The sequence below is a fragment of the Trachurus japonicus genome, chromosome 24, assembly GCF_045865225.1.
Source record: "Trachurus japonicus isolate A0001 chromosome 24, Traja_1.0".
Taxonomy (NCBI): Eukaryota; Metazoa; Chordata; class Actinopteri; order Carangiformes; family Carangidae; genus Trachurus; species Trachurus japonicus.
The window spans coordinates 18799952-18944130 of NC_140930.1; the positions used below are offsets into that span (position 1 = coordinate 18799952).

Below are 144179 nucleotides of genomic sequence, written 5' to 3' on the forward strand. Positions count from 1 at the left end.
GCAGCTACTAACTAACTATGTGTCAAGTCAGTCACACACACACACAGACTCTAGAGCCAGCTTCATGTGATTACAGTCACACACACACACACACACACACACACACACACACACACACACACACACACACCTACACACACACACACACCTACACACACACACACACACACACACACACACACACAGGTAACCTAATGTGGTTACAGCTCCTCCATATCAGTGCTTATAGAAAGATGATCATGTGTCTGTCTGATCAGCTCTGTCTTGACCTTAAGATCGTGGGTTTGATTCCCATGTTGACAGAGATGGCACAACCCGCAGTAGCTCCCGTGGCCCATTCAAAATTTCCCGAGAGGAAATTTTCTAGTTAGGTTTAAAGTTCTGGCCAATTAGGGCGCAGAACCGTTGAGTGACAGGTCCGGCGACCGCTGCTACGAGGCCAGTGGGCGGGCTCTCGGCCGGCCAACGGCCGCACCGCTCCAAATATGGCAAGTAGAATCCAACATGGCGCGGCTCAAACCCCCGTAGTAGCGGCACAAAACAGACTCCCCCAAACCAATGGGTGACGTCACGGACGCTACGTCCATTCTTTTTACAGTCTATGATCATGTCTCTGTCTTTGATCGGGTCGGGATCTCGTAACACTATGTGTTATAATAATTACCGAGACAATTTCATAGAAATCATTTCAAACCACAGGGAATTCATGTAAAATTTGATTTATTAAATTTTTTTTTTTATCTCTCTCATGATCTTCCTGGTACTGCGTACCGCCTCTGAATCTTTTAGTGGTACGCAGTACCAGACTGTACCGGCTTACTTTCACCCCTGCTCGTAACTCATGTTTTTCCGACCTGTGAAGTCGTACCAGTTCGATCTGGTACGAGTTCACGGGTCGGAAGTTACGAGTGGCCGTTATAGTGACTTTCACAGGTAAAACAGGTTGGAAAAACACGAGTGGGTTGCCTGGAACGCTACAAAGTAGTAAGTTGTGACTTGAAGCTGTAATTTACGGTTTCAAAAGCCTGCCTGGAACGCAGTATTAGCCAAAACGAACGGATCGCTTACTTCTGCTTTAACGAACTTTAAATCTTAATTTTGAATTTGCAATGTAAGTCCTCTTAATTGTTTTAATTAGTACAAATCAATATTTCATGCTACAAACTCACTCACCAAATCACACCTTTTTCCTGTACTTTCTTTGATTCTTTTTTCTTGCTTTTAAATTTATGCTAATATTTCAAAATTTTACTATTTTGGGTTTTATTTTAATTTTTTTTCTGTTTCCAATTCTTACTGTTGAATGTTTTGTTTTTATGTAAAGCACATTGAGTTGCCCCTTGTTATGAAATGCGGTATATAAATAAAGCTGCCTTGCCTAAAACCAGTTACTCTCAATCTGACATACAGTATACACTACAAAGTGTAAAACAAACAATAACACTGGCTCAGTGAAAAGCCCACCTTCATTCTACAGTTGATGTAGTAGATGAATACATCATCTTCTGCTGTCACTGACATCTGTGCAGAGCAATCTGAGGTGGTGAAGTTACTGAGGACTTCTTCCAATTAGAATGTGGATCAGAAGATTTCATCAGAGCTACGGAATGAAGACAAAAACAATTAATCAAACGCACCACAGCTGTTTCTCTTTCATAGAGGCCGGCCTGTCACATTGCACAAACATATTTCTACAATAGCCCAAAATGGACACATCAAGCATTGCCATTGGAGAGATTGTGTGAAGCCCACTGAGGGCAATAGGGAGGGGTATTGATTCTGTAGGCTGCAATCAGCGGCTTTGCCACTAGATGTCACAATATCCTACACAACGTGAAACTGTCACTGTTACCAAAGATATTCAATAAATGGAAAGATCCTCCATGAGCGGCTGCTCCAATGATATGAAATGGTATACACTTCCTGTCTCTCTAAATGGGCGTGGCCAACCGTCACCCCACCTCGTCTGTGAACGTGTGTGTGGATTTATACAATCTGTAGGTAGATGAAAGTGAGATATTTATATTTTCTTATGATAACATAAAATATTTACACTACTAACAGTAATATTTAGCATGCCAAAAATAATTTAAATCATTTTCACGGGAGTTCGCGGCCGTTTGTTTGACGTTGCCTAGGAGATCTGTGCCAAATCTCGCGAGAGTGTGTCGTAGAGACAGAGACAGGTCTGGAACAAAGTGGATTTTCTCCGGATCTCTCCGTCTGAAAATTACCATTTTGGTGTCAAACTGTTCAGAAGAGATGTGGCTTGTGAAAAATGAGTCCAAAATTTGCTTCAGTGACCGTGGGGAGAAAGGCCCGATCATAATCGGTGTTCACATTAAATTGTCCCATAGGAATCAATACACTCCAAACTGCCTCTGGTCTCTCTAAAGGGGCGTGGCCGTGCAGAAGCCCACGTGACATGCATACAGGAAGCTGACTCGTCATGAAAGGTCTTGGTTTATAAACCGTCTTTGCTGTTACTCTTCACTGCACTTTGTAGCTTCTAATGTGCTTCCAGCATCTTAACAGCTGTAGACCTTATTTTTACAGTCTATGCTGTAGACATGAGCAGAAAGATATTTTCACACGTAAACAATAAAAGCAAGTGATATGACAAGCTCTTACCTTCAGGAAGCTGGTTCAGGTTCAGACTCAGAGTACCTCTGGCCAAAATAAAAACACATATTAGCACTCTTTTACCCCCACTGCAGTGCACATTCTGAACCAGAGGGAATAGATACCGGGTCTGGCTGCAGACCTGCACTGTCAGGGCCCTTCGTTGCAGACCTGCACTGTGGAGAAAAAAAAAAAAAAAAAAGCTTTTAAAAAGCTGCCGTCGGTGAAAAATCTAATGACAAAAAATAAACATAAAATCTGCTCCGGTGATAATGAATTACAGCCTATCCAGGATGTGTGGTGAAACAGCTCTATCTTTCATAGAGCAATAAAAGACACATTGTTATAATATTGTACAGCTTAAGCCTTAGTGACTGACAAAAGTGACAGTAGACAGTATAGTACTAAACAGTAAAATTTGGGGTTCGCCTCTGATAGAGAGCTCCATACTGGTAAACAAGCAAACTAGCTTGGCACATCATGCTAATGCTAACTAAAATATCAAGTTGCCCTGTGCGTTTACCTCCTCCCTGGAAAGAGCAGCCACTTTGAGTAACAAGATGTCGACAGATATAAAAACAATCAGTGTCTAAACGTTGCTGTTAATTTGCAGTTTCTGGTTCTAGCTAGAGTGTTTTAAAAAGCTGTCACCGATGACCAATACTGGTCGAGTGCAGCGGGAAACGAGTCCGGCGGTAAGTAACAGGTGCATAGTCCCACCGCACCTCGACGTAAAAAAAAAAAAAATGCGCACACGCAGAATATGCACATTTGTTGTGAACTGCTGTCTGTGATTTCTTGATATGGATCATTACGTTATAAATGTGCCGGTGTGATTCTATGATTATGAAGTTTCTGATGTCAAGGAGTGTCCTCACCTCAGTCTGTCACTTCTGCCCTGAGGTGCACATTTAATTATGGATGTCCTGTGTGGTTCATATCATTAATATTTTCATGTGAAACATGGGTAATCTGAGTTTTCATTCATGATATAAACTTCTTCAAATGCAAAAATCTGAAATTACATAAAGTACTTTTTATTTTTTTGATTAAATAAATGTCACAACATAGCATCAACTATTGTAGTGCTACAGATCCTACAAATGTTATTCTCCAGATGTCAAGGAAAAGTTCATTAAAATGTAATAAATTACCACCAAAAATGAGCTCACAAAATAATTTCAACACAATTTCTCTGCGTGTCATTCAATGCCTAACGCCTTAATTCAAATGCAAAAATTAAAACTTAAACTGTATTTGGACACAAACTGAAAAATTGGGGAACACAAAACGAGAACAGCCGAAAAAAAGGTCAGTGCACATAAACACTTTAATAAAATAAAACAACCTGAAACAGCAATTGCATAGAACAAAGCTATGTGAATCTCAAAACACATTATTATTCATTTCACTTGACTGAGGTAATAATCAAGGCCTCAAAAAGTGATTTTAGAAATGCAAAGACAGATAGCAGTGCAGACCTAAAGTAAGTGCATCACATCCTTCAAAAAGGAGCTTTGCACACAAACACATAAAAATGGAAAATACAGAAAACAGAAGACACTAATTCACAAAAATGAAACAGACTGTACCTAAAACCTTGTTTACAGCTTTAGCTTTCACAAAAATATACATTCACACCTCCCAAAGAAAAACTTAACAGTATCAAGCACTTTGTTCATTGTGAAGCAGAAACTCACAAAAACAAAAGATTGGACAAACAAAAATGACATGCCAATAGCTGCAGCAATAATCTGTCAGTGAGGCACATCTGTGGGGGCTGTGATCAACCTTTGGGGGTGAAAAGTCATCATTTAATGGGATAACAGATGGCGGCGTCCAAAGCTGCGTCTAGTGTGGTGAGGAACCTGCAACAGAAGAATGAGGTAAGACACTTTGTGCACATTGACTTCATCAGACTAATGACACTCTGACCAGTATTTGTAAAGTAATGTAAACAAAGGAGTACGGTTTTGAGATGTGTCTGTGGAAAACAAACCTTTGGTGTTTCTGGACTGCCGAAAGGTGAGAGTTCTAGTGAATTCTCTTTGTCAGAGGAATTGTTGTGGCGATGCTGGGCAAACTTTCTCTTTAATGCTTCTGCAATAAGAGCCGCTGGGTCGTTTAGCAACGCTGTCCCTCCCTTACTGCGTCTCCTCCCGACTGGTGTGCCCCCTGGGGATCTGGAGGGAATTGAATATTTAATGAATATACGGTTACTAATGGTCTATTTCTGCAACATTAAGACATAAAGTGTCATATTTTCGGGTGTTAATATTGATAAAAGTCAATCAGATTCACTGATACACAGATATTCTGACAACCTTAACGCCTACCTCTCCACAGTGCGCAATTTAACTTGATTTAAGTCCTTGAGCACATCCAGCATGGATGGCATCGCTTTAGCATCTGACCCCCTGCTGAGGCTGGAGCCCTGGGGCTTGAGCTGACCCTTGTCAAGGTTTTTCACATTATTCCTGCGCTGGCGGATCAGCTCTGATACAGACAAAGTCTCAGTGGAGGAGCCAGAGCAGGGAGGAGGTGGGGGCGGGGGCGGAGGCGGAGGCGGTGGTGGCGGTGGAGCAGCACTGCGTGGTGTGGAAGTGTGAACTGGTGGAGGGTGAGAAGACATCGAAGGTGTGCCTGGGGCGTTCTGACACTCGGTCAGACCTGAAACATACGAAAGACAAAAAAAACAAAAAAAAACAATATGGCACTTGCTTGACCTACATTGAGAACATTTGTGATAAATTGTAGTTGAAGAGTGTGTACTGTACCTGAGGCTGGAGCAGCAGTAACAATCATGGCGATCTGGGCTCGGAGGTTGAGCAGCTCACTCTCCAGAGCCGAGATCTTCTTCAGGGCATCTGGATCAGTTGCGTGTTTTACAGGTCTGACTCCTCTCTGGACTCGATTCGGGGCCCGACCTGGGTGTCTCACCACATCCCGATTTACAGTGTTTAGTTTCTTAGGAGGTAAATGGTTCCTGTAAATGGACAAGTAACATACCGGATTAGAAGAGGAGGTGGTGGCATGTGAAGAGAAAGATGATTGGTTTATTTGCTGACCTGGTCTTGGCAAAGGTTTCCCCTTCATCCTCAAACACCCACAAGACGTCGGCGAATGTCGGGATGGCCGGTGTGTCCTCAGCAACGTCGCCATATCCATGAGGTCTGCAGGCAAGCAGTGGGATCTAAAGCAAAACAAGAATAAGAATGAATTATACCCTCTGACGCTGACCACATGATAACAGTTACAGAAAATCACTTCAGCTAGTTGTGATAATTACTGTAAGAAATCAGGTGAAATTCTTTTTGTCAAAAACAAGGGTTAATAATATAAAACACAAAGGTGTATTCGATTTGCTGAGAGTGAAAAAATAATGACATTGTAAAATAAACTGTTAGGAAGTTGTACAGCACCTGGAAATGGACACGTGGTGTTGGTGTTAGTGGGAGATTTGTCCCAATCATCCGCACAATGCTGCGATACTGACCACACAGCGGGCTGTCCCACACTGGAACCAGCTACACATGAGACAAGAAATTTTTTTTTAGCAAAAAATGTATTAAAAAACATCTTTCTTGAAAAAAATCCAGCTTTACAAATGAACTCAGTCAGTTAACTTTAAAGGTTTGAAGTAACACTAGTGATGTTTTTTGCACTCATGAAAACCCCTGGACTCTTTAGTAGCAGTTATAACAGGAGTGTGTCTGTGCACTAACCATGTCTGGAGGCACTCCAAAGTACTCCAGGACGAGGCGCAGCACATCCAGAATATCCTCTGCTAAAGACATTCGAAGGACTTTTCCTGGCATCAGCTGACGACTGCAAAGCTCCTCTTTCTGCTGACTGACTTGGAAAGACGCCAACACACAAGGGATGTCACTAAGTCACATACTTGGCACCTGCAACAAAACAAAACAAAACATACAACACTTTAACTGTAGAGATCACACAATTAAAGATCACCTGGATTCTTATACATTCAAGGCCACAAATCGAGGCAGATGCATTAATGTAGTTACAGACATGAATTATAACATACATAGGAAATCAACCTGATGTCACCTTTAAACCTAGCAGGTCTGCTCACTGTCCTCAGACTCAAAACTGAAAGTGGAGATGCAGCATTGAGCTGCCTTGTTGTTGGAAGATGTTATACAAATGTGATTTCCTTGCAGGGCTGCAACTACAGACAAATTTCCTCATCACGGTCTCTTTTGGTAATTGATCAGTCATTTGAGTCTGTGAGCAAAACATCAAAATCATGGTTCCATATCATATGGTTCCTCATCTTATGTTGTAGTAAATAAAGTATCTTGTGGTTTTGGACTGTGTGTCATTAAAAGTAAGATACTAAAAAACTGTATCTTTGAGCCCTAGGAAACTCTTTTCTGATGTTTAACAACAACAAACACTTAATTCAATCTATTTCATGACTGCACCCACATTATTTAATGAAACTGTTTCATAGAGCATTAGATATCATTTCCAATACCTTACTATAATGTAAACTGATTATGTAGGATGAAGAAAGGAACAATATGTTAGTATTTTTGCTTGAAAATTGACTTGAGAATTGATTAGGCTAACAATGAATCAGTCACCAAGAGTCTGAGTCTGTGCAGGTTATCCATACAGTCTTAAAATGCCAGTGGTTCTATGTAGGAGATATCCAATCTGCAAAGAATGTACAGTAAATTAGTGATGGGTCAGCTAAATCTCTGAACATCTGCCTAGACCGTTGACTAGAAATCTGTCAAATAACTCAAATAAATTGTGTATGGATGTGCTATTTTAAAAGAAAACTGGATGCAGCCCCTGGAGGCCATTAGTGATCCAACTGTCAAAGTGTCACCTGGTGACAGACTGATGCTCAGGGAGACAGCCGTCTCCGTCTGTACCGCTGGATGCTGACTCGGCTGCGATATTGTAATGGATCGGCACAACGGATGGTACACACTGGGTTTTAGTTTTTAGATAACGTTACAGTGAAAAAGACCTTCTGTTCAGGACGATGCAGGTAACATTAGTCCCGCACAGGCACCGCAGTGAAGCATGCAGCGTGAAACATGCGGGATAAGCAGAAATATGAACTCACCGTGAACTCGTTGTCGTGTCAAAATGCTCTTTAGCAGCTACATTTATCCGAAACGTTCCTCCAAATCAACAACATAAACTATTACCCCTGCTAAATACTAATAACTCGCAGCTTCCCTTTCAGCTCACGCGTCCAGACAGCGGTTCAGTGAAGTCAAATAAAGCCGCAGCAGCAAAACCTTCTCTGATTGGCTGTTGATGCTGAGCGAGTACAACAAGCCAATAGGAACGCAGGACGGAGCAATGTGGCCGACCAATTACGTGCCGCGAAAACAGACCACCAAATTTGTATTTTTGTGCACGTAACGAGCTACTTCGTCTTTTCGAGAGTAAGTAAACTGAATTTAACTGCTGTACTACTACAATTATAGCACTTGTATGACATTTGTAATACAATATCTATACTTGTTTTACATTTTTAAGTCCAAACGGCGCAACACAATAAACAGACGAGTCTTTACGCGGTTGTTCCGCTTTTTAACGTGCCAAAAGTAGTTAGCTTGTTTAGCTTAGCCACGACGTTAGCCCCAGCGAACACGCTAAGTTGAACTGAACTTATGTAACTTAAACCACCTGCGTTTCTACCTCAAATTTAGTCCCACGTGTGTGTTTTTTTGTCGATCACGACTTTAACGTTGGGCATGTGGGCTTAAAATATCGCTTTCTGTTTCAGGTCTCTTCCACGTTAATAAGATGATGGACGCACTGTCGGTGGTGAGCCAGCTGCGGGACTTGGCCTCCGAACCGCAGAACCGAGAGGTGATCGTCCAGGACCAGGGCTGTCTGCCTGGGCTGGTTCTCTTCCTCGACCACCGGGACCCAGAGGTTTTGTTTGCAACGCTACAGGTTCGTGGAGGAGCCTGGTCTGGTGGTGGTTTATATTAAAGGGTCATGTTGTTGTTTATCCATGTAAAATCCTCCCTCAACATTTTAATGTGTTGCATCTCTTTTGAATGTGGTTGCTTGCTTTTTCAGCTTTATTCAGTTTATGAATGCAGAGCTGTTCTTCATGCAACTCATCTTCGATTTGGTAACCTGTAACTGTTCTCCACTTACAGTTAAATAGATCTATAATGTATTTGAAATCCGTGACGAGATGGTTGTCCTTGCTTTTCTAAAACTTAAAACAATGGGTGATTAAAGGACAATGTGGGGACAGACAGAACTACTGCCTGACAGGAGCAATTAAAAAGAAAATCTCCAGATTCATTCTTTTATACCTACCTATACATAAATATTAGTAAACTAAAGCACAAGGTTGAATTTGCCTGGAATTGTCCTTTAAAAATGTGGCAGGAAAAGTTTTTTCATGTATTTAAAGAATAATTTATTGCATGTTTTGAAAAATTAACTTTGATCATGTTATGTGCAGTGACTTTGTTTCTAGTAGCAAGTGATTAAAAACATCCAGAAACAGCACTGCGATTCTTTGCAACCTTACATATTAACAACATTAATACTAACATTAATCCATGCTGTCTCCATGTATTCTCAGACCCTGCGTTACTTGGCTGAACTGCCTCCCAACATCCCCACCATGAAGAATGAACTGGGTATGATGGTGAGCTTGGAGAATCTCATGGCAAGGTGAGAAGATGATGTTTTCACCTTGTGACTTTTGCACGTTTGTGAGCATAGGTTTTTCAAAACACTTGATTCCTGTTACACCTTTGTCGTGACATTTAGTCAACGCTGACATAACTAAATATGTTGCTCCATACAGGGAGGGCGTGTCTGTTGATATCACGGCTTTGGCTCAGGAGGTGTATAATATTTTGTGTGCACCTGTTAATCCTGTACCCACCGTGCCTGAGAGGGAGAGGAGAAAGAAATCCCAGTTCTTCATCAACTCAACCAAGAAGAACGCCAAGTCTGTGACTCTGCACATCCAGGGGCTGGACAGCACTGTGAGTAGACTGGATGACAGCCACACACACACTACTGTGCATGACAGTAGCTATCATTATTGTTCTAGGTTAACTGACAAAGTCTTTATCTGTCAACTAGGACCAGAGAGGCCTGTGTGAAGAGGCTCTTCTGAAAGTCAAAGGAGTGATAAGCTTCACTTTCCAGATGGCCTCAAAGAGGTGCACTGTCCGTATCCGCTCTGACCTGCCCACTGAGGTAACAAGGATTAACATTTACTATCATTAAATCAGACAAAACAATTGCTGCATCTTGTCTAATAATTTGATTAATATCCATTAATGAAGCACAGAATGGTCACTGTTCTCTCTTTATTTGCAGAGTCTGGCCACTGCCATCGCTGCCACTAAGGTGATGTCAGTTCAACAGGTGGTGAAGAATGAAGCAGGAGAAGAGGTGGGCAGTGAACACCGAATACACATATTTAGGATCCATTGGATAAATAGCACAATCTTGCAATCGTGCAAGTTCACGTTTAAGTTTTAAACCAATTATTTTCTCTTCTTTTATCGCCCTCTACAGATGTTGATCCCTCTCAACACATCTGGAGTGAAGGTGCAGCAAAACTCGGCCCTACCAGACTACCTGCCGGAGGAAGAGGAGAGCCCCGAGAGAGAGGTTGACCGTGCAATTTCCCGCACCACAGCTAAAGAGGACACCAACGGCAGCTGGCTCAGCTCTGCTGCCAGTTTCCTCACAAAAACCTTCTACTGGTGAAACTGGAGCGCTTTGAATTTCTGAGACCCAGTGTCACAGACATGTGCTACGTACTGCTCCCTACTGCTGAGTATGTTACTGGAGTGGACATTACTGGAGGTGAGCACACTGCAGGACTGCGTCCTGGCATCGTGTGCAAGGGCAGAACCTCAAATATCAACATGCTCAAAAGCACTTCAGATTTAGGACCCAGCTCTATTCAACTTGAATTAAACGGAGACTCACTTCAAAACATTGATTCCTCTGGACTTAAACAATGCTGTTTTCTATTCACTGTTATTAAGTGTAAATATTTTCTCCACATCTGTTTTTCCAAACTGTCTGTTTTCTTCTCATGTAAAAAATACTTTAAAATATTAGTAGTTGTATGGATTTATCCTAAAATAAATGTACAAAACATTACATGTCCGTGTGCATTGTAATTGTCATTTTCTCCTCTGCAATCCATTTGACTCTAAAAAAAAGAAAGCAAAACTTTAAGATCACATCATTGGGCAGGTAATCAATTCAAAGTTTTATTTTCTTGCCAAACATTTCAGCTGGAACAGTTGTACAAAGATTTCAGTTTTACACTGGTTCAAAGATCTTATCCCACAGCCCTGTGTCCTCTGAAGTAAAGGGCTTATTAGTTTTCAAAACCTTGTGGTCAGTCTTAGTAAAATATATCAACTTTTATACATAATTTATAGGATATCTATGTATAATATACTTTACAAGAGATCTCGCTTGTGTTTAAGCAATTTCTTTGCAAGCTACGTCAAGTTACCATGTTGATAACGGCATGCTATGTACTCTTCAAAACTCAGATATGGACAATCTGAAGTTTCCTTCATTTCAGTGGTACTGCAAGACTTCAAACAAAGAGGGAGCTATAAGTGCAAAGGTATGAGAACCAGATACCAAGACAGCAGCATTATTGGGAGTTGTGTGAAAAAGTTGCAGGTGTGGATCACGGTAGTGTAAAAGTTGAGTTCCAGTGTTTTACTTGAATCCCACCTCTTCGTCTTTCCTCATAGAAAAACTGTTAGAGACCCAGTTATTTGACATTAGAGCTTCTCTTCGGTCCATATCTGACATTTCATCATGATCTACTTTACCATAATTCAGGAAGAGTTGTAAGTGTGTGGTCAGAACGTCAAAGCTCATACAGGGAATGCATATTTTCATTTCAGTGAGACTGAGTAGACGAGTCACCTCATTCTCTGTACAATGCAGTAAGGCAAAGGAACAACACAATTAGCAGCATTTCTTCTTCAATTCTTAATCAAAAAAAGATCGAATTAATCAGATTATTTCAAAATTAACATCACCAGTAAATTATTTCCATCCATTTTGTGCTCACTTGTACAGAACACAGGACGACCTCAAACACGAGGTCACACAAGTCCTCCGACACTGCTCCGTGGCAGTGTAGGTTTAACGGGGTGAAGAAGTCAAAGGAAAGGGCAGTAGTTAACGTCAAAGCAGATTTTTTTTTTCATCTTAATTTGAACAGAAAGATAAGACGAGGATGAGGACAAAACAAAGAATCAGATTTTATCTGTACAGCAATTAAATAAAACTAAACAAGAAAATCTGTAGTTTACACCCTAATTCCCAGTTGTCTGAGAAAACAATATTTAACTTAAACTCCATGATACTCCCAACACTGCTGCCTCACCCCAATAATAACCTCTAGTTTTAAACACTGTAGACACAGCAAAATATATTTTACATCACATGAGCCTTTCCTGTATTCTTAATACAACTCCATGCACTGACATCAATCCTACATCCCATCTCTTTTGCAGCATTTCAAAAGAAAAGTCGAAACGTGAGAATAACGAGGTTCCAGTTAGAGAGCACACGCGTTAATGAAACCTTATCATTCTGAGCCGGCCGTGCCAGTTCCAGTTATAACGTCACATTGCTGATTCAGTCTGATTACAGTAGTTCTACAGAAATATCTTCAAGTATCATGACTGATCTCACCGACATTGCTATTAGTCTGTCACCCACTCATACGCATTCACACATTCACGCATTCACGCACGCACCACGGGAGTAAAAAGATTAAACAGGCGTTCAATGCCCTCCCGTGGGTTTTCAGGACATTCACTTAAGAATCAGGGGTAGTCGGGGCTGTACACAGAACAAACGTCGTGACCGAGTGTAAACGTGGTCACGGACAGAGAGACGATCTGTTCCCCCCCGAGAGTCCGATGAGGGGAAAAGCAACTTCTCTCTGGAGACGCGCTGGGGAGATCTTTGGAGACACCATCTTTGGGAAATGGCTGCGGTGCTCTGCTGTGGCGGGCGGGTGAGAAAGTAAACCTCCGGTGCTGTGAGTCCTTCCTTTGATTCAGTCCATCAGCTCTGTGTTTCTCCACCTCTCTGTTGACCACCTCTCTTCCCGTCTCTCTGGGTGAGGAACATCTCAGTCTCATGGGGGATCAGGCAACATCTAAACGCAACAAAGGAGGACAAACAAAGACATCAGTGGCGGTAAAGGTCAGTCAGTCCTATAGTATTTTCATTAAGCTGGAGGTGCGTCAGGCGGAAACGCCCTGCAGGTAGCTGCTACCTGTGCTTACATCCCATCAAATTATCAGCATTGTTTTCCTGCTTTGTTGTGCAGTAGTAGATTTACTCTGCTGTTTTCAATCAAAAACACAATAGATTCATCTCAAGTTAAATTAAATGGAACAAATCTGTAAATGCAACACTCTTGTCTTTACTCCAGTGTTTTGTTAGTTCAGTGGATGATGTAATTGTACTTAAGGACACACACACATGTGTGTGATGGTGTTATCATAATACTAAAAACAGTATAGAACACTCAGAATTCATAAATGTTTATCTAAATGTAAATTGCACCAATTGCTCACTACAAATGAAGCTAACGTGCATAAAGAGACATAAAACCCAGGCAGCATACATGGTAAACAGGAAATGTGATCATTTTGTAACAATTATTGTCAGAAAAGCAGTTAGAACATAGGTTTACCTATAGTTTCACTGGGCCTTTGGATGCTGCCAACTCATTCTTATTTAGTGCTTTAATGTATGAAATGTGTGTGAAAGTAAAAGTTGGGAAACTTAAATAAATGCACTAGGGGCAGAAATATCCTGACACAGACTCCCTCCCTACATGTTAAATGCCTTCACATTTTAAACTCACCACCACAATTTTGTAAAAAAAAATTGAACTCAAGCCAATGTAAACCTATTGATGTCATCAATATAAATATGATCACAAAGTCATCATCAGGCTAATTGTCACAGACATCGGAGAGCTCCCTATGATCACAAAGGACTGAGAAATAAGGTTCTTGTAGAAGTATCAACATAATCATATTGTTTTTATGTATGATGATCAATAACTGTGACTGACATTCTCTGTAACTTTATCAACAGTATAAAGAGAGGAATAAGGAGGTGTAGTGGAGGATGCTGGTTGACCTGGTCCCTGCTGGGCTGATAAATCCTCCATTCCACTCAGAGGCTTGAGGAGGCCGTTCTCTCTGAAGGCTACGACAGGAACTCTCTCCCCCTCCTGCTGCTGATGCTGCTCCTCCTCTCCCTCAGGAGGAGACAACCTGGAATGTGAAGGCAGTTCGATCACCTCCTCAAACTCCCCGTTCTCCCTGGAGAAAACACACAAAGGAGAATTTTAAAAACGTCGATACAGAAAACAAGGTGAGAAGTTTGTAACGTATTTGCAGTGCTGCTGGCCTACAGCTCTACCTCTCGTCAGAGTGGCTCAGTGCTGCAGCTCTTGGGTTTGGGTCGGGCTCAGGTTGCCGACTGTTGCTGTTGTGTGTCGGCGACACAGCCACTGCAGATGGTGAAGGAGAGGCTGGTGATGAGAAAACACACACACACAGCAGTCAGAAACACTATAGTGGCAGATTGAAATATTAAAAAAATGTATGCATATATGATAACAAAAAGATCATTTAAGTTACCTCCATTATCTCCATTCCTGTTAGGAGTGACCTTCTAGAAGTGGGAAAGAAGAAAAGGAAATTTAAGACTCAAAAATACCAACAATTCTCCACAGATGCCACGTTTCTCTTAGACTTTACCTTGTCTGCTGTGTCTGAACGTCTTGTTCTCTTCATAATCTCCTCCAGGCGCTGGTAATTTAAAAAAAAGAGTTTTTACACTGTGTACTCTGACAAGGACTGTTATGAAGACGACATGTGTATTTGTGAACATGTGTCACCTTTTTTCTCTCCAGGCGTTCAGCCTCCTCTTTCTGGAAGTGTTTCTCTCTCTCCTGCCTCAGTCGCTCTGCCTCCTCCCTCTGTCGTGACTCCTCTTCCTCTTTCTGTCAAACACATTTGCGTTGTGAGATCAGCAGATTTCTTAAACGGGTTTTTTTAGTCTAAATTGTAGTTTTGCGTTTCCTCTGACCTGTCTCTCCGTCTCCTCCCTCTCTTTCTGAAGTCTCTCTTCCTCGGCCTTCTTCTCCTCCTCCTCCTTCCTTTTCCTCTCCTCCGCCTGCCGCTGAGCCTCCTCCTCTCTCTTCACTCGCTCCTCTGCCTTCCGGCGAGCCATCTCCTCCCTCGCCAACCTGGACGGACGCAAAATGATTCAAAGTGAAAGATGCACATTCGCTCTCCTCCAGTATTACAGTATCTGCCTGCTCTCTATAGAGATGCACACACCTTGCTTGCTCCTCCTGTAGTCGGCGCTCCTCCTCCTCTCTCTCCCTCTGCTCGCGGGCCAGCCGTCGATTCTCAGCCAGGATACGACTCGCCTCCTCTGGATCTGTGGTGCCTGCTGAAGGCTTGTGGGCTGAAGGGCTGCTTACACTCTCTGAAAGGGCATAAATGAACATTTGACTAAATAAAATATATATACAGTATATATATATGTACAGCTCTGGAAAAAAATTAAGAGACCACTCCCAAAATGATCAGTTTCTCTGGTTTTACTATTTATAGGTATGTGTTTGAGTAAAATTAAATTTAAAAAATGTTGTTTTATTCTAACAACTAATGACAACATTTCTCCCAAAATTGAAATAAAAATATTGTCACTTAGAGCTTTTATTGGCTGAAAATGATTAACTAGTCTAAATAACAAAAATATCAAGTCTTTTCAGAACTTGAATAATAATAATGCAAAGAAAACATGTTCATATTTATTCCTAAACAACACAGCAAGGATATTTTAACTCAGGAAGAGTTTATAAATCAGTTTTTGTGGGATAATGTCAATGTTTAATCCCAGCAGTGGTTTTTATAATCTTCCTATAAAACCAGATGTGGTTCAGGTGATGACCTCATCAGCATCTCATTAAGTAGAATGAGTTGTGTTTGTGTTGGTATTTAAAAAAGAAAAGAAAAGAATGACTGTCATACATGAGAGACAATATGCTTTTAAGAAACATTTGTGAAAGTGGTCTCTTATTTTTTTCCAGAGCTGTATATATATAAAAAACTGGTAATCATCAAGGCTGCATGAGGATGAGAATGTGAACGTGGTTGGAGGGTGGGAACGAACCGCTGGTCGCTGCTGGTGTCGGCTCATTAGAGGTCTTGTTCTGGCCCAGCGGCTGAGGTCGAGGCTGAGGAGGACTGAGGACCTGCTCCTCCTCGTCCTCCTGGGCCCTGGTGGGCGTTGGGGGGTTTGGGCTCTCGGGTGTGACTCTGACAGGACGAAGGTTACCGGGGTCTTCCGTCCCAGGGGACTTCAGCAGCTTCGGGGTCGGAGGACGCCCCGCTGTCTTCTGTGGAGGCCTGTGTGCAGGAATGAAGACTTTAGACTTTTATTGTCCCTTTAGGGAAATTCTTTTTCACATTCTACCACAGAGCAAGAAGATAATACAGGGGGAAACACACATTATACAACATATTATAGACATAACTAAACATGTGACAAACAAAAAAGTCCACAAGGTTGCAATGCCTGTGATGGCCCTGTTGTTTAGATCTGTTAGGTTTGGTGTGGGGAAGCTGTGGTAGTTATGCATGTAATTTTTGCTTTGTTTGTAACAGATAACATGTTAAGGAAGCAGGTGGAACAGTACATGAGAATGGAGTGGTTCAAAAGCAGCGATTGGGAACAAAGTGCCAAACCTGTGAGTGCTCTTATTTTAGGAGCAGTCAGAGGAACAGTTCCCCTACCTGCCAGGAGAGGGTGCTGCCACTTTGCTGTTCTTCTTGGTTGGGGAAGAGGAGCGTTTGGGGGGCAGAGTCAGAATGGGGGCCAGTGGGAGTGACAGGTTGCTCCATGACTTCCTGACGTGGTCGCGGTCCTTTCGCTGATGGTGCGGGAGAGATTGAGGGGAAACAAATTATTAATCTAAGTGGGAGGGTTTTTTTTCCCCTGCATCTTAATAAGAAGCAAAGTACGCCACCAACATAATGTCACCGAAATAGCACTTTGCAAAAAATATCCTTAGCAACGGACAGAGTAATCAGGTGGTACAGACAAGTGCGCAGATCCAGGTGCCCCACTGACAGCAGCAGAAGATGATCAGTAACAGGATTAGACTCAGACTTCCTTCCTGTGGCCGCGCGTTACCTCCAACCTTTGCTTCACCTCCAAAATTAAAAATCAACTAAGAAGCGATCTATCATTTCTATTTTTTAACAGCAGTCTAATGTGCAGGAAATCAAACCCTCGCTCTCAAAAAAAAAAGGATCACAGTGATGATGAACAACAGCACCAACTAAAACAAATATCATTACAATAGAACATAGACTGTGTGTAAAACTGCATATGGCTTCATTGTCTCTGGGTACATGTATGCATATGTCTGTGGGTCAGTGTGTGCAGAAGATGCCGTCCTTCTAAGTCCTTAATGGCATAAGCTGTGACAGAGCAGCAGACAGATGGACAGTGGGTGCAGTGGTGTGTGTGAGTGTGTGAGTGTGAGAGTGTGTGTGTGTGGAGCAGAATTAGACAGATACTCTGATATATTGTGTCTGACTGATCTGGAACATCATCCAACAAAACAAGGAAGAGGAGCAAATATAGAGCAGGACTTACGTGCTTGAACTTGTAACAAAACAACCAACCAAAGAAAAATAGGATCAGGCAGCAATTATAGAGATTAAACAACGACAGACTATTTCTAGATGTGCAGTCAAACACGTGCAGATACCTGTGTGGTTCCAGTGGTCCTCCTGCGTGGGGTGGTGGAGGACGAGCCCGTGTCCCTGCTGAGGCTCCTCTCCTGGCTGCGGCAGTGAGGGAGCGGCTGCGCCTGCAGGGCCTTGAAGGATATGGAGCCCATGGGGTGGCAAGACACTGAGCGAGGACACACAGGCATGGCTACGGTGATGTACGAGGCGGGGGTTTTGAGAGGCAGTAATGGATCGGGACAGCATTGGTGTGGGTTTATGGAACATTGGTAAAGGGTTTGGTAAAAAAAAAAAAGGAGCGAAAGATGAGGAAGGAGGGGAAGAGAGGAACAAGGAGGATGTCAGATAAATTAATAAAAGAAGAAGCCAAGTGGTTCGGGAAGGAATGAAGAGAGGTTTTGGTAGAAAGAGAAGAGAAAGAAAGCGTTAGTGCTGCTACTTGGAAGAACGGCTGTTAACATAGTGCGACCATCACTTGGGCATTGTAGGTTATAGAAAGTCTATTGGTGTTAGGCTTTTAAAGAGAAAAATGTAGTGGGTCTGATTGATCAGGTTAAAAAATCATTTGATTTGTACCTTGACGTATCTACAGATAAGAGAGGGTTGGTAAACCACTCCCTCCTGAAAAAAAAATGTCCCAGTGGTGGAAGCATTTCTACTTTGTCACCCAGTCAGAATACACCACTAGTACCAGGCACAGTAGACCCAACACCTCACACCAAAACTGAGCATGCAACATTATGGAAAAACATGCAGCAGGTGCATTATCACACATATGGACAACACAATTTATAAATTTATAAAGGGTAAAAGAGAGCACAAATAAAAACGCAGAATGTGTTGTGTGCCGGTCACAGGGTTGTGATATGTGTGAGAATATTCATTCAAAAACACAAAACAGAGAAAAAACAAGTTGCAGAGTTGCTGGGCAACTGCAAGATGCTGTAAATGTCAGGAAAAGTAGTGAACTAGGTAACTCACAATACTTTAAGGTGTACAGAAATGGCTGTTTGTCCTGTTTGTCGCGTCGAGTTGTCACGAGGTGCCGCACAAGTTTACCCGAGTAAGGAAAACAAATTTGATTGGTCGTTATCGAGCGGGCGGGATATTCAAAGCTTGGGGCGAGACCGAGCTCGGTGTGTGTGTGTTGTCTCAGACATTTGATTGACGGATGACGGATCCAATATCAGTGGCTGATGAATCGTGAGCAGGCTGACGTATAATCCGTGCGCCTGCATTATCCAATGCGAAAAAAAAATACCACACTTTCATCCCGGATTTAATCAAAAATAGAATTTTGCACAAAATTTGGCCTACATCGTCTGATAGATGAGTTATTACACTAATTTTATGACCCAGAGTGGGCTCAAATTCAATTTTCTTTTCTGCACAGCTTTAAAGAAATACTTCAACAATGTTTCAATACCTTTCCTTATCAATTGAGATGACATCATTCAAACCAAACACACGCATGCATGCACACACACACACACAAACTCTCTCAACTGAACTCACTGGTCACAACAGAGGACGGGTAATACTTCCTGATCAGCTCACATGTTTAGACCTCTGTGTAGTGTGTGTGTTTATGTGTGTGAGTGCCAGCATTAGGTGCCTGATACAGGCTGGTGCAGAAAGTTTCAGACAGTATAATGCTTTAAGTATCGCCAAATCTGATTAACATCTGAAACTATTCTGGCCGAGAGACAGATATATAAACAGCATAAATTCTATGAGCACTACAAGCAGTGATTTATAGTTGTGTGTGTTCATAAACATCCTCTGTGTGACTCAGTCTCTTCACCATGCGGGGGGGGTGAGGGGTCTCCTATGAGAGATGTGTGATACCTGTTTGGTCTCCAGACAGACTCATGGCACTGCGACTGCGGGCCAGGTAGGAATGCGTTGGCTGCTGCAGGCGGTTCACCACATTGCTCTCCCATGGCGTTAATGGAAGACGGCGCAGGCCTGAACACACACATACGTAACATTTGAGGTTTGTTAACAACTAAAGCTATTAGCCGCCCACTGATTACCCGAAGCAAGTCAGTCAAAGTAGATTATAAATGATGCATAATTACAAACGTCGGTACCAGCTCCTTCGCTCACACTGCACAGCAGTGTAGGCGAGAGCTGAAGGGAAGTCACAACCATGCACAGGCTGTTGTGTTACACCTACACCTGCATGCACCAAACTGTGAATTATGAGAAGAAGCAAACGGCCTGAAGCGAAGCACAAACCAAGAACGAAAAACAGAGGACAGCATTCAAATAAACAGGCCAGAGGGTAATTTAACCAATAAATAAAATGATAATTCAAAAAGTGGCATAAGCATTTAAGCAGGTAAGATACGATATTTGACCATGCAGAGTCCTTGGTACCTGGGTAGGAATGATGCAACAATTAGTCTTTATGATAACCTGATTTGCCACTTAAAAGAGACAAAGGACAGTTTATCAGGCAAAAGACATGCAGCACTGATTGCTGTGATAATGAAGCAGAGTTACAAGGGTTCAGGTTTCACAGAGAGAGACAAAAGATACAACTGGGCTGGAAACTGTACAAAGGAGTGAGTCTCCAATGCACACAATTCTCTTGAGTCGTATGTGGTTTGAGCGTTCATGTTAAATGTGGGGCGTTTCTCACGGTGTCTGTTCGAGTGCGACTCGTCGGTGTCTCTATTTACGTGTCCGTCCGTCCCCTGGTGGAAAAGTGGGTGCTGATTTTTCAGCCAGGATAAAAACGGCATACAGTGTTCCCACAAAAACAAAAAGATTATCCTACAGAGGATTAGAGAAAGGGGTCACGCCAGAGGGGGGGGAGAAAAATCTTGATCCCTCTGATGAAACACACAAGTGCAAACACATGCATATGCAGTGCGTTCTGTGAGCTGAATGTGGGCATTTAATATAATCTCAGATCACATCACTCTGCAAGAAAAGAGCATCGGCATCAAAACTTAGTCCCAAAAAAGCTAAAGACTGTTCAGCTACATATTCCATTAAAGGAGCATTCATGTTTTGTTTTTTTAATTCACTGAAACATTATACAGTACAGGGTGGCCACTATTTTTTATTATAGGAATTCCTTAACAGTTTCCAGCCCATTATCTTTTTTGCTGTGCAACCAAGTGTGTAATGTAAAAATAAAAATGAAAGGACAAGTTGCCAAAAAATTCCCAGAAAACACCTGTATTTTTGTGCTGGGTGGTCTTTCCCTGGTGTAGGCGAGGTTTGGACTGAGCTTTGCTAATGACAGGAGTGGAAGTTGTTCTCATCTTTAAGCCTGTCAGCAAAAATCAAAGAATATATAACTAATGTTGAATTAACATTCACAATTTTAACTTTAAAGCAGCAGTTCTCACTGACACAAATTTGACCATGGGCCTCAGTCTGAAACAGTTTTTGCTTTTAGATGTATGATTACAGAACATGTTTAAAACCCAGCGACAAGAAAAGTCATACATCATGTCATTGTGTTACTTATGGTTGGAATTATGAAAAAAATACATTTCTCTCTTTTGCTAGGGACCGCCAGGAACCCCTTCAAGAACCCCTGGAGGTCCCGGCGGGCCAGTTTGAGATCCACTACTTTAAAGAATAGGTGAACATTTTGAGAATTCTGTTCAATTCTTTTGTCCGTAGACGAATGACACCTGTCTGTGTCATATGAAGCTACAACCAGCAGCCGATTAACCGATAACCAAGATAAACACTTAGCCTGGTTATCAGCTAGCCAGATATGCTGCGTGAAGGTAGCAAACACCAAGTTATCAGTTACTATTGTTTTTGTAATCCATACAAGTGCTCAAATGTGACAGGAATGTGTAGTTTTATGTATTAAACCTTTGTCTGTGTAGTAAACTTAGGGGGTGCTGGTAAGTTCACTTTCACTTCAAGTTCAACTTCACTTACAGGCTTGTAGTTCCTGCCTGTAGAGCAACGAGGACTACTGATCTTTGAAAAAGTAAATGAGTGTTTTTTTATTTCTCCCCAGTGTCACTGTATTCCTAAATATCATTGAGTAAAACAACAGGTGGTTACAAGACCAAGCTCACAACAGACACACATGACATAAAGATTCAGCCAAAGGTGGTCCATCATCACAAATGAATAATGTCACGAACAAATATTGCTGTTTGGGTGCACCGCTCATCTCCGTTACCTCGGTCTGGTGAGTGTAGGAGTGTGGCAGAGGAGGAGGAGAGGCGCTTGGTAATGATAGGGTCTGCATGTCTGGATAAATTCATCGTGGACACTGACCGCCTGTCAGCATCTGACAAACAAGCAGCACAACAAAAACAAATTAATGCTATGTTATTGAAGGGAGCAACTTAAAGACAGAAAGGAGAGAGAAAGAGAGAGAGCTGGAAAGAGCCATCTAATCTATGAGTGTTGGTTAAATCAGATTAGAAATGAAAAAAAAAACTACAATTATGTTGCTAAAAAGGGGACAAATATCAAAATATGAATTAGTTGCTAAATGGGTCTCAATTCATCTAAAAGAGAGGCTACGGTGGTTTGAATGAATGATCCTGTGTTTCAGCATTTAACTTCATGTCACAAACTGGATTGCTACATGCAGGTAAAAACAACAAATACTAATCATGCCATTTACATTGGCCTACATTTACACTAAAGCCAGTGTGCTAAAAAAATATATATATATAGGGCTGTACGTTTGCAGTGCTAATGTCAGGGGTCTAACACTACAGTAGTCAGCTAACTGACACTGTGCTATAATATTCACATTGGGAGGTCATTCCGTATCTGCGGTAGAGACTGAAAGCACCCTGCATGTGCTCCAGTCCAGCAAGGTCGAGTGGATAGAGGAAAGCCGACTCGACAAAACCTGGACCAGGAGGGGAAAGGACAATGGCAGAGAAACAAAGAGCAGAGAGGAGGGAGATCCGAGAGCGAGGGTGAGAGAGAGAGAGAAGAGTGAGTCGGGGAGAGGTTGAGTTGGAGAATAAGGGGGAGAGAGAGAGAGAGAGAGTGAGGGAGGGAGAGGCAGAGAGGTAGAGCAGGGTGTGAGTCAGCAGTAACAACAGAGGGCAGCGGATCTGAAAAGTTCAAATATAAACATGGCAGAACAACACTGACACGCAGAGGCAGGCAGACATATTTACACAAGAGGCACGCTGTCAGACAACAGGGAGATAAGTGCCCAGTAAACCTGATAGCACTGATCATTCTCACACCACCTGTGTGGATTGAGAATTTTACCTCTGTATTGACTGTGGGAGAGTGCTGTGTGGTGTGTGTGTGTGTGTGTGTGTGGGTTGCGTGACGTGTCAAAGTACCGGCTGGTGTGCTGGGAGTGTTTGTGTGCAGAGCCCCTCCCCACGACCAGCGGTTGGGCTTGGGTCTGGTCCTCTGACTCCTCTCCAACGTCCGGCGTATCACCGCCTCGTGACGAATCTTCAGACACAACAACACTGGTCACATAATCGGCATTCAAGAGAAACAAAAACAGCATCCTAACACGTCGATAGCGCTGCCACAGTGGAGCACTTTGTTACTCTGAATGGACTTGTTTAGTCTACAGTCGTGCAGTGTGCTTTGTGCGTACCAGTTGTACCAGTACTTGACAGATAGAATCAAACTTGTAATTATGAGGCACTCAAAATGAAAACAAAACAACTCTGTGCATCTTAAAATAGTACCGACAGTTTGTAGTATCCAGGAATGCAAAAACCCCCATTCCAAACTGCGTTTTACAACAGTAAGACGTCAGCGCTACACATGAGTAAGCACATGTCAAGATTATAATGACAATGACCTAATCAGTGCCGACAATCCAAGACACTGTCAAGAAAATCATTTATAGGAACATTACACCTGACTCTCTTCAAAGTTTCCCACTTTTTCACTTAAAATAGAGCAGAAATATTTCCCGTAAGATGTTACAACCTTAAAAATCTTCTTATTCTTATTCCAGCAGGATAACAACAGTGTTTTGTTTGTTATTTTCGTGTAGTCTCTCTTTGACTGACAGCCAATTTAATTCAGCCAGGTGCTCTTCTCAATTCTTAATCTCTAACCATGAAACCACACTCTGACAGTCTGTGACAACGTGAGTGAGTAAAAACTGGGAATAAATGTGCAGGCTGGGGATAGCAGGGAAGTTCAAACTCCAACTGAGTGAGGAGGAAAAGGCTGAGACTGTGTAAATGGTTTACTTGAGAGATATCTATTAGCCGGCTTATGTGGATATTATTAGTAGGAGATGATGCATGAAAATATGAGGAAATTATGCTGAGCTCAGATTTGGGGCTGAGAAGCTTGTATAAATGTGTGCTGAAGTAAAGCTGGAATGAATCTGGATGCACAGGTGTGTGTGTGTGTGTGTGTGTCGGTACCTTGTCCTCCTCCAGTTTCAGTCGTCGTTTCTCCTCCACGGCAGCGCGTCTTTTCTCCTCCTTCGTCCTCTGCTCCTCCAGTCGTTTCTTCCTCTCTTCCAGTTGCTTCTCATAGTGCTGCTTGGCCCGCTCCTCGCGCGCCTGCCACTGAGCCTCTTTGACGGCTGTGACATGACATGATGCAAATGCACACACGGTTAACATTGACTTCATGCACATGTGTTGGAAATGAGCTCACAAGTCAAGAAATCATACGAGTGCATATAATCAGATGCATATACTATACACATGGCACATGGATACACACAGGCTTATAGCAGCAGTGTGATGGGTCAGCTGTTGATCATGTGATTAGGCTTTAGCTCTCTCAACACAAAGAAAATCCCTCTGTCCCTCAGCTGGGGCCAGAGGTATGACCACTGTACAGTACAATACAATGGTTTATGTTTATGTTTCTGTTTATTTGCACGATTATAAAAGCAACAATAAAAGCAAACAATTAAATTGAAAAAAATACATGTGCGGGTGAGGTAGAAACCCATTACGGGCTTATATTTAAACCTCACCTATAAAAGCAATTGCACAAATAGCAAAGCATAACAAACAAAAGAAACATTAATATATCTTGATTAGCATTATAAACAAAAAAAATTCAAAATAAAATGAAAAGAGAAAAAAAAAAGATTTTGAAAATAAATAAAGGAAAAAAAAACACACTCCAGTGACAGAAACATACAAACACGAACAAGCCACGACTCCCTAAAAAAACACATCTGCTGCGGTATATCACTCACACACACATGCATACAACAACATGCATTCAAGACACCAGCTTTCCTAAAACCTGTCCCATGGCCTGACCCATTATGTAACATGGGTGCCATGGCAACGGGGGTGCCGGGCTTCAGCCAAGACTTTATGTAACCAGCCAGAGAAACAAGCACCTCGGTACAACTACCAACCAAGTTGGGTCATGATATGTTGCACTGAGGACAAAAAACAGTGAGGGATGCATTTAAAGCCCCTTGTACAGTCTACTGTGTGACACACACACACAAGTGTACACACACACACACACACACAGCTAAAGAATACACACCATTCTGTTTCTCACGCTCCTCCCGGCGCTCGCGGGCCAGCCTCTGTCTCTCGTCAATCTTGTTAAAGAGCAGTGAGTCTGCGGCATAAACAACAGTTAAACAGCAGAATGAACTCGTCTGCAGCTCGGCTTAAAGACCGAAGAAGACAGAAACCAGTTGGGACTTACCAGTTTTGGTAGCAGCATTGTTACTGGGGCTGTTGCTGGTGGTGGTGCGACTGGGGGTCAAAGTCGGGGTAGGGGTCACGGTGGGAGTGTAGGTCTGTCCGGAGCCGGAGGAGCCCGGCCGGGTGGCTGAAGACACTGTGCCATCTTCCGATTGGTACTGGGAGTAAGACGCTGGGAAAGAAAGAACAAGGATAGTGTGTTAATACCAAATTAAAACTCTACTGAATGTACACGCAAATACCATTCACCTGCAAACATGGTCTTGAATGCATCACAAATCCATTTCCAGCAAACTAATAGCAGTAGTCAGCGTACTGTACAGTGGACTGTGCGTCATTTGTTCAATACTTTTTCCATCTCTTTTTTCTGATTGATTTTTTACCTCTTTTTTGTGGCACATCTATTTATAGAGACCTTACATCCTCACTTACATATAATACATCGGGTCATAGTGTTACACTACTAGTTAGTTTGTGACCAGACTTGAGAGTTAGTGAGATTAAAAGTCATGCATAAGGTTTTGAGTAGTGACCTTAAGATCAAAACACAGACTAGCCGTGTGTGTGTGTGTGTGTGTGTGTGTGTGTGTGTGTGTGTGTGTGTGTGTGTGTGTGTGTGTGTGTGTGTGTGTGATATGTGCTGTATGAAGACATGTGAAGTCTAAAATATATTTTTTATAATTCAACGAATCATGTCAAGCAACTGTATAGATATATATTTTTTTATATTTCAATGAATCATGTTAATCGCAGCTATATAGATTATATATTTTTTTACAATTCAAAGAATCATGTCCAACCCTCCTGTAACTATGTAAATGTACTTTTTCTGTTATCTACTGGTCCTCCGTCTTTATGGACTTTTTATGTTAATTGTTGTATTGTTTTGGGGACTACGGATGTAATTTAGCACATGTGCTAAATCCGGTGTATTTACTGTGGGTACTCTTGCACTCACTGTCCATTAATATGCATTGTCCCGACTAAAAAAACAAATAAAGTAAAGTAAAGTAAAGTAAAAAAGCATGATGCGAGTAAAAGAGAAGCTGCACTAGACAAACTATGTGAATGACACAGACGCATTCAGAGGGCTTTGACCACCTGACCATCTACCTGCTCTCTCTGCAGCGCTGTCGAACTCTGCAGTGCAGTCAGAGTCAGTCAGGGAACAAAATGGGTTGAATCTATATATAACATATTTCCTGTATTCTCAAATGTTCCAAGTGTGTTGCAGTGGTCCCGCAGCGCTGGGTTATTGATTAATGGCACTATCAGGCTCAGGGTGACTCAGCACTTTCAGGTCAGCCTCCTGGACACAGACACAGAGCTTAACATTGGGCTTTATGCAGAAGCAGATGGGCCTGCCCCAAATGTGCCAAAATGAAAACATGCACATGCCTTTGTGCTTTGGAATGGAAGGTTGGCTCGATTAGTCAAGGAGACAAGGACAAACAGCATTAGGATGGCAAAAGATTACATTATTAATAGAATAATTTACTGACACGATTGTTTAAGGAATTCCCACTATATACAGAGGTGGATGTGCAAAATATTTTTAAAAAATTAACTGCTCCTTTGTGTGTGCGTGTGTGGCGAAGAGTAAAGCGAGTGGAGTCCCCACAGAGACCGATCTGTCCCAGAAAGTTGACTACCAAATTAAATCTGTCCCCCTGATCCAGACTAAACTGACAAACTAAAACAGATGGCCTCTACCTGAAATAGCACAGGCCACGCAGCCTAGTCCACATTTCTCTCTGGCTCTCTCCTCTTTCCTACAGGGTTTCTTTATCTCTTCATTTCAGTGACATGTCACCTCAGTTGGACGATTAATGATGCCAGCGGAGGACAGGAACAAAGCACAGAGACTTCATATCCAATGCTAGAAGTGGATTCTCTTGTGCCTTGATGAACACACTTGAGTGCACTTTGCATTTCAATGGATGTACTTTTATATCTCATCTAATACTAAAACTAAAGTGCAGTTAATACCGAACTGTGAACAGATAAAAGCCTTCTACGGACCAAGCATTTATTTTTCTCTTTTTAAAAATCTAATGATTTTTAACTCAAGGTACACTTATAAGCTTATTTCTGGATTTTAAGGCTGAGTTTTACTCAGGTACAGAGATATTGCGAATTTTGCTTATTTCTGCATTTGATATTTGTGTTGCTGCAGAAAATAATATGAATCCAAACGTTTGATAGGCTACCGTCTCCACCCTGACACATTCAGCTGTCTTACGTTAAGTGACAAAGGACATGCTGGACAAAGACATGAGGTCACCGCTGCAGAGGTATTGCATGTCACAGTCTATGGGACAGCTACATAGAGGTGTGTGTACACATGTATTAACAGGCCTACCCTGCCTCAGGTGCACCCGGGCCTTGGAACTGCTCTCATAATGGCTATTGTTGTAACAGGAAAGGCACGGCTGGGCCAGGTTACAATAATGTCTAGTCTAGCTATTCCTTCCCCTCAAATCGTTTTCCTCAAACAAAAGATTGGCTCTTTGACCGAGGAGGATAATATCCTGCAGTCAAATATTGAACTGGGAATTTGTGAATGGGCATTGCATTACGTACAATAATGGCATAAATAAGAAAAACGTTGAATAAGAGGTCATATAGCCATTAATCAGAAAGACAAGAGAGGAAGCTCATTTCATGAAAGGTAACTTCTGGAGGATGGTGTAGTAGATTTTCTGATAGGCAGAGGGCAGGGGTAACTTCCTTAATTTGACAGTTAGTGATTGGAGCACTTCATTGGAAAGACCTGGAAACACCTTCAACCAACACAAATAAAGTTATAAAAAATAAAATAAAATAAAAAGCCTGGTCCAGAAACACAAAGATGGCAGAAGAGATCAAGACAGGTGGAAAAAAATAATGAAAAGAACTTGTAGCATTCACAAATAAAGACGACTAGCAACTCATAATGTATCAAATTGTGTTTAAAACAACAGTGTGTGCATACATCTAGTACTGAAATGATTCACTACCCATTTAACACAACATAATACCCATTACCCACTTCCATAGGGTCTGGCTGTAAACGATTCTTGTGGGAAACTTGACTCACTGCAGCGAGAAGCAGTAATATGATAACATCAAGAAAAAAATAGTGATGACAACAGGTGTGTGTATTAAGTGTACAACGTACAGTAAGTGTGCAAGGTGCTGTAATATGTGGCCCAAATTCACATTACTCTTAATAGCTTACCAGTGAAATTTGAATGACAGCCAAATGTCCCCTTATCAATCTGTTTGCATATGACACACACTGATAAACTACAGTATGTTAAAGAATGTCAAGTGAAGCCATGTCAGAGGTGATTTTGCATGTTTGTATTCGATAAAACACCCACTGTGAGTAGCATGTCTGTGTCTTTATTATGGGGAGACTGATGATGCCTGGAGTGTACAGTATTGGTGTGTGCAGATATGCTTGACCTTGTGTTACATTACGAGGAACAGAATATACAGCGAACATTCACATCAATAACCCTGCAGCGATGTTCTACACAGTCTTCTACTCTCTGTGCTCACATACACAGTGCTTTTATACAGATGAATTCACTGTAGCTGTTCTCATTTACATATTTAAGACTACATATTAACCAGCAGTCTTTTCCAAGCCATTTTCAAGCTGCTGCTCTGCACTGTTCAAAAATAATAATCTGATTTTGTAATGTTGTGACGCAACACCATCAAAAATCATGAAACCCATATCACTGTCCTGCGATTTTGACGATATCAATTCACATGTGAAAAGTGTCCTTCAGCTGAAAACAAGTTGATGGATATGGAGTGCAGTTTGACTTTACACTTTCCCAGACAGAGCCCATCAAATAAGTAGAAAGCGGTCAACTGAAGTCATCCTGTATGTACAAGAGGTCAGCTGAGGTCAAAGGGCATCATGTGGCTCAGAGATGCAAATGAGGCCATGTGCAGATCAAGGCAGCATTGGGTCTTAGTTTGGCTATACTATTACCCTACAGAGGGAATTACTTAAAGAAATAAAGCTTTATAGATAGGAGTGGATACATGATTGGACTAGGACTGATCTAGGGCTTGTGGTTAATGAAGCTTCTCCGCCATGTGCAAACCCCTGAATGCTGCATGAAGCCTGAACATATTGTATTCATGGTTCACATTATCCCTTTTATGTGAAGGTTCAACATCCACAAAAGGAGAAGCTAACCTAATAAAAAAATGTCTTCTGCCTTTTCATTTGTCAGCATCATGTTTTCCACAGGCAAAAAGTTATAAGTTACAAGTTATAAGCTACATTGCATTTTGCCTTGATCACTGCAGTCACCGGGTGTCTTATTAAAAAAATAAAAAAATACACAGGAGCATCGCCTCCTAAAACACCATCATGTGATGTTTCAATAGTGTAGGCTGGGTTTATTTCTGCAGAACAGCCTCATACAGTAGGTTCATCCATCTGTTGTAGAGGTCATTAAACAAACAAACCTCAAATAGCAGCTTGTGCACACTAGACAGCTGTTTAACAGCCTTTGCAAACACATCAAAGTCAATTTCAATTATATTGCTCTATCCTGTCCACAGAAGTCCACCTGCGAACCTCTAATAAACCCCGACCATTTTTTTGCCATGTTGTCACACGAGCTGTCACCATACAGTATTTCCAACCTACTTTCAACCAAAAAATGTGGAAACTGCACCATACTAATAGAAAACAAGCTGCGACAGCATTGAGGGAAAAACTGGACAAACTGTAACCATAAAGAGACTGTCCCCACTCTAAGGCAACATCCAAATGAAGCAATGGCTTTAAGGTCATTTAGGGTCGTTCAAATCCCTATTGAGTAAACAATACAGGGCTCGAGCCAGCACTTTAATCTCATGGTAACTGTCATTTTAAATCCAGTGTGCCGGGGTACAAAGCAAAAGCAAAAGCAAAACTATCATGAAACCTTCAGATGGCACTGTGCTCATGTTCATTGCCACCATGCATCCTGTTCTTCCTGTAATGATTTATCAATGACAGCTACAGAAGTCCCAATGTCTCGGCACAAGTTGTTACCTGAGTTTTGATTCATGATTCCAGGAGAGTCGATCCCAGGACAGGACCTGTTGAACTCCAACTTCGACTAGTCAGACCAAAGGGCCAAAATCAATGCTCCTACTTCCTGAACACATCCTACACAAGGCAAGATAAGCTCAAATCCAAAGTCCATGGTGCAACTGAGTGGAGGAAGAGCGAAAAGATGAAATTCCAAACAACCGAAAAAGGGACCACCCAAAGCGCTACCGTTTCTGAAGTAAAGGGGAAAGCAGGAAGAGAGACAGAGCAAGAGGTCAGTTGTAGTCGGCGTCCCTGTTGTTGAGAGCCGACTGAGTGTGAGACAGGTTGTGGTGACTCTCCAACCCCCATCCTTTTGTCCGTGTGTGTGCGTGTATATGTATGTGTGTGTAAAAGAGACAGAGAGTGAGACATAGGGAGAGTGTGACTGTTTAATCTGGCCCTCCCTCCCTCATGCTAGTGTGTGTGTGTGTTTGTGTCTGTGTGTGTGTTTGTGTGTGTGCTCCCCACCCCCAATCTATCTGCATTCATTGGCAGTCAGATTAAATGGTCAGAGTTAGCGATTAATGCTGTGCCGTCCAGGCCAGTGGGTAGCAGGCAAGCACGCTGTGTCTCCTACCTCCCCTGCAGCCTGAGAGGATTAGCCGCTGCTAATGCTAAGCTAAACGCTAAGCTCCAGCCAGCACAGGCCTTTCAGGCCTGGATAACAGGTGCAAGAAGGGTGGCTGCTACTTTTCAGCACATTAGGCTGCAATGATTGGACACTGCAGGTCCAGGTTTCAGCCCAGAAGATGGAGGCAATGTCAGGCGTCATCACCTGCTACGGCCTCTGACAACATGTTTGGTAAAAAAAAAAAGACACATGAATAACAGAAACTCCTGCCATCCCATATGGATATGTTGCCTTAGTTAAGAAAGTGTAATATTCATCACAACTTTGTTTAGTGACCTATCATTGATTCCAGTTTGGTGTTTGCAAATTGATTTAAAATGTCACATTCAGATTAAGGATTAGCAACAAGCACTTTTCCTCAACCACTGTTATCAAAACTCAATCTCATCCTCATCTCGGTTCATCAAATTAGATAATCTATCCAGCCCAACATTTTTTGATCAAGCCATGTTTTTTCACCTCATATACCTACTGATCTTTATAAATGAAAGAGAACACAGAATGAATGAGGGCAGGCATCTCTCTGTCTATCCTCCTCTATTATTTATGGTTTAAGTGAGCTCCACATGCCTGCTCGTCCCATGAGGAATCTGCAAAACCCCTGGTATGAGAATCATGTCTTGCACTAAAAGGGGATGTGATTATTCAGAAATTAGACCAACTCCTGTGTTATCTTGTTTGTGCAGACACAAATAATTTAGATGGAGTCGGGTTAGTTTTGTGGAGTGTAAAACTATAGCTGAGCCTGAGCGCACGTATTGTTGCAATGACTGAGGTTAAAACAACATGGGTGTAAATCATGTGACAACATTTGTCATGCTTCTCTGTCTCTGACTCTTCCTCAGTAAATCTGTTTTTCAAATAAACCTGATATCACCGAAACCAAGAGAGAATCTATCAATGAAAGGAAGACAATGGTAGAAACAATCTCTGCTGACTGTTTTCAGAGCAGCAGTGTGCTACCAAACCTGAAGGAGCCTGAAGAGCTCAATTCTTTCTCGCTAGTCGACCCGTGTTTGTCCAAACCCTGACACCCACGAGTTCCAAAGACCCTGTTCAGACCCGGTGTTAACATTTATCTCAAGTAATTCAATCACAAGTACGCAGCTCTGAGAACAGTTCTGAATGCATCCGAGTCGTATGGAGGATGCAGTCACTCAAGACCACATTCAGAGGTGGTTTAGGCCACGTAAGTGTGAATGCAAATGTATCCCTTGGCCACACTGTAGGACTATCCACTCAACTGAGGTCATCTGCAGCTTTCTAATTTGTCAGTTTTAACACTTGTCACAGTGTTCCCCACACTTTTGTTGATCTGTGGCAGCCCGCCATCCTCTTGTCACACTCTCTCTCTCTGTGTCGTATGTGAACTGAATGATGTGCTTGGAGCTGTCTACTTGTGATTGAATCAACCAAATCACATGTTTATGTCATGTTATGTTATGTCAGGTCTGAGGGGCTGTAAGATATTATACCCATAAAGAACCCCTTAGTTTTCTACTTAGACTTCAGAATCTGATCTGAAATCAGATAGAAACAGGTTCAAGAGACCACCTGTCCCTGGAAATATCACAACAAGAAGGTACAAATGAAAGATTGATTGAAAAAGTGAACAAATAAATGACAACGATTAAAGTCTTATGTCGTTTGTTGGGTGTTTAACATTTGAAACACAAGAGCAGCAAGAGAAGAGTTAAAAGTGTGTTGCACAGTTGTACCAGCTGTGGCTGCAGACGCCATCCTGTTGACTGACTGCTCTGCTCACTGATGCATTAAAACCACACACACGCGTCGAGTGGACACCATCTTCACTCTCATCTGTTGCCCTTGTGTTCACCTGATGTTGCTTTGTCAGCTGGTTTCTACACACCTTCACACACACACAAACAAACACACACACCCACACAGGCACAACAAACTGTGCTTTCTCATCAGACCTGTCAGCCACCTGTCTCTGGATGGCTGAGCACGATGATGGCTTGAGACGTCTTTTGCTCTACATCTGTCAACAGTACACACACACACGCACGCACGCACACAATGTAAAACAATTCTTTCCTTGTTAAAGTTCTTGCTTCAATAATTCACAATCAGATACAATCACGTGTCTTTAATGCCCCACAATTTCAGATCTTTTCCTAATCGTCCGCTGCTGTGACTCTCCAGAGAGATGTTAACCATCCCTCTGCCCCAGTAGCCTCTCTGTCCCAGATATTCATGCCCTCATTCACACACACGCAGACACACAAACACACAATTTAGCAGTTTCAACAGCAAAAAGTACTCAAGCGGTCAAATTCATTGCACTCTCTCCACTCTAAGTTCCCCTTTCTCCTCTCCCCGCTGTACCTTTTTTCTTCCTCCTCCTGCTAGCACCTCTTCGTTTTTCCCCCTCCTCCTCCTCAGTGATGGTGAAGAGCGCCGGGATGGCTGAGCGGCTGCCTCCTTTCCTCAGTTTCCACTTGCCCCGCGAGCACCCACCTGCACCACTTCCTCCTCCTCCTGGTCCTGGTCCTTTACCCTCTGGCATGGCCTGCCCCGTCGCTAACCCACGAGCCCCTGGCTAACTCGCCCAGCCCCCTGCCCATCCCACCCTGCAGCGGTCGGTTGGTGACGGGAACAGGGTCACCCCTTAGAGCCGCCCTCTCCTCTCAGTGAAGAAATAGATAGCCAGTTGCTCGTAGCTAATGCTAACAGCTATTTTCTTCTAGCTGCACATTGCAGCTCTGTGTCTGAGACAGCAGGAAGAAGACAGGGTGGAGGAGAGGATGGGAGGACAGAACAAGAGAGGTGGAGGAGTTCAAATGAAGTAGATGAGGAGGGAAAGGGGAGAAAGAGCAAGGTGATGAGCAAAGAATAAAGTAGAGAGCGATGCTGAGGGAGAGTGTGAATGAGGCAAACAGAGCAGCTCACTGTGCCATGTCCATACTGCCTGCGATGGCAGTGCCAGGCATAGAGAGGAGCGTGAAAGAGACACAGAGTGCGACAGAGTCTGAGGATGAGCTCTTGTAGTCTGTCTTAGAAAAGAAGACTTAATCCACAAGACATGGCTCGGCCAAGAGCTGGAGGGATTGCACTTCTCTTGACTCTCTTTACTCCTCAAGAGATGATGCTGCTGTCACTACTACTGCTGCTGCTGCTGCAGCCCCCCCTCCTCCATCCTTCTCCCTCCCTCCTCAACTCTCTTCTGCCAGGTCTACTCTGCAAACTTGACAAAAAAAAGAAAGAAAAAATCGTATCACGCAAGCACAGGCCATACAGCACACACACTATACAGACTCAGGCCCACTGATATGTGGGTAACAGAGAGCGGCAGGATTGTTAAAATATTCAGTGAGAATCCAGCGATGGAAGGTGAGCCGGTACCGGTAAAGGGTTTCCCTAACAACAGCAGCACATGGGCCAATGACGCAGCGGGAGAGTAGGAGTGAGAGAGTAGAGGACAGACACACTTTAATGAAATGTGCGCGCATGCACACACACGCACACACACACACACACACACACAACTTGGGATACACGCCTATGCACACACCAAGCCAAACAATGCAGCACTGGAGCAGCAGTGTCTGTAGAAGGGGTGTGTTCATAGAGCACATGGTATAGGTCCCCACCCCATTCCTCACTTAAAGAGCCATCAGCTATTTGACACAGCGCAGCTGCACAGTAAACATGGAAGTCCTCCAGTCGATGTCTGACTTGTCTTTACACGGTGACATAAATGCAATAAGCATAAACCGTGAACCTCGTTTACAGTAAATCTGCAGAGCGCTGTTGCAGCAGCACTGAAGTCATGCTGAAAAGATTAATCATGCAAAAATACCAACCACTCCATTTCCACGTTCTACACACATGAGGATTTGCTGCTTTTGTTAAATAGTAAATTCATGACCCATCTTGAACAGATGAGTTTTTTGTGATCAATTATTATTTGCACAAATTAGAAAATACAAAATAATTCAGGTTATAGCTGGAAAGATGAAACATGTGCAACTATAGTAGGATATCCTCAGCTTGTTATACATGCTAATATAGCAGGAGCATCCCCAATCAAGCAATGAAAACAGCACTGAAAAAAGTACAGAATACTGCATATTAATAATGACAAATAAATCAAGAAAAATCAAGAGGAAACATAAACACACACACAGGAGAACAACCTTTTTATCCCCTTTCACCACTCCTCACTGATAAAACTATCACTGAAGTCATGCAACTGTGATTTTGTTTCATAGGACAACCAGATTCATGATTATCCTCAAATGTCATTGATCAAACAAATAATTAATTGATTAATTGATAGTTAAATTATCTTTAGCTGCAGTAACCCGTGCTGTGCTTTACTTTCATTTCAAGTATGTATAGGTGCCACGGAAGGGAGGCGGAAATAAAGGGGCAAGAAAGTTACCACAGTAATTAGAAGCCACATGATTGGAGGGTTGGTTCCATAACAATGCAAACACCAGCCTGAACAACCTGTATTGGACTTGTGTACTTGTTCACGCTTATCTCACATCTACCAGAGCAAATACGCACGGAGATTAAACAAACAGCATGGCAGCTTGAATGCTCAAAGCCACTTAAGACGTTGTGGCGCAAAACATCAAGGTGACAAAATGGTTACAGACACAACCTCTGATAGGCGCCGTCTTGGCACAAACACTTTACAGGTGCACTTGTTCTTATGGTTGGCCTCGATTTACATAAACTTTTGAGAGAGGGAGAGAGAGAGAAGAACCCATTGAGCTGACTAGCACACTGAGCATGTGCTAATATACACATGCAGTATATAAAGGAATTCAGGGAAAGATTTGCTGCCTCATCTCCTTAGGGAGCACATGCTGTACAAACGCACACAGTCATCAAAGAGCAATCTGATCTTTGTCCCTGCAGGATAGAGTAATTCTACACTTGGACTTTAACCGGATAGTCTAGGTTACACACCCTTTTCACACCTAATGAATGTGTGTATGAGACACACAGAAACATATGAACTATTGTGACAGCAGATACATTTACACCTTTTTTTTTCTTTCTTTTTTTTTTTTACCAAATCTGAATCTACAGTTTAACAGCTATTTTTTGTCAACCTGCCAACCTCAGGTAAAGCTGACTATTGTCTTTCATGTGAATGCACAGAGGCTGTGACTATTATACTGCAGCCTGCAGTAAAGGTTTTACCTCACCATTCCCAGCAGACAGTGCTACTGTGTATATACCGAAACGACAGCAGCAACAATGAGCTCAACGCTGGGGGCTGCATACAACTCCTTTAAAGAAAAGAAACGGTTGTAGGACAAATACATGAACAGGATGAAATGATAAGATGTTTATCATTAAAATAGGAGACATAAATGTGAGGAAAGTAAAGATCCTGATTGAAAGGAGATTAGAAACAAACTACAATACTGTACATTTGCAACATGCTGGTAGTAGTAAACCAGTTAGGAGTTAATTTGTCAGCTGATGGGAAAGGAGATATCAAAATGTGTTTGGCTCCAGAGTATACAGGCTATGAGATGTCACAGATTGTCCTGTAGGATATCGTGATGTACAACATAAAAGTCAGACTCACACATCTTGCAGAGCTCACCACACCATAGGAATATAAGATAAATAATGCATATGGAGGGAGATTGTTTATGCATACTAAGTTAGCAGCAGGACTGTAAAGCCCTGAAAGCAGCACTGTGTTATAGAAAATGGAGATGTGTGTTACTTGCAAACTAGATTTCAAGGTGAAACAGGAATTCGTGAGGAAACTCAAGTAAGAGGAGCTGCATGGTAATGTTAGCATGCTTGTTATGAAACCATTTCTTTTAGTATCTGAGCTGCTGCATGAATACAAGAAACACCGTATCATTATGGATCTTGACCTCACATTTTGTCCTTTCACTTCACTGAGCAGACAGATCTAGAGGGGAAAAAAACTCCCTGACAAATGTGTACATTCTTAACCTTTCATGTGAAACTTCAACTCATCTGCTTTTGTATGCTTTTACTCCTGAAACAAGCTCGTCCTGATTTGACTATCCAAACATAACCAAGTTAAAGATCGTTTACAAGCGGTGCTTTCACAATAGCAAACTTGTTAGGCTACAAAACTTCCATGCAGGAATGATACTCTGAATTCACAAACTCAAGGTTTAAGTTCACATGCACATTTCCTCTACAAATGTTAAAGTTACTATGAATATAAAAAACTCTCTTCCTGTCAGCAGTTTAAGGTTGCAAGTTGCACGATCTTGCATGTTCTTATGACAGCGAATATCACAGATCATCTATCAACACGTTTGTGGGGTTATTTACTAGTGATGATGTTAACCAGTTTTGGCATGGTCATATTCAAAATCTTCTGTTTTATCAGCACCTCTTGGCTTTCATCTGTCAAAAAAATAATAATAGTAATTCAATACTGCATTACAAAGATCTAGGAAACCTGTTGCACTGCTCTGATCACATATGGTGTGATGCTGTAGTCAGCTGTTTTCCATTAACATAGAAAACACCTGCCCTCACTCACTGAGGTGTGGCCACAGGAAATATGCAAATTATAAATCAACAGATTGTGTTTTGCAAATGTACAATTATATAGGCTAATGAATAACGAAAAGGGGTTTTATCCACAACAATATTGTTTTTTTTCCCCCTCTAGTGATACCTATTATTATTAGGCTACTTCCTTTGAAACAAATAATTAGACTGACTGTCGCTAATATTTTGCTGTTATTTAACATTTATGTTAGGCAACAATTAAGCATCCTATTTGGGGTTGAATTGACAAACCAGTTTCTAAAACATGTTGCAGTGAGGGCTGTGACCAGTTATTTTCTGTCCTTACGTTGAGTTCAATCAAATTTGACGACGCCATAATTTCACAGTTTGAGTCACAGGTGTCCGGTTACACATTAAGTTGATTCTATCAACAACGCGTCAGACGACGGTGGGTTGAGGGAAACACATAAAGAGTTTATACGAGCCAGTAAGCTATAGCAATAAAGTTACAGGTAGGCCACTGTAGCTGGTGTCGCCCCGCTGTTGGTTTGCTTTAATTCACCTGTCACGTCAAGTGAAGGAGCGACGGCGTCGACCGGTTGACTGGGCTAAATGTCAGCAACAGGTGTGTGAGCTCGCGGTGTCCGTCAACAACAGCGACAATGGGTAACGTAAAATGATAAACAATGTCTTAGTAGTTTAAAAGAACAAATCATGTTTAATAAACATAAAGAAGCCGGTTGGGTGAGTCGGTGGTTGGTTTGATAGTTAATCCCACTCCCGTGACCGACCGGCTCCGAGTTTACTTGAGTCTGAGTTGAACTCAAAACACCGACACATTAACACGAAGCCACTCGTGCTCACACACACACAAAAAAAGACCTATGTCGTTTAGTTTGTTAACACGTCTGTCTTGTTTTGTACAGTTGGTGTCAAAGTTGAGTTTCTCGGCCGTGGGAACTCACCTTGGGACTCGGGAGGAGATGCGTCGCTGCCATCCTGGTCCGCCATTTCTCCTGACGTCAGCTGAGAGGGATCAGAGACAGGAACCCGAGGAGGGACCTGCGTCCTGCTGCCGGACTGGACCTGAGGCCTGAGGCACCGCGCACCCTCTCCCGGACAGGTGGGGGGGGGGAGCGCACCGCACTCACATCAATGTCAGCATGCAACAAGAAAAAAGTTAGCTGAGAAATAAAACACACACCTTGAATGTAGGCTTGCATCCCAGGAGTCACCATATGTAAGGAAAACCGAAAGCATCTAAAAGGAATTCCCTGCTGCTATGTACTAAGTCTGAGATGGTGCAAGGTGCTTAAGTGAAACTATATATGGCCTGCAGGGCTATAAAGTGAAGTATTGTGCTGACATCTACTGGCAATAAGACTATATCAATATCATGATATCAAGCCAGTTGACCACAAATTCAATTGTGCTGTCAGTCATGACAAACTCTTGTCCCCTGTTTTGTCTACTTTTAAAATACTATGGCCATCAGATCATTTTTATCCTGTCATATTTCAACAATTTTAATATTGTTATCTTTTCATACCTGCCTAAGGAGTTGGACTACAGGTGGAAATTAGCAAATGTTGCTACATTATAACCTGGCTCAAGACATCTTTTCTTGTCCTGCGATATTAATGTTAATTTGTGCATTGTCCCTAAATCAATAAATTCCTGTCCTAGGCCTACCCTATCCTGTTAAGGTAAACAGAGAACCAAATATCTGATCACACCTTCCACATGTAGCCAATATGACTTAGGCACATCAGACTATTTGCTAAGAGTGACCTTAGGAAGTCCCATCAAATCTTATCTTGGATATCATAGCGGAGGGTTGATTCAGCCTTGCAATCATGAAAGAGAAGTTTGTAATAAAAGACTAAACAGGGATGTTATGCAATTCCACTTTTCCCAGTGGATCTTGAGGAGGTGGTGAAAGCTGGAAACATGTTTTAACTAAAATGTTTTATAATGGCATCTACAAGAGAGAAATAAAACTCCAAATGTTCAGGATCGGCAAAACTTCATTGATTATCACAGGGAACTTGCTTTGTTGAAGTTGCTGCTACTGCTATAATGTACTAAAATTATCACAATGAATACACAGTGAGTAAAGTAAAAGGAATGTTAGAGTGAATTCACAGGATGGACAAAAATAGAAATGTCAAACAAGATTAACAGCGAATTGAATTTAATTTCCAAAGTTATCCTGAATGAGAAGTGCTCTGTAGGTCAACAGAACGTTAGCATCAGTAGAAAGGAGAGGGATTGTATAACTGGATGGCCAGAGGAAGGAGGGACCTCCTGTGGCGTTCAGTGGAGCACTTAGTCATTCTGCTCCTCTGGCAAACGAGAACACGGTGCAGAGAGGGTGAGAGACATGATGGAGAGTAGTTTTGACAGCAACATCCCGAGGCTCCAGCTCCACCACCAGGACTCATACAAACACCACAGCTTCCACAAGAAAAGAGAGCCAGCCATTCTGGTCCAGATCCTGGTCCAGTCCAGTCTAGTTTGCAGTTTTTTGTCAGAATGCACACATATTTTGAGACTCATACCTTGTGTTCACTGTCCAATTTACATTAATTTTATACCCTAACACTCAATAGAGTTAGCTAAGCAGTCATTCGTATCCATGCCCTGGAACAGTTACTGGGGTTTAAAAGGGAATTAGCTCAAGACTGCGAGAAGTATTGAACATAGTTTACTCGAAGGTCTTGTGCATGCACAACATTTTTAGATTACAACCTGGAATGGACAGCAAAACTAAAGAAAACTAGATTCCAATCCTTTGTACGGTGCAAAAGTAAAAAAAAACAAAAACATATCAGCATTTTGAAGCAGCTAAACGTAACTGTATTTAGGGAATATTGTGTCAACAAAAGGAGAATTAGATTTTTCTGTTTTAACAGACAATCATCATTGTTTTCACAGGAGAGTGATTAAGAAACAAATGTACGTATAGTCATAGCTGGAGGTTTTTACTTGGCAACCCTCTCAAACTATTCATATTGAATGAATTACTACTACTACCACTACTACTACTACTATACGATCAGCAGAGGGAGCCCTCTTCTTACATTTGACATTTGACTTATCAGAACTACAGTTCAGTACCTTTCTCATTTAGTTTCACTGCAATGCCAATAAGATGTTTGAATCACAAGATTAAGCTAATAGTAAAGCTCTTGAAAAATGAATGAGGTGTTATTCAATACCAGGGATACATATAGGCTACCCTGTGAATAACAGAATCTCTTGTGTATTCATTATGTCACAAATAACCACAAATCTATGAATTCAACAAAATCTGTATTTAGCTGAAAATATCAGGTGAACATAAATATAAAGCATATTTCACTTCACAGTTAACCTTTAACAAAGGATCATTTCAGATGGACAAAATGATATATGAGACAAGAAATAAAACAGATCGCTGTTATTTTAACTAACCCAGTGATGTGAGGCAGGATTTACTGTTCCTGGCTGAATGTATGCTAATCTCCACTCATATCATTGCTATTTGCCAGACTGTGCAGGCTTACCTCCCCCCTGGACCCCCAGTAAAATGGCTACTGATTGGTGCGCAGGAAACGGGCAACCATGGCAACCAGCTGTTTGGCAATTCCTCAGATGGAGGAAGTGGAGGGAGGAGATCTTGGCCTGTAGGTATGTACCCACACACTGACAAACAGACAGACAGACACACACACACACACGTCTGGACATCACTGTGGTGCTTGTTTCTCAGACACAACCCCCTCCAGATGAAGTCTGCCTGCTGTTTCTCCTCTGTTAGTGTGTGTTTTGGGTTTTTCGGGTTTTTGTTTGGTGCTTCCGTCAGGAGCCTTCGGGGCTAGTCATGAGGAACAGGGTTAAGTCAGTAGGTGGTGGTGCAGCCTGGGGCGAGGTTCAGGGTCATGTGTGTCTGAGCGTGCTCACATGTGTGTGTGATGATGAAAGCCTCCCCGAACCATTTGTAATTGGTTCCCACAGGAATAAGAACTCTGGATTTTCCCCGCGCAGAAACAAAGCTTTGATTGCTCAACAATAAATGGTCACACTGAAAAGAAGACACACTCTTGAGTGTCTGGAGTGTTATTTATATACTAACCTGAAGTGAGGAAGGACAGTGAAAGAGTTTGTGTTTTCTTACTTGACCTAAATATGTACAAGATTTGTGGGGAATTGATGTCAGACATTTCCACTTTAGGACGCTGATCCCCTGTTGATTAACGCTCAGGGCTCTTCGTGAAAGACTATAATCAACTGAGAGTGGGGGTGGGCTGCCGAGGAATAAGCAGATCGAGGAACAGGCTGATTTTGTGGACAAGCAGCTTCTTTTGCTCCTCACTGATTCATTTGGATTAATCTTTTGCGCCCGCACAGGATCCAGAGCACGGGCCGACGAATGTCATAGGTCAGATTAATTTCTAGATTAAGCAGGCTGGTTTAACAAGCTTGATAAGCAACATAGCACAGGGACAAATAGCACATTTTTTATATAAAGAAGTATCCAGCATTGAAGCCCTTAAAAAAACTGCTTTCAGGTCTTTAAAATCTCTCCATGTGACGTCACAAATTCACAGCAAAAGAACATAAGCAACATGTCATGTTTATTTGCATGTTTCCAAGGAACTTGTTATATCCAACTGTACCTGTAATTGCAATATTTCCGACAAGGGAAGGCAGCTTTATAGCTAATTATATGGTGTTGAACAAAATCTAGGAGATAATGAGATAAACAATACATAAGCTGCAAAGATTCATTTCAAACCAGCTTGCAGAGACGTGCCGCTGTGTTGACAGTGGTGACACATTGGCACCTACAAAAACACTCATCAACAAAGTAAACAGATGTCGGTGGATGGGTGAATCCCATAATCTTTGATTTTTTTGTATTCAGTGCCTCACGCAACCAGAATGCATTTGATTTTGACTTTTGATTTATTCCGTTTTGCAGATACTCTCATGATGGCGAAATCACAACATAGTACTGATGATGAAACACGTAACTGAAAAGGTTTAATTGCTGTTATCTAGAAATCCACGTACGACTCTGCTGGGTTGTCCCAGCAGAGATGAAAGATGATTAACCATTATCGTAACTGTGCTGATTGCATCACACACGTAGTATGTAACACACTGTAGCCTGGACTTATTTTTCTCTTCACCTGTCTTTATCTTTTCCTTTAAGTCTGTCTCTGTCTGCCTCTGTCTGCCTCTGCCGCCCTGTCTCTTTATCCTCACATTACCTTTTAAGGAGAGAACTGACAGGACCGTTTCTCCATAGCAACAAATCATTCATGTCATTGATTTGACAATTGAGGCCTGTTTATCTCACATTTATAAAACAAAAGGAAACTAGCCAATCAGAGGACTTGTGATGCTTTAACCTGCCCAGGAATACCATTTAGAGGTTTCCCATTGGCTATTCTGTTGTACAAAAATAATAGAGGTCAGTCTTAATTTTTCTTTTGATAAGTTTATTATTTATTAATCAAATCTCAAATATTGTTTGTAGTTTTAAGCTGTGTCTCCACTGCTACACACAACTGTTGTTGGTTGTTCTTAGCATGTAGACTGTGTTGTTTTGGTAGCATGATGCTAATAGCCTCTTTAATTATCTCGATCTCTACATAATTCACTAGAAACAGATGGAATGATCTGAACTCACCCCCTGCAGATAGATAGGCAGATCCCCCACCAGGACTCCCCCCATGTTGTCTAAATAGACTTGCCCTGCCTTGAGCACACTCACACTCACACACGTACACACACACACACACACACACACACACTCAGCTGTGCACTGCATGCTGTATCTAGGTATGAAACCCTTTACAACTGACCAATCTCAGCCCTCTGGGTACACACAGAAAGAGCCAATCACAGCAAAGAAAACAAACCTCGAAAACAATGTGTTCATACACAAACAGGCCAGCAGACATATGGCTATGTGACCCAAGTAAATAGTGCTATTAAATCTAAATCTCTGCAATTAATCCCTCGGGTGGCTACAGTGCTATTGTCTACACACTAGTGTTTACAACAGCAGTGTTTACTGTCTGATATCCAGGCATTTATTGTGCTGGATAGGCTTAGGGGCCAGTTCAACAGCAGAGCATTAAATCCTCAACATGTAGGCTCCGTATAGCTCCCTACTGATACTGTCTACTACCTGTCTATTCTAATGATACGGGGAAACAACGCAGATGCTAATGAGCACTAATGATGAGATTTTCCTTGCCAAGAGTCTTTCCAACATGCTACTGTTAATGTACAACAGTTAGTTAATAAAAGTCCAACAAAGGAGCTGAGGTTGCGTGCACTCTGCTGCAAACGCATACTTGATTATGGTTCCTTATGTTTCATTAATTACCCAGAGTTAATTATATAACACAGTGTGCAGTGGTGGGAAGAAATTAAGTTCCTTTACTCAAGTACTCTAGGTTACATCAGTTTTGAGGTACTTATGATTTACGTGTATGCTACTTACACTTTTACTCTGTTTCTTTAATATCTATAAATACTTGTTACTTTCAGATTAATGAGTCACAAAGTCCTCATCACATTGACAATACAATACATTGTTAAAGTTGATACCAGTGGTTCCCAACCTTTTTTGCAAGTCTGTTTACATTAAACTATGAACTATAATTTGTGAACCTATCAGAGGTCAAAATACCCAATAATTTACAAAAAGAATTCTTCTATCCTTCTGTATCAATCATCTAGTGATTTAGTCAGTTTTAAATTACATCATTAAATATCAAGTAGTTAGAACTATCCCCACATTGAGCAGCTGTAACAATAACTATTGATGCAGCAGTAATGACAATCCAATACTATAATGACTCAGTTCAGAGTAGTACTTTCACCTCTGTAGTTTTACTTTTCCCGGTACTTTTCCCTGTAATGCAGCATTTTCAAATAGTGATAGTAGTACTTTTTTCTTGTATAGGATCTAAGTGAGTTATTTTTCCCGCCACTACATGATGCACAGGATATGCACTCACATTTTGTGAGCTACACTCTTACAATGAAATAATAGTAAATGCTTTGAACTTGTTCATACTTGAAGTGCTTTTACTCAATCAAATCCTCTCTGTGCACTCACCTCCAGCTGTAGGAGGAGTAATAGTAGTAGTAAGGAGTCAATGTTGGCAACAAAGTCTGTGTGATCTTGTACACGCCTACATGCACACTACTGCTTGAAGAGCAGGAGTTGTAACATTTATATTTGGAGTGCTGGAAAATTGAAGGGGCTCAGTGTAGCGAAATTAAACAGATTTCCCACGAGATGCACTGCAGCTTTGCAACACACACACACATATGAAAACAGAATAAGCAGAGCATGTGCATGTGTGTTATATAGTATTTATAAAGTGAAGGAAGGCAGTTGTTCCCAGGGATCTGTTTGCACTTAAGGTTGGAGTTGAATAAAATATTCAGTTTGTATCCAAAAGGGATAATTTAGCTGGAAATGAATGAGTTTTGTGGTAACTTCTTCTGACCCTCTATTTGTTGTAATTTATCTGTCTCTAGTAATGACTCCATCATTATAGATCAGTTTCAGGTTGATGATGTAACCTGATAGCATAGGGAGAGACGCTGGCGTGCCGTGTCTTTGTGTCCTAGTGTGCAGCCTCACTACAGGCCTGTACCATGGACAGAAGAAAACATCTCCTCCTTTCTCTTCACTATCTTCACCGACGCTGTTTGGCTGAATTGCCTGTCATGTGAATAAATGATCCAGCTGTAACGGCGTGACAAGTCGCCCCAGCGTTTGTCTGATGGGACACTTGGGTTCCACAGCAGTGGAGACGAGATGGGATCTATCTTCCAGCTGAGGGGAACCGTGGAGAGATGCTGCTGGTGTCACCCGATCTCTCATCACTCTCTTTGCCAACCTGGTCATATACAGTGTCTGTCTCTCTTTTTATGTTCTCAATATGCCCCCCCCCCCCCCTTCTCTCTTTCTGCCTCTCTGAAGTATTGGCGTGATGGATCACGGTATCCACCAGGGAGAGGGGGGAAAACCGAGAGATGAAGGGAGAAGTGGGGGTTGAGAGGAACGTATAGGATCAAGAAAGGGAATGGGGAAATGAAGAGGGGGGGATGGGAAGACATAAAATTTACAGTAGGGTCTGCGGGGCCATTTCACATAAGGAGATATGATGTATCGCTGTTGTATTCCTTGAAAATTTCCAGTGGCTTTGACATCCTCGCTGTTGCCAAGCTCATCTCATTTCCATACAATTTCCTCTCCTCTGTCAAACAACTGCCTCCATTCACATCAGTTTCAATATTCTGAAAGACCATGACCGTCAACGACTCGAGGGCTGCGCTGGTGTGAGATTTGCTGGTGTGCAGCCAGCTGACTGAACCGAACGCGCTGGCTGGCGGTGAGGAGGTGGGGGCTCCCATCCTTAACTATTCTCCTCACATTCACCTTGCAGTCCCAATTATTCAAGGCAGCGTGCACGAGCGCTCCCTGCCAGCCAGCCCCAGCTGTGAAAAGTGGGTCATGGAATTTAAAGGCACACGAAGCCTTATCACGCCGCACAGTCGCACTGGCATCACTTTGGCTTGCAGCAGCAGCAGACGCAGCAACAGCAACAGCAGCAGTGTGGGTGCAATTCTGTTTCCTGCAGTGAAATCCACAAGGCTGTTTGGGAATGTGTGTCAGTGAATCAGAAGACATTCATTATCATATTCTCTGCGGGAATAAAAGCTGTGGAGCATTCACCAAGTGTCTCTCTCTCTCTCTGTCTGTCTGTCTCCTCTGTAAACTGGCCTATATTCTTCCACATGACTTACCTTAAGAGATAAAGAAACTATATGAGCTTTGACTTGCACTGAGGTCGACTTATTCCCTCACAGATCAGAGAAATAACATGTAATGACCACGCAACATTAAGTTTAATTGGAATGACCCACAAAATGGCCTCTTAAATAAGTGTGAAACATTTCTCAGAGATGAATGAACACTTTCTACCTAGCAACAATGTACAGTAGGCCAGTAGGCTAGTCCATATGGGGCTAGACATGCTGCAGAGAAAGGCTACTCATGCGCACAATGAGCAATAATGTCATACCCCGATGAGCTCTTTACAGAATCAGACAGTGCACAGGAGTGTCCCACTAAACCATCGCACACTGTGTGGCACCGAGAAGGAACACATTGACATGTTTCATAGGATGCTCCAATATGCCTCTTGTGCACAGTGAGGACCGCACACCGACACACACATGCATCTGTATGAATACAAACAAATTCCTGGCTATTAGTAATAGTTTGACATTTTGCTAAATACGCAAATCTGTTTTCTTGCTGAGCAATAAGATGAGGAGACCAGTGTCAGTCTCTTGTCTGTACTGTAAATATATGGCCACAGCCAGGTGATTGTTAGCTTAGCTTAGCATAAAATCTCTGCCCCATGTATAGTCTGTGGGGCTAATCTAACCAGTCACTACCTGTAAATTAACCACAGGTATATCTTACACAGGAGTGGTATCTCTCCTTCTATCTACCCCTGCATTCATGTGTCTGAATAATTAGATTCAGATCTGAATGCTTTGTCAAGTTTGAACAACAACTTGTTCAAAACTATCATATCTGTAGAAAATTCATGGATGACAATTATTGTCAATGTTTGGCTGGCAGTAAGACTGATTGATAATACACATATGTATTGCAGTTAGGTTGTAACTGTTAGTGACCTACATTAGACAAGAAGTTTGTTTTTCATTTGATGTAACCCTGATAATAAGCAACACAAATACTGGAAACACTTTTACCACTGGCTAATATAATGCAGTTCATCATCTGTGTAGCATCTCTTGAGGTTGACGTCCCAACCTGGGAAATGGGGCCATCTGAGGAGCATGTGAATTTAGCATTATTTGCAAACAAACCATCAAGTAAACAAGCTAACTTGTGCTTTCAATAAACCAGAGGCACTCGTTCTCATCCATAAAAACCTGAAAAACACACAGTGGGATATGTGTTTAAACAGTACAGAGTCATTCTGCCTTTTTATTATCAGCAAAACAAACCACACATCACATTACATTTTAAAAACAAGAACGCTTATTGTGGATGTACAGAAAAACAAAACTGCAGCTGAAAAACATAATATTTTAGTCCTAAAAATAATAATAATAATAATAATAATGATCATAATAATAGTACTAATAAAGGTATAAAAAAGGAAAGTGTGTTATTTTGTGAAATAAAAACCTTTGGGCCAACAAAAGTTCCCTTCAACATGCTACTTTAAAAATACATGCAAATGTAAAGCTCTCTAATATGGACACTTTCAAAATACTCTCCACATGAAATCCCATAAATTATAAAATATCAGCCTTTTGCCCCTGAACTGTTTCTTGACAGAGAAAATCCTAAGGAGTACCTCGACATGAATCCTGGAAGCATCTCCGTCTATAATGGCTTCCTCCTCAACTCTTCCTTCCCATCCACTGATCCAGAAAACATACAATCTTTTTGAATAAATCAACCATCGCTCACTGCCCTGTTCCAACCGAGGAGAGGAGGACGCCACTCTAGACTGCACGCACTCCATCAATAAAGACACACATATTTCTTTCAGACACATTTCTCTGGCATCCATCAACAGTGAAAATGCCTTTTTATACAACCGAAACCTGGGAAGAACATCAAAAACAGCACCATTTTTTTTTTTAATTTCCTGGATTCTCTCCAACGTGACAGTCACGTTGTTGTCAACACAAAAAGTTCTACAAAGTCGTACATGGTAGCTAAGTCAAAAAAGTATTTTTTGCTTGATTATAAGTTCATAATATCTATACTCTTTATGAATGTTTTCTCAGTTGTTAGCATGCAAGACGGGTGCTTTGCAAGTGTTATGTTAAAACCAAACATTGCCCTGCTTTTGTCTTTGGCAGCTGAGGGTATATATCTCTATATATATCACATGGCAGGTTTAGCTCTGCTCCATTCCTGTTGGTTCACGATTGACTGCTCGGAAATGAAACTGGGCCCAACCCCATAACAGAGTCATGATTGTACCAGAGCTTACAGGTTTTTGAGTGTGTTGGTGCACAGAAGGTCATTAACAACAATAAATAATTAAATCTACCTCTTAAACCTGGGATTATGCAATTACAACATAATTTCTGCAACCTGGAAAAAGTTCAAAAACATCCTACTCGAGGATTGTTTCACAAACTTAACAAACAAATCCCTGTGGAAATGCTGTGTCGCACTCACGCCTCCATAACGTCTTAACATAGGATGCAATACTCCCAGTTTTGGCACACCTTTCCTTGCAGGACCTGGCAGGTTTTAAATGTCAAAGTTTCAAGTTGTCTGCAGGTTCTGACTCAACCGCATTTGCCTCTAGGTTGTCAGTAGTTAAGGTTCAGTGCTGAGTAAAAAGTGAACTGATCCTGAATGTCTTTAAAGGCAACACCAACCACTATTAGAGAGGCTAGTCAGCAGAGTTAAGTGAAGCCGGGTGTGAGAAACAACTAAAACGCTTGGGCTCGGTGGTTAAACCTAAACTGATATGTAATCTGATGAGGGACAGCAATGAACAACACCACGTAACATGGGAAGCGAAAGGCTGCCAATCATACAGGTGTTGCAGCGTCACACAGAGAACCGCAACACCCATCATGCCTTGCTGTGATGAAACATGTACAGTGGGTAAAAAGTAAAAATCTTAATACTAAAAATGTCCCCACTCTTTCCAGATTTTACACATCACAAAAAAGGACAGAATTGATGTACGAACGCCTTGTGCTTAAAATAAAACTGCAGATCACCCTCACATCTCCCTTCGCGAGCACTGACAGAGTAAGGATGAGGAGGTTGGCTTAGAAGTAGGACAAAAATAAAAACCGTTGAAGACCACATTTTAACCACGTGAACAATAAATGGCAACGTACAGTACATTTTGAAAAAGAAATAACAGCAAAACACCTCAGTAAAAAAGACAAAGTCATGAAGCACTGTATACATAGTGCTACAGCTAATTTCACACCTACTGCGGTACAAACGTTTTTTCTTTTCTTTTTTTTTTCTTTTTTTAACCACCTCCCTTTTTGAGATTTATCAGTGTTTTAGTCTGTATGGCTGTTGGGATTACAACATCGGCTTAAAAAGTTTAAACATGGCTCTGAAACGTGGAATTATAGGCGGTGTTCATGTTAAAGCACGGTCGCAGTTCTGGCACGTTGCAAGGGTTCGACATTTTAATTTTCGCCACGTTGGCTCTGTTTTGCTCACGTACCTTTCAACAGTCAAATAGTTAGAATACACCTTGTTGTGCTATATGCATTATGGATTTTATGGTGCGTGTTTGCAGGTTGCAGAATAGTTACTAATGTTTTGATAAGTTATTCTGTGTGACGATGACAGTCCATGTGGAGTGGATTAAGCAGGTGGAGCTGAGATGATGTAGTTGATGTTTTTGATTGGCGTTGACATGAAAGCCATTATAGGCCCTTCTTGGTTGGCGCACTGAGTTTTCTCATCCCCCTTATCCTGCCCAGCAACTCCCGGACAAAGTCCTGAAATGAGGGAAAGAAAAAAAACAAGTTAGACAGGCAGTTGCATTCAGGTTACACACGTTTCTGTCTTTAATCATTTAACATGCAATTACCAAACGGTTTTTGGTTGGTTTTGTAATTAACACAGTGTTAGACAGTGTTAAAGACTGATATTTAAAGTAGCCTAATGAATCTCATTTGCTTTTTTGCAAGGAGTGAAATAGTTTGCTGAAATCTCTTTCTCATCTCACCTAACTCCCTGCAAGAAAGCAAATACGAGAGGAAAATTCAAAACCCAGACAGCAACGACTTCATTCTGCCGTCTAATACTGTCATCTGATGCAATTTAGCTAAATATGACTGCCAGCTCCTCATTCATTATGATCCGACTGAAATAGATGTTTTGAAGTTGCTCGTGCCACGGGGGAATCATCAGAGCGAGCGACGGCAGCACCGTGATGTTGAGCACAGCTGACTCAGAAACATCCGACTTTTTGCTTCACACATGTAAAACAAACAGCCAGAAGCAGGGGGGAGGGGGAGGGAGGAAATACACTCAAATCATGATGCTAATGTCTTTTAAATGACAAAATGGGAAAGAGTGGATTATGGGATAGAAGCCTCTCTGTAAAGACACTTCCTCATCTTGGGTTTAAGTAAGGGGTTGTGTTGAGGTGGTGAATGTGCTGGAATATAATCCCCCTCATTATACCAGGGGTGACAATGCTTGTGACCTAATTACTGATGCCTTCCCCTCCTCTCACTCCCTCTGTACCTCTCCTCCTCCTCCGTCCCCTATACCCTGTTCCATCTCTCTCCCTCTAGCTGTCCTTTCATATATCCTCTGCATCCCTCTCTCCCCATCTCTTCATGGCGGCTTCTGTCCTTCACTTCCTCCCCTTCATCTCTCTGTCTATACTATACTGTCCATTTTTTTCCATCCTTTCCTTCATCGTTCTGTCTTTCAGTGTTTATCCCCGGCTGATGTCATCTTTGCGGGAGTGTGTTAAAATGGCATCTGTGCGCGCTTAATGGATTACAGCGTGTGTGGGCGCTTGTGTGTGTGTGTGTGTGTATGTTTGTGTTTAGGTGTGACATATATAAGCGGCCGTCGACCTGGGTGGGACACTCTGGATATCAGTGACCTTGTAGTGGTGGTCACAAGCTGACCTAATGCCACACACATAACAGATAACAGATGGGGAGACCAGGCTAGACGACCCTGCCGTATGTAGAGTTAATGTGATTGGTCGGTACCACCTATAATCACCAAAATAGCTTAACCTTGCCTCACCCCAACCCAAACACTTAACACCTTTACACACACAAGCACACACACCCATTCATTTTCTCTCAAACGCATGCAGTATCAAACATACTCAAGTCTTAGACAAAGTAAACAGAGTGTGTATATGTTAAAAACACACTGCATTGACAATCAGTGTCCTCTGTGTGTACGTGTGTATGGTTCTGAGGTCTTTTGTATTGTATTTGTATTTAGGTCAGGGTGACAGTGGAAAGAGAGAATGATTTGTGTGTGTGTTTATGCATGTGTGTGTGTCAGACATTTATTAACCACATACAGTATACATCTGGGGCATGATGACAGTTCAACATACAGAGTCTATACACTGCAAGTTCACCAGTGCATGAGAGCGTCAATAATGTCTAGGTCGCTAATATTGACCATTTCATTGTGTGTGTGTGTGTGTGTGTGTGTGTGTGTGTGTGTGTGTGTGTGTGTGTGTGTGTGTGTGTGTGTGTGTGTGTGTGTGTGTGTGTGTGTGTGTGTGTGTGTGTGTGTGTGTGTGTGTGTGTGTGGATGACAGACACACTAAACATACTAACCTCTGTTGGTTTGTAGCAGTCTATTAATGATTCCTGTGCAGAGAGGGGGGAAACAGAGAGAGCAGTTCAGGGATTAGACGTGCTCCGTGATTGTTTTCAATTCACCGCAGCTCCTGGGGCCAGATGCATAAATGATGTGTCCCCATTTCCTGCACATAAATTGGTCTTTATAAATACAGAATCTACGGTGAGAAGGTGCGCACCTCATATATTCCTTTGACTATGCAAACACCTGGTTTTTTAAAGGCGATCCAAGATAGTTAGAAAAGAATGCACACATTCAGTCACAAATCTACACACATCTGACCTCTGGACTGTACTGTGTTTATGTGAATAGCTGTTTCACATTAAGATAAAATCATCTTCCACTATTGTAAGAAAAACGCTTTGTCTGAAACTTTCTATGTATCAAGCTTTGGTATCCATTTGCCTCAAAGTGTCTTTGAATGCATCATTGTTAAGAATTATACAAAGGCAAATCAAACATCCTGTTTTAAAAAAAAGCAGTGGTAACATTTTTTTCTACTGGCTGGAGACTCAATAGACCAACATTTAAGACATTTGGTTCATCCAATCTGGAAAACCATGTTTAGCTTTTAAGCATTCAGGAAGAACAAAAAGTAAAAAGTCAGTGGCAAGTCAGGAGTTGGATAATATCTCAAATCTATAATCACTGTATAGCCCACTGATTTAAAAAAAAAACCCAGAAATCATTATCTATGTAGTGTAGTGTCAGTTATGCTTAATCATACAGTACTATAGGTCTTGGTAGCATTACAGCTCGGTGAAACAGGGTTCAATTCTTTCCTTTTTCTTCTAAATCCTCTATTTGACACTTGTATTGTATATTACAATGATGTTTCCTAGAAATAGATATTAGGATACAAAAACAGACCTGCAGTTTGCTGGCTCGCTCGTCATCACTGGTGACCTCCAACAGGTCATCGATGTCTATCTCCACCTCTGGCATCTCCTCCTCCTGGAACATAAAGAGGCTCTTGGTTAATAGGCTGATGAGACAAAGGCACATCGGGAGGACAAGGACAAACAAGAGGAGAGGACGTAAACAGGAAATTACAATAGAAAAACCAAACAGGAATCTCTGTGGTGGAATAGTCACCACCAACCGCTGAAACATAAAGCTGAGTTGTTAGATCCTTGTACTTGTAGCGACACCAAAACCAACCTCAATTACCCACTTTGTCTCACTTTCAGTTCCTTCATTTCACCTCTCAGCACGACTCCAAGTCTGTATTCAAAACACTGTTTCCACGTCTCTGCACTCCAAACTCCAAACAGCTCAAACATACTGTGTATTTGCCTATGAGGAGCAGACATCATATGGAAATGTCATTGTGCCGGGGCAGGGCCATTTAGTGGCTCGGTGGTTAGAGGCTGTATTCAGCTCAACGCCACTTCAAAAGGTCCTGTGTTCCTCTGGTTCATTTTATTCTACCACGAGGCTTGTGCAGAGGAGGTATGCAGGGAGGATCAACCCTTCCCTCCCAGCTACCGCATGATGCATCTTCCAAACTCTGCCTTCTGGGAATTAAATCCAAGGAAACCATGTTAAAGTGCGGCTTCTTCATCCAAAGCAGTGGCCTTTACCAACAGCAGAACTGTTCACTGACATCTGGATGATTGCAGCAAAATGGACTCTACTGCTACTATCTCACCACAGTGTACCTTGGAAATATGTTGATGCTGAACGACTCCACACTTCATAGCTCACATTCACTGCCAGTGCAGAAAGGACTATGTCCTTTAATGTAAAGGGTGTGTAGGGTGACCACTAGGGATTGTTGCATATCGGACTTCCAGGCAGAGAACCACAGTTTTTTATTACAGGCCTGCAATTAATGTTTGCCTTTTAATTAATGGTAGTCTATTCCTCATGTTTACCATCCATAGCTTTTCTTCTCCATAGCTACAGTCTTATTTTAGTCTATACCAGCAAGAATTCCTACAGCATAAGGGCATCTTGTTGCAGTAAATAATCAAGACCCAAAGTACACAACTGACTGATGATAAATGAAGCTATATGGAGTCGTGTGGTGCCAGTTTATTGCATCACCTATGTCTCTGAACGCCATATGATGCAACACAAAAATCTGACCTTTTCATGTTTTATATATTATATTGCCTCTCAAAGCCTTATGGGTTGGCAAGCAATGTGGGAGAGACATGAAAACATCGAGGTATTGAAAGCTGAAAATGTTTTACTTTGCATAAATTAAACTCACTCTGTGGGGGTTTTCCACAAAAGCAATAAGAAATATTAATGTAGCAGTGGGTCAAGAATTTTAATCTTTATGATTGCACCCAAGGCTGAGAGTGTTGTCTTGGCTACAGCAATGAGCAAGAGGTCATCGAGTGTTACTCCAGAGAAGCCCCTTCTATTATTTATTTCAGCTGGAAGGCTCAGGCTGAGTGAACACGCCAATTGACAGCAAACACGACTGTAAAATTTATCTTCCTTTTTGCTTGCCATATGCAGTCAAACGTCCCTGGACCAGCCAGGGTACCATAGTACTAAAACTGACTCTAGTTCTTGGTTGTGTGTGTTTGTGTGTGTGTGTTTAGACCTCTCAGAGGACTCTTATATAGCTACCTCAGCCTGGAGCGTGAACTGGTATTCAGACACGGGAACAGGGAGGATGGAAGGATGATTTGATTTTAGCTCTCAGCATTAAAGCTCAGTCACTGTGATTTCAGTTTTGCGTGGGTGGGTTGATGTGCACAGAATGGAATTAGCTCACAATTATACCTTTGAAATGACAATACCAACTGCGAGACATCGCAGTAGAGCAAGCGTGGTGCATTATATGCAGTTTATTTGACGGCATGACCACAGAGGAATTACTGTACCGAGTGCAATTGAATTTTTCTATATGATTACTATGAATATGAATACAAAACAGGAATGTGTAGCGTGGAGCTCTAATCTCATAAGTCTTTTTAACACAGTAAAAAATGTACACTTGACATCTGTGACACTTAGGTCTGACTCACATATATCTGCATTAGTTCACTCACACACTAACACTAAAACACACGCTCGCACTCATATAAGCTAGTCCACCTTCATCCTTATTCCTGAGCTGTTAAGAGGCATTTACACAACCAGCATTTTAAGCATCTTGGCCTCTCTGAGCGTCCTCTTCGACTTCTTGCTCTGAAATCTCTCTCCATGTCTTAGTGAGAGGGTCTCGCGCTGAAATCCCCTCCTCGTTAAGAAGACAGAAAACAGAGGCAGAGAATTGAGGGAATGTGACAGATCATATCAAAGCCTGTCATCTATTAGTATTGGAGTGAGAGCGCAGTGCAACCAGAGGACTGAGGTTATATGCAAATGCAAAGCATCAGAGGAAAGATGAGCTATTTCAAGGAAAGGAGGAAGAAATGGATGGGAAAAAAACAGAGAGATGGAAAGAGAAATAGGGCAGTTGTGTTAAAGAGAAGGAAGGAAGTGATGAACATTCATAAACTCTCATTCAATTAGTGTTTGTATTTTCACATTTTGACATTTGTTATATAAAATTGTACCTTAAAATGTGAAATGAGGATGAAAATAAAACATTTGCTTCAGGCAACCTGAAACCAAAATACAGCTTTAGTTAGGATAGCCTGATCGCTCCTGCAATTGAAAACTTGATTTTACCCTCCATCATTTTAGAAATTTAGAAGGTTTTTTACCACACAAATTAGTAAATAGCTAAATAATTATGGAGGAAAAAAAAAACTAACTACTTACTTACAAACTGCCTAGATTAGCTGTTTCAACCATCTCTGCTGCTCTGACTGTAGCTGTAGCATGCTAATAGTACCTTTAAATCACATAGTACCTAAATGTAAAAAAAAAATGAAGATAATTAGCTCATTAGTTTAAACAAGAAACGCTTATCTTTGAATACAGAGTTTTAGTTATTCTTAGTTAGCAACTACTAACTAACATTTTACAGGTTGAAAACCGTCATTTGGGTGGCTTGATAGAAAAACTAAAATGACATTCACAATTTTCGAAGCAGCCCAATCAAGTAAAGTAATGTCTACAATTTCACTGCAATGGCAGGAAATCAAATGTGCAATAAAAAACAAAAGATAGGCCTAGTGACTGGTGTCCTGCTCACTCAGTCTGCTAGTTTCCATACAGAGAAGCTTTAACCTAATAATAGAAATGAATAAGTGAATTAGAATGAGTAACAGTCAGGAGGGTGAATTTAACACACTGACCTACTTCTAAAGGGCGTGGAGGGCAAAGACATCACACGTATCTATCTATCTATCTAACTAGTAGGCTAATTACATTCTATACAACTTGGCTTGTAAAGTGTCTGCCATCATCACCACGATTGTTATTTGTTTGTTTAAGTTTGACTCGCATTTCATTTTCAATCAACAAAAGTAATGTTGTGCGACCTGGGCCCGCACAAGAAATGTGCAGACAGCTGCTGCAATGTTGATTTTTTTTTCACAATAAAAAGGTTTTTTTCTTTTTTTTTAAACTTGATTATACAATTAAATTTAGAATATTTCTTGACAGCTCTAGTGTCTCTGCCTATTTCTCGTGTGTGCATGCGTGCGCACATCCCTGACTATTCCACTTGTCAGCAGGCAGTCCGTCACCCTCTGTCATTGTGATTGGTGATGACTAGGGAAAGCATGGCTTGTGTGTGAAGCCAAGGCTGCAGGCAGTCACAGAGAACGTGAAAGTCTTCACACATACACACACACACACACACACACACACACACACACATACACACACATGGTTTTTTGGCCACCATTAGTCTTCTGCAGAGAAACAGTCACCACAGGGCCTTGTCTCTCTGAACTTGTGAGAAAGTACCTAACTGAGTGAGTTAAATATACTCCATGCAATGACAAGAATGGAAACACACTTGCACACTCAAGACACTTAACAGGCAGATAAACACTGAGGTGGTTGTTGTCCTGCTGGTGATTGAGAGCCTAAAATAGTTGAGGTCACACCCACTACCCCAGGGAAAATAATTTTCCATCTTGCCAGCAGTGGGGTGATAAAATGACAGAGCACATTTTTAGAAGACAGGAAGGGACAACCAGAGATGTACAAACACAAAAATACAAAGATCTGGTTTTGTATTGAATTTCTAAAACAATGGAGACATGAGTTTAAAAGACATCCACACATTCTTATCCTAGAAATAAATATTTTATAGGAGATGGGGCTATGTTTTCATTGTTTTTAATATGGCCTCATACAGCAAGAAAACAATAGAAACCAGACAGAAATAAATAGCATGCAAATGTGGAGGAGAACCACGAGGAGACAGAGGCTGTCTGTTGCAAACTACATCCAAATTCTACCTGTTTTGTTGAGCGCGTCGTCCTCCATTTACATCAAAAACACAGCAAAGTATACCAAAATAGTAATGTTTAGTTTTGTACGACCTGCATTGTGTGAAATTGGGAAGCAAAGTGATTTGTATTTGCGTGTTTACGAATAACAGAGGCAGCCTTTGTTTCAGATGAGGGCAAGTTTGTGTGTTTGCATACGCATAAGAAAGAAATAATGATGAAAACAGGAAAAAAGAGTGAGTGTGTGTATATTATATGTGTAGAGGATAGTGTGTGCAAGAGAGATAACAAGGAGGCAAGTGTTTGTTGTGTTGAAGGCAACTTTGTGTGTAGACTGTGTATGCAAGCCAGCAAGCAAGAGAGAGTCGGGTCGGGACAAACAGAGAGCGAGGCAGACAGACAGTGTGTTTGTTGAGTGTGTGCATCTATGTCAGGACTTGTTTTCACCAACAGCTAAGCAGCCGGCAGGGTTTTCGGTCTGGTTGGTCTATGATGAGGTGAATCAAAGCTAATGTAAGCAGCCCGACCCTGTGACTCACGACAAACTCCATTCAGACTCTATTCAAACACTCAACATGAACAAAGAAGTCAAACTCTCTCTGACAGGGTATCACTTCACTCGGCCAAGTGATTCATTATTATTCCTATTCACGGCTTATTTATATAAACCAGAACTACCAGTTACATCGAACTGCACTTGGACCTTCTGAGGAAATATTTGCAAATGGCTTTAGCTGAGGCAGCTACCAAGAAATATGATGTTAAATACATTTACTCTTTTTGAAAAATGTTTCAGTATCAGTACAGAAGTCCACAATCTACAGTTAGATAATAGTTGGCTGCTAGCTTGTGCTTGAAATAAAAAGTTGTTGTACCTTAGAAATAAAGTCCGTTTGGGGACACATTGCTACAGCAGCTACAGTATAGCAACACATGACAGACATGTGACTATTATTCAGTAGCTTTGCTAGCCTATAACGTTGTTACTGATGCTAAAATATTCAGATATAAAAACTAGAGTGTCCCTTATATGCCATGCCAAAATATTTTTAAACAGTTCATGTTCATGTTAGCACTGAAAAATATTGTTGAAATGTGTGTTTTTAATGCCCAGTTAAAGTCCAGCTCAAGAAACATCATATTATGGTGAAAATAAAAAGACAAACATATCGTGACTCTGCCGATATGCAAGAGGGCACATGTGTGTTAAATTTGTTAAAGTCAAGTTAACGAAAATATTGGTTGTGTGGGAGTAATGAAGATTTCTTGGTTTCCTTTACACAACAGAAGAATAAATTACAAAGAAAAAACATTGGTACCAGTGTCGGCCATCGGCCCAATTGTTATTTTAAACATGGGTATCGGTGTCAGACTGGAGTTTCACAATTGGTGCATCCCTAATTATAACATAAAGACAATGCATAGGTCAGGACTACATTAAAGATAACATTAAGAATTGCTGGTAGGTAAGCTAGCTAACTTGTTGTGTTAGATCGGGTACCTCTAAAGTCAGAGGCAGAGCCCTGCCTTACAATGTTCAAAGGAAGGCACAGAGTGTATGTGGCTGGTTGTTGACACAGTCTGGTTGTATTATGAAGTGACAAATTGTGCCAGTTATTATTTTAGCACTGGGCTGTAGCATTACTGCAGCCTGGGCAATTTGCTTGTGGGACTCTAATGTGACTAAAAGGTTTTGTCAGGAGGATCATGACAGCCGTCAGGTATAGATGCTGAAAATGGAGACTTTGCCATCGACATCAGTGTCTATCAGTTCCCATTTTGTCCGTGGTCATTTCCTGTGTGAGTGTGTTGTTTATGTCCCGGTGGTGCAGAGGGAACATTTAGTTTTTGTCTGTAATGGCATCTTGAAAGTGAGCGTCTCTGTACACATAAAATGCGGCTGACATTGACAGATCCCCCACATAACTTAGATAATACTGAGCACACACACGCACGCACGCACGCACTCACACACACACACACACACACACACACACACACAGAGACTAATCCGATTTCAAAGAAAAGTTACCTGGTAAATAAGATAATAACACCCACGCTGCTTAGTCACAGCTCTGTATGAAAATTGTAAGATGACAGGACAGGAAGAAAACAAGGAGAATTTGAAGGAGATGCTTAAAATGTTCCAACGATACTGCAGACAAAGAAACATCATTAAAAAGCAGAGCACAAAAAAGAAATTTGATAAATCAAAGAATGAAATAAGAAAGGATGTGCATTAAATCAGAGCCAAGCAGAGAGTTGCAGAGGCAAACAGGGGCTGCAAGAGGGAAGTGAAAACAAACGAAGAGAGTTATGTATGAGAGCGGTAATTAGAATACATAAGAGGAGAAAATAAAGATACAGGGAGATGGGGCGCACACAGATAAGTGGGTCACAGCGATGATGAGGCAGAGGGGAAGGAAGAGGAGGATTGCGCAACACAGTAAAACCTCACAGCTCAGCTTTCTTCGTCTCTCCGCGGTGCCATGCTGTGTCACATCAAAGCGAGAAAGAGCTCAAGGTTGGATGAATTCATCTTATGAGACCCAGTGAGGTGAGGGAAAGAAACCACGGCACGACAAAGTGCACGGAGATGGATAGGACAAGGAGGGAAAAGACGGGGAAACTGAGGGGATCAGAGTGAACAAGAGAACAGAGATGGAGAATAAGTTTTACAAAACGTGAGGAAACAAAAAGAAAATCCTCGGAATGTAAACGACAGAGAGCGCAATGGTAAAATTAACTGTTTCTACAGCATCTTCCTCTCCGCATCTTCCATCCCCCACCTCCCTATTGCTCTCCAGTGAAGCGATTTGCTGAAACCCTACAGCACAGACGAAGCAACTTCACCGGTTAAAGTTAGCTGCTGCAGCAAAAGCTCATTCCCACGCTGATTCAGCTGTACCCTACAGAGGACACTGCATATCAGAGAGGGGAACTGGTAGAAAAAGAGTCGGAGAGAGAGGAATTAATCCTCTGCGGGGACATTAGAGTTATAAATAGAAATGATTCTGAGTGGTGATTTTGCAGGCTAATTGTGATGTAAATGAATCATTTACCCTTCAGTGCTCAACCTTCATCTGGATAACAAAGGTCACCTTTTCTGGAGGGGGAGTTCAAGGTCAGATTTAAGTTAGCAGCAAGTAGCTGTACAGTTTCATGTATTATGTATTACATACTAATCTTTATTGATTGTTCATTGTTTTCCCGTATTATGTGAGTTCAGATTTACGTTGTGATATAGCGAGACAATGAGTTTCGCATTTCAACAGCGTATGCTTCCTCATAGGGACTGGTCGACTATCTTCAAAAACAAACGCTGATATTTCCAATGTGGTTGAACAACTCGTCAAACCTAACCCCACACTTACAACTGGAGTTATATGAAGCTATTTCAGAGAGCAGCAACTGTAGCGAGCAAAATGTATTGATGGAGATGGAACAGAGGTCACTGAAAGGTAAACAACTCCTTAGTCTGTCTTCAACTTGCTTAATGTTAATTATCAACAGTCTCCAACAGCATTTGAAACTTAAAACACAGTCAAACCTTACAGTCTCCATGTGGCATCTCTCTCCTCTGAGAGTTATGTTTTGAGGAGGCGCATGTAATCATAGTTATGGCAGCTACATGCAATGATTCCAAAGGTCAAACACTTCATCTCATCTCATCTTCAGACGTGTGTGGTTCGTTTTACTGTTTTACCAGACAGACAGTTTCTCCCTCAGGCTGATGTATTGACTGTTGGGGCCCATTTGGACCTTTGCCCTCAGGTCAAAGCAACGCCTCCAGCCAAACTGGACTTCAAACATCAGTAGCATGAGGGTCACAAGCAGTCAGTCAGTCAGCCAGTCAGGCAGCATTACAACTATCTAGTGAAGACACTATATTCAAATTCAGAGGCAATGAAAAACACTTTCCTGTGGTGTTGCAGCAACAAAACAAAGCTGTCAGAGAATAATCAGTTTTTAATCTTATTATAGATTACAGTAGTGTATGACTGACAGGACCCATCGTTTACAAATGTGCCGAGTCATTGAGGACGCGCAATGGTAGCCTTCAAGAAAGCAGCACACCCACATATGAACACACCCCATTGACTTTGAAAGTCAAAACAATAATCTTCCCTCCTCTCCCATTTTCCCCTCATCTCCCCCTCTCTCCCTATCCCGCCCCTCTCTCAGACACACGCGTGAATGACGGCAGCTTTTCACATCTATTCGCGGCGCCAACTGTGGAGAGTGAGTCAGTGTTTTGAACACAACCAGTTTATAAATCGTGCCAGCCCCGCTGACAATGAAACCAGTGATTAACTGCATCATCTCGGGATGGGAGGAGATGTCATAGGAAGACAAGAAAGTCAGTGTGTGAGTGTGAAAAGTCAACATCTCTTCCTTTCACAGTCTCACAGTCTGCTTGCCCACTTTGCAGCTGCTTCCCTTTGTTCTTCTATCAACCTTTAATCACTTTGCAGCTGACGTCCCATATGAAACAGTTTTAAAGACTATGAAAATCTAAATGATCAAAATGGAAAGCACTGGAAGTTGACAATGATCGTGAGTTGCACTTGCCATTTTAAGATCTTTTTTTTTTTTCTTGTATAACGATGTCTTTAGACTCCAGGGCTATATTTGCAAGACCTGTAATTCAAGTCAATAACCTGCAGATATTTTCCAGATCTTTTTTATCCAATTTTATTTTCTCCAGCAGACAGGCTGATATGCCTCCCTAAGGTTGGCAGTAATATCTAACACCACTCTAACAGTGTTATGTTATCATAGCTAAGCCCATAAACACAGCGTATGGGGTTAATAAGAGTGGGGAAGCACAAAGGAGAAGGTTGAAAGGGAAAAGGAAAGGGAAAAAAGCTTCACATCATTACATTTCCACATTACATTTTCTTTTATTTACTCATCATTATTTTCTCGCCATTTTGAATACTTGTCTGTCAGGAGCTACCACAGTATCAGTGTAACAATTACGCCTGTTTAAACGGTTGCACTCACTGGAATCACATCATCATATGTCATTAGTTGTGTCAACTACAGATATAAAACCTCAAATGTGTATGTGTGTGAAAGCCAGACTGACAGTAGAACAGATGCCGGAGGGAAAAAATCACAGAGAGGCGGAGGAGGATAAAAAGCAGGTGGGCGGGTGTCCCGATGGGTCAGACGCTGGAGAGGAGCGGAGAGGAGTTTAAAGTGTAGAAAATGACAGCGGGATGGAAAATGGAGAGAGATGACAAAACAAGCGCACTGTAACCTCTGCCCTCAAGTTTTGTTTCTCGGGTAGGCATTTGACACCTTTTCTCCTGCGTGTGTGTTTAGATCAGTTTTCAGCAGCTGGTGGCTATCGGCCGTCTTTTTCAACACCTCTGATTTGTTTAGCAGCAGATGCATGTGTCTGCAGGTGCTACGTGAAACGTGTCAACATGTGCTCGGACCCAGACGCCAGGCTATTTTTGTCGGTGCAATTGCAAGTGGTAGATGGATAAATGTCTGCTTTCCCCAGAGCTGACAGCAAACACAACACTGACCTTCCCCCCCACCTGCTGCCAGATCCATAAACACATCAGAGCCACTTATTAAAGCAAACATTCAAATTGACTTGTAAAAGGGTTGAACCTGTCAGCTGAGCTAATGATAGTCACTCTAGATCCTATTTTATAATATACATGTTTATTTTTCTTCTTCCTTTCCCCTCCCCCACACCTTTTCTAATGTCTTTTGTTCTCCATTACACGCTTTCTCTTTTTATATATTTTGAAATGACCATTTTAGAAATAACGAGGTCATCAAGCTTAACCCACTTCCTGTCGAGCGAGATGTGTTCAATTGATCGCACCCATCGGCTGTCACAGGTGATGGATGCACCTTTGAATGAACCAGTGAAGTGGTAAATAATGAAGACACTTCCCATAAACCTGCAGCAGACAACACACTGTCTTCTTACACCTGTATGTCTGTACTAGGGTTGCAAAGGGGTGGAAAATTTCGGTAAATTTTCCGTAAATTTCCAGAAATTTTCCATGGGAAGTACTGTGGAATTTTGGAAATATTCCAAATTGGAAACTTCCTATGGGAATTTATGGGAATTATTGGGAATTTATAGGAATTAACTGGAAATTGGGGGTAATTTAAACAAACTGTATCATATCTAGGGTTGCAAAGGGGCGGAAAATTTCCAGTAAATTTCCAGAAACTTTCCATGGGAAGTTAAGCTGGAGAATTTTGGAAATATTCCAAATTTGAAACTTTCTATGGGTATTATGGGAATTTATGGGAATTAAGGGTAATTTAAACAAACTGTATCATATCTAAACATAAATGTAAATATTTTGTTTTGTCATAAGCAGACATCCATGCAAAATAATACAATTAAAAAACATGATATTTCGGATTTATTCCCATTTATTCCCATATATTCCCATTAATTCCCATATATTCCCGTTAATTCCCATGGAAAGTTTCCAACTTTGAAAATTCCCAGAATTTTGCAACCCTAGTCTGTCCATAGTACATACATAGTGCATCCAGTAATCTTAATGGTAATACAATACTTCTGTCTTTGTGTGTCACTATGTGTGTGTTCATCTCTGACATGCTACGCCTAAACCTATTGAACTTTGCTAATGACCTGGCTTGGATTGCACTGTTTACTCTCTCTGCTGCCCTGTGAGGTTCACATGATACACATTTGTTCTCCTTCCCAGCAAGAAAAACAGATAAGACGAGCGCGGGGGAAAGGTTATTGACAAGGTCACAGGAGAAAAGAGAGGAAGGGGGAGGAGATAATGATACAGACAGGGAGAGATGAAGATGCTAATTTTTTTCCCTCTTAGAAGTCAGTGGTGACGCTGAGAAGGGCCAGAAATCAGCAGCCAAACCCAGATGACACACACACACACACACACACCAACACTGCCTTGAGACAGACCCACATACACAAAACAACCCCCCTTCTTTATTGCGGTGATGATTACCCAGAGAGAAAGAGAGCACCAGACAGAAGAGTCAGTATTATCCTGGAGAATGTGCTCCTGATGATCTCCTACTTCCCTTTGCTCCATTTGATCCCAATATGCACACTGACCTGTACATATGTGTGTGTGTGTGTGTGTGTGTGTGTGCATCCATTCATGGAAAGTACCCCCGACCGTTCACCACCCCATATCTGCCAAAGAGCAGCGGAATATCATCAACCCAAAAAAATCATGCATGGCCTTATACACATATCCATAGACACAGACATAATCACACACACATACACAAGGCCTGAGGGCAGAGCACTGTCTCTGTGCTTGTACACATGAATAAGCTTCATTGAGTGGGGCTCTATTGAAGCTGAGCCATGGAAAAGTAGGGCATTACAGTTTCTCTCTCCCCTCATCCTGCAACTTGCACCCCAACAACACACACACACACACAAAAACTGCAGAGTGTACAATGGATTCCCCACTCTACCACTATCTGTCACTCTATTATTCTCCCTCACACACACTAAGTAAAAGCCTTTTCCTCACTACTCCATTGATTGTGCTGAGGAGCTCTCAGACAGACGGACTAGTCACCGTGCTGACACATTCTGTCTTTTAATCACCTGGACTTGACCTCAGCAATAAACTGCACTCCAGTTTAGACCAGTCTGTCATAGTGGGAGAGACTGTGGGTGGGTTTTCTCCTCCTGAGGTAGTGAGGAAAGTGTGAGGATGAGGATTATGCTTCAGCTAAGTGAAAGATTAGGACGTTTACATCTCAGTATTTCCCCCAGAAGTACAAAAGGAGCGTTTCGTCAGATTTCATCAGTGCTGTGAAATGTTAAAGTTTTTCAAAGTAGCCTACATGATTAGAAATGGTCGGCTTATGAGAACATGGGCCCCTGAGGCTCAAAGCAGAACGAAGGAGAGCGAACATAGTTGCATTGTTTGTAGTCATTTTTATGTCTCTCCTCGAGGTTGTTTAAGGACCTCCTGTGGTCGCTTTGTGTCTCTTTGTGTTTGTTTGTGCCTGAGGTCGTTGATTTTCAACCTAGAATATTAACAGTCACTTCATATGGAGGATCTGGGGCAGGGGGTGTCCCTAACCTCTCAGGCTCCTGGGCCTGTGCCAAGGAGGCCTGCTTGGTGATCCATTCATGGATCAAAAGCTATGATGTCCACATGTCTTTCAGAAGCAAAACAGAGTCTTTGGATTCAGATTTTCAGATTCTAAATGTCTTCATAACACTGGTTAACATGGTAACACTTTGTGATTTAGATTGTTGGTTGGATTGAATGAGTGATGTGCTGACATCACATTAGCCATCAGGAAATGTATACAGACATCTTTCCCTAGTTTCTGACACTGTCTTACAAGCAAACAGAATCAAACTGAGAAGAATCAATGAGAAAATTATTAATCAATATTGAAAATAATAATTAGTTAAAGCTCAATCAAGATGTAGTATACTGTTAAAGGGACAACGAGGAATTTTGGAAAAGCGAAGCGTTTTCACACTACATTTACGAGCCTCCGCGCGCACCGTAAAATTCTTTGACCGGCGCAAGACAGACTCATGTTTTCATTCATCAAGAATTAAAGTCAGAGGTTCAAAGAGGTTCAATATATCGTCGTAGTTCTGACCATAAACGGCGATTTGGCTGCGTTATTCTCATGACTCGCCACGAAGGAAACGCTGGTCGGCTCGACCAGCATCTCCGCCACCACTAATAATAACAAAATAACGATAGAGACAGAACGATATATTTATCGAAAATGGGCCCATTAACAAGTGTGGGTAGCGGAGATTCATCCACATTAACATGAGACTTTTTTATAACCGAATAGAAACTCCTCGTTGTTCCTTTAAACGGAATCAGTAATGGCCCTTGATTAATTAATTTAGCTATACATACAAAATTGTAGATTATTACTTTAATTTTAATTGGTGTTGTAAAATATATATATAAAAATAATAATAATATCTAAATAAATGCACTAGAGGGAGAATTCCTCCAACAACTTCTGTAGGGAAATGATAAGGAGACAATGGGATGCTGTATTCTTAGCCTCCACTATATTAAGAGCTGCACTGGGAGCACTTGGGTGCTTGGCTATCTCTCTCCATCCCTCTCTCTCTTCAAGTCACCCCTCCTCTCTGTTCTCTCCTCTCCGTCCTCTGAAGCAGCCAAATGAACAGAGGCAACACATCCCAGGAGAGCAGAGAGGAATCCATCTCTGACAGGACTCACCTTCTGTTATCCTATAGTCCAGAGAGAGCAAGAGGAAGAGACACAGCAAGAGGCTGGAGGCAAATTAAAATCAATGTTGGACAAAACCATTTTAATGAAAGACACAGTAAGAGGGAAAACTTAAAGTCAATTAAGTCTTTTTTAATAAACATCTTGTTTTTGTTTTAAAAGGAATGTGATATTTTGAGCAATATGCTATTTGCTCTCTTGCAGAGAGTCAGATGAGAAGACCTCTCCCAAAACATCAGCTAGCTAGAGCTACAAGACGTGAATTTACACATTGGTTTAAACAAAGTGCCAGCTAGCCATTCCCTGTTTCCAGTGCTATGCTAAGCTAAGCTAAGCGAGCTGCCTCTCTTACTTTCACTATGCGAGTGTCGTATCAATTAAACTCTTTGGCTATGTTTCTTGTGTGCTAGCCTGTTTTTCTTTTCTAATTCTGGATTTTATTGTTTCTACAACCGAGACATTTTTTCAGACACAAGGAAATATCCCCAGAAATTCTCACCATAGAAAATAAAATCCAATTTTTTCTGAGTTAACCCCATCTTCGGCCTTTCAGCATCACTGTACCCCCACCCACACACAAACACACTCTGTGATGTTCTCTAGTATCAGGTTTTCTTATGAAACAGATACAGTGACTGACCTTTAAGCCAGGCCAGTGCAGCCAAATCAGCAGTCTCTCCCTCACTCTGTCACACACACACACACACAAATACACACCTGTGTCCACCTTGGGTCTTAACATGGAGGCGTTAGCTGGCTTGAAGGTAGTGTTACTTCCACTTTACAACCAAACACCATCAGTAAAGCAGTGCACAGATGAAAGAAACTTGAACAATGTGCCACAGTGACAGCGTGTCTAAACCAAGATGTATCCGTTTCATTACCTGCTGTCCTCTGAAACCCTGCCAGCCTCTCTACTGCCATTCAACACTGTGCTTATTCCAGCATCCAGCATGATATCAGACCGGTAACGACGCCACAGAGCCAGGGGATTATCATGCGATATTATCCCATTTGCTGTACGAAAGACATAATATGAGGAGGTGTCATGCTGCTGGGAATATCTACACTGAAATGCGGACTGCCGATTCCCCGCTGTTAAATTAAATTCAAGACAAAGAATGAAGTCTTTCATAACAGTAAAATAAAACAGGTTTCTGAACATCTAGAAATCACAGTAGAGTACTGCATCTTGTGATCTTGATTATTCATCCATTTGCATTAAACAAATCACTGCCTGGTATACAAAACCACACATCCATTTTTAGAGAAAGGCAAATGATGTTGTGGCCCAAATGTGGCAGTCTGAGATAAATGCAGGACAGGTGCATTCCAGCTCTCATCGAAACATCAAGTGGGCCGGTCAGTCCGTGTGTGGGGAAGACATCAATCATACGACTTGTAGATCAAGTGCACCTGCTGACAACTGGACTGACACGCAGCCAAGAGCTGGCTTTGAAATGTAAACCAGTTCACTCTCAGACAGGATATACTGCTCTAACCACAGCACAGCATAACTATAAAGAGGAAGAGGGGGGGGGGGGGGGCTCACAAACAAAACGAAAACCCATAAAAACAGCAGCTGATAGTTGGAGCGCTGCAAGAAGGACGGATGCAGTTTGGAGCGACTGGAGATCACAGTGGTTTTCATTAGAAAATCTGTTTGCTTTCAGTATATGGGCGAAAGATATTTGCATTTGCAACACTATGTCATGTTGACAGTCAGAGTGATGCTGTGATTTGAGCAGGTGTTTCCCCCATGCACATGCACACACATTGCAATCAATCTTTGTAATAGTCTGAAACACAGCATGTCACAGAAATGATTGCACTAATGTGTTGCACACACGCACAGACACACACACACACAAATACACGCCTTGTTTATATCTCAATAAAAAAGCATCCCCACAGACTGGTCTGGCAGGCTTATGTGAGCTTGCACGTGTGGATGCACGATCACAGCGCCTGTTTCATCCCTCATTGGCTGAGCCCCTTGGATGCAGACATACTGTAGCCATGCCTACAGTGTGCATGAGCGCATATGTCTGTGCAGACCCTCCGCTGTGAGGAAGGGGGTCAGAGCCAGAGGAGGTGATTGGCTGGTGAGGAGAGTCACAGCATCAGCACATCCTTAACCCACTGCCCTTCTTTCCTCTCCCCCAGTCCTCCACCCCCACCCCCACACCCCCCAACTTGGCTCTGGCAGCACACTGTGTGTGGCCACGCACGCACACACGCACATCACCTATAGAATCTCTCTCCCTTTCTCTCTTTCTCTCTGCGCCCCCCGTCCTCTCTTTCCTCTCTTTCCTCTCCCGGCGCACATAGCCACACAGACTGACACGCACTCAAACCCTCCTCCTCTTTAAATGTTAAAGAATGCGACTTGTGAACGTGAGAGCGCAGAATAATATGGCTGTCAATATCTCTATCAATATCGTCTGGTGTCAGATCACACCTGACGTCACCTCGAAAGGTGAAAATGGTTTCAAAGGTTAAAAAAAAAATCAATCAAACGACGTGGAAATCAGTTTCAACGTATGTAGACTATTCTCCCTCAACACACAGAGAAAACATGGATTTTGCACTCGAGAACAACCAGATATAGAGTTAAACACCACGACAGGGAATTAAATGATGACCCGTAGACAAATAAGCGTCTAATCAATTTCAGTGAATTCAATGGAACCGGTTAATTGGCACATTTCATTTAAAAGACCGAGGCGACTGGTGCGTAAAAGGCGCAACCGTGCGGTTTCTCTCGACCTCCTCGGTCCAGCCATCAATCTCTCTCCCAGCGTGTGACAGAGGAGGCAATAAATCGTCTTTGGAGGCAAGATCGTCCAGCGATGAGCTACACTATTAAACCAGACATGCTTTGTGTCGCTCAGACTCTTCATGCTATACTCCCCCCTCCTCCCAGACATAAGCCAGCAGGTTATCAGTGCTGCAGAGGACAAAGACGCACCGATACACCTAAAGGCACAGGCTATTAAGTGGAGGATGTTAGTCCACTGTGAACATAGGTGCATTTTGAGGTTTTATAGGAGAAGACAGAATCACAGGTGGGAGATGAGCTGCAGTTCCAGCTGATCAGCAAGTCAAACAGAGCAGAGGAGCAGGTTATATGTGAGTCACAAGGCCACAAAGCAGGTGACCAGGAGCAGTGTTTCCCTCTGTCTCCATCTGGTTTTCAATGTGTGTGTTTTTTGTGTGGTAGCTCTGGTTTGTGCTCCACTCACCTCGCAGTCATACAACTCGCTGAGCTGCTCAATGATCCACTCCTCCAGGACGAGTCTTTTCCGCAGCTCTTTCCTATCGTACTTGACCGTCACTTTGCCTTGTTTCTTCTGGACCGGGTCGTCCCCGCCGGTGATGGGGCCGGAGCCCACGCAGCCCACCCCGGGCGCAGACTGGAAGAAGACGCGGCCGCCGGGAGCGGTGGTCTCGGTGCTGGCGGCCGACATTGCGGGATGCGAAAAGGGGGGGACTGACTTGGTGTTAAAGAAACGTGTGAATGAGTGAGGAGTGCGTGCTGAGCGGCAGACAGGAGAATGGTGAGGAGCTTTTAAACAGCTGCTATTTAAAGCGCAGCGCCGGAGACAGCCGAGGAGGCGGAGCCAACACTGCAAGAAGAGCGCATCCCGCGATGCTCGTCTCCTGTTAAAATCACCAGGATTTCCCTTTTTCTGCAGAGTGGAATAAAATTACCAGTTTCCACCTCTGAGTTTCATAAGACAAATTCCAAGTCATAACTGTGAAACATGACAGAGAGTGACCTGCGTCGCCAAAATGGCAGCGAAATAAAGGAGTGTCTGCAATGATTTTTATAAGGACAGAATCTCAACATGGCACTGAAAGATCATTACCAGGCTATAAGAAATATAAAAGAGTCTTGACATGCATTAACAGGCTGTGCGATTCAAAAATATGTTTATTATTTGCGCTGTTTCAGCCAAATCCCTCAATGGTTCCACAAGCAGAACAAGCAGATGTTGGGAAATCTTTCCCAGCTCCAGCTCCTCTGCCATCTCGTGTTTTTGTTCACTTATTGAACAGTAGGCTAAAATGTCTGCTGAGTGTCCATGTTCCATACGTAATGTAGCCTACAGCTGACTGTGCAGAAAGAGACTGTGATTCTATGGCATATGCACACCTGAATTTGGATCATCAGTTTATGTTGATATGCTGAGTGTGTCTAGGTCTAACCCAATCACTCCAGCAGGCGTTTGGGAAAGTCAGCTGCGCCACCTGTTGTTGATATAGAAAAGTACAGCCCTATTGGCTATTGGCTTCAGTACATCGCCTATTATTTCACTGTATAAATTGCAAAACTTGATGTTGTACATTGAATAGCCTCATTAATTTTGGAGTTTAACACTATACACGTCCTCTGGGATTATGCAAAATAATGTGTAAATATTCAGCAGGTCCTATAGTCCACATAGTATGCTGAATAAGATCATTTCTAATTTTAAACTAAAACTTGTTCAACTAAAATAAACATTAATATAATACAGGCTAACAGATTTTGCAGAGGCTATCTATCCAACAGGGTATTTCTGCTACTTTATGATAAAATTGGGCAAGTTTGGAGCACCGTTTAGGAGAGGGGTCTTGTCTTTAGCTCACTGAGCAGGTGTCCCTTATACAGAGATATAGTCTTTGCAACAGTGTCCCTGGTAATTCCACCGATGGCCCTTGCATGCTGCATGTCATTCTCCCTCTCTGTCTCCCCATGTCCTGTCTCTCTACAGCTGTACAGCCCCAAAATATACAAAAATAAAAAAGCAAGTTAAATCCTGAGAAATAGGCTAAGAGGCTTCTGTCAGATTGTCAGAAAACGTTCAACAGGCCAAAAAAAGTCAATAGAGAAATTAAAAATTAATTAGAAAAACCCAACTCAATGTGAACCTTAGACTTACAGACTATAGAGCTCTCATTGCAAACACAGGCAAAAGTGGAATATTAACTCTAGGCAACAACAGGACTACATCAAAGGACTTTGTAACAGTGACATGATGTGGCTACAGTAGCTACCTACACGACCCAAACCAGCATCAGGACTATAGTGTGTGTGTGACTCCAACCTCCAACCCAACAATCAGACTATGTTCAGTTTGTAGAGGAGCAGCACCTATAGTCATAGTGGATCTGTACTGTTTTTCAGCAGAGCAGCAGCTGATGGGACGGTTCCCACAGACACAGCCCTGACTCAGCGTGTACGGACCCACCCCAGATAACACTGTAGTGTTTTATAACAGCGGCTCTTCTTCTGCAGCTCAGCCTCTCGGCGGATCAAGTGCCTCCAGTCAACGCTCCGTCAGTCATGGCTCTCCTCTCCGTCCTCACCCCTGTCCTGGCGGTGGTCCTGTGCCTGGTCGTGGGCTTCATGCTGCTGAAGCCACGGGACTCAGGGACCAGCTCGACCCCTCCGGAGAAAACTAAAACTAAAGCGGCGTCGAGACCGTGGGTGGACCAGGACCTGCAGGACGATACAGAAACCACAGCTGCAGAGGACGGTAGGAGCTGGAAACAAACTTTACTCATTGACCTATTGTTCCCATGGCGACGAGCAAGTGGACGTGACAATCACTCTAAGCGTCCATGCTCCACTAAAACCAATGGTTTCAAAGCCAGAAACAACAAGGACTTCATGTATTTGAGGGTCGGCCTTGTGGAGGTTGTGGGTATTTCTTGGGTATTGCGCGCCACGGTGGGGCACGCGCAATATGGGAGCGCGCACAGAAAACTTTACAGCTCTCAAGGAATTACTTTTGGACGCTTGAACTTGGCCTTATCACATTAGCATTGACAGAATCACAGCTATAGCCTAGTTAATCAATGATTTCAAATGGGCTGTAACTGAAGTGGTATTATGATTTTTCTATTCTGCCTCTTTTTAAAATTGACATTATAATGACAAAAATTAAAGCAGAAGTAAGCGATATTTTTGTGTTAATATAAGTCTTAAATAGTTATATCTTCCGACAGCAATCACTTACATAGAGAGTTTGGACCGAAACACGGGTCTGTCAGTCACTCTGCTCTGAGCCGAGGAGAAAACTTTTCTCGTATCCTACAAGTTTTATCCAATGAGGAGAGAGAACGGCATGAAGGGCTGTGTGTGCAGCCAAGGGATGCGCGTGGCGTGAATGTGGTGACGTAGGGACGAGGACTGTTATGGTGCGTTCAAGGCAACCCGTAACTCGTGTTTTTCCGACCTGTGAAGTCGTACCAGTTCGATCTGGTACGAGTTCATGGGTCGGAAGTTACGAGTGGCCGTTATAGTGACTTTCACAGGTAAAACAGGTCGGAAAAACACGAGTGGGTTGCCTGGAACGCTACAAAGTCGTAAGTTGTGACTTGAAGCTGTAACTTACGGTTTCAAAAGCCTGCCTGGAACGCAGCATTACCCAAAACGACTGGATCGCTTACTTCTGCTTTAATACAGTTAAGGGATATTTTAAGTGTTTTCAAAAATGTTATGGTCTATATTCTTGTAGCCTATGAGACGTTTTCCTTTTATGAGTCGAATTTATTATCTAAGTTAATATCAATCTTTTGTGATGCATATTTCCAAATTTGTTTGTGTCTAATGAGTTTAATTAAAATGGCTTCTGGTGCTGTGGACAAATGAATGATTGTAATTCTTCAGCTGTTTAGACAGAAAATGAATTGGCAACTCCAGTGAGAGTTATTTCACTGGTTGTCAAGCAAAGATGACAAAAATGATGGTTACAGCTTCTAAATGTGACAGTTGCTGTTGTTTTTCTTTATCATATAATTTAAATATCATGAGTGTTTAGTGTTAAGAGGTAAACTGATGATGTTATCATAACCTGAAGGCACAGAAATGATCAAAGCATTTTTTTTCAGTGTTTCATGGATGAAATCATTTGAATAGAATATTGTACACATTAATCAATAATGAAAATAACTCTTGGAGCTAACACTGAAGGTAATCAGTACACAAACACATCAACGCGTCACACAACAGCTCTCAGAAACATGTATTTGATCCTTGACTCTTATCTTCTTTTCAGATGCCTTTATCAACACTTTAAAAGTTTTGAATGTTCTTTTTCTTTTCTTTTCTCGTCCATCATCATTTTAGGGGATGGTGACTGGGTGGACAGCAATGAGGAGGAGGAGGACCTTCTCCATGTGCCCTACTCCCCGAAACGTTACACCGAGGAGACAATGCTGGAGAGATCCAAGGATTTCTACACTGTGATGAACCAGAGGAGGTCTGTCCGATTCATCAGCCCAGAGCCGGTCCCACGAGAAGTCATAGACAATATCATCCGCACCGCAGGCAAGTACCAGTGGACCAAGGACCACTATATATCCGCTGTGAATTAAATTAGATGCTGCTGTGTAATGATTTTATCTCTAATTCCTGTGTGTATACTGTATACCCCCTCTCCTCTGGGCAGGTACGGCCCCCAGTGGAGCACACACAGAGCCCTGGACGTTCATTGTGGTGTCAGATGCAGAGACAAAGCACCAGATCAGACTGATTGTGGAGGAGGAGGAGGAGATGAATTACCGTCAGAGGATGGGGGACAAGTGGGTCAATGATTTGGCCAAACTAAGGTGAGCACCAGTACCCCAAACCAGTAGCCTACCCTTCATTTAGATCAGTCACTCCAGGACCAAGAAGAAAGTTTACCCACACACACATCTCTCCTCTCTCACAACATCTTTCCTCCTGCAGGACAAACTGGATTAAGGAGTACTTGGATGTCGCGCCATACCTGGTTCTCATCTTCAAACAGACCTATGGGATTCTACCAAACGGCAAGAAAAAGACGCACTACTACAATGAAATCAGTGTCTCCATATCGTGTGGAATCCTGTTGGCCGCATTACAGGTAAAGGACTAAATCACGCATAGAAATACAGACCAACCCAACCCTGTTGTCCTGGTTATAAATGCAGTTATAAACCAGACCGTACAATAAGGCATCTGGTCAAGCAACTGATTGTGTTTCGTTTCTGTCCATTTGCTTATCAGAATGCAGGTCTTGTTACAGTCACATCGACTCCCCTCAACTGTGGCCCTCAGCTCAGGCTGCTCCTCAAGCGGCCGGCCAATGAGAAGCTGCTGATGCTTCTTCCTGTAGGTTACCCTGCTGCAGACGCCACTGTGCCCGATTTGAAACGCAAGCCTCTGGATGAAATCGTTGTGCACATCTGATGGAATCAATCCACAGAGAGAATAAAATGCAAAAAGCAAAGTATTTTTCCTTCATTGTCTTCTTTGACAAACACATTAGCCTATTAATATGACTTCAAAAGTTTTTATTTGCTTTTAGTCTTGCAGACAAGTTATAGCTATTGTTTAACGGCCTGCACCTTAAATAAACAATAAGGAAGGGGAAATCAGACAAGTTTGACCTGAATCAATGCAAACACTAAACATTTAACAAAGTTTATTAGTTTTTGTTTAGATTCATCATATAAACCGGTATAGTTTACCAACCATATCAATACTGGGGGATTTAAACTCAGTGTCGGCGCTGGATAAAGCCCATGGGTACAAATGTACAGACATTTGAAGGTCAATCACAGTGAAAAACAAACTGAAATCCTGATGGTTTCCAGAAATGCTGCCAAGAATGAAATAGCCTACAGTCTGTGTTCAGGTGTTTGCACTGGCACTGCTTGTGTAATTTATTATTGTAAAAACACAATGTAATGCCCCTGGATATTAAATAAAGACTTTGACTTTGTAGTAGGACATTTGTTTAAACTGTAATTAACAAAAAGAATATATAAATAGTCCTACAGCAATTTAATGATTTTTTGGAAGCCATTTAATTTGTTATGATAATGGATCAAACAAGAGCTGCACAAAGTTATGGCGGCTGTGTGCCACTTCTGTTTTCATGGGAGTATAACACTTCACCACATCTGAAGAGGGTTTGTCACTGTCAGGGCCGTTGTATAGGGGAGAAAGGTGATGATAATTCGAGGGGCCCAGCGCCCAGTAGGGCCCACAAAAAACTCCAGTAGTCTAATCTTTGTATGACTGAATTATTCTGCATAAGACCCTGACTAATACTTGAACAAGGCTAAATAAAAAATGATAATACATACGCACTTAGTCTAAGAAAAAAAGTGGAAAAGTCAGGGGCCCACTTTAGTATTCTTTCAGGGGGGCCCAGAATTCCTAGCAATGGCCCTGGTCATTGGTTTAACTTTTAACATTTCTATCAGAAACAAAAGAGGGAAAATTAAAGAAACAACAAATATTTCAACAAAATGATGACCTTCTGTAACTCTGAAATAAACATTGCTTCTCCTACTTTTTTGAATGTCATTTATTATTGATTTTATTGATTGTTCCCATTTACTATGATTTTTTAAGGAATTAGGAATTTATTTATTTAAAACAGGGACAATGCACAAAAACATTAATGTTGTAAAACAACAGAAGATACCTTGAGCCAGGTTGTAACAACATTTGCTAATTTCCACCTGTAGTCCCTGGGCAGGTAAGAAACAGACAGATAACAATATATTAAGAATGTTGAATAAAAGTGATATGATCTTAAATATTTTTTAAAAAAATAGACAGAATAAACTAGCAAAGGCAGGGAACAAGAGTGCCAAATCATGAAATGCACAATAGACTTAAATGAACAGCATATACTCTCTCTTATTCTCATCACACATTCAAACACAAGCACACACGACAACAGTCCAACTACTATCTCCTTCCCCATCCTCACCCTCATCTAATAACCACACTCATGCACATATTAATAACCAGACACATTTACATTGGATATCGATATTATTGGAATTATTGATTCTTTTTTTTCTTTCACATTTTATTGGCATGTAATTAATACGTCTGATTGTTGCAAACTGCCATCATCTCCTCCTTATTGCTCAAAATGTAATTGCGTGTCTGCACCACCTCCTCCGCCGCTGGGTGTCGCTGTCGCTCGGGGGAGAAGCGCTGAATCACCCGTCGAAGAAGCCGAGGGGCCCACATTGCGCAGGCGTACACCACGTACACCGATGATCACCAGAGCTCTGCTGCTACTGCTGCTGCTGGCTGGATGCTAGCTGGATGCTAGCTGGATGCTAGCTCAAACGGGTCTGTCAAGTAGTCCAAGTCGCACACATTTGCCTGGGCTTAGATAGAAGAAGGAGGGGAAGCTCAGCCGGCGGAGAAGAGAAGCAGGGCGACCCAAGCGCCGCTACGAAATGGCCGGGCAACAGTTCCAGTACGATGACAGCGGCAACACGTTTTTCTACTTCCTAACGTCCTTCGTCGGGCTCATTGTGATCCCAGCCACATATTACCTCTGGCCCCGGGATCAGAATGCTGGTAAGGCCCGATGTCTGTGTCTCTGAGCTAACTTAACTGAGCTAAATAATAACCGGACCACGGACAGCCACGGAGCAGCGTGAAGGGTCCACGGCGGCGTCTCGGGGCTGTTTAATCTGTCCGGTTATTTCTGCTGAAGGCTGAGGCGGTGCAGCCTGAGCAAACGGCTGGTGTGGTGACTCAATGTTAGCTAGTCCACGTCTCTCTCTTTCTGTGTGTGTGTTCAGAGCTTTAGTACAAGCCAGTCACTGTTAACACAATCTACCCAAACCTGCTTCACTCATTACCAGCCCCATTTGGCTACATAACCGCCTTAACTCCACTTATCTGGCTTGATTTTTGCCCGCTTCTTGTGGGTTAGCTTCACTAAGCTAAGTGCAGGCTAGTGCAGCTCAAAGCCTTGGTAGCTTAAAAAAAAAGAAAAAAAAAGCCAGCTTTGTCTGTGTGCTTTTTTTTTTATTGACCTGCAATATCCCTTATCTCTCAACAGTTTGTCAACAAAGCAGCATATCTAACATGGGTTATGTAAGAGGTGCTAACACACTTTATACAGCTGGTCCACTGGGAGTTGATAAATGACAGGTCACCATAGAGCTGAGCATGTTGCTAACAGCCCCAGATACTGATATCGTGATATAAGACCAAATACTGAATGGAAATGAGGTTAACCAAGCTATATTTATGACATTTATCAAATATTATTCACTTAAATATAAATATCTGAACCTATTTACTGTTTGAGGTGAACATACACTATGTCTCTCTGCTTAGCTAACGTGACCACAGTAATGATATTTCCTCTGTCTACCACTCCCCCCCCCCCCCCACGGATGTAAACCTAACTTCATGTACCACCACATCCTCAGTATTATTGATTGTGACTGGTTTTTGGCAGCGCTAATGTGTCGTTTATCTCTTTCTGTCCATCCTGCCTCCAGAACAACTGCGTCTGAAGAGCCTGAGGAGGGTCCATGGCAGGTGTCTGTGGTACCGGCTCAGGCTGATGAAGTCACAGCAGAGCATCGTCCCTACACTAAAGTGAGTATGATCAGTGGAGATTTTGTGTTTGTTTGTTTGTTAGTCTTAAAAAGATGCACACCAGTTGTTGAAGAGCTGACTTACCAGGACTTCCCCTTTTACAGAAGCTGACCACGTTCTTCTTGCTTAAAGTTGGACTGAGATGCATTGAGATGACGAGGCTCCTGTAAAAGTTTACTGTTATTTATAGATATCTGCGGTGCCCAAGCGCAGCCTATGATGGATTACTTTTCATGCAAATGTCTTGACACGTGACTGATCTTGTCTGTCAGCATAGTGGCAGGTTTCCTCTGGGTCTCCTTTGTTGCCTGGTGTGACATTGCTTTTATTGCTTCGGTGTGTGTGGCCTGCCTGAGCTGTTTGCATTGTGAAAGCTCAAGTCATCATCATCATCATCCACCATTGGCTGCTGGAGCTGCTCTCGATTGCTCACTCAGGTTCCAGCTGGACAGAGTTTGTGTCTGTGGTGTGAAGATGAGACATGGGGGCCGTGCTGCTGCTGCTGCTGCTGTTGCTGTTGTTGTCCGTAGCGTGGACAGATTCGCATGTGCGTGTGAGGAAGTGCTTGTTTTGATTAATTCAGGGCGCAGGCAGGTTCAGCTTGTGATGTTTTCGTGTGTAAACCTCTCAGTGACGTGTGCGGTGGTGGTTGGCGTAAACACTGCGTCGCACTGTTTACGTTTCTCTTAGCATGATGACCCTGTTTTCAAAGTGTTGTTTGTTCATGCTGTGTGTGTCTGTTGGTTAATGGTAGACCCGCACGATATGAGCAAAATGTCAAAATGTGTGATGACACTGTTCAATATTGACGATATGACTTGCAATGAATAAGCAAATGGTTAATTGTGCATATTTATCCATACAGTTCCCTTAGTCTTTCTGCTTTAATAGGGTCCCTAAACCACTGAATAGAATAATATATACGAGCATATCTTTACTGAACAAATTGCACATGAGTAATCAATCAATTAAACAAAACATTAATTTACCCCCTCAGGCCTCCTCTCCGTACTCATCGTGTGTTTATTGCGCATGTTCCTCTCGCGATGGCAATGAAAATGCGATTAATCCCTCGTTAATGGAAACATGGGTGTTGGAGAGCTCTTGGCCGCCTCACTCTCCCCATCTTCTCACACTCATTTGCCTCCTCGTCTCAGTGTGTCTGTCTGAGTATCTCGTCTTTGTTCTGTCTCTGCCTTTTCATCTGTTAAGCTTCGTACTTCCACGTTCCACTCCTGCTCTGTCACTAGAGCCACATCCTGTTTTTTTTATCGCAACATTAATCATTTCTTGATTTGCATCACCTGATTATTTGTGACAGAGGCTGTTAAGACGTGTTACACAGTCACTTCAATCAAATAGATTTTCTTTTAACTTTCTTTCAAAAAAAAATCTTCATGTTTCCTCTCGGCTATGGTATCATAATGATGAGTGTTTATTATGGGGATCCATCATGTATTTTTCTGGTTGAGCTACTCAGACAACTCTGAGGCGAGTGAGTGGTTGTCATGGCAACACATGCTGCAGAGCGGCCCATAGGGGTTTGCCATTGTCATGGAAACAAGTTCAACTTCCATGTGTAAATACTAAACAACAATAATGTCAGAGTTTCTAGGCAGTAGGTTAAGATGATTTAGGGTTTAGTGTTTTAATTACAACTTCATGTTTGTGGCTTCAATGCTCAAAGCTGGTTGAAGGATTGGATCAACACATAGTCGTGATAATTGTACGCCATAGTGATAAGGGGTTGTTGTCTTTGGATCATTCAGATCTTTGTGTCTTAACATTTTTTTCTTCCTGTTTGTCTGTTGATGTTTTCAGGAAAGCAGCCTTGCTGTTTGGATGGGCTGTGTTCCTGCTGCTAGCCTACAAGGTGTCCAAGCTGGACAGAGAGTACCAAGAGTACAATCCATATGAAGTCCTCAACTTGGACCCGGTAAACACACACAAAATGTGAACAAATGATGTCCTTAAGGTTTCTGTATTTGAATCTGTCTGCTCAAGATATGAAATCATTTCTTGAACAGGATAAAACATTTTATCCCTCTGGACTTTGATGACTACAGAAGAGTTGCATTTGACAGTATTTGTTATGTATGGCTGGGTTTTGGAGCTGCTATAATTATATTTCTGTCTCCAGGGTGCATCTCTGTCAGAAATCAAGAAGCAATACCGTGTGCTCTCACTCAAGTTCCATCCTGACAAAGGTGGTGATGAGGCCACATTTATGAGAATTGCCAAAGCCTACGCTGCGTAAGTGTCAGTCATGTCTCGATTTCACAACCCAGACCACAAAACTGCATCTGCCATCAGTGATGAAAGCAGTCGTCTCCTGCAGCCCAGCGTTTGCCATCGATCGATCCATTTACCTGTGTCTACTTGTTTTTCTTTTTCCACACAGTCTGACCAATGAACAGTCCCGACAGAACTGGGAAATGTACGGCAACCCAGACGGCCCAGGAGGTAAGAGACGATTCCCTCAATCCCACAGCAGGCTTTCGGGTTTTTATGTGTTGACACACCTTCTGTGCTTGAAGCTGGTGAGTCAGCCTCTTATAGCAGTGAACGTGTTTAACAGTGGAAGATGGATGGAAACAACACGGCCCATTCATTCCGGTGCGAGCTGACACCCAGACGCCCGTGATGAGTGGCTCGCACTTTAGCACACGCATTCACCGATCCAAAAATAACATTTTCTACAGATTTTGGGACTTCTCTGTGGTTCAGATTCTGTGTATTATAGCCATGATTGTTGAACATCATAAATAATTCATCATAGTTTTGAAGATGTTACTTGTTAATGAATGTAAATGTTTTTGTTTCTACGGTCGCCACTAACATGCAGATGGAGATTAACCATGAAGCTGAAATTTTCAAGCAGCCCAGTGCTGTTGCTGGGGGGGGGTAGATACTGCAATATGTAACCAGTGTGTTTTGTGTCTGCCTTTATAGCTACCAGCTTTGGTATTGCCCTGCCTGCCTGGATTGTTGACCAGAAGAACTCAATGCTGGTACATAACATCTATTTATGTATATGAATAAGTAAATAAGTTTAGTTTTAACAGATAAATTTGGTTTTTGTATTTAACTGGCAGTTAATCAATAGACTATAATTTTATCCAGGACTAAACATGTCTGGTCTGATAGTTTTTCTTTTCCTTTGCAGGTGCTGTTGGTGTACGGCCTCGCCTTCATGGTCATCCTTCCTGTCGTTGTGGTAAGAGAACGTGTCCTATCGTTTGCTTTTCTTCCTTTTATCCCATTGGTATTTCAGTTAATTTATTCTCTCCTGCATATTTTTTTTTCCTTCTTCATCTTAGGGCACATGGTGGTACCGCTCCATCCGCTACAGTGGAGACCAGATCCTCATAAACACTACCCAGCTCTTTATGCATTTCATGTACAAGACGCCAAATATGAACATGAAAAGTGAGTATCCTCTTCGATTGATGGTTCGGGAGACATTTATGATGAGCAGTGCATTGATTATATTTCTGAACCTTTAGATTCTGGTCATCCATACTGATCTGTACTTATGTTATGTCTGAATCTGACCTGCAGGGCTGGCCATGGTGTTGACTGCAGCGTTCGAGTTCGACCCTCGCAGCAATAAAGAAGCCACCATAAGACCAACAGACAATATTGAAGTGCCACAGGTAATAACACGTACCGGAGTTTAATAAGAAATGGAGGTGCAGTGTGTGTGTGTGTGTGTGTGTGTGTGTGTGTCTGCTAAACGACCCATCCCGTCTCTGTTGCAGCTGATCCGTGAATTAGGAAATATCAACGTGAAGAAGAAGGAGCCTCCATTCTGTTATCCTTACAGCTTAAAGGCCAGGGTGTTGGTGCTTTCTCACCTGGCACGCATGGATGTATCGGAAGAGTTAGAGGAAGGTAAGAGACAGAAAAATGAAATATGTGACATTTTTACTCATGTAGTAGGTTATAAGTATCTAATTATTCTTTAGATTTCTAAAAATGGAAAATAAAACATGGTCTAATGATGGAAAAAAATGTATAATTTATATCTGTATTGGGGGACTGCCCTCAAATTTTATACCTAAAAAGTCCAAGCTTTTATTTGAATGTATAATGATAAAAGAGATTTCCATTTTCATAATAATCAAGTAATATCTCATATGTAATATAATCAGGTACATGTGATTTAGAACATGGTGTGTTTCTGTTCCCAGATCAGAGGTTTGTGACGAGGAAGAGTCCAGCTCTCCTGCAGGAGATGATCAACGTGGGCTGTCAGCTGACCATGATGGCCAACAGCAGAGGAGGTACATGCATTTTACTATGCTGTATATATTGTGTACTGTATATATCCACCACCACTGCTGAAAAAACAGCACACGTTGTGGTTAAAGAAGTAGTTCGGTGTACTGACACTGTATTTTTATGCTGTGTTGGGTTTTTATGGCATGTGCCTAGAATTTTTTCAATAAGTTTTACTGGTGCTAAATCAATATTATCTATATTTGAATATATGAAAACAGAAGGGAACTGTGTATCTATTAAACTACACTAAACAGTGTTTGTTGCATCTGTTTATAGGCAGCATGATGCCTTGATTAAGTTTGTGAATTAGTGCTGATACCCTGCCTCTGTCCAGGTTTCCATGCTCCTCGTCTGGTAACCATAGAGAATTGTATGAAACTGACCCAGATGATAGTGCAGGGTCTGCAAGAGTCAAAGTCACCACTTCTGCAACTGCCCCACTTTGAGGAGGAGCACCTCCGCTACTGCATCTCCAAGAAGGTACCTGCCGCATCTCTCCAGAAGTGCGCACACACACACGCTTTGTAGATTTTTAAAGTAAATATATAATTTAATTTGTCCTCTCCTCTTTAGTATAAAGTGCGGACCCTTCAGGACCTGGTGAGTCTCAAGGACTCTGACAGGCGCAGCATGTTGCGCTTCCTGGGGGAGGAGAAGTATGATGAAGTCATGGCGGTGCTGGGCAGCTTCCCTCACATCACCATGGATACCAAACTGCAGGGTCAGTCCTAAAATACACAAACACACACTTTGTTTAGCTCCCTTTGGCTTTTAACACTAATTTCAAATCAGTATATCTGTCACTATAGAGACTCCACTGAAGCACAGCCTTTGTTATTCCAAGCTGCTGTTACTGATAACCATGTAGTATAGTGACCATAGCCTGACATAGTATGTAGTATTGGTTTGTAAACTATATTTCAGTGTGTTTTTCAAGCAACCTGATCAATAACTAGTGAAACTGGTATGTTTAACTGCAAATCTTTGTATATATATTTAGAGGTTTCAAGTTCTTTTTCCTCTCTCTCTGCAGTCCTCGATGATGAAGACAGCAATAACATCACAGCAGGCTCTATTGTCACAGTAACTGTCACCTTAACCAGAAAACGGATGGCGGTAAGCGAGGATTACATTGGGTTAAACAAGGACATCATTTCATAGAGCATACATCAGTGAATCTAAGTGATTTATGATGTTGCTGCTGTGTGCACGCATTACCTTGGATGACCACTAGAGTGAGCTGCTGACTTTATGGCTGAAAAGCATAAATTCACTATACCTGTGTTTGTGTGTGTGTGTAGGACATGTTTGAAAAAGAGCAGGAGTCAACGCCTTGTCCAGGAGAGGAGGCTGCCACCACAGAGGAAGCAGTAAGAATAACAAAAAAAATACACTCAGACAGTCCCATTGAGCCATAATTAAATGTTTATTTATTCAGGAAATCTTGGCATCTTTACCTAATCCTAATCCTAATGTGACTGTTTGTGTTTTTAAAGCCAGGAGACTCAAGTAAAGCCAAAACCAAAGTATGGCAGAACAAGAGTAAAGGGGCTAAGAAGACAGCCAAGTCCAAGAAGAAAAAATTAACCAAGAAGAAGGCAGCTCCGGTACCTGCCAAAACCAAGCAGGCCAACGGCAACGTGGCAGGAAATGTGCGTATGCGGGAACAGCCGACTTGTATTGTCACATATTTACCAAAGCTAAGCTTCTTCAGTCTTTAATTCTTCTTATGGATGTTGCAGGAAGTCGTCGCTGCGACATCAGCGGCAGCGGCAAAGGAGGAGGAGGACGACGCCTCAGATAAGGGCAGCGAGTCGGACGAGGGCGAAGCCAACAAGGACTCTCCCAGCGAGAGAGACGACGACAGCGACAAGCAGAGCGACACAGAGGTGGACGAGATGGCTGGAGACGACGAGGAGGTCAGGAAACTTGTTGGTGATGGGATGTGATGTAACAGAGTCGGCGGCACAGTTGTCACTCCTTCCTGTTGCATCGTTACTCACAGACACCATTTGTATATTTTAAGTGGAATAAATGTTAGAAAAGCACCAGCTCCAACCTCTCGTTGTTCACATCTGACCGTCAGGAGTGGGAGGCGTTGCAGCAGAGCATCCAGCGGCGGGAGCGAGCCCTGCTGGAGACCAAGTCGAAGGTGACGCACCCCGTCTACAGCCTCTACTTCCCCGAGGAGAAGCAGGAGTGGTGGTGGCTCTACATCGCCGACCGCCGGGATCAGACCCTCGTCTCCATGCCCTACCACGTCTGCACACTAAAAGACACAGAAGAGGTGAGCTTGTGTGTGTTATTATTTGTCAGTGGATATAAAAAAAACCAGTGGCACAGCCTGTTTGGATTAATCTGTTTATAAAATCGCATAAAACTCAGACCTGTGACATCCTCAGATCACTTATGTTGTCCAACTAAAATTAATCAAATTTCATAATGATTTAAGAAAAAGTCACATATCACATATTCCATAATAATTCCCTTAATTACTGTAGTGTCATTCACTATGTTTTAGCACTGGTTAGAATATGTCACACTAAAATGCATAGTATACTATGACTTATACTATAATCCTATATACTATAGTATATATAGTATAGTCTTAATAAGTTACAGTGTGTTTACGTTTCTTGTTTCCTGTGCTCCGTAGCCACACATCCTGTTGCCAGGCAACCTTTTGCACTTTGTCGTTAGTTCCTCGGAGCAGCCTGTGTGTGTGTGTGCGTGCGAACGCATACAGTACGTGTGCTTATTTTTGCACCATTTGCACCTCTGATCCCACCGTTCCCCGGCGGCAACGAGGACTGACGGCGAGGTAAAAGCTTAACGAGGCCTGCGTGACCAGCTGTACGCGGCTGTGAAGGCAGCAGGTGACCCCAGCCGGGCGTTTAAACGGCTCACTGTCTGGCAATCAGCTATTCTGTCGATTCAACAATTCCTTCTGTTGTTTGTGTTGTGAGATTGCTCGTACGCTGCGTGTTTGACAGTCGCGCTTTCTGGGGGGGAGGAGGGAGGGAGGTAGTGCACCGAGGCCGCTTCCATCAACAAGGCAGGGCAGCGAACTGCCGCTGTGTTCGCAGCTCGTCCTCCACTCACGCGCCGAATAATAATTAGCCTCATTGTGCTGATAATTAGATGTTTGCCATATGTAATTGTGCGGCATTGTAATCACAGCTTGAGGTAATGCTGCTCTAATATTTACAGTTGGATCCCGTCATCATCATCATGTAGTGGGTCATTTGTGATTACCTACCTACCGCACAGCCAACTAGATGATCAGGCGTCACCATCAACATTCAGCAGCAGCATTTTTTGACTTTTTTTGCTTTAGCTTCATGCATGGAGCGACACTAATTCTTAGATGTAATACATTTGTTTGTGTGTGTTTGTTCCTTCCCAGGTGGAGCTCAAGTTTCCAGCTCCCTCCAAAACAGGCAACTACCAATATTCTGTCATCCTCCGCTCTGATTCCTACCTGGGACTGGACCAGATCAAACCACTCAAGGTGACAAAAAAAAAGCTGTGTGTGTATGTGATTTCATGTAGAATCAATGTACTGTAGACTAGACTGCTGAGCCATTTCCATTTCCAAAGCCAAATCAGTGTAAATTGTCCTGGATATAAAGGGTTCTTTTCCTGCCAAGGCGGCTGGGACAATAGGCCCACCACCCACAGAAGCTCACTGAACAATTGTGTTAATTGCTGCCAAGGTGTTGGGAAGAAGGGGATCCGTTAGAAGCCAAACCAGAGAGAGAACTGTTTGTTTTTGTTTGTTTGTGTTTGCGTGTTCGCACCACCTGTTAGACATGTAGCCAGAGTGCACTTCAGGTGTGAGCAGCTAATCGGCAAATACTGTGAAACAGTGATCTTAAATTCTGTTTTCTTCAACACATCTAAGCTTTGAATAAAGACCATGACATTTTTTTAAAGATTTTGAACATTTTCCGGCACGATTTTTAAAAACCACCTCACGCAGTTCTGAAAATAGACTTCTTTCCCACCAGCAGCAGGTTTCTATTTCAGTTGAGAATTTAATCAGTTACAGTTAATTTAGACGAGCCCGCTCCAGCACACGGTCTCTGTTATGCTTTCATTTCACAGATGGGAATTCAACGTATTCAGTGTGATTTACAGTTAAAAGAGAAGCGTTGCAGCCTCTTTTGTAAAACAGTTCAACACGTTCATTTCCACTGGCAGTGAAACAGTACAGCACATCTTTTTTATAGCAGAAACATATTGTTGTACTGACCCTAAATGTTTAAGGGCTAGTGTACAAATTATCACACAAAACACCAGTTTCATGCAGGACTGTGATCTGCTCAGTTACTTTTGTAAATTTCAGATGTGAGCTGGTGGCAATGACATGATTTGTGCCTCAGTCGACATTTTTGAAAAGAAAAACCCAATCAAATCCACTTTATTTATATAGCACATCTTTTTTTCTGTTTTGAAAAAACATAAAAGTTTACCAAAGTGCTGCACAATGACTAACATACAGGAAATAGACAACAAAATGGTTAAATAAACATGTAATAAGAATTAAATAAATAAATAAGAGCCATTAAAGGACTAACTGATTAAAAATACAATAAAATGAAAATAAAAAGACAAAACAAGAACAGAGGTCACACAACTCTCGTGCTGAGTTAAAAGCCAAAGAATACACAACGCGATCTAAAAGTAGGTTGGGTGGGGGATATTTTTATTTCTAGAGGTAGTTCATTCCACAATTTAGGAGCCACCACAGAAAACGCTCATCACCTCAGGTTTTTAATCTACGACGAGGAAGAGCTGATCAGCCAACCTCAGGGATCGTGAGGGAGTGTAGACATTCAAAGTTTTTGGAAATGTATAATGTTAAAAAATAACGGTCTGTCTCGTGCAACTTTTCATTTTTATGCTGAAGTGAAAGTCGATCACAGCCAGTTGTAGGACAGTTGGGCTGAAGGTTCAGCCATGAGGGGTCGACTGTGTCTTGATACATCCTTGATATTATCACAAGTTGTGGGTCAGATTCTCTATAGGTTGTATTCATAACCGCTCCATATACCCGTCTTCTCATTTGAAATTTAAAGGGATAGTTCAACATTTTAGTAAATTGGCCCATTGCCATAATCCCTATAGTCATAGCAGTAGGTTCATTACCTTTATTTATCGGTGCGAGCCATTTTTAGAATGGTGGAGCAGGGCCGCGAGAAATCCCATGAGCCTCCGTAGCATAGCTCTGAGCAGCTCGCGGCTCTGCTCCGCCGTTCTAAAAACAGCTCACACCGATAAATAAAGGTAACGAACCTACTGCTATGACTATAGGGATTATGGCAATGGGCCAATTTACTAAAATGTTGAACTATCCCTTTAAGGCTGTTCCATTGGGCTGAATACAATATTCACCAGCAGAAGTCTGTGAACTACACTAGTTCCACATCTCAAACTGTGTGCGTGTCCTTTGTGTCTCCCCAGCTGGAGGTCCACGAGGCCAAGGCCATGCTGGACAACCACCCGCAGTGGGACATCCCGGACACGGAGGAGGAGGACGAGGAGCAGGAGGACAGCGACGGCATCGAGGAGAGCGAAGACGACGACGAGGACAACGACTGAAAACGCGGACACACATAACGCGCACGTGCATACACACACGCTCAGCCTTCTCCCATGGACTGGCCACCCACGCACTCCTGACCCCACAACAGCACTCAAGAGCAGTGAACGAGGAGCAGCAACGCCCCCCGCCCGCCACACACACACAAACACACACTCAAACACACACACTCTGGATCATTGGGGACAATTTATACACTCAGAGCCCTCCTCCTCCCCCTCCTCCTCCTCCTCTTCTTCCTCCTTGTCCATTTAACCCTTACAATGACATGGACTGTGACCCCGCCCCCTCCCCCTTCATCTCCCCTTTTCTACAGAGACTTGTTCCTTCACTTTCCGTTGCTGGCGGAAGAAAATTCTGTGAATACTTAACCAGGCCCGTGTGTGCAAGTGTGCGTGCATGTGAGTGTGTGTGTGTGTGTGTGTGTGTGTGTGGGTAAGAGGGTGTGTGTATGTGTGTGTGTGTTTGTAACCTTGTATGTGTTTGTACAGGTATGAAAGGTTGACACACTGTGGACTGGAGGACCTATTATCTGGGCTCTTTTCTCGAGGGGGAGAGGGGGATGTATAACAGCTAATTCTGTTTGCAACATTAACAAAAAAACAACAACCACACATGACTTCCGTACGGAAATCGTGACTTTGCTCTCGCTCCTAATTTTTAAAAATCACTTGGCACCAATGTTTTCCACACCAATGATACTTTCTATTGTACACTTAAACTGCAGAAGTGTGAGCTTTATCCCTGCTCGTCCGGGATCACATCCGAGTCAACCGTTGGGACGTTCGCTCCGCTCAGTGCACAGGAGCACGGTTCAGTCTCATCAGTTTTCATGTTTTGTTTTTTCTCGTTTTATAATTTCTCTGCTGTTACACCAGCCAGTCACTTGTATGTACTTAATGTATGTCGAGGAGGACGACTACAGACAGATGCTGACGTCCAGTCGGTTCCGTCGGCGATGCCTGTTCTGCCCCTCTCATCCACATCAAACTGTATTTTTCTGGAAGAGACGACTGTTGGTTGAAAGCAGGTGGCTCTGGAAATGAATTGCAACCTCAAGTGTAGTGAGGGAACAAGACAAAACGGTGTTGCAGTGTTAAAACTTCTTTCTTCTTCATATACTACACAAAAGTTGTGAGTTTTCAGTCAGTTCTAAGGGGCTCAGATACTGGTATATAGTATATATAGATATATACATAATCAAGGCTTTTCAGAGAAGTGACTTCCTTACTCTTTCTCTCTTTTTTTTTTTTTTTAATTTACAATTGTAGCACATTCCAGTGTATACTCATTGTCCAGAAAGGCCTTACGAATACAACTGAAATACTACAACATACACGTCTTTGGGTGCTATGCACCAGTGGTTCTTGGGAGAGCAGATAAAAGTACATCTAGTTTTTTGTGTTTGTAAAAATCAACAGTATTTTTCCTTTGTTTCAGTTTAGAATTAGCCTCTTAGTAGTAACTTTAAGCTCCTCAGTCGTCGTTCTACATATCACTGATCTCGCCATGACAAAGTCACCAAGAAGTACAGTTTTGTCAGGTGAAAAGAGGGTTTGCAGTCAAGAGTGACAAATGTCCGGCCCCGTGATGAAAGGGATTGGAGTATGAGGTCCCTGACACACACACAAACACACATACACACATGCAACACTCGTGATCTGAAAAGTGTCTCGAACAAAAACTTGTTGAAAGTAACTCGTAGTGTAAGTCAAAGCATATTCTGTCCAGCACCATCTCTATTATTTTTTAATTTTATAATTGCTGCCATGCCATCAAATGTTTTTTTTTGTTTTGTTTTGTTTTTTAGTCTGAGGAATACAAAATCGTTCTGACCGGGGAAATCCCAGATTCATTTAAATTTTCTTTTTGTTTGTCTCAGTTCAGCTGTAGTTATAACAAATGTACCACCTAGACAGGTCTCTGTCTCATTTTCTTTTGTTCTAACTTTTGTTTTTACATCTGTTAGTTTCATGAGTGGGGGTAAAAAAAAAAAAAAAAAAAAGAATATCAGAGCTTCCTTGAACGGCTCTGTGGGCTCTCACTATGTTGACACCTTGACGGTTTATTTTTAAAATATATATATATAAAAAAGTCTTTCACTAAGAATATCCACACAACGGTTAATTGCTTCTGTTTCGGTATATTTCAGTGTGTCATGTTAGTGTGGGAGAGAGAAAGAGAGAGAGAGGTTTGAATATCTGCGGGCATACTCTCCCAACACCACATACACACTCACAAACAAACTGACATGTGCGCACTATAACCTCTTTCAATTGTGTTCAAAGCAGGTGTATGCTAACAGGTAATATTGTACTCTTGAGTATTTATCGCTCTGCAATAGAATGTAGCATCAGTGATTTACGCTGTGTGGAAAAATAAAACTGCAGTGAGGTTAAATACGACAACATCTCTCCCATGACGGACTTTGTCCAGGCGACAGGCCAACAAGTCGTCTCAGTTTGGACAAACTACCCAATGACTATCTGCCACTTTTGTTTACAAAGGAACTGTCATTGTAAATGGAAAAATATATTATTTGTATTTAAAATCATTTCAAATAAAAACTTTTAAATGACATGGTTTCATTTTTTCCCTCCCTTGTGCTGTAGGTGGGTGATTAAAAACTAGTATACAAAATTTCTGCAAATGGGGAAAATAAAAGTCTTGACATTTTCTTGTAATCTTTAAAGCAGAAGTAAGCGATCCGGTCGTTTTGGCTAATGCTGCGTTCCAGGCAGGCTTTTGAAACCGTAAATTACAGCTTCAAGTCAACTTACGACTTTGTAGCGTTCCAGGCAACCCACTCATGTTTTTCCGACCTGTTTTACCTGTGAAAGTCACTATAACGGCCACTTGTAACTTCCGACCTGTAAACTCGTACCAGATCGAACTGGTACGACTTCACAGGTCGGAAAAACACGAGTTACGAGTTGCCTTGAACGCACCATAACCGCCCTCGTCCCTACGTCACCACATTCAGGCGCATCCCTTGGCTGCACCAGACTGGCTCTGGCTGCACACACAGCCCTTAATGCCGTTCTCTCTCCTCATTGGATAAAACTTGTAGGATACAAGAAAAGTTTTCTCCTCGGCTCAGAGCAGAGCAGAGGGACTGACAGACCCGTGTTTCGGTCCAAACACTCTATGTAAGTGATTGCTGTCGGAAGATATAACTATTTAAGACTTATATTAACACAAAAATATCGCTTACTTCTGCTTTAAGTTGTGTTAAAATGTTTGACCATTTGAAACCCCATTAACCAAATTCATTGGGATATTAATTGCAATCAGTGCCGTTGTATAGGGGAGAAAGGTGATGATAATTTTAGGGGCCCAGCGCCCAGTAGGGCCCACAAAAAAACCCAGTAGTCTAATCTTTGTATGACTGAAGCTTAGACCCTGACTAATACTCATAGTAATGCTGCATTAGCATCGAAACAAAGTAGGCTAAATAAAAAATGATAATACATACGTAGTTGAAAAAAAATGTGGAAAAGTCAGGGGCCCACTTTAGTATTCTTTCAGGGGGCCCAGAATTCCTAGCAGCGGCCCTGATTGCAATAATATGAGTTTGACCTGTAATTAAATCTTTGTGATCATGGCTTAACTAGACAGGTGTGGAGCTAATTGTGCATTGAGCTTATTTGATTAAAAAATGTTGGGGAACTTGCTCCACCGAGTTACACATCAGCCTAGCTTTGTTTCTTACTCTTGTGACCTTGTTTTGTGGAAGGTCCTGTCAGGTTGAAAAAACAGGAAAACTGACATGCGTGTTCGTTTATTCCAAGAGAGGACAAACAATGACGTTCCGGTTAACTATTTATTAAATTGGATCATCAAACGAATCAGATACAAAAAAAAACCTCTCCTGTTCAAGAAATCGCAGTCCACAAGCAGTTAGCTGCAATCATCATCCCAGGAGAGCGAGAATTCTCTGTCATCTGCTCAAGACAAAAGCGTTTTTTTTAATACTACGCACTATGTGTGTGTAATTACAGTAATTCTTTTTGGTCAAAAACAGGTGGGGAGTGGCTGTGGTTTAGACTTAGACGTTGGTGCCCTCAGGCTGGCACAGGTTGGTCCCATCTTCCCAGCACTCTCAAACCTCTGGACCTGAAACACAACAAAACCCTCCCTACTCTGATGTAAATTTTCCATCCCAGAGGGTCCAAGGCAGATAATACAGATCCTCTTCCTCACAATTCACTTCACTTCATTCAGCAGGGCTCACAGGCCTCTCATCCTCTGCTCCCTTCGGCCTTGGAGATGTTTTCCTTTCACTGTGGCTCTGTGTGCTCTCAACTTGCCTCTGAATGATCAAACAGATACTGGTAGTACTCATTGCATTATGAATTAAGCTCTACACAAATCTTGGTTTGCTTAGGCTACAAGTTTCAGTTGTCTTTAAACTCAATGGTAGTCAAAAATATAAGACACAATAGGTTAATTAAAACATGAGACTAAACTTAACCTAAACTGAAAGCATAAACATATAAATCTTTCTATATGTCCTGGCTCCTCTCTCTCCATGTGTTAACCCTTCCTACCACGGCGCTAATGCTTGACTCCCTCTCATTCTTCAACAGGACACAACAGCTCATGTATAGAACAACTTACATAAAGACAAAAGTTTCACACCACTGACTAACTTGTTTAAATGGGTAAAATGTGTAAGTGCAATCTACTAAAAGTTTTAAAACAATTATTAGTGAGATATATTCAGTATCAGTAATGTCAAAGTGGAGAATTAAAGTTCTGGTGATAGTCTACTGTCTAACTGTGTGCAGTTTGGCCATCTGAGTAGAGACAGGTTCAGCTTTATCTCATCAGTCAGTAGCCTAAGACAATGGTGTTCTGTTTTATCTGTTTGTAGGCACAATATCAAACTCAGTTAGTAAAGGCAAATATTCAGTGTTTAGACAGTTTTCACCCTAACAGTCCCCACATCAAAATCATGTTTTAGACACATGCTTCATACTATTCCTTCATAAACTGGGTCTTAACAATCATGGCTGCCACAGCAGCTCAAGATAAACCAACTGAACAGGTGAGGGAATTCCCTGCCAGTGGGGTTTTTTTTTGTTGTTGCAAATTTAGGGTAATACTGTAGAGATAACACACATCTTTCCAGGATATGCTGCAAATTTTTTTTTATGGAAACTACTGGTAGCATAACCTATTTGTGTTAGCAAAGTGAAAAAAGAGGTGCAATTCATTAATAACAGGAAACTATACACTAAATTTCGTTACTTTATCAGGACTCAGCTAAAATACACGTCTAGCTATTTGAGTTTCAGTCGGTAGCTTCTGTTTTATTGACGTGTCATAGTTTCTACCAAACCAGTGCAGGTAAATGAGACGCGACCACCACCTCCCTCTTCCACCTCCTCCTCCTCCTCCTCCTCCTCCTCCCCCCAGTTAACGACTCTCACTCACGTTTGTTTCCCACTAACTTGCGCCCTTGAGGATGTTACAACTCTCTCTACCACTAAAACAAAAAATCTACGAGCAAAACGTATTGCGGGTTGTTGAAACTGTTCCTTCGTTTGCCGACGCGGTGCTCGCTCGCTGCCCTGCCCGCATCTGCAGGGGTGGAACCGGGACTGATCCAGGCCGACGGTCCTGCTGGTGCTTCCGCTCCACATGCACCGGCTCACGGTCTGAACGAAGCCGGAGCTCCCTGCCTGACAGCCGGCCGTGGAGATATGGATTTCCGCCGCTGAGCTACCACCACCACCACCACCACCGAGGTAGGTAAAGCACTACAGACTCTACCGCGAAAATGAACGTAAAGGCATGTGAATAAAAAAGATTAATTGTAGGTTATTAACAACAAGGTCAAAATCCACTTGTCACTGTCACTGTATGTTTCTGTAGGAAAACTAAATCCCAGTGCCAAAATAATGTCATTAGAAACTGCATGCTACCGGTAATATCTCCACGTGTATTGTGATTCTTTTTTGTTGTCATGGTAGTGCCTTAATTAATTATTTTGGTCAGTTGCATTATTTTCTCATGATAACACACCCAAAAAGTTGATTGCAATGAGTTGATGCAAAATATTGATAAATTCTTGTTTGCCTCAACGCAGACAGGTACAAAGTGTGTTTTTCAGATAGCCTAATAACAGAGTGGGGCCCAAGGGAGTTGTCTATTTTGAGTGCACCTGTCTTTATCTATCAAATACAGTGCTTCATCTTCTCTTCCTTTCCCCTCTCTTCTCAACCATGGGCCTAATCTTATGCTATAAATTTGAATATACTGCTGACAGTTAACCGTTAACCCTGCACCAACCACGCATAATTTGCTTGAGTTGTAATGCAAGCATGCAGTGATGGTGGTATTTTGTGTCTCTCGGTGTGTGTGTTGCTGGAATAACAGATGGATACTGGGAAAGCATGCAAATTGTAAAGAACACCACACCACCAAGAGCTATCACTCTGCATTCATATCTGCCAGAACATCTTGGCCTGTGACTTTGGGCCGGAAGCCAGGCCACTGGAGGTCAGTGGATTCAAAAACATCATCATACAAAAGAAAATGTAGTTGAAGCTTTGAAAAATAGTGTTTCTGCACAAAGGAAGAGTAAAGGCTAAGGACACAATTTCTGCAGTAAGATTTATTTCATTTTGATCTCAATTTTGTCTCCATCCTTATCAAAATATTTTACCCTGAAATCAAAAACACTGCATTGGTAGTGGAGGCCCCAGATCTAAAACCAAGGCCCAATACTACTGTTACTATTGGAGGAAGACACTTTTCTTGAAACCTTTTATACTTTTTCCAAAACTGTGAATATCAAACTACTTTCACCAAAACTCTTCTTGCAAAACCAAACACACACCATCATCTGTGTTTATTACACACTACACAAAAAATGGAAAATGTGTACAGAGAATCCAGAAATGTTTATTCTTTGTATGGAGAAAGGGCATTTTATGTTTTCTTTACAAACACTAAAAGCTGACTGTGACAAAAGACAAATAGCCCACAGTTGTCAATACAGCACAACCACAAAGACACCCCACTGTTTGGTTTGAGCCTCTTTCACCTTTGTCAGGCAACATTTGAGAGAGCTCTCTTAGGGAAATGATTTCAGGGTGGCACATCTGCTGTGGCCCTATAGAACAAAATGAAAAGGCCTTTTGGTAAACACAACTTAACCTGTGCAGACAGAGGCTGTTGTGTACAATGAGAAAGCTGATGAAATTGTACTATAACGTGAATATGCTCCATGAAGAGTTTCCAAAGGCACACATGAATGGATCTTTTGATTTTGTGTAACCCAGACTGAGGAGAAAAGAAATCAATCAGCAACCAGTTTAATTTTGGTAATGATTTCAGACAAATGCCACACATTTCCATATTGTATCTGATTTTTTAATAACAATCTGTGATTGAAAAAAATATGTTTAGTGGTGCCGGTTCAGTGAACATGCAATGTGGTGTGCACATTCAAACACAGGAGCAATCTGTTCGATTCAATTTATTTGATGATAGCAACAAAGGGTGATCAAAAGATGAACAAATGGTGGTGGATGAGTTCCTGCACAAAAAAAAAACAAACATAAATTATGAATAAAATATGTTTTGCTGAGAGAAATTGCAGTGGACATTTTCACCTTTTTCACACATTTCACTGACCAAACTGAATGATTCATCAACATAATTGTTAGTATAATTGTTAATTGTTAGTTACATCTCTAAATCCAGTAATTATCTAACTGTACACTGTGATCAAACCAGAACTTATGGACATGAAACTTGCAAATGTGTGAACTGTTTGAAAATGTGCTCTGTTGATTCACACATTTCATATCTCGATGGAAATGGAGCAGCATTTTTGTTATTAAGACCTGAAAGCAACATCCCACATAATTTATGGCCCCATCTACCAAGATTTACAATTTATTTAAGTCTCTGGTAAATATTTTCACTCTAACTCAAGCTGTGGTCTGACTGCAGAACAGCTGTAACATAATGTGGAGAGTGTTGTCCTGTAGGCAACTTAAGTCACTGAAAAACTGAAGCCATGAGATTTGAGTTTCTTTCAAGCATCTCAGGTGCTCCCTCCTTCACTACTGTATATTCCAAAGCTTATGGGAACGGAGTGCAGCTGTGTGTGTGTGTGTGTGTGTGTGTGTGTGTCCATGCATTTTTGATTTTGTTAAAGAAATCTCCTCAGTAGCTTCACTCCTGGCAGAGCTCCAGGCCACAAGTGTTTGGGTAAAGTGGTAAGATGAAGTAGTTTTCCGCTCTCATGGGACCCAGGGCCCAGAGACAGTCTCCTGTGTGTGTGTGTGTGTGTGTGTGCATGTGTGTGTGTGTGCGTTGGATGGGTTACATTCTGTTTCATCAAATCTAACGTCTATCACTCCGGTTGCTTCAGATAGCTGCCTTGTATTTGTGTGTTTGTGTGAAGGAACCATCTTCTTTCATGTTTTTTTTTCCCCAAAGATAACTCTTTGATGTTTCTGATTTTTTTTGGTAAATGTGAAATATTGCAGTTGAAGGCTGATTGTTTTTCATCTCCAACCTGATCAATCTGACAGCTCAGCACTGATAAGCTCTTCACTCATTCCTCTTATTGCCCCACTTCTTTTCTGTGTTCTCTCTTTTTATACCTCCTTCTTTGACTTCTCTATTCATTTAAATATTTTTTAAACAGACAATAAACAAAAAGCACCACAGTGAATTTTCTGTTTTTGTTCATCCACCGGATGAAACTTACAATATGTTTCACAGTAGCATCCTTTTACTTTCTCTCATTTGCTCTCCGTCTATTTTATCCCTGACATCTTTATACCTCTGTCTCTTCATTGTTTGCTCCTTAAGGTTTAGAGTTCAAGTTATATTCCTGCCTTTATATTTAACTAAATAGCTTTTTGTGTTTTTTTGAGTAACATGAGTCTGCCTAATGGTCTGTAGGTCAGTCAGTTTACCACTTTATATAACAATTATTCAGTGGCCTTTAATGGAACTTTGCACAAACATTCATGATCCCCAGAGGATGAATTGTAATTATGTTGGTGATAACTTGACCTTTACTTTAGCGCTTTTTTTGTATTTTGGCAGTATGTTTCAGCAGTTATTGGGTAAATTGTCTTGAAATTCGGTACATGGTTCTCACTAATCACTCTGGTTACGCTACGCATTAATTTTTAATCTAGCGCCACCAAGACGTCTCAACATCTACCATGGAGACTTATACAAAATTATTTTCAGACATTCATGGTTCCCAGAGAATGAACCCCAATTCCTTGTTTTTTGTAATAGAGCAGAACTCCTTCTTTTCTTTTCTTGGAGTATCTGCTCATAATCCTTAGAGCTCTTTGGAATGAAGAAGTCTTTGTCTTTTTATAAATACCACTAGCTGTTTTTAATTAATAACATTTTTGTGATGAGACTGAAGGCTTTAGAGCTCATGCTGAACCTCTGATGCTGAAACTCAACATTTAACCTTCAAATTAGCAAAAAAAAAGGCAAGAATTGTTCTTTCCCCCCCCACCTCCAGCCTGAAGGTGGTAAATAAAGCCCTGGGTAATAACTGCACGACTAACAACCATCAAACAAGAAAATAAGATCTGCTCTCAGAGCAGAGTAACAGGGCGATAATGTGTACGTTTCCATCAGCTCTAATAAGTTTCTCAGCTTCCGTCTTTCTCATCTTCGTCGCCTTTGTTCCATCCAATATGGAGGAGACTGAGAGCTTAGTTAAAGTTAATCAGTAAATCCAGTGCCCAGAGACCAAATTGCATTCACTTTACAGCACAATAGACACATTGTGCTCAATACTTTTATCATTAGTAAAGCCCTATTCTCCTATTAGCCTCCAGTTTATTTCTTTGACCTCTGAATGCAAAGTGATATAATTACACACACACCCCTCCCCCTCAATTTCTTTTAGTTTTTTAATGCTCCTTCCGCTCTCCCCGTCTATTTTCTCTCTATATCCTTGTCTGCCAACCATTGAACGATCTGGAATTAATTTTTACAAGATGTGATTAATATTGAGAAATGAAATGATGGAGTACTTTGTTTGAGTGAAGGGTGATTGATAGAATTCAGATTCATAAAAAAAACTGTATATATTTGCATTTGACAGCAGGCCATTGGACCCATGTAATGTGTTTTTACATTATATATAATATGAAACACAGTATGAAGTGATGCAGTAGGGAATCTGAGCACTTAAGCGTTTTAGCACTTCTGAGTTCTTCATCATGATGTCTAGGTCTTTGTTGCCTGAAATAAGGTCTTTGTTAACACAAGCTCAAGACATTTTCAACTTGTTTTATTTTAGGATATAAAAATCAGTTATCACCTCAGTCGAGGTCCTGAGACGGTTGCTAACAAGTTGCTAAATTAGACTGTAGAGGCTGTTGGAGACGTTAAATGTCATCATCACATTGAACACATAACCAATCTTTGCACCAGTCAACTTTAACAATGTATCCACATTTATACTTTTTACGACATTACTTAATTTCTACAAGGGAAGACTGTTATTGAGGAAGTCATTGCTAAATCAAACTAGCTGGATGTTTATTGTACTAGTTATGGTTGCTTATGGCCTAGCATTAGTTTTTTACTTCCATTGAGGCGTAAAAGATCATAAAAGTAATATTAATTTGTGAAGATGATCATAGTCATGCATTAATCTTAAGTCTATTAAAAAAGTAAGCCAACAGAAGCACATCCTGCCTGCAGATGTCTAAATGATGTTTTCTTTCCAGTGTGATGTCTCTCCCCCTACGTGGGCGGGCTGCGAGGGCATGAGATTGCAACGAGGGCAGGATTTCAACTCTGACTCCCACCTGGAATTGGGCCCGCCTCCACCTGCGCCTGTTACCTGGTTTCCCGGTGTCCTCAGCAAGGGTGTGCGCCTGCGTCTGCGTCTGGATCACCGCGACAACCGGGGACGAGGCTGCTGGCAGCTGGTCGACCTAGAGACAGAAGAGTCAGAGCCAGGTGGGCGGAGACTAGGGAGCCACGCCCCTGACACCCACGCACAAAGTAAGAAAAGTGAATCTCTGCTGTGCAGCTACCACACAGAAGCCTAATTTCTAATGTGTGTAGTCTATTTAAACATTGTTGATGTGTGTGAGAGTGTGTGTGTCTGTAGAAGAGGGCAGTTAATATTTAGGCCTACTCCTGGATGTGGTTTATCACATTATCCCATTTTTTTCCCCCCTGACACAAAGCTGATGAAAAGAGCCATCCTCTTCACCTTCCCTTTCTCCTCGAGTGTGTTGTGTTTATGAAGGGTCTCAGTGGAGATAAGGAGGGGTAGCGCGCGCGCTTGTGTGTGTGTGTGCGCGCGCGCGCACGTGAGAGTGCCTATTTAATACACACATTGCTGTTTATGCGTTTATTTATTCCCACCTTATCACATGACTCTGGCGCAGGATCCGATTTCACTGTCTGTTACCATGGTGACGCCCTGCCTGAGCTGTAAATAAATTCAGGGGGGTTGTTACATTGTTACATTGATTACAGAACACACGCACACACTCATGCAGAAGCACACACACAGACACACACACAAAGATCTATTCATCTATTCTGCAGTCAGACAAGGGCATATAGTTTCTACTTAAAATGCAGTTATTTTATTGTGTGTGTATGTCTGTGTGTGTGTGTGTGTTTAGACTGTTTATGAGTGAAGGTGTGCAGTTTAGAGAGGCAATAGCATAACTCACTTCATTGCAGTTTCCCCTCTGCATAAGTGAAAACAGATACAAATCTCCATCCCCCGAAGCTAGTGATTAAGTTATGCTAATCATTGCTGATCATTGCTGCATTACTGTGGCCACAACACCACCAGGGCTTTCCAACAGCTTTCCACTGCCTTCCTCGGACATTTGGCTTCCAAAAGGAGCCGACGACATATCCTGTAGTCTCAAAATAAAATTGGGTGTAGGGGTTCACTGATTGCTTAATTGCTTAATTAGCCATAAACAAATTAGGCTGAGCTCCCAAATGTATTGTGTGAGAGTGTGGCACGGTGGTGCAAAGCTTTACCCCCCTCTCTCGCCTGCAAAAAATGGTGTTGTTTCATATTGTCAGTCAGTGTTAATGGGTCCCCCCCACCCCTAGCCCCCCGCCCAATCCAATTCTTTTTAAGTAAAAGATGATTATCTGCTCTCTCTCAGTCTGTCTCTGTATGTTACGTGATGCTCCGTAATGGGACAGGACTGATTGAGGAGGGGCATCAGGATTAATCTTACTGTGTAATTACTTTTATGATTTATGGGTCCCTTCCTTCACACACACACACACACACACACACACACACACACACACACACACACACACACACAGGCCTCCTACGATCACGGTCACTGCAGATTAAGTGAGTGAATGTGTGCCAGTACTCAGTATCATAGCCTTATTGTCCTGACCTTGCTGTTTATTGTCTCTGTTTTTATTATCATGTAACGGCTCCTAGCAGTGAAACAATACAATTTGCCTGGCCTGTCACATTCAGTGTTAAGGCATCTCGTGAGCGACCGCTTTATAGCCCACTCCTGACAAATCTCTTTACACGCTGGCGGCTGTGCGTACGAGCGAGGGCACGCGGGCGTTTGATCCCCCCCTTTGAAAGGTTAACCTGATTTTGATTGAGTGTTAAAACCCACAAATGCGGCTTCGTATACAGCAACCTGAGCGTAACTAATCAATACGAGGAGTAAAGCCCTGAGTTGTACTCTACACTTGTAGCGTATGAGAGCAAATAAGCACTCAGGAGCCTGCTTTTTCTTTTTTTTTCCACCCCTCTCTCTCTCTCTCTCTCTCTTTTAATACCTGCGCCTCAGCAGGGAAATCACTCACAACCTTGCCTTTGGCTGGTCTTTTCTTTCCATGTGTGTTTTTTTCATTATAGATAAAACAAAAGCAGCGTGCACGGACTGACACAAAGACAGAGGAAGTGTATAAATACAGGGAAGGCAGTGAGTTTTGACAGAAAATATGATCTTTTATCACAAACAGAAGCAGCAGAGTAATCCTGAAGGGCTTCTCCTTTAACCTTTTTGATGTTTACAAAAGAACCAATATGTAGTCGTTGGAGAAAAGTTCAAGTATTTAAGAGTAGTTAAAATATTTATTATAATTAGATTTTGGTATATTTTTCCCTTTTTTTTTTCTTTTTAAATTTTAATTCCTTCAGAAATGACTACAGTATTGATTACAGTTTGCAACGTGAACGCTTGTAGCTCGAAACACTGCACAGCTTGAATACCTTGTCACTTGCTCTAAGCCTTTTTTTTTTTTTTTTTGAAGAGGGACGAGAAAAATCCTGAGCTGCGGCAACTGTAATTACATTACAGCCCCACACACACACACACACACACACACACACACACACAGACGTCGCTCTGAGCTCAGCACGTCTGCCAGTTGCCGCGGGATGTTAGAGGCGTGTTGCTATGACAACCGAAAGGGGACACAGAGGAAGAGGGGGTTAGGGTAGAAGTGGGAGGGGAGGAGGAGGGGGATGTTTCGGTGGAAGACGGAGATTGAGGAACAGAGAGAGAGAGAGAGAGAGAGAGAGAGAGAGAGAGATGTGCAGAGTTGCCGGTGTCTTGAAAGTGTAGCAGCAGCAGCAGCAGAGAACAGTAGAGGCAGACTGCTGGAGATCCATCAGGGGAATATCCACAAAAAACCTGCAGCTGGAGTGAAGCATCATCATACAGACATTGATCAGCAGACGGCTGTGTGCATGGTAGGCAAAGCTCACAACGATGCGTTCGGGGGGGCTCATCTTTGACGTGTTTTTTTTCTGTGTGATTCGGTCCGAGGAGCAGAAAGAGGATGGAGCGGGTGGGGGTGGGGGTTGGGGGGGAGTGGAGGTAGGAGGGGGGGGTGGGTCATGCATATTCACGTGTTCTGTCTGTCTCTGTTCCTGTTTGCCCCTCTTTCTGCCATGACCAAGTATTTGTCATCACAGGAAGAAGGCTTTTTTATTCTGTAACAGTTGCCAGTCTGTCTGTCTGCGCTGAGGCCAGATGTGTGCATTATTTAGCAGCTGATAGAAATGAAAGAGTCGTACGAGGTACAAGGCGGCTGCTGCTGCTGGTTGAGTGCAACATTAACCTCTTCATGTTAAAGGGCCGTACCAGGTAAGGGATTGTGTTGCATGAATGAAATGATGGAGAGGTCATTTGAAAGAGGGGGTTTATTGTGAAAGTCAGGGCCATGTGGATGAATAGTAAGACAAACACTTGCAGCCACCGCTCTGTGTGTGTGGTGTGTGTGTGTGTGTGTGCATTTGATTGATTGTTTGATTGTGTGGGTGCTGCAAGTACACACGCTTTGCTTTCACTTCCTCTATGTGTGTATGTGTGTGTGTGTGTCTTTGTCTCTCTCTCTCTCACACACACACACACACTCTCTCTGTGCAGTAATGATATTTATTGCAATCTTTGCAGCTGGAGAGGGGGAGGGGTATGGTAGAGTACAAAGCTTTATGTTGCTTTGTTTCTATTTCCTATAGTTTCTCTCTCTCTCCACCTCTCCCTCTCTCTCTCTCTCTCTGTGAGGAGGGGGTAGTCTGAGTCTCTCACATGTACATCTAAGTTTCCGCTCCAGTTTGGAGCCAAGGCAGTGGTGCGTGCGCTTTAAAGCTACCGCTTCCTGTTACTCTCTATTCAATAATCTTTCTGTCTCTGTCAGGTCTGATGAGTGCCCTGTCTGTCGGCTCCGAAATGCAGACTCCCACTCCTGGCCCACAGTTTATAGCGGGGCCCCAGGGTAAAGTACCTGGCAGAAAGAGAGGGCGGCCCCCCATCCGAAAGCTGGAGTTCCAGACTCACTACGTAGAAGCTCTGTCGCCCCTCAAAGTCCCGAAGAAGAGAGGCAGGAAACCTGGCTTTAAGGTCGGTCAAGCATTGTTGTGTTTTCATTTTCAATCTTTTTTAAAAAAGAAATTACTATTATTAACTTGCCATGAGAGTCAAACAGTGTCTACACAGGCTGCAATAGTGAAAGCAACAGGAGCTTCCAAAACAGGATGCATTCAGGTACAGAATTGACTACAGGTCAGGTCTTTTGACAGTGCTCAGGGCCCAATCAGTGTAATTATGTGTGAAATTGACTCAAAGCCTGAGACAAACTTTGCAGTTACTTGCAGTACAAGTGCACTGTTGTATTGATTAAAGCAGTATTGATTAAAACCAAGATCTTTTCCACCCAGTACGTGTGAGATGGATGACTAAAAAAATCTCCTCTGTCGACATTAAAGCTCTTTAAAGGTCCCCCTGTTACTTTCTTGTATATATTTTCATTCAGTTTTATTTTTTCTCTCCAAACTGCACTGTGTGTTTCTTGAAATGTTGAAAGCATTTCCTTCCTCATGAAGCATTCACAACACGGATTCATAAATAACTTGAGCACCTGTGTTGTTTGTGTTCCTGTTTACGTCGGCTAGCAGTTTTCAGCTTTTTTTGTTGGCACTTTTATTTTTAAAGCTGTTGTTGCACCACTTTCACTAACGGCTAGTCAGTGGCTTCCTGTTTTTTTTTTTTTAGACAGAGACCTACTTTTCAAAACATTCACAGGGTACCTTGTTGCTGTTGCTTTTATTGACACTGCTAATAGTGAAATTCTTACGGTTGGTGTTACTTTAATGAATGGTAATGCAATTGGTATTGGCACTGGTATTGTGTTGATAGGGAGGGGGAGGGGTGCAATCAAGGTCCAAAATCGTACCATGGTATTGGCTCTAGAACTGATAGCTACAATATTATTGGTACAGCAATGATATTCGATGCTTGTTGGAGAACAAGGCTACTGTTAATAGCGCCTTTGTTTTGCCACCAGTGCCAATTTGAGACCCCTCATTTTGCTTTAAATCCTGATCTGAGTGGATCTGAGGATATATTTTAGCCTCAGCTAAATTTGCTAGTGTAGCATTCCCTAGCCGAAGCATTTTATTCTTCACTGGAGGTACTGTAAGGATGTAATTTCAATACAGCATGAATACAGACTTACAGCTCTACTGGAACACCATTGATGTGTGTGTGTGTGTGTGTTTGTAGCTGAAGCCCAGGATGGTGATGTCCCCACTGGCCAACTCTCCTCCCAACAGTACACCAGAACCTGAGATGGGCTCCATCCCACAGGACGCAGCTATTGTCCCCCACTCTGCCACGCCACAGGCCCTAACAGGTAACACCGCCGCCATCTCAACCTTTACAACCTTTACAACCTCCTCTATCCCATAAAAAATGAAAAATGAATTATTCTTGTATCTTATCTTCTTTGTCCCTGCTCTGACTATGACTGTAATTCAGCACGAAACACGCACTTGTGTCTTCACAAGTGTCAACATGGTGTTTTTCTTTGTTCTCCAAACACACCAATCACTTGTTCTCTGTGAGGAGATGTGCTTTTAGATGTAAAACAGTGACTCTTATGTGCGTGTGCATGTTGAATCAGAAACAGCACTAGCGTCTGTAGGATTAGTGCCAATGTTTACGTGCTATAAAATGAGAAATAAATGCCTTCAAACATAACCCAAACATACCATCTTTCATATTCTCTTTGAGTCTTACCGCTGAGCTTTTCTCTCCTGCTTTGCCCCTGGAGAAAGACATATTTTAATATTTCACAAAAAACACACACACACACACACATATTTCACACAGCCACCCTATCTGTCTTGCTCTCTATTTTCTTTGCTTTTCTCCCCAAAGCCTGTCCTGCTCTGAATAAGCAAATATTTAAAGATTGCCTTTAGTGTATTTGAGGTGGGAATGGGAATCTCATGTGTCAAGGACCACGGGTTTGCTCTTTGTTCTTGTAAATCATGGAAACTGTTTGATGTCACACTGTAGACATACAGAAGCACACACACACACTAAAAGCAGTTTTCTCGCTGTGGTGCCACCCAGACAGATATGTAAATGATTTCTCTGGTGAACTGGAGACGCATTTCAAAAATAGTCTCTGTATTTTTGAGATATTATTTTGGATGTGGTCTGAACTGTATAAATTCCTTGCAATTTTTTTTCCATTTATTTATTTTATTTTATATTTATTATCATTGTTGTTAATATTATTATTATGACCAAATTTATATTATTTACTGCTTACATTTAGATGTACCAGAGTAGAAATTGTGTTTATTATCCATTTTAAAAATGACTATATATATATGTATTTTCAGCATTAACATATTAAGCATTTGCTGTGGGATATGAAGGTAGTTGAGTAAACAGTGGATCTCTGCGTATCAGTATTTAAGCCGCCCCAAATCACATGAAGAGATCACGTAAAAGATCTTGCAGACGGCAATAAAATACAAACAAAACAAACATACAATAACAAAACAATAAGAGATTTGACCTCAGTGTTGCACATTGTTTAATCGTGCCAGTGGAGTGTTTCCACTTTATAAATCTGTCATCAGGTAAATCCATAAGCAGCCAGCTCTGGCATAAGCAGCAGGCATCCACCTTACTGACAAGCTGAAAAACGGTTAGCACAAAGGAGGCAGATTCAGAGGAATTACCTCTCAGCTGTTTCACATCCATACAGTAACAGGCTGAGGGGGTTTTAGCGTAGCTTACCCAGAGATTAGCATTGTATTTATTTCTCTGTATCGAAAGAACATGAAAAATATAACTGTGGTATAATGTAGCACATGAAATCTGCAGAGATTTAGCCACAGCAGTCCTTTGTGCTAAATGCTTACATTAGTGGACACAAGTGCATTGTCAAGTACTATGCTAACGGTTGCTAATTAGCATTAAACACAAATGCTGATGGGAAGGGTATTATTGAAATGCTGACCTGATATTTAAAGGGATAATTCAACATTTTGGCAAATTTGCCTATTGCCATAATCCTTATAGTTATAGGGCTAGGTTCATTACCTTTAATTATTGGGGCATGTTGTTTTGAAATCCGCTGGGCAGAGACGCGAGCTGCTCAGCGAACACAATGGAGGTGAATGGTACAATGTCCCCTGTCCCCTGATGCGACCATCACTCTCTTCAGCTAACTGCACAAGCACCTGGATGGCACAAAAACTCAAGCAAGGCTTTTATTTGTAGACTTCTCGTCATCTTTTAAAATACAATCCAGCCACATATTTTAGTCACCAAACTACTGTCGGATTTTAATCTTGATGCTGGACTGGTGAAATGGGTGTTGGATTTTTTAACTTAGGGGCCAATGGTGCCCTTTCCCAAATGAAGCTGTCCTCCATAGGCTCACCACAGGGTTGCGTCCTGTCCCCCCTATTGTATATTCTTTACACAAACGATTGCAGGAGCCACCACGAGGACAGGCATCTTCTGAAATTTGCGGGTGACACAGTGTTAATGAGTCTTCTCAAGGAAGATGAGGTCGACCATGGGCCAGCTCTGATGGACTTTGTAAAGTGGTGCAACAACCACTTTGTTAATCAATCAATCAATCAATCAGTCAATCAATCAATCAATCAATCAATCAATCTATCTATCTATCTATCTATCTATCTATCTATCTATCTATCTATCTATCTATCTATCTATCTATCTATCTATCTATCTATCTATCTATCTATCTATCTATCTATCTATCTATCAAAACAACGTGCACCGATAATTAAAGGTAATGAACCTAGCCCTATAACTATAGGGATTATGGCAATAGGCGAATTTGCCAAAATGTTGAACTATCCCTTTAATCAGTAATTGTTACAAAAAGTTGCCATTGATTATGTTACATTCATGCAACACCATGGACAAAATTTTGTGTTGAGATATTTTACAGGGTGAGTGAAACCTTTGACCTACTGACCTTTCCTCATGAACCTGGCTTTAATGATGATGACTTCCTGTCTCCCCTCCTTCAGCAGAGACACCAATGCCTGATGACTATTTATGCGACTCAAAGCGCTACGCTGTAGATCCTAGCGACTCCGCCTTCAATGTCATGACATCACAGTACCCAACGAAGCACACTTACGCCTATCGTGGGAGCAGTTGTTCCACCCCAGTGGCCGTGTGCAGAAAAGCATCAAGCCCAGGAAGCTTCCAGGACGGGAACAGAAATGGTAAGGCTGTGTGATAACGTGTGCCGTGTATGGTCAGATGGTTTTTTGTAACCAAGACCACATAAATAAATACATTAAAAGTATACATCTATTTTGTCCATCACTGCAATGGTGCATAATTAGCTAATTATTTGCTAACCTGCTTGGCACAGTGGTGGTGCCAAATGTGTTTTACTGACATCACCCTCTCTCTCTAGTTATCTTGTTAACGTAGGATAACATAATTTATTCTTACAGGTATGTCGAGATAGGATTGCCATCATGGTCTTGCCCAGGAGCAGACATCCAATCAGTCAAGCTCATAAATTAAACAATACTCTGAAAAACCCCAAAGAAAGTCTTTTTGAACCAGAGAGATTCTTCCTAGAATCTCAGTCTATATTGTTTCTTGTTGCTAAAGTCAAAATGCTGGAAAAACTCAACAAACATACTATAAAACCACAAATGTTTGTTTTTATATATTCTTTTTTCTTCAAATTTCAACCAATAAGACAGTATTAGTTAACATGAGTTTGTGAGCTGTACAGGTGCTGGTTGGATCCTTGTGTTGACTTCACACAGAGTCAGGTGGAAACAGCAGGCTAAGCTAACCTTCTCCTAGCCGTAGCTTCTTCATTACCAGGCATGAGAGCTCTATTGATCTTCTAAGTCGAAGAAAGCAAATAAACCCAACTGGATCCCAATAATATTGAGCATTTGAACATGACATCTTGACTGTCCCTGTGCTTCATAGGTTACATGCCTATGCCAGACTCTGGAGAGTGCAAGCGTCCTGCTGACAAAGACCCCTCCAGCTGGGGTGTGGAGGAGGTGGTTTGGTTTATTAAAGACGCTGACCCCCAAGCCCTAGGACCTCACGCTGAAGCCTTCAGGAAGCATGTAAGTCCAACCCTAACCCTTTATATTGCAGACAGCCCTTGTCAATGACTGATGCTGCAATACAAAATGTGTTGGAACAAACCTGCATATGTCAGGGTGTAAGATTTGTAAGGTTTTTATTGTTGTGCTCGTGAAGTTCACCACGTTATGTGATGTATTGTGGATTCTAGTGGTAACGCGGCTCTGTGATGTGTTTCAGGAGATAGATGGAGACGCTCTGCTCCTGCTGAAAAGTGAGATGATGATGAAGTACCTGGGACTGAAGCTGGGGCCCGCACTTAAACTCTGTTACCACATCGACAGGCTTAAACAGAATCGGTTGTGATTTTCTGCCGAGGAGCCAAACTCCTGATCACTGATCACTAAAACTGAACCAGTGCTGCTGACTCTCTCGGACTTTCTCAACCATCAGCAATAGATAATGAGCGTCTTTGGGATTCGGATTACACACTTGGTGGCTTTTACTGCATCTGCACCGACATTTTGTTGACAAATCGGACACGTTGACTGTACATATTAAGACTATTTGCAGTTTAAGGATACATTTTTTATAATTTAATGTTCATTTTATTAGAGAACTGAATGGCTTTAGATTGTAAATAGTTCAGCTCCACACTGATGGCAGCTACTGTACACTGAAGTGTGACCTGTAATAACTTAACTATATCTAACTTTCAACAGCATGGATGTGTTCAGATCTTAATCTTGGACACAGTATCAACACCTCTGAAGATCTACTAAGACAGGGATCTTTATAAACCAGTATGGTGCTTTACCTCAGTCGCATATTTAAACGTAATGAAGAAGCTGCTGTCTTTTAAGATAGATAATCTGTTTTGTTCCAAACCGGTGAGAATGTTTAAGTAGGTATCTCAAACACTCTTTATTAAGTTTATTAGTGAAACCTACTGTGTTCAAAAACATCTCCAAAAAATCAACCACAGAGCTGCACTATCACTGTGGGGACACAGCTGCCAAGCATAAGAGATGTGTCAGCAGGCAGAGCAGATTTTCAAAGCCAATGATCCTTAGATTCATTCTTAAGTATATCCACTGAGCATCAACAGCTGGATGCATCTTAAGAGGAATTATTCTCGACAATAAGTGACAAATCCTTGTTCATTTAGCTTTGTTTTCTCTTTATACTGAAAGACGTTAACTGCATTAGAAAAAGTCATGTATCTCAACACCATGAAACGTGACACTAAGTTGGATTTTTTTTTTTACCACAAACCACAGCTCAGTTACAGTGAAACCATAAGGCTTTTTACTAAGCAGAGGTGCTAAAGATCACACTGTGTTAATTGTTCCCAATGATTGCATATCATGTTACATTTGCTAGTTTTAAAATGACTATACTGAGTTGCAGGCCACTTTGTAGCCGTCTTAGTATTTAAGAGAGTTGCAAAATGGTGTAAGCAACAGCAACTTGTTATAAACCCACACACAACTTGGTGCTCACTGAAACCATTGCTGCCACTACAATCACAACACTTCTCATACACTCACTCACTCTTCTCATACACTTCATGCCTATCTCTGTGTGGCTTAAGGTGCACAAGGCTACGGTTTACACTCCTCTCATGCAATACCTCCTCAGTCATCAAAGAATAAACCAATGTTCACCTCCAAACTGTGAGAGATGACAGATGAAATTTTCTTCAGCATTAATATAACAGTTTTTTTTTAATCCACCAGTTACAGTTTATTTCATTTACAATTGTACAAACAGCAGCTTGTTAACAAGTAAATGTTCAATCTCATGCAGTATATGACAGATTTTCAAAATGCTTTTTTTTTTTTTTTTTTAAATCCTTCTGTACAGTTCTCATTACTCGCTTTGGTATTTTGTGTTCTGAGTGTTTAATTTGTTAAAGTCTGTGTGCCTCAGACAGACTTGTGTGATGAACATGCATGTATGTCTATGTCTGTGTGAATTCTTTCTGTACGTCATGAATTGTCCCCAGCTTTTGTGAGCTATGGGGGTTTTTTTTAAACCTCTTTTTCGGGAGCTCAATTATATAACTGGAATTCAATGGTGAGTAAGAAATGAGGGAAGTGCATTGCACAAGAGCTGGTTCCCCACACTTAAACAGCTTCAAACATGTTTTCATATTTCTTTTCTTTTTTTAACACACTTGTGACCCATGTTAAATGAATTTGTACTTCCTTTTGACCTTACTTTCTTTTTTTACTTTGATTAACCACTATTTACCTACTCAAAATAAACGTGTTTTTAAATTAACCCTGACTTGTCTGTCAATGCTAAAAGGTTATTATTATTAGTATTATTAGTATTATTAGTATTAGTATTATTATTAGTATTAGTATTAGTAATAGTAATAGTAATAGTAATAGTAATAGTATCATTTTGGTAGTTGTGTGCCCTCGACTTTTACTTTGAAGAGCGCGGGATTACCGTTCCTGTGTTATCGCGTGAGTACGAACGATTCACTTCCTGTATGAGTGTGGCTGATAATTTCATGCGGCTTACACAAATGTGTGCATCTGTCAGACAGAGGTGAACATGGCAGAGGTCTCGGAGAGGACACTACAAGTGGCCGTGGCGGTGTCTTTCGCCGCCGGCTTCCTGGCGGGCTGGCAGGCCAACAGGATGAGGAGGAAGTTCCTGGACTGGAGGAAGAAACGGCTGCAAGACAAACTGTCAGAGACTCAGAAGAAGATCGACTTGGCTTGAATGGTAAAGTCAAATGTGTGTAGCTATGGGTAGAACTTGGGCCTGTGATTCTTTGGTGAGTCTGTAGTCGTAGTAGAGGAATGCACATGTTTTGAGCATAAAGAAATAGGCTAATAACTAAATTATTAGTCTGTGAGCTTTATTGTCTCAAATAGGTCATCTGTGTAGGACAGCTTGTTTCAGACTGACACTATGGATCTATTATAAGAACATAACATCATATAATACATCCGTGGTCAACACTCACTGACTGTATTAATTAGTTAATGTTATCATTTGCATTATGAAGAGTGCCTAACCATTTTACTGTCCTTTACTTGCCAGATTTTGGGCGCTTGGATTTGGATGAATCCTGAAACTGCTGGATCCTGGTTGGATCTCCTACAGTGGACAAGACACCTGATCTCACCTGTGTTCCACACCACCTGCATTTTCCTAACTTGTCTTTTAGATCAAGACTGGACTTGATATTTGCTGTGTTCTTTGGGAATCCACTCACTTCTGCCTCTCATCTGCCTTATCACTATGGAGGATCATGGGAACTTTGTCTGTGGTGGTTTTTCAACTCACCGTGTCTCAGTCACCGTCTGGTATTTTATTCGGTCAAATAAATTAGGATTTTCATGTTGATCATACAAATCTTTATTTTTATTTTTTATATTTGGACAATATTCTACACTGAGGTTACAGGACTCTTGTCTGTTTGCTCTTGTCTCTATTAAATCTTCCTTCCACATCTGCTTCACACTTGGGGTTAAATGTATGGAAACATGTAAATAATATGATTCATGTTTAGAGCTTGTAGAGGTGGTAGTTCAACCTAAGCCAAAACCTTTATATGCCTAACCTTAAACACACTGGAACCCCACCACTAATGTATCAGAGTCTATTTGTGACAAATGTGAAATTGTGAAGTGCTTTGCTCTGCTGCATAAATACAGCTTCTTTACCAACACATTGTTCTTTAATTAGCCTTCATTACAGCTGGATCATGTGAGTCTGGACCTGGCTGGCTTACAGTTGATTATTGTTAACCATGTGTTACAGTAAAGCTCAGACTTTCCAGGTTTTACTTTGAGTGAGGACGCCATCTGCTGGATGAAATCGGGAATAACAACTTAACTGTGGGTCTGTCAAACACCAAAGCCATTGTTGTATCAGTCATTAGACATGGATATGGCTGTATATCAGGACTAGGATCATTGTTGTGATTTAAAATATGAAGCTGCATCAAACAAGACCAGTGAAATCAAATGTTCAAAGAGAGACAACAGTGATTTCTTTTTTTTTTTTTTTTTACAAAATTCATGGAACTATGATACACAACATTTGCCAAACAAAAATAACATTCACCTAAATTACAACACTTTCAGCCAGATCTGACAGTGAGGTGCAGCTGCAGATCATCCCTTTAAATCCCTATGTTTAACTACTGTTTTATAGTGTCGAGGGTAAAGTTTCATGCGTAGTGATCTAAATGGTATTTGTACTGAGCTGATAGTTTTTGTGTATATAGTTGTACATACATATTCATCACACAGTTGGTGATTATGGTCATGATTGTTACTAATTGTGCACATATTCTGCCTGCCTATAGGTGGCGGTAGTGCACTTTCATACTCTGCACACAAAACAAGTGTTTGCCCACAGCATTTTAGTCAGTGGTTCTGAAATTATATCTTGTCAAGCAGATCTCTCTTTTTCATCATCATCATCATCGGTCTAGCAGACCTATTACTACCTCTCAACAAGCTTCTGACAAGACCTTAAGAAGTCCCTTTTCCTGTAGCACTCCATCTGTGGCTTGATGAGAAAGAGGATGGAGAGGATATAGGGGAGGTATCAGGAGAAGTTAAGATGACAGATAAATACAAAGAATCTGTACTGAGCTTCAGCTCCTGCGATGATTTGAGTATCTCAATATATTTCAATTTTAAGTGTGCAGAGCAAAGAGCGTGACATCAAAAGGATGGTGCAGCTGTCAGTGCCCAGAAACAAACTACAAGAATTCTTTCTCTGGAGACTTATGGTACAATATAACAGAGTGGAAATAGTAACTTCCTTTTAAAGGTAACCTTTAAGAATGGCCTTTAATGACTTGTCCACAGAACAAAATTTCAAGTCACTTCACTTGTAGCATAGTTAATGGGGAGGTATTACTATAAGGTCTTTGGAAATTTCTCACCAGAAAATTGCAGTTAAACTGCTAATGTATATACAGGCTCTTTTAATATAAACACCCTCCATGTGTTAACTTTTGACATTTCAAGCCTGAATATAGAAAAACATATCCTCACATACAACATGAGACAACATACATTGCATACTGCCCACCGGCTAAAGAGTCCTGACTGATCATACAATACCAATAAAGAGATCCAAAAAGTAGAGAATATGATCAAATCAAGAATTCATCTGATCATGGACATATGTACTTTATAGTCTTGTCACATATGGATTATCATCACAAAAAAGTGTTGTTTTTAGGTTTTCTTTGACTCTTGCTTTATATTCAAGTGGATACTACAGCCTAGATTTAGAAGGGAAAAAAGGGGGGTGACAGACAGCTTAGCAGGAATTAAAGTGTGAGAGAGTGTGAAGGGGAAGATTTGTGTCATGGGAGGAGAAGTGTGTTGTTTTCTTTTTTTGGTATGGTATTCGAGGCAGGGTGTTATTGGTCCCTCAGTGTCTAATGCTGTGGCTAAATTGTGATGAATAGCCTGCTGGAGTGTGCTGTGTGTGAATGTGAATGTGTAGACAGCAACTGTCTGTTCCCTGTTTATTTTGCTACAAGCTGTGCGTGATTGTGTGAAACAGCATTGCTGGAGCGTATATCTGAGAAGGATTTCCAAGGCAGATGAGAAGGACTGTGACTGGAGGAGATAATGCGCAAGAGTGGCAGAGAGTTCACATTGACTGTTATGATTGATCTGATTTTCCTAATTGGCACGTAGACCTCAGAGCCCATGTCCTTCGCTTATATTGAGTGTGCTCAGTGAGTGTCATGTTTAATAAGCTTCCTGATTGGCTTACTGGTTGTGTGATTGTGCCCTCTGGCTATTGGGTAACTGCAAATCGGGGAGAGGAGAGGAGCAAGAAGAGAAAAGAGTTAAGAGGAGAAAAGAAGGCAATAATGAGAGGGCTGTGCTAGTAGTTGTGCTTTTAGAAAAGAAGACTTTAGTTTCCAGACATGTTTTGGCTCAGTGTGGCTGTACATACGCACAGTCGCACACCACTATGAACTTATCCTTAACATTGGCATAGTAACCATTTCCACATGCTGATTTTGAACTGTGAAGTATATTGATGTTACTTTTATGTTAAATTAATAGACAACTGTATTGTACAACTGAGGTTTTTTCACTGAAAATGCCCCCAGTGAAAAGACATCACATCAACTCATAGTTGTCTGTGAAACATTCGGTAAAAACAGGCTTACATGTTTGTGCAAAATAATCTTTTCTCTCAGCCACCGTGTACCTACACTGAAAACAGACTGCATTTATGTGTAATAAGGCAGAAAAACATGTCTCTCCCTGATGCTTTTCATCATTCTCTTACAAGTATAAATATTGTATGAGTATAGGCTGCACAAATGTGGATACACACACACATACACATGCACACACACATAAAGACACACATATTTACACACACCTGTGCTTACTGGCCTGAGCTTCAATCCAATCCATTGCAATACACCTCACACAGTTTCTTTATGGATGACTAGAAACATGTCTTGGATAAGTATTGAGACTGTAGAGTAATATGCTGAAAATATTTCCATTGAAACAGTGATGTGATTACAGCTTGCTTTATTTGATTGAGGCTTCTTTTGTGACATCCTTTTAGAGGGTCTTTCATATAAAGAGCAATAAGCAACACCTCAGTCCTGTTTGATAGTAGAAAAATGACTACATGCAGGCAGATATCAACAACGTTTCAGTCTACAACAATCATATGTTGTAATGATTAACATTAGCCTACGTTTATTTGTCAGGTATTTTTGGAAGAGACTTCCATTTTGCCCATAAAAGTAGCCTACACACCTGGAGCTATTTTGTTTAGTGTCCTACACAATTTGACATGGGCAACAGCCATGTTTGAACAGTCTATTTTTTTTTTTTTTTCAATTTATCATAGGAAGGGTTGTCTACACATGCATTAAGAAAAACACTGAGCAGTCACATCCCTCTGTTTTCTGACTGTCATAATAAACTCAGACCAAGTTGCTTTCACAGTTTGCTCAGATTAAAAAAAAGTTTTAGCTTGAGCAAACAGCCAAGCCCCAAACATTGAAGAGCCGATAAGAACGTCGAATGGTGACTATGTTTAATTGTTGACTTCACAAACAGGGGATGTGGTCGTGTACAAAAACCATGACAAACAAACTGAGAGAAAGCAACAAACCCAGAGAAAAACGGCATTCAACTTTTTTTTAAGAGGACGACCTGTTGGAAAGCGTCGAGTCCCACGTTTAAGGAGAAAAAAACGGCAAGTCTCCAGCTTTACCCGTCGCGGAGTAAAGACGCTGTAAAATGTTTAAGGTAACGTTAGCATACCATCAGTTCAGTTGGACAGACAGCAGTCACAGCTCGACTCAGTGACTGTGTGCAATGGACTTCACATGACAGTATCAACAGCTTGGGCTATCATTTTGACTCTGTGAACACCCTTTTGAATCTTTTCATCAGTGGACATATGGACTGGAGGTGTGTGGACAATTAAGACCAAAAGGGACAATCAGACTTCAAACCAAGGTAAGTTGTTTACCACTGTCTGTCTTGCTTTCTTCCTGGTCAGTTCTTCACCCGAGTTAGGCTACTTGTTCTTTCATGCTCATGGTTTCTGTATACTGGGCTGAGCCTGGCCAGTTTAATTGTACAGAGTAGAAGTGAGGTGACACGTTATTCAATAGCTTTTTATACTTGTTGCTATGCTGTTTAGCACATGCTTAAGCTAACTGCCAGTGGGGGACAGCTCTCCATTTCGACACACCTCTACTTCGACACCCCGCTGTTCCGAAATACCCCCACTTCGAAACACCGCTGTTCCAACCCCCCCCCCCCCCCCCGCCGCTCGTGCTGACAGCTGACTGAGGGAGATGCTTTGGTTGGGCTTAGGCAATGAAGAAAAGAGTTGGTTAAGTTTAGTAAACAGACCATGTAGAGGCTAGACAGGCTAGAAGCATAATGAACATTATAAGTGATTAATATTAAGTATTTGCTTGTTTTGCAGTTAATTATGCACACGATCCGTTTCGACCCCAAAAAGGAAAAAAGGATCAATGCGCACTGCGCGCTGGGGGTTTACCCCAATAGCCTTTTCGGAGTAGCGGGGTCTTTAGAAAAAATAGAAAACCCCGCTATTACGATGAATGGAAGTCTATTGTCGGAAAGGCGGGGCTTCGGAAAGGCGGGGTGTAACCCTGCCAGTGACCAACATGAAAAGGTGAGTGGAGTGGACCGACTCATCATGTGCGTGATGGTTCAGGTGACCTCAAAACTTATGAAACTTCTCAACAGCATCTTGCTGAGCAGGAGACAGACCTGCTTTTGTGCTGTGCGTGTTAGTGTGCTCACACACACAGGAGTCGGTGAGTGTCATGTGTAGGCAGGGGTAGACAATTGAAGATCACTGGCCCCACCATTCTAACCACTGGCCCAGGACAATAGGTATCGATCCCCATATTAACGAAAAACAACATATCCCAGCCAATTCCTGCGGTCTCGCCATCGAGGCTGGAACTTTCTGATACCATTACTAGTCAATTTCCAACATTCTTGATACTTATTCAATACCACGATCTTGTAGTTTCTTGAGATTTTGGGGGATTATTTTGTTATATGTATTTTAGTGATTATGTATGAGTTGGTATATTTGTGTTTAATTTTTGTATGTTGTTATTTATTTGAGTCTGAGGATTTATATCCTGTATCAGATATTTTTCATTCAATTTCATTAAAGAAGGTCAAAAAAAGTGCTTTTAAATTCATCAGGCTACTTTATTTAATAAATAAATAACTGTTTCACATATTTAGCCTCCACTGTGGTTTAACAATGAAGTAAAAACAGAGTTAAAATGGTAAATATGCCTCAACACAAACATGAAGTTATGTAGTCATTACTTTTATCCTCCAAGTAGTTCAGTGCTGGTGTTCTCATTCATTCACGTTTAGGCTGTTTCCACAGATTGGTGCAAAACTGACTCATTGTTTAATTTTCAGCTCAGTTTTGCGTTTACACACGTTTTTTTGTTGTTGTTATTATGGTCTAAATGTCACGTGACGTGCCACCGCTGTGGCGCACACCGAACAGCTGGCGCCCCAGCGCGAGCTCTGGCCCGTGTGTAACGTTCGCGTCGGTCCCGACAGGACTCGACCCGACGCGCTGAGGAGGAGGAGGGAAGTTTCATGGTTAAGAAAAAGGTTTTTATCGGTTCTTGTGACGACCTTCTATCAGCAGCAGTGAGTGAGCTGGAGCTGCAGCTGCAGCTGCTTGCAGGTGGTGCTGACGTGCCAGGGCACAGCGCTGGCTGCGCACAGAAAGTAGATGTCTCTGTCGTTGATCGGGTCGGGATCTCTTAGCACTAATTACCGAGACGATTTGACAGTTATCATTTCAAACCACAGGGATTTAATGTGAAATTAGATTTATTTATTTACTTGTTATATTTTTTTCAAGGCATTATTTTCACTGGCCCCACCGGGCCAGTGTTTGGAGCGTTCTGGTGGCCCTGACGGTTTGAAAAGTACGTCCGGGCCACCGGGCCATTTATATTGTCGACCCCTGGTAGGCCTACACTGCTGATTGGAGCTGCGCTGAAAATACCTCTGTGCTGCAAATGTTTTGAGTGTAGAAGGCTCCATTGGTTGTAGTTGTATTTTTTGTCCCCACTGTTTGAGCATCTGGCTGGTTGAAGGTCCAGCTGTCAGTCTATAGCCTACCACTTTACCACAGATAATCATTTAATCAACGATCACAGTAAAACTTAGGCGGTTGGGTGAGTTATGGATCAGTTTTGTGGTTCAAAGAAAAACAACTGGTTTCCTTCCTCCAGTATGATTAATGGCAAACTCTTGCTGAGATGAGTAGGGTCTTTTGCTTTCCTGGCAACCTGCTGTTTTGTGTGTTTGGCAGTGTAAAGCAGTGGTTCTCAATCCTACTCGGGCCCCTAGCTCTACTTGATGTAATTGCAAGGGGTACTTAAAACTATGCTATCATTTGATTGAGTGACCATTACAGACATTTATCATTTTACTAAAATAGTGACCAGAGCTATCAAGCTGAGCTAAGCTAAAGCACTTTTTCTGATCCCATACTCTATGTTTTAATGGGTTTGATCATATTAGGAAGCCACATCTTGATTCACTCTCATTTATATTTTTAAAGTCAAACTCAATACTCCCTGTGTGCATTCAGTGGACAGTCTCCATTAATGTCTTAATTGGGCTTTTACTGTGAAATATTGCACAGGAAGATTGTGCAAAAACTCAGTAAACTGCAATGTGCAATGTTCAGTATACCAGCATATTTGCCTTCAGAACCGTTAATATGAATTAATATGCAACGGTGTAATCAGAAAGGCAATTTTTTCTTTCTGTCAAATTGGTTTGGGACTTTTTTGCCCCCCACCGCACGCCTGAGTAGTGGTGGGGGGCAACGGAGGTCCTCAGGGTTGCTAAAAAAAATATGCAGGGGGTCCAGTGCTCCGAAAAAAGGTTGAGAACCACTGTGTAAAGGGTACAGTGTGGTGTGGTGGTGGTGTAACTGCTGGGTTACAGCATCATTTCCCACTGGGAGTGCTAAATGGATGCACTCAAGATGCTCTGGATAAAAGCACCAGATGAATGACAGATGTGGCACTGAGTTATATACAGAGCCATGCTCACATCCTCTCATCGCTCTGCTTTTAGTATACTTGAACAATCTGGGCACACTCAGGAGAGGGTCTGTTGTTTATGCTCGACACTTGTTACGTAATAATAATAATAATAAAGGAGCCACATGCTTTTGCTGATCTTTATAAAAACTTTAAAGCAGAACCACATCTAACCAAAAAGCATTTACACAGAACATCTGAAATGATAAACCTGCAAACCACAGTCACCATTATTTCCTCCATGACATCACATCTCCAAAAATGTTGGATGAATTCTTGACAGTTGCTAGAAGTTGCTAGTAGTAACTAGAAGGAACGGGGCATTTTACTGGCTCAACCACACAGTTTGCAAACGAGTTGCCTCTCAGTGACAGTCACTGTGTTTTGTGTCAATCAGGTCTTTCATGAATGAGGACAAAATGATTGCACATCTATAGCATCCAACTCACAAGATTGTCTTTTGTTTTTGTTAAGATGGTTTCCCACAGTATGAGTAAACCTATGAAAGCTATGGGTGATGTCACAGAAATCTTCACATATCACTCTACGATTGTTTCTCTTGTCACGTATGGACCTGTCTGGTTTGGCATTTAATTTAACAGCAGGGTTATACTGATGTACTCTTGTATTTATACATTAATAATATATTATGACATTATCATCAACAAGGCCTTATTTATGGGGGATTTCAAAAGCTACACACAAGCTCAACATAAAGTAATGAGGGATAGTATTATATACAGTAGAATAGAGTATTTTAATCTCATTATTCAATCCTCAAGGTCACTAACTGTCACCAGCCCAGACTTTTAACATATAAATCTCACATTAGTCAGATGTGCCAAAGGTTCCTCTGTCTAATAGCTGGGATGTAGGCTATATTTAACTCGGAGCACAAACATGTTCTATGAAAGCCATTAAGCACTATATCTTTAAAACGCAGACTGAAGAAAGCAGATCAGACAGAAAGGGGGGGGGAAAGGACACAGCTATGGATTCTTTGAAAGAACGAAAAGCCACTTGAAGGACAGACAGTTCTGAAGTTCACTTTACAAAGACCATGTAAATATAAAGTGACAACAAGACAAGTTTTGTTCATTTGGGGACTACTTCTGAAAGTTGTGGTAGAAATGGAAAAAACTAGACTAAAGCTCCATCGCAGAGCTGCTGCAATGCTCATTACACACACACATACACACACAAACTGCTGGGTTGACAAAAAATTGGAGACGCATTTTCTATCCTTAAATCCTCATCACTAGGGGCAAAACATCTGGTTTGAGGGTGCCACAAAATATAACTGTTGTAACCAAGACCTCATAGTAAACAGAATGTGTTTTAAATCTCAGAGATTTGCATTGCGACCTTTTGTACTGTTCTAAAAGTTAGTGGTGAAAGGTCTGACGACGTTTTAAAGTTGTGCAGTTTTTGAAAATGAACAAGAAGTATGACTATCACACGTAACTACAGTATAATTTAATTAAAATCTTTCAATTTGATCTGAGAGTAGAAGTACCATCATTTGTGCTACTAAAAGTGCATTTAAGGTCTAAAACATTATGTAGTTGCTCTCTCTGGTTCTCTGGTTAGCTTATCTTAGCAGCAGGAGCATAGGCATCCAAACCAATAAAGACCTCTGTGAACTGTGAAAGTCATTTTTTTTAGAGAGCACCCTCTGCTGCATTAATTCATGGAACAGTCAGTGGAATAGCTCTGTCCTTTTTGTAACTATACATCCAAATCTGATATAAGGACATGTTGACAGTAACAGTCACTGTCCTCATTTGAACACAGCTGGCCAGAGACGGAAACAATCTGAGTGTGGTGTCCAACTTTGGTTTGATTCAAATTAATCTAGTTGGATCTAAACACAGTCACTCCCAAAGGAAAACCCATCACATTCAGTCTTTTCGGTATTCGCCGTCTGTCACGTTACACATTTTTGCACATTTGGCAATTCTTCCTTTTTGAGAAATTTGACACGGTCAATAGCCTTGGTGTTAATTACTGTGGTGCTGACTAAAAGAAAAGAAAATGTACAGTATGCATGGGAGTTTGGTTTGCCCCTCATAAACATGCCGCACACACAAATGCAGTTTCAACAGGGGCAGTGCGCGCACAGAAAGTCAGCTCATCGGTGGAAACTGCTTATTCCAGCTGATGGAGTGTATAATTCCAACATTGGAATAATAATGATGGCATTGTAATTCAGATGGATCGAGTAGAAATTAGATTCTCTGGGCTTTTTTCATATTGTCATAATTGAGTTCTGCACCATTCTCTTCCTGAAAGTGAAATGAATAGAGAGATGGGCTGGGTTTACAACTTGCTGAAGCGACCCGCAAGTCTCACCTAGCAGCAATTTGTGAGTCTAAAGTGAATCTAAAGTGCATCTTAATTAAGTCCCAAAATGAAACGGTAGCATGCGCACACGCTCACACATGCACAGACACACGCAGCCTCCTTGTTGGTATGCAACCTGAGAATAAATGGTTGCAATCACATTAAAGATTCCGGCAATTGCAGCGTGAACAAACAACATTTCTATATAGCATTCCTCATAATGCCACTTCACAGAGTGGAGTGCCCTAATTGTGCACCGTTTACTGCAGAAAATAATGTGTGTCACTCGCTTTGCGTCACGCATGCACCCAAACACCTAATCAAAGCCCTGAATGTCCCTTTATCTCCTGCACTCAGAACAGTCAAGTGTCTATGAATGAATACAGAGCATCTAAGTGTCATCTAAGGCCCCCAGAAAAACCAGAATGAGATGTTCTTTTTATTCTTTTACTCCTCTGCTTCCCTTCCCTCGAGGCACTGAGATGGCTTGTGGCGGGGGGTTTGCTGAAATTTCCCAGTGTTGATCAATAAAGTATTGTGTTATGATTATTATTATTATCACTTAAGACAGCCTGCTGCCTTTCCCATTTTTATTTAGAAAGATGGAAGGAAACCGGGAAGACAATGTTCCTGTCAATAGGTGATTTCAGCCTTCCAGGGCCAGAAAGGAATCTAGTGATACAAGTATTCATTAACCACAACACCATTCTCAAGTCACAAATAACAGTGGGGCTAAACTAAACTTTAAGAGCTGTAGACTGTGATTTCCATTATGTTACATTCATCTGAAGAGTGACATGTTCTTTACGGACAGAGCAGGGCTCCAGACTGTCCCTAAATGGAGGCGAAAATTTGAGACAATACATTTTTTATCTACTTGTGCATGTGCAACTAGTAAATTTGCTGTTTTTTGTTTAACAGTGGTGAAACATGGAAGGAATGACTCAAAGAATCTGGAATCTGTCATTACAGGTGGTAGGCGAATGTGTGTGAGGATCATGAATGAAAAGGAAATGTGAATATTTGTGTGCGCCCCTAAATTTTCTGCTTGCGCTCCTATAATTTTAAGTTAGGGGCCACTGCCACTGTGTTAGCCTGGAGCTGTGCAGAGAGAATTACTCATGCTTAAGTTCAAACTTTTTTTTAAAGCCACTGGATAAGAATTAGTATTGGAGTCATGTGCTGGTGGGAATAACATGACAGCTAAATATTATTTTACTTTTGGCAATGGCTTGCATTACAGTGCCAGAAAGGAGATTTGCAAATTTAGTGATAAATATGCTGATTGTTTCACTGGACGCAGCAGGCGCGCACTTCTGTAGGAGCATGCCAGTTATGCTATTAAGAATTGGAAAATTTGGACCTACATTTAAGCTGATTAAGTAAAGAAAGGCAAAGTCTGTTTGACTCTTAACATTGTGCTTTATTTAAGATACATACGTATTGTTGGACAGCGGAAAATATTACTTTCATTTCAAAGTTATGTCTATGGATATTCTCATTCATCCAGGTCATCGTTATTTGTCGGCAACAAATTGAATTGAAGGCAACTGGACTTGTATTTGTCTAGGAAGACGTTTCGCCTCTTATCCAAGGGGCTTCATCAGTTCGCAACGCATCGGTCTGACTAGTCCTCAGTAGTCTGGCGTTGAATAATGTTTGCTAATGATTTTAGCTGGAGGCCTTCAATTAACTGGTGCTTTTACAGAGATTGTAAAAAGTAAGTTGAACTATTGCCATATTATCCTTTACTTTTTGTGACAGGGGTAAGATAGGACACACTCAAGCTTTTCCACAGCATTTAGAGAATCCAACCAGCCCCTATAATGGCTGCCTTTTGACCACAGCCTTGGCTTGTGTGTATTGTTGCCCTTTTTTGGTTTTTAGGTTGCCTCAGGGACAACGGATGAAATTAGCCTTACTGGCTAACTCTGGCTCACTTGCAGTTTTTTTTTTCTTTTTTAAATACTGCTGATTAGTGTTACATTGTCCCTGTTACTGTAAATAAAGCAATAAATTAGATTATACAAGATCACCCTCTTGTGGCAATACGAGTTTTGAGCAAACGGATTAGTAGTGTAGAAGCCTCAGTGTCTCATGTAGAAGTGGATATTAGTACAATAATATATTTTCTTACCTAATGAGGATGACTTGTTTTCCAGGATCAGCTGGATATCCGTTTTATAATAAATGCCAGTTGATGGACACCGGTTAGTTGCACTTTCCCACCCTGACCCTGCGCTGTAGTTTGTGCCTTATGTGATAAGCATAGAAATGATTTCCTGTCGTTGTGTGTGAAGTGAAAGTAGCTTCCCAGGAAAATAAGCAGTTGGAAAGGGATCTTGACAGGAGCTTTCAACATCTCAACATCAACATCTCACAGTCTGAGGAAAACCTTAGTAAGTGGACCTTACAGTTGCCTTCCACAATTGTCATTCACTGCAACAGTCAAGTTGGAAGCGGGATTCATCTGTGCAGACATTAGACCATAAAAATACTTTATCAGTGATGGATGAGATATCCTATGTGACTGACTGGCTATTAACCCCCGTATACAGGCCCGAGTGAGATACGTAATATGGTCCAAAACGGGCCATTGTGTCCCGTAATTGGATTGTGATGTTCACTGTTGTGTTGTGGGTCAGTTATGGCCTCAACAAACACGTCTTCAGTGTCCATTCACCAACATCCACCTCCCATGGCAAACGTTAAGATGAAATGTTTTGTGTTGCGGCCCATTTGTTGTACACCTTCGGGATTGCTTTCTGTGAAAGCATCAGCAGCACCGCAGCATCGCTCATTGCCCCTCCATCATTCACTTTTCAAACTGTGTTAGATCCTTCAGCCATCTTTAGTGATCCATTTACAAAGGAACCCGAGTTTCTCCTGCATATTGATAAAGAGTAAATGGGTACATTGGTGCCAGTGTTTTCCCCCACAGAGGTACGGCCCGTTTCTTTTCTTGCCTGTGCGTGCTATAGGCCACAATAGATCCAAACTTTGTTCACATTGATTTATTCTAACAAAGAACAAAATTAGTTGCTAAACTTGCAAGTGGTGTAAGAAACAAATCACCAAATTTAAGATAAAGAGTGCCCACATGAACTGTTCATGTATCATGGAGGTACAGGTTGCTGTAGTGGTAAACATCATAGACGTACAAAAAATCAGCTAATAAAACAAATAATTTTCACACACAACCAGATGCACAATATTATCGTCACTCTATCTTATTTCAGTTTTTACATTCACCCTCCACTTCCCCTTGTCTTGTTGTTTCTAGCCACTTGTTTCTGTCACTGTTTAGCTGGGTCAGTGGTGCATATAGAAGGGGAAAATAGAATTAATGAGCCTCTGGGTAAATAAATGGATTTTGGCATTCGGCTCCTTCTTTTTCTTGCTCTCTGTTTCACCACAGCACTGACAGTGTAATCAGTCCTTCGGTTAATGATTTAATCAACCTTTAAAAAGGTATTTTTTCCTTTCCAAACAGCTTCACGCAGTAAGCCCACTGATGGCCCTGACCGTAATAAGGTAAAGCACTGTTCTGTTTAATAGGGAATTAGGCAAGAGCGAATCGAAGCAAGGATACGAGAGAGTGATAAATGATGGCAACCTAATGAAATCCTTACAAAGCCATTTTGTATCCCTTGTGTGGTTACCTGGCCTTACCTGTCGGGCATTCACACGGGACGTCACTCAAATACGTTTCCTTGATTCAGGCAATTTGTTAAAGCTAAACCAATCTCAACTCGGACCCTGAGGGCAACCCATTTCGGAGAGATAAAAGGTTGATCATAATCAGCCGTGCACATTTATTCTCAAATTTGACAGAGTTGCAGTTTAATCGAATGTGTAATCACACTCAGACATTATTGTGTTTGCCAGGGGGATGAGCACACTTTGCACCCACTTTGGCTTCGGTAACAGATGCACAAATCAGAATTCTTAATGGTGTTTTCCAAAAAATGTCCAATAGTTGCCATCGTAGACCGTGGCTGGATGACGGAGACCGGAGCCAAAAGTTGATAATGCCTAGCTGTAATGCAGAAACCCACTCATTTCAACTGTGTCCATCCTTATTGTCCTCTTTCATCTTCTGTCCCTCTTTCCTTTTACCTTTGATCTTACATTTCTGACTCCATGATCTTGTTCCGCGGCAGCACTTACACCCGTAGACAAAAAGGGAAGAGAGGAAGTGTTGGGGCTTTTAGCGAAAAATTGTAGACACACGCACTCACACAACGGCGCGCACGTGGCTACTGTACACACACACACACAGCCTATATCATCTGCAGAACATCTGCTTGCCATCAAATGTGGCATCAAAGGCTTCTTGTTACTTGGATTGCATTAGCTTCCTGATGTTTCAGCTTTGATATGGCACAGTGTTACTTCAGCGAGTGACACATCGCTCCCGCTGCAGTGCCTGGAAGTCTGCAAGCCTCAGTTCTTCATGTCCCAACAATACAAGTGTCTTTCTGGCTGTCTGGATAATGAAATGAAGACAGATGATTTGGCAGAACTCCTGTAAACACGAAAACTCCCTAAAGTTAAGGCTGTATCACTGTGTTTAATATTGCAGGCTATTACGGTTTGTCCCTTTTTTTTTTCGCAAGAGAGTAGGTGAGCTTAGGCATGCTTATCAATACTGTCACTTGAGCAACAGACATTTTGTTTTTCTCCATACTCAGGCAGCTTAAAGGTGTCAGAGTGAGATAAGTGGAGCTGCCTCTTCATGTTGAGCACATCAGTAACGTGTTGCCGTTTTCTTCAAGGTCACTCTTATCTGAATTAATTTGGCGGTCATGTATTTTATATAAAATTAGCAAGCAATACCACTTTAATTACGCTGAATATCAGCATGAGCCCATTAGATTCTGTTAAGTCTTTCATAATGTATATGAACATGAATAATACACATATGCTGAGGCTGTATGTGTGCGTCTACGTGTGATGAATTTTTCCGGGTAACTTTATGTTTTTTTGCATCTGGAGGGGAAAAGGGAAATGCTCCAGTGATTCGAAAAAGTGTTAGTCTCTGAAGAAGGCAAATGCTTCTCCAAATCGTGGTGTTATTATCAAAGAGAGAAGCACTGGGAAAGAGCCTCAATTTCCGGAGAGGCTGAATCGACTCAAATACCTGCCTATACGTGTGTCAACTTAAAACACATCAGATATCTCTGGATATTTCCGTGATTGAAATCTGTTTTAATGTCCTTAATTTTGGTAAGTGTGCTATAACTTTAATGGGACACACTTGAAAGCCCCTAATTCACACACTCCTGATCTCCAATCGTTTTATATTCCATATACATATACCATAGTCATAGACATTAATTTATGTGATGCAATCAATATGAAAGCCAGTTGACTGATTCTTGATGTTTAAGGGCTCCCATAAAGATTTTATTGAAACTGTACTGGGTTCAGTTTTTAGCCATGGCAACACTTATGTTCTGACACCGTAGTTTCAAAGCCAAGAACATACTGGGTGTGAGTTAAATGTTAATACAGCTTGGACTCCTGAAAAGTGATGAAATTTGTGTTGTTGGCTTGTTGTTTTCTTATTTCCGCTCTGCAAACTAAACTGCTGGTATTATCTTTCCATACAGCATTAGCAGTTCTAATTCTGGACACAAACAAAGAAAGAAAGTAAGCATGATTATATTCAGGGTTAAATGGGAGGAAAAGACTAACTGTTTTCATTTAGTTTCCAAGCCAAGAATTAGTTCGTTTCGCTCACCTCACATTTTCCTAGCCGTTGATTTATCAATTTGCATGATTGTGGTATTTGCAACTTAATCCATTTAATCCATGATTGGCTTGTTTTTGTCTTTTCTTGCTGTGTTTGTTTGCATTGATTTGCACTCCGAGTTGGCGGATGAGGCCTAATCACACATAGCATCTTTTTCACCGAGCCATATGAAGAGGAGCTGTCACATCGCGCATATATGATATGCATACACTTTTTGCATATACACACAGATCTGATATGTCAGCTCATCAAATACCAGTGCCCACTGGGATTTCACAGGAGAGCGCCGTGTAGAGTTATGCATAGTAATTACATGGCTCAGTGTGCCCCTTATCATATATTCACTTTTACATTTCTATTTCACTATTGACATGGGCGTATAAGCCAGCACGGCCACAGTTAGATTGGTTTGCTCTGAGCCTGCCAAACCAGGATTAGCAGGATGTCTTCATTCTAATATGTGAGCTCTCTATTAGCTGTCACACACGGCCTGTTTACTCTGTCACACTGCTGTCACCAGCACGTGTGTGCGCGTGTGCGTGAAGGCAAGAAAACAAAGAAGCATGAGCCGTGATAATGCGAGACAGGGGTTTGTGGACTGAAACTTTTTCTTGCTGAAACAAGATGGGAAATTTATGTAAATCTATTTTAAAAGAAATATGTTTTGAATGAAATCATTAAACTTAAATGGTTTTCATTCCCTGGCACATCATCATCATCATCATCATCATCATCAGACAGCTGCAAACAATAGTTCTACTGTTTGAATATTTGGAGTATTGTATTCCTAATATAGCCAATATTTCAATAGGCTCTTTTCAACTTTACGCTGACAAACTGTACTGATGAGGCAGAACGAAATATTCACCATCGCACAGGGGACTGCTCTTATCTCTAGAGGTGGGGAGGAGGTGGGGTGCCGCCTGCAACATCAAGCAACCGAGCAGCACCCCCCAAAAAAAGAAAAAAAAAAAGACAGACAAAGGCGGAAATGATGAATGCACTGCAGAAGTGAGGGTCTAATTTCCCCCCTAGTATGCAGTTTGTTTGCCTAATTAATTTGCTTTGGTTCAGGCACTTTGCCCAAATGCAGTTAGATAGACGGAGAGAAAGATGGGGGAGGTGGTGGGGGGGTGGTATTGTCTTGGCTTGGCTTTTTAAATGTTTCAGCGTGTGTGTGACTGTGTGACTGTGTTTGTACTTCGGTGTGCACGGGGGCTTTTCCCTCTGGTCCACTAATTCACTGACAGTAAAACACATGAATTTGTTGATTAATGATTCTGCAGACTTGGGTCCAGACAGTTTGTTCTACTTTACAAAAAAAATAAAAAATAAACACAAACACAAACAGACACAAGCTTTGCCTCCCGGGCTTATGTCGTTTGATTCTTTGTGAGAATCTGCTGATCTGTTTGATTGAAACATATTCAAGATCCTTTTTTAACAGGATGACTGGAGTCGAATAACAAAAGGCCGCGCCGAGACGAATCAAAACAAAATGATGACAAAGAACCTGAGCAGATGCCAAAAAAACCTATTGTCAATACAATACACCTGAACATATGGAGGGATTATTTATTTACCGACACGGCTGACTGCAGAAAGAACCGGTTGTCACGGTTACCTTGAAGTTTACTCCATGGATCTGGTTTACTCGAAGCGATGTTAGCTAGCGATGTTGTCAGCAGTTCATCACCTAGTGATAAAAGTGTTTTATAAGGGCAAAAAAAACGGCGATCATTCTCTCGGGATGGAGGATCGAGTTGAGGATCGAGTTGCCGATTGGCACAAGCCACAGACACTCAGAGCATAGCATCGGTTATCGGTGAAAAACAACAATGTGCATCCCAGCTCTGTAACAGACAATCATGTTCCAGAAAATACTCTTACACAATTACAAAACTTAGTGGCTGTGAGGTCTGAGGTACTGCCTATAGACAAGGGAAGAGGACGGACATGTATAAAGTCTGGGTCATTGTGAACAAGGAGAACAACTGCATCCTGACTGCGAACTGCACCTGCATGGCTGAGTATGTAATTTAAAATAATTTAGCCTAACGTTATTTAATCTTAGTTGGTTTTCCATTACTATGTGACCTCGTCCCTGTCATTATTGTAGTAAACATTTCACAACTCATTCGCTGCAATTACAGCTGTGCCTGTGGGCATATCTAGCTTTATCACCATTCAAACCAATGTGTCTTACACATTATATTGCTTGAAATTTCTCTCTTGTTTGTCTCGAAAGGGGTACGAGTTGACGGTATTCTATAAAACTTGCGCGTTTTGTCATTTTTATCAAAACGATTAGTGCAAACTGCCGACATACGCAGTAGAGCGTCGTCGGGGCTACAGTGACGTAGACTGATAATCCCTCCATAAAAACCTGTTTTTAAACCCCCTAATTAACATTCTAAAGCTGACAGGCTGACATGTTATTAACTATAATAATAACTAACTGGTGTAAGAGGAGATTACAATGAAGTGTTCTGTCAGATTGGGATGTACAGTACAGTATGTCAGAGCTGACATCTGTTACGTGTGGCCAGATCCGTAACACATCACACAGGTAAATCTGACTTTTAATTAGCCGCTAATGCGACGAACATGAGCAGGAGGATTTCAGAGAGAACGCACTTGAAGTATTTGCATAGAATCAGGACACCGAGGTTCAATTTTACTCTCTTCTACAGATTCGTTAGGTGTCACTTTCATACAGTGACGCTGACATTTATTAGGGTTCTTAATTGGCTGTAGTCAGATGTACTCACTTTAAATACCTGGTTTATTCCAAGCCATTTCTACAGCAATCTACCTTCACACAGTCTATACAGACACAGGTAAAGAAGAGTTCTCTACAGAGGCGTATACTTTGATCTTTGTCACACCGGATTCTGACTTAATGTTCGGTCACATTGCATTTTTGGTGAATGGATATTTGCTGCGACTTCCGTGCACGTCTGCTGAAGCCTGACTCAAGGACAAATTCTAATGTGTGTCTCGCTGTGTTCTTTCAGCATTTTTCGGTGTTAAACTTCGTTTGAACTTACCAGCGAGGAATAGTTAAAACAGTATCTCTGCTGCTGCATCATCACACGTCAGTACCAGCCAAAACTTTCTCCCCAAGAGGGAAATGAATCTAAAGCAAGAGCTACCTAGAGGCAAGGATGTCAATCTGTTTTATGAAAATAGTTGGCAGTAATATGAATAATAAATAAAATATCAAATCAAATATTTAATGATTCAAATGCTGTCATCTACCAATAGCTGTATAATGTTTAAGTTGAAGTGTAGGTCATTTGATCTTATGTATAATTAAAGTTGGCCCTGGGTTATGTCTCAAATATTTTTTCATCATAATCTTTAAAACATTTTTAATTAGCGCTCATCTGAGAGATTGTGTGTGTGTGTTTTTTTCTTTCACATGAACAAAGATGCTGAGACCTCACAGGAAATCATACACATCTGAATGGAAATGAAGTAAAAGAAAGTAAAAACAGCTCCATTTCCATAACTTAACCTTTGGCAAAAAAGGTCTTTTGAAAGCTTTGAAAGTTCAACAATAAACAGGAAACTGTTTTATGTTTATTGTTGATTTATGAAGAAATGCAGAAATAAATAATGAAATAAATCAAGAAAGAAATGAGGAAAGAAATTGGTCGTTCATATTGCCAAATAGAAAGTCAGTTTAGATGACATTGTCGAATGAATGACTTGGTCTGGTGGCCAGCTTCTTCTGATCTGCAGGTTTTTGCTGCTGGCTCTCCTGACTGTTGATCTTCAGGCTGTCTCTCTCAGACTCAAGCTCCATGCGCAGCTCACAGCTGAGTGAGAGCTGATTGTTCAGCTTGGATTTTCAGCTCCTGCAGCTCTCTGTTCGGAACCAGCTCCTGCTCAGATGTTCTTTGAGCAAGGATGACGTCCTTGTCCATCCTGTAGCCTATTGGAGGTTGTCCATCTAAGCCCTCAGGTTCTTCTCCAGGAACAGGTCCTCTGAGCCTCTAGCTTTCAGCCTGCAGGTACTTACTCTATTTAGCTAAAAGTTTCTCCTCTGGGGTTTTCATCTAGCCTGGCTCTCGCCAGACCCTTGTAGTTCCGCAAAGCTCCACCAGAGGCACTACGCTCAGCTTCACACAAGGGTCTGGACTCGAGGCCAATGCAAACTTCTTCCCCGGAGCAAAAAATAATGAACCAATCAGGATCGCCGGGCGGGACTTTCTGAGGTGTGACGTAGCGCTGAAGCGACTGTTTGAGTCAAACAACAATGGCGGCTCGCAGTGAGTGGCTGAAGTAGCACGTCATTCAAGATAACGGACAAGTGGTTTATCCAATCACATACAAGATTTTTTTACAAGGCCCCGCCTTCTGAAATGAATCGCCTATGGAGCAGTCCCAGACCCTTGTGTGGAGCTCAGCGTAGCTTTGCGGAACTACAAGGGTCTGGCGAGAGCCAGGCGAGAGCCAGGCGAGAGCCAGGCTAGTTTTCATCTGCATGTGTGGTATCTTGGTTGTTCTCTCTCTTACTGGTTTCTGTGAGCTAGTGGTCACTGAACCTGTATTTTGCATCTAGCTTTGTTTTTTTCTCTAACTCACCCAGTCAAATAACCATACTGTCCCATTTATTTTTCGGTTTGGTTTTGTTTTCCCAATGTTCTCCAATAAAGCAGCATGGCTCCACTTGGTAAAAAATGTAGTGGACAGGTAAGAAAACCAGATTGTGAGGACACAAGAGCATCAGCAGGACACCGAGCATGAGCCAAAACACAGTTGCAGCAGTGTTTAGGAGGAACAGGAAGAGCCATACTGCCAATAATAGCCGCACAGTGGCCATCCTAAAAAAAAAAAATGATGCTATGCACAATTTGCTATGAATGCAACCTTGTGCTGAGAAACAGATGGGTAGGTGTTCCTGCCTCGACATTAGGATTATCTTAGGAAATGTGATGAGGTGGTGTGAAGGACATGATGTCGAGCTGTACGAACAGCATCCAAGAAGAAAACTATTACTCACAAAATGGCATAAAACTTCAAGATTAATTTAGCCACAAAATAAACAATGTAAAAACAACTGCGTAGTGCAAACAGTGTAGGGGAGTTGACATTTATAGCTGTGAATACAAATTTGAAATACACTGCAGAAATAACTCAAGCGTTTTCAAAGGAGAAAAAATTGCCTGGATTTGTGTCCTATACAACAAAAAACAACTATGTTACCTCAGCAGGATGTGTAATTATTTAACATCTCAGTGATATTGACCAGGATATTAGACCGTTTTGTTGCATACTGTAATGGGCTAAAACATCAAGAACCAACCAGTATGTTGCTGTAACAACATCTTGTGCTCCAACCTGTTTATCCTCCTCTCCTCTCCTCTCTTTTCTTTCTTCTCTCCCTCCTGCCCCCTCCGAGTGAATTGCGCTGCTATTGATTCTCCCGCAGGGGATGATTAGCCCTAACCTGTGTCAGAGCGCCAAGTCAGGGCAGTGATAATGCCTTCACTCAATGCACAATAACAACTCAGGTGCCCCAGGAGCGAGCGCTAGCTGCTCTGTGCAAGCTAGCATGCTAATTTGCAGAGACTTGTGATAAATGCATGCTGTCATTCCCACTGAACAAAGTCAGCCTCTCAGCAGTGCTGCAGCAAGGCCGATCCGATAAGCTACATCAAACAAATAGGAGGGGATGGGATTGTTTATGCAGTGCTTTCATGTAGGCTACTTCAACAGTCTACTCGACGTACACGTAGGCTATGTACACACGCCTATCTGTCGACCCAGTTGGAATCAAAACAACGCAAACATCACGTTCCTACATACACAAATCCTTAACAGCCAGAGCACATCCAACATGCCTCTGACACCTCATTAGTCTTCATGTACCGATCAGAGACCCGCTCAGACCTTAAATTTCAGCTCCAGGCCAACCTCTCTCAATTCACGTAAGCCCTGCTCACACTGAACCTTAACCGCAGCACAAATCCTCCGTATGGTCCTACTCACGCACACACACGGTGCACACAAAAAAACTGGAAACACATCCAGTGTAATACTGCAACAAAGACAGCGTCTACTCTGCTGCTGTATCTGCCTCCCCATCGTGATGTAGAGGCCAGTCAGAGTGTAAATGAGGACATAAACAGTGGTCATGGAGCTCTCACCAGACATTAGTAAGCTGTTGTGACACGCGCATATACACAACGTCCAAACCTCTCTCCACTGATAAAGCGCACAAACAGTCATAATTATAGACATGTGAGCAAGTGCTCAATAAATCAGAAGTGACTGACCAATTTACTTTGATGGTGACAAAAGGCAAGTCGGCCAATATTAACCAAATCTTCACTTACCTTCTATAAATCCTCAGTTAAATAACATAGGCAGCTGACGAACCCTGGTGAAAAAAAAGTGTACTTTATTGTATTTCAAGTATATTTGTATTTTGAATAGTATATTGAAAATGTAATTATACAAATTGTACTTTATATAAATATATAAAAATTACACTAACATCACACTTTCACGCTAACACTTTTAACACACTTGAAAATAATTATACTATATTACACTTTATAGAAATATATTAAAATAAAATATACTTAAAGTGAAATTTATGTGTAATTTCTAAAGTGTACTTATTTGAAATTTGTTTTCACACATACTTTTGATATATTTTAAAATGTATGCTAAAATTGTCATTGTAAAATACAATGATAACATATTTTGAAAGTATACATTTTAATATCAACACTGTAATATTAAGTTTGAGTGTATTTTAAGTTACATTTGAGTTTAATTATAAAGTGAAGTTATTTATGCTTGTAGCCTACTTCAGGACATTTTGGAAAGTGGTATTAGCCTATGCACCTAAACCCGTTTATTAAATTTTGTGCTGTGTGTTTGGCAAAAAAAAAAAAAAGATAGGCTACAACCTTACACGCATGAAATCACATGAAACAATACACTTAATTAACACTTAACAATCATCCACAAGAGCGTTGTAGAGTTGTTGGATTGTGTGTTTGATAGTCTCCGTAGCGGTAGCTGAGCAGCTCATGTCTCTGCCCCGCCGATCTAAAAACAGCTTGTAGGTTACCGTCAATTACAGTAAAAGTAACGAACCCTATCCCTAAGACTAGGGATTAACGGGCAAATCTGCCAAAATGCTGAAATATCCCTTTAAGCACATTGTTTTAATGTTATAATGTCTGTTGTAACCAAGGTTAAAAGTCTGTATTAAAAATTAGTTGATTGCATATTAAAACAGCTGAATTCATATTTAAAAAGTTAATTAATAAATACTAAGTTATGTTAATAATTAAAAACAGATACTTACCTATAAAAAGAAATTGAACAGTGATAAAATATTTTTTTATACGTTTATTTTGAAAGAGATTGGCTGGAGATGAGCTGTCAGCCAATCGGGAAGAAGCTCCCGCCCCTTGACCTGCTCAGAACAAGGTTCACTTCCTCCGGAGCCGTTGTTGTCAGGAGAGCGAGCAGCCCCGCATCGAGCACGACACTTAGCTTGTGAAGAGGAGACACTAGTAAAAGTTGATAAAAGTGATTAAAAACTACGGGATAACTCCGGTGACGCCCTGGACCTGTGAGAGTGAAGCTAGAGGGACCCGACATCTCCACCAAGAAGAAAACGCATCGGTGACAAATCGTTTTTTCCATGCTAAATGCTAACCGCCAGTGCTAATCAGTGCTAATACCAGAGACCTTACCCACTCGTGTGAATCACTAGCGTTAAAGCTAGCACTAGCTTCATTTTGAAGGTGCAATATGAGACGTTTTGAGAATTGGTTGCACACTGAACTGTAAAATCTGATGATTTAGCACAGTATCTGCGTTTTTAGCACGCCGAGTCACTATTTTATGCTAAGACATGGCAGAAGGTGCACACTGTACGTCTTCTTACTGGTATTAATGTTATATTTGCATGCTTATTACTATGTGAAGACGTTATTTTCATATTATTGATGTGGAGAAGTTATTTTAATAACTTAATCTCTGATATTTTGAGAATGTTGCTATGATATTATTGGGTGTGGTGCAGGCGCGGCGCCAGGATTTAAATTTTGGATGGGCCAGAGTCATTTTGGATGGGCCACTACTTAGGAAAAAATAACACTAACATACATAGAGCTGGAAATTATTCCTGAATGACTCGTTCGTGTCTATATTGCCCTGAAAGCACACACCATATCTGCTGAGACGAGCTTTGACAGCGCGGTGCGCCGCTCTCTCTCCCGTTAAAAGTTAATCTAGCTCACCCAGCGGACCTCTCTCTCTCCTCGTATCTCTCTCTCTCTCTGCTGTTACTTGTGTGTTTAACCAAATGCACGAAAAGCCAAATCAAATCAGAAATGCGTAGCCCACTTCTTTTTAACTCACAGACATTTATTTTCATAAAGTAGGCTAATAAAATATCTGGACATTTTGCCATCGTTAACATTGAGACAACAGGCTGCAGGTGTAAGAGACATACAGGCTGAAGATAGGCAGCACTGTGTGTGTGTGTGTGTGTGTGTGTGTGTGTGTGTGTGTGTGTTGCAGAGTGGGTGGTTCACCTGGGAGTAGGCGTGTGTGCGTGCGTAAGTGTGTGTGCGTAAAGGTGGGCACTCACCGGTGACACAGATGAGAGAGAGAGAGAGAGTCAGGGTTGGGAGTAGCCGTAATTTTTGTTGACCACCTACTCATTCATTCATTAATCACCCTTTTTTCCTGTTTAATCCGCCAGTCTCATTTTTACGTTTATCCATCCTTGCTGCGCTGTGATAGCTCTGTGCTGTTTTGTTACAATAAATGCACCAAAAGCATTTTTGGATCTCAGCGTATCTTTATCATAATCTACTATAGCGCGTCACAAATCTACGTAGGCTACCTGAGGACCCAACCTCATACTCTCAGCGGCTTTAAAGGTTTGTGTTTGGAAGCCGCAACAGCAGGAATGGAAGAAGAATTCGGCAAATCATCTTAACACGCAAAAAGGCACAACAAACAGGTTTTGCACAATGGTTTGCACAGATAAGTCTTAAAATATGTGCAACACCTTCTCATCACAATCCATGCCATCTACACTACGTTATCAGCTGTTATTAAAACCCATCTCATCACAGGATCATATGTTATTAGACCACCGCTAACATTACACAACAAACCGTTAAAGGGATAGTTCACCCTAGAATGATATTTCGCTCATTATCTACTCACCCTCATGTTGACTAAGGGCTGGAGGAAGTTTCAGATTCCTCCGTGGCTTCTCTGAGTTACAGGGGGTCTCGGCATAGCAGTGCATGTCCATATAACGGTTGCAAAGGGACACCGGAGCTCTTCGTAAAAAAACACACACAAAAAAACATCCAAATACCTCCATGATGCTCGTATGTAATGTCCGTCTTGTGCTGAAGCCCCAAATTGCGTAATTGTCCCGAAAAAAATTAAATAAGTCTATATTTTAAGCTTGTTTGTAGCGGAAGCTTCTCGAAGCTCCTCTTCCTGGTCCGTCCAAATCTCGCGTGATTCGCAGTAACCGCACTGACGCATGCTGACGCCGGCGCAAATCACGCGAGATTTGGACGGACCAGGAAGAGGAGCTTCGAGAAGCTTCCGCTACAAACAAGCTTAAAATATAGACTTATTTAATTTTTTTCGGGACAATTACGCAATTTGGGGCTTCAGCACAAGACGGACATTACATACGAGCATCATGGAGGTATTTGGATGTTTTTTTGTGTGTGTTTTTTTACGAAGAGCTCCGGTGTCCCTTTGCAACCGTTATATGGACATGCACTGCTATGCCGAGACCCCCTGTAACTCAGAGAAGCCACGGAGGAATCTGAAACTTCTTCCAGCCCTTAGTCAACATGAGGGTGAGTAGATAATGAGCGAAATATCATTCTAGGGTGAACTATCCCTTTAACAATTAATCCACACTCAAACCGAAGCAACAATAATGTTAACTGTACTTAACAAGCTGTTATTACAAGGTTTACAACTGATATGACAGACTGGGCCGTGAGTGTGTGTGTGTGTGTAAGAAGAGAGGGAGGGAGAGAGAAAAAGTAACTACGTAAAACTGTTAGCTACCGTAGCTCAGGCGTCGGTCTCCCGTCAGGTAAAAGCTGCCGTTTATTCCTCAAATGAAGCTCATTATGTTGTTGAGGCTCTCCGGTACAGTTATCCATCACTGCTGTTGAATTAGCCGCTAAACAGCTGGAAGCTAAAATCAAGGGGGCGTCTGTTTGTTTACAATTCACGAAAGCAACGTGAACGTACGTGCCGCTCACACTCAGTAGAGTTACGCAATGAGGCAGCGTACAACGAGACGGCGAGTGGCTTCTACGCCGCTGCCTGGCCGGAGGTAAACTCAGTTGAGTCGCGTTTATTAGACTATGAAAATCACCAGAATGCTGACACATTTAAACCTGTGGTAAAGTTATCTGAAATAAAAAATATATAATTAAACCTTAGATTAACTAAAGTTATGTTCACCCTGTCATTTTGGATGGGCCAGTTGTACAAGTGGGTGGGCCCAGGCCCGTTAGGCCCACCCATAACGCCGCGCCTGGTGTGGTGTCATATTACAATGTTTATTCAGTTAGAAATATTCTCTGTGAATTGAGTGGATTTAACATGATTTATATATTGTATTTCGTGATTGAGAGTTGAGAGAATTAAGAGAATGTTCTGACATTACTCATCATAGGTCAGGTTTTCCTGTTGGATCCTTTGAACCTTGGACCTACCCGGATGTTGGAGCCTGGATCGAGACGTTTGATGGCGAACCACAGCCTGGAGGACAACTAGAGATATGGTGCCCGCAAAGAATCAAGAACCTGGATCCTTTCATCACTTCATTACACACACACACACATACACATATCCAACACATTCAACCATGCGGTAGGATAGATCCTCTTCACTTCCTCAGTGGACTGAACATTTCATACTGGGAGTGACTGAAAAAAGAGGTGACTTGAACTTTCAAACATAGCTGCAATTTTTTTTTTTTTTATGTTCCTACTTACCTGGGTAAGAATTGTGTTACACTGTGTATGTACATGTGTTTTGCTTATCCTTCTTTAAAGGACAATTCCAGGCAAATTCAACTTGAGGGTGTATGTTCTTATCATTTTAAGTCTAAAAGAAGGAATGTGAAGATTTTCAGTTTAACGTCTCCTGTTTTGCGGTAGCTGCGTCTTTCCCCGCATCGCTACGGCAGCAATGAATGGGAGTGGATGCAAGTTCCGCTGGTTAGGCTGTTTACATCCCTCAAAGCCGCAATTTTTTTCCACAGACAGCGTCAGATGGTTACTCAAACATGCACTGAGAAGTTTCTTTACTTCAAGCAAGCCGACATGCTTGTAAAACTAGATCTAAATTCAAAGTCTCACGCGAGACCCTGTTGCCGTGCTCGGTGCATTCAGGGGTAGTCAGAAAGCTACCGTTTGTGTCATAAACACAGGAATATCGACTCTTGACTTGCTTCAAGTAAAAAAAACGTATCGCGCATGTTTGAGTCGCCACCTGACGCTGTCTGTTGGAAAAAATGTACACTTGAAGCAAGTAAAGAGTCGATATTCCTGTGTTTATGACACAAAAGGTAGCTCCTACTGCACCTGAATGCACCGAGCACGGCAGCAGGGTCTCGCACAAGACTTTGAATTAGATCTAGTTTTACAAGCATGTCGGCTTGCTTGAAGTAAATAAACTTCTCGGTACATGTTTGAGTCGCCATCTGACGCTGTCTGTGGAAAAAAATCTGAAAAAAATGCGGCTTTGAGGGATGTAAACAGGCTAACCAGCGGAACTTGCATCCACTCCCATTCATTGCTGCCGTAGCGATGCGGGGACAGACCAAGCTACCACAAAACAGGAGCGATTAAACTGAAAATCTTCACATTCCTTCTTTTAGACCCAAAATGATAGGAACATACACCCCCAAGTTGAATTCACCTGGAATTGTCCTTAAAGGTTTATTTGTAATGTTTAGGTCTGCTGCCTGAAATAAACCTATTTCTATTTTCTATTTCCTATGTACGAAAGAAGCAATATTTGAAAATGTGTTATTAAAGTTTTCCTTTGAAAATGTTTAAAAGCCATATGTAAATGTTTCTACATTTAGAGATAGTACAAGTTTCTGTATTATTTGCAATGTATTATTATAATTTGGATGTGGTTTAAATACATTAAAGTATGTTTTTTTACCTGGAAGTAGTCCCACAAGTCTTTCAGCCTTTAGTATACTTGTAACACATTTGCATGAAGGTAGAAAGTAGTATACCAAAAGTATAATTAAGTATATTTTTTAATACACTAACATCTAATTTTTAATGTACTTATAATACAAACAAAGTACACTTTAATTTAACTAATTAGGCATGTATTAGTATTAGTATTAGCATTTACCATTACTTAAAGTGCACTAAATATACTTTAAGTTGTTCCACTTTAGTACACAAAAGTACACTAAATACACTTTAAGTTGAGCTTTTCTACAACTTAATTACAATTTAAATATACTTGACACAAAATTAGTTGTTCCAATTTAGCACTCTTCAAGTTAACTAATCTTAAACACACTTGAAATATAATGATGATTAGTGCGGCTTGAAGTACACAAAAGTATGCTAAATTTTAGTACACTTAGTACATTAATTTTTCACCAGGGAATGGCAAATGAGCATTCAAAAAGAGAGGAAAGGGTGGTTTGTTGCAGACTTGGGAACTAAACCTTTTAGTTTGATTGGGGGGAACTAAGGACAAATTGGGTCCATGTAGAAAAGTTTCAGATAGTTAATCAGTGAGTGGGTGGGAAATAAATCTCAGATCATTTGAGTCTGGTTATCATCATCAGATCATCCACTGTGGAGACTGATGTCCCAGGGGAGGTTGAGTCTTCTTTTCATTCATTTATTACAATCCACTCATGACATTTGCCGTTTTCTTATGTATGAAAAATGTGAATATTTTCTTTATTCGTTACCACTCTATATTATCTGATCTTATGGAATCTCAGTGAGATAAGGGGACATGCATACATGCAACATAAAAGTCCTGACTTACTAGAATTGTTAATTCTAACATCTATATTTAAATCACAGAGTATATTTCATCAGTATTCAGAGAGGACCAGAACCTGGCATGAATATGTCAGAACCCCTCGCTTCCTGTCAGTCGCTCAGGGGGAGTTATCCTCACACTTCTTTATGCTGCTGCCACCTCTTTATGTGCCTGCTTCCTGGCCCTTATGGAACAGTCTCCTTGACTACCTATGAGTCAACGGGTTACAAATTGAAGGAGATATATGAATAAATGAATGTGGATGCTTCCCTACTGGGCATGGGGGTCACTGACTAGTTTGATGAGTGAGAAAACGATTTAAATAACACGCTGGAGCCTACGCAGCTACACATCTCAACTGAGTTAAGCACCTATGGGAGATTCTTGACCAAAGCGTTAACACAGAGCTCTGTGATGCCATCGACTAAACACAAACTGAGGAGATATATTTTAGAAGTGTGTTGCTCATCTATCCATTAAACGCTCAGAGACTTGGAGGATCAATGGCAAAGGCGCATTAAAGACGTCCTTGCAGCCGGTGGTGGCCTCCACCTCATGAAGACGCTTTATATTTGTTTTTCCTTTTTATTTGTCACATATCAAAGTTGTTTAAATGAGCCTCAGCGTCGCCGAACGTCTGCACAGCCATCACTAAAAGCCTCAGCGTAACACTTTTAAAACAGGCTTTCCTTATTTACTGAATTCGGACAAATGTCTTACATGCGGCGCACTAAAGTTTCAGTGTAATGGGCAAACGCACAGTGTGCGTTTCAACACAAAGACATACAGTACAAAGAGGATCTGTTGGCAGCGCTGGCACTCGGCGTCAAAATGAAAACTGCAAAGGGAAAGAGGGAGGGAAGCTTTTGAGGGGAATTTGTGATCCTCTTGCTCTTACAAAACACCACAAATACCCACGCAAACACACACAGACAACAGCATGTATGAGGGCTTTATTTGCTCAGGCTGAACGGCGCGCGTACACACACACACACACGCACACAGAGGCAAAAAAAACAACACCTATTTCCAAACCTCTTTCTGTCCCAGGCACATAAACACATGTATACAGAGTGCTGATACACACACCCTTAATCAGTGATCCTCTCTTGGAACGGCTCTCGCATCTGAAATGAGACAAAGAGGAAGAGGAGGTGGAGGAAGGGAATAAAAGCAGATTTACAAGGCCTGTTCCAGCACCAGTCAGCAACTTCATTCTCTCCAGCTTCAGCGATGCTCTACAGCAGTGACACATGCATGCATGCACACACACGGACGCACGCACACTCGGGCCTCTCTCGCACGCACACGCGCACTTTGATTTCTTTGTCTCAGGTGTAAAGAAACAATCTGTAGTCTTGGCTCCATGTTTTTGTTGGAAAGGACTTTTCCCAGTCTCTATATTACACTGTGAGCACATGGGGATGTGTTCAGAGGAGCATCTGCAGGAGAATAGTGCAGAGAAATGATACCAAGTGATTTTCCTGATGCTTAGTCATTATTCAAATGTGCAAGCTGAGGGTGGATGCACAACGTGGGCACAGATTGGTTGAAACATCCACCGCAACAATTACATCTTTTGATCCGTGACAAACCAGTTTGTCAATTTTCTATGCATGTTGACCTTTACCACTTCGCTCGCAGTGCGAAACAACAACAACAACAACAACAAAAAATGTATTTTTAATTCACTGCATTGCAGATTGTCCTGCAGCTTCAACAAACAGATGTTAAACGAAGTATTTTCATTAATTCCGAAAACTTCTCGGCGTGATGTGAGGATCTAGGCGTTTTCCTCCACAGAAAAATCAAACGGTGATCATTTATCTTACAGATACACACAGCTGATAAATAAAAACTGCTTTTATTTCTCCACCACCATTTTCATCCCTGCAGCCATGTGCTTCTGTCTGATCTTTGCGGCTCTCAAAAAAATACAGGAATCAATTTTTTTTTGTGTATGTGTGTCTGAGCTTCACTTCTGTTTCCAGTGTTGGGATTACCAGTCCCTGCTCAAATGAAAGATTGAATCTCTTTCTTTGAAATGAGTTTGCATAGCACTTTCTTAAAAGGTTCAAGACATGTTTCAGGAGACGCTCATGAATAAGTAAGCAGTGTTTATAGTAATGTCTCTGTTATGCAATATTTATGTGACATGCTCCTGGTGTCAAAATAAAAGTCCTCTGGACAAATGTAATTTGCGATCCAACCTGTATTATTTAGCAGAGTGCATTGAACACATTTGTTTTGGGAATAGAGGATACAAATGAAATACAAATGGTCCCTGCATTGTGCAGGTTCAAACATCACTTTGCTGACTAGACTGTTATGTGTGTGTGCCTTATGAAGAAAGAAGCAATAACTTTTCCAACAGTGTGTGTGTTTTCATATATCTTACATTCTGTAATGCTTGTTAGGAGACGCAATACTTAAGTTAATCCAAGTGGGTGGGCAGTGGTGGCTTTGCTTTGTTTCTAAGCTCAATTTAACCAGCATCTCATGGAGATTTAATCTTGTTATGGTGGCTGAGGCTGGCTGTCAAGAATTATTCTTAGATATGATAATCAGTGCGGGCTCACACTGAAAGTTTATATGGAGTTAAAAAAAAAGAAAGAAAAAAAAAAGAAGAAGATTTAAATCCTCATGAGAAATGGTCCAAGCTCAGGAATTATCTCAGGGGATTCCATCACAAAAATAAAGATGTCATAAAGAAGTAAAATGTGCGCCGCTCACAGCGAGACGTCTCGGTACGGGAGTGAAGTCGAAGAATTGGCCCATCTTGCATTTTAATGACTCAAAGGAGTGCCCCCAATACTACACCCAAAATGCTTGTCTCATATATGGTACTAAAGATGATGTAAAGCCATCCTGAAATGAGCAAGACTAAAACTACATCGATACTTACATTAAGTGATAGCGACCTGCCTAGTCAAGTTGGAGGCGATGCTGTAGCTAATGCGCGCATCCGTACACAAAAGCCTTTTTGTGTGTGTTTTGACTGCACAGTACTTGGGATTGAAACTGCCAAGTTCAGACCTATTTAGTCCACAGTAAATATAGCTTAGATCCTCTCTGACTGGCTCCATCGCCACCCCCCCCCCCCCCCCTCCTCCTCCGCCTCCAGCTGATTTGGCCTGTGGTTGTTGCAGGCCTGCGTGAGTGAATAGACCCTCGCCTCGCCAATAAAGCAATCATTAGAAGCAGATTGAGTTTGTGCTTGTGTACTGACAGCGCATTGGATGGGGCGAGTGGAGGAGGAGGAGGACGAGAGGAGCAAGGTAGAGAGAGGGACGCCGATGGTGAGATTCGATATTTTGATTCCTGTCGGCTGAATCTGTCTCAACCAATTTAAGAGATGGGAAACACTCATATTATCTGTCTGTGCGTGCTTGTGTGTATTTGTAACACACACACACACACACACACACACACATGAAAGCGTTGTAATATATCTTATTTAAGCACACGTGTTCTCACATGTATTTAATCACAGATGTGCACGTTTCTCATTTCTCAGTCCAGTAAACACATCCAGTTTCTTCTCTTCCTGTCCTTGCAGCCTGTCTTTTACACAAACACAAATCTATTTCCTGCAGCAGACAGCTGGAGTTAAAATAAAACAGGCTCGTGCTGTGATAAGACTTTGCAGTACAAACTTTGTTCCCCCTCCGTCAGTAGCCTCTTCAAGCCCACCAATCCTTCTTTCTGTCTCCGTGTGACCTGCGAGTCCTCGGGGGGTGAGACTCGGTCAGTGCTCAGCTGTGACTTTGTTGTGTGTGAAATGCAATCAGCTCCATTTCTCTGCACTCTATCTGGCCCTCTAACAGGGAGCCTGGAGTCCCCGTCCCCCCTCCCTCCACTCAAGCCCACAGTTAAAGGGAAAGCAGAGCAGACGGGGCCAGAGGTTAAAATAGGGGGTGTCAAGAGAAGTTGGGTGAAGTTACACAATGAGGGAGTTTGTGTTGTTGCTGCTGTCTATAGAGCCATCTCTGTTAGTAAAGATGTGTAAAGATGCATCATATCGCTTTAGTGAAGGATTCAGAACTTCCTAAACTGTGTGTTAATGCAAAGCTCAGACTCGCCTACAGCTGTCACAACTGACTTCTTGTCTTTAGATCAGAAGCTCTCAGCTTGTAAATACTCTGTGAAAACAAAGAAGGGAGCTGAGATCATCCAGCTGCCAATTCTGTATTTATTTTAACAGTTTATTATTAATCATAATTAATATACACAACAGCCAATATTGTAAAACCTGTCAGCATCCCTGATTTTGTGTCTTTTTTTGACTGACACAAGATAAGAGCAGACAGACACAGTAGTGTGAGATGCAACAAATGCTCCTTTTCCACTAAACAGTTACAGCTCTACTTGGCTCGACTCAACTGTACTTGACTCTGTTTAGGTCATTTTCCATTACAGTACTTCATAGTACCTTATAGCATGGCTGCAATGTTCACAGTCTTGCTCTCTTTTTTCAATCCCCCACGTCGGCCACAAAAACACTCGTCCACACCTTGTCGACAGACCATGACGTGTTTTTCCACACATTTAACTCGCGTAAAAGAATAACAACAGTCGCAGTACAGATCAGTGGTCTCTGTCGCCGGTGTGTTTTTAAAGAAAAGTGTGTTTGATTCTCGTGTCGAATGTTACGCTTGCAACTCTTCCAGTGGCAACGCTCCAATCAGTGGCTGACGTCACATTTTAGTATTGGCTCAGCTCGCTTGGAACCTCATCTGAGGCATTAACAAAAAAAGGACCAGGTACTATCCCAAAAAAGTTGAGTCAAGTAGAGATGTGCTAGTGGAAAGGGCCAAAAGGTTCCTTGTTCAGGAATCAAACAGAGGAATTTGCAGTTATGTGATGTGCACATTAACCATCAAACCACCAGACAGCCTCTGCAAGCTAACATTGTCACAGTACAGCACACAAGATGGATAGAACGACACAATAGCAGTC

General features: G+C 41.7%; 8 protein-coding genes and 1 long non-coding RNA gene across 17 annotated transcripts; 6 read left to right on the forward strand and 3 right to left on the reverse strand.

Annotated features, from left to right (window-relative positions):
- Positions 1-3933: 3933 nt before the first annotated feature.
- On the reverse strand, positions 3934-8454 carry mtfr2 (mitochondrial fission regulator 2). The gene is made up of 8 exons (XM_085770830.1): positions 7727-8454; positions 6348-6530; positions 6045-6149; positions 5691-5815; positions 5400-5608; positions 4959-5292; positions 4622-4805; positions 3934-4490 (listed from the first exon to the last, which is right to left on the reverse strand). The coding sequence occupies exons 2-8, from the start codon at positions 6438-6440 to the stop codon at positions 4437-4439; spliced, it is 1104 nt and encodes a 367-aa protein (XP_085626956.1). The 5' UTR covers positions 6441-6530; positions 7727-8454; the 3' UTR covers positions 3934-4436.
- armc1l (armadillo repeat containing 1, like) lies at positions 7954-10770 on the forward strand. Its single transcript, XM_085770832.1, has 7 exons — positions 7954-8054; positions 8399-8571; positions 9221-9312; positions 9449-9632; positions 9733-9849; positions 9973-10047; positions 10174-10770. Exons 2-7 carry the CDS (start codon positions 8419-8421, stop codon positions 10366-10368), a joined length of 816 nt encoding a protein of 271 aa, XP_085626958.1. The 5' UTR covers positions 7954-8054; positions 8399-8418; the 3' UTR covers positions 10369-10770.
- Positions 10771-10870: 100 nt separating this feature from the next.
- Positions 10871-38314, reverse strand: map7b (microtubule-associated protein 7b). Of its 9 annotated transcripts, none has more exons than XM_085770809.1 (20): positions 38259-38314; positions 25077-25247; positions 24909-24986; positions 23810-23973; positions 22751-22868; positions 22198-22299; positions 21613-21723; positions 20638-20733; positions 19296-19415; positions 17468-17613; positions 16485-16621; positions 15862-16097; positions 15021-15171; positions 14767-14926; positions 14576-14680; positions 14436-14486; positions 14316-14349; positions 14095-14206; positions 13810-13994; positions 10871-12811 (listed from the first exon to the last, which is right to left on the reverse strand). In XM_085770809.1, the coding sequence occupies exons 1-20, from the start codon at positions 38302-38304 to the stop codon at positions 12801-12803; spliced, it is 2334 nt and encodes a 777-aa protein (XP_085626935.1). In that variant the 5' UTR covers positions 38305-38314; the 3' UTR covers positions 10871-12800. The 9 variants fall into 9 exon arrangements, with proteins under 9 accessions (XP_085626935.1, XP_085626934.1, XP_085626936.1 ...); XM_085770808.1 differs by having other exon boundaries at positions 17468-17637; XM_085770810.1 differs by lacking the exon at positions 38259-38314 and adding an exon at positions 30126-30554 and having other exon boundaries at positions 17468-17637.
- LOC146961868 (uncharacterized) lies at positions 37688-40965 on the forward strand. Its single transcript, XR_015035208.1, has 3 exons — positions 37688-37959; positions 38220-38416; positions 40827-40965. It is a non-coding gene; the product is annotated as an uncharacterized LOC146961868 (long non-coding RNA).
- A 6340-nt stretch (positions 40966-47305) lies between these two features.
- ppp1r14c (protein phosphatase 1, regulatory (inhibitor) subunit 14C) lies at positions 47306-69828 on the reverse strand. Its single transcript, XM_085770833.1, has 4 exons — positions 69512-69828; positions 52580-52663; positions 51685-51717; positions 47306-49857 (listed from the first exon to the last, which is right to left on the reverse strand). The coding sequence occupies exons 1-4, from the start codon at positions 69734-69736 to the stop codon at positions 49783-49785; spliced, it is 417 nt and encodes a 138-aa protein (XP_085626959.1). The 5' UTR covers positions 69737-69828; the 3' UTR covers positions 47306-49782.
- A 1556-nt stretch (positions 69829-71384) lies between these two features.
- On the forward strand, positions 71385-74513 carry iyd (iodotyrosine deiodinase). Its single transcript, XM_085770831.1, has 5 exons — positions 71385-71791; positions 73387-73587; positions 73709-73868; positions 73990-74146; positions 74290-74513. Exons 1-5 carry the CDS (start codon positions 71599-71601, stop codon positions 74470-74472), a joined length of 894 nt encoding a protein of 297 aa, XP_085626957.1. The 5' UTR covers positions 71385-71598; the 3' UTR covers positions 74473-74513.
- A 1761-nt stretch (positions 74514-76274) lies between these two features.
- Positions 76275-90122, forward strand: sec63 (SEC63 homolog, protein translocation regulator). Its single transcript, XM_085771285.1, has 20 exons — positions 76275-76617; positions 77556-77655; positions 79477-79591; positions 79796-79908; positions 80057-80118; positions 80608-80666; positions 80822-80872; positions 80976-81084; positions 81217-81311; positions 81417-81549; positions 81849-81941; positions 82274-82419; positions 82513-82660; positions 82973-83055; positions 83241-83309; positions 83436-83591; positions 83682-83858; positions 84026-84226; positions 85346-85450; positions 87406-90122. The coding sequence occupies exons 1-20, from the start codon at positions 76494-76496 to the stop codon at positions 87541-87543; spliced, it is 2277 nt and encodes a 758-aa protein (XP_085627411.1). The 5' UTR covers positions 76275-76493; the 3' UTR covers positions 87544-90122.
- Positions 90123-98287: 8165 nt separating this feature from the next.
- On the forward strand, positions 98288-108812 carry scml4 (Scm polycomb group protein like 4). Its single transcript, XM_085770918.1, has 6 exons — positions 98288-98563; positions 102224-102426; positions 103588-103717; positions 106392-106592; positions 107326-107471; positions 107671-108812. Exons 1-6 carry the CDS (start codon positions 98323-98325, stop codon positions 107794-107796), a joined length of 1047 nt encoding a protein of 348 aa, XP_085627044.1. The 5' UTR covers positions 98288-98322; the 3' UTR covers positions 107797-108812.
- Positions 108813-109906: 1094 nt separating this feature from the next.
- lnc.lemp (lncRNA encoded micropeptide) lies at positions 109907-110170 on the forward strand. The gene has a single exon (XM_085770402.1). It carries the CDS (start codon positions 109999-110001, stop codon positions 110167-110169), a length of 171 nt encoding a protein of 56 aa, XP_085626528.1. The 5' UTR covers positions 109907-109998; the 3' UTR covers position 110170.
- Positions 110171-144179: the final 34009 nt, after the last annotated feature.

Excerpts from the sequence above, each read along its gene's own strand:
- mtfr2 (XM_085770830.1), bottom strand. The coding sequence starts at position 6,440 with ATGCCAGGAAAAGTCCTTCGAATGTCTTTAGCAGAGGATATTCTGGAT. Across the intron at positions 6,150-6,347 it reads TTGGAGTGCCTCCAGACATG|CTGGTTCCAGTGTGGGACAG; the intron begins GTTAGTGCACAG and ends TCTCATGTGTAG. Across the intron at positions 5,816-6,044 it reads CACCACGTGTCCATTTCCAG|ATCCCACTGCTTGCCTGCAG; the intron begins GTGCTGTACAAC and ends GTTTTGCTTTAG.
- armc1l (XM_085770832.1), top strand. The coding sequence starts at position 8,419 with ATGATGGACGCACTGTCGGTGGTGAGCCAGCTGCGGGACTTGGCCTCC. Across the intron at positions 8,572-9,220 it reads TTTTGTTTGCAACGCTACAG|ACCCTGCGTTACTTGGCTGA; the intron begins GTTCGTGGAGGA and ends ATGTATTCTCAG. Across the intron at positions 10,048-10,173 it reads AGAATGAAGCAGGAGAAGAG|ATGTTGATCCCTCTCAACAC; the intron begins GTGGGCAGTGAA and ends CGCCCTCTACAG.
- map7b (XM_085770808.1), bottom strand. The coding sequence starts at position 38,304 with ATGGCGGACCAGGATGGCAGCGACGCATCTCCTCCCGAGTCCCAAG. Across the intron at positions 22,869-23,809 it reads TGAAACTGGAGGAGGACAAG|ATTCGTCACGAGGCGGTGAT; the intron begins GTACCGACACAC and ends TTGTGTCTGAAG. Across the intron at positions 20,734-21,612 it reads CCTACACTCACCAGACCGAG|GCTTAAAGATGAGAACAACT; the intron begins GTAACGGAGATG and ends TTTTGCTGACAG.
- ppp1r14c (XM_085770833.1), bottom strand. The coding sequence starts at position 69,736 with ATGTCGGCCGCCAGCACCGAGACCACCGCTCCCGGCGGCCGCGTCTTC. Across the intron at positions 51,718-52,579 it reads AGCGAGCCAGCAAACTGCAG|GAATCATTAATAGACTGCTA; the intron begins GTCTGTTTTTGT and ends CTCTCTGCACAG. Across the intron at positions 49,858-51,684 it reads ACTGCTACAAACCAACAGAG|GACTTTGTCCGGGAGTTGCT; the intron begins GTTAGTATGTTT and ends CCCTCATTTCAG.
- iyd (XM_085770831.1), top strand. The coding sequence starts at position 71,599 with ATGGCTCTCCTCTCCGTCCTCACCCCTGTCCTGGCGGTGGTCCTGTGC. Across the intron at positions 71,792-73,386 it reads AACCACAGCTGCAGAGGACG|GGGATGGTGACTGGGTGGAC; the intron begins GTAGGAGCTGGA and ends TCATCATTTTAG. Across the intron at positions 74,147-74,289 it reads TCCTGTTGGCCGCATTACAG|AATGCAGGTCTTGTTACAGT; the intron begins GTAAAGGACTAA and ends TTTGCTTATCAG.
- sec63 (XM_085771285.1), top strand. The coding sequence starts at position 76,494 with ATGGCCGGGCAACAGTTCCAGTACGATGACAGCGGCAACACGTTTTTC. Across the intron at positions 80,119-80,607 it reads CAACCCAGACGGCCCAGGAG|CTACCAGCTTTGGTATTGCC; the intron begins GTAAGAGACGAT and ends CTGCCTTTATAG. Across the intron at positions 83,592-83,681 it reads ACGGCAACGTGGCAGGAAAT|GAAGTCGTCGCTGCGACATC; the intron begins GTGCGTATGCGG and ends TGGATGTTGCAG.
- scml4 (XM_085770918.1), top strand. The coding sequence starts at position 98,323 with ATGAGATTGCAACGAGGGCAGGATTTCAACTCTGACTCCCACCTGGAA. Across the intron at positions 98,564-102,223 it reads CCCTGACACCCACGCACAAA|GTCTGATGAGTGCCCTGTCT; the intron begins GTAAGAAAAGTG and ends TGTCTCTGTCAG. Across the intron at positions 106,593-107,325 it reads CCAGGACGGGAACAGAAATG|GTTACATGCCTATGCCAGAC; the intron begins GTAAGGCTGTGT and ends TGTGCTTCATAG.
- lnc.lemp (XM_085770402.1), top strand. The coding sequence starts at position 109,999 with ATGGCAGAGGTCTCGGAGAGGACACTACAAGTGGCCGTGGCGGTGTCT.